Consider the following 144,179-nt stretch of genomic DNA (forward strand, 5'->3'; position numbering starts at 1 on the left):
GTGCTGGTGCGGCCATCTGTAGTAACATTGCAACTTGGGTGTGAGAGGATTATCTTACAGGATGAGAAATCTATAATGGAATAATTAAAGATAAGGGAGGGAGTGATGTAAAAATGTAATGGCATGAGTGAACATGATGCATGCACGTTCCGTATGTCCTCATGAATCTTAAGAAAATTTTAAAATTCTATCGACATAGATGGTGGCATACATACGTTCTCTCATATACGTATCTAGTCGAGCTACACGTTGCGTTGTTAGTGTACCTACAGACAAATTCATTGCAGCCCATCCCAACAAAAGAGAAATAAGCACACAATGAAAGTAGTAAACTAAGATACTCTCCATATATACATCCCTAGATATATATACTTCGGTATCCAAAGCTACCCGATAGATACACCCACAATTAAGTACCTTCATATGTACATGTGTGCAACATGTAAACATTCCGGTAACCACAACTAACTCTCCCCTAGACCAAAAGTTGGACGGTCATGTTCTCACAACTCACTTTACCTAGGGCACAGAGGCAATTGATCCATACATCACCACCCAAGCAGATGGCATCCATACAATAGCACGCCGTATGGACGATGAAATAGAATGCAAGCAATTACCCGCCAAAGTCATTACTTAAATAAGCCACCTAGAAGTCCTTATTTGGGCATAGAGGATATGACCACTGGCACACTTTAGTAAAATTTTAGATTTGAACACACCCATATATAAGTAGCTATAAGTTGTCAAAACTGATTTTCGCAAACAAAAACCTTTGTTTTAAATACACATATGACATGTTTAATGTTGAATCAAGCTCTGATGCCAGCTGTAACAGAACCGACCAATTTATAAGAGCACAAGTACGAAAGCAATCACCGGAGTGATCGAACCGTCATACTTGACCCCATATAAACCCGGTAGTCAACTAAAACCACAAAGGATTTCAAACCAACTTGCATACAACCAAGATCATAGTAATTCAACATAGCAAGCCACATGTTACATCCATTTCCCAAGTAGTTCACAAGTACCTCATACATCAGAGTTCACATAGTTATTACAAAATGAGTTCACAAATAGCATAAGCAAAGTAGTTTGAGACCATCACACACACTTAGTTCAAATACAAGCCAGTTCCATAGTCATATCCAGCAAAAGCAGTAAGATAAGATAACATAGATGATCATGCCCATGATCTAGTCTTCATCCCCAGCAAGGTGGAGGCAATACTTGCAGTAGCCGTTATAGAGCACATCATCTGCAACAAGGGGGAATAAACCCTGAGTATGAGAATGTACTCAGCTAGACTTACCTCGTCGTAAACCAGAAATAAATGACACCAAGGAGTATGCAAGACTTTATCGGTGGATCTTGCTTAACAACCATTTTGCATAAAAGCTTTAGTGATATGAGAGCATAATTGAAATTATTAGTAAGCAGCAAGTTATCCAAATTAACCTGTCAACTAGATTAGCACCTATACTAGAGCAAGCAGTTGATTAACTCCAAACATTAGTAACCTTATCCGGTATAATGTTGTATCATCATCATCATCAATTTAACGATCAAGTTCCATTAAGTGCATCTACGTTGCCGCTGCTCAGTCAAGTTCTCACTATCTGGGAGAGATGACAATTTGAATCGATTCCTATCTAGCTGGAGGGGTATTCCTAACACAAACCCTAGGCATACTGCGCGAAGGAAGCCTTAGGTCACCTTTGGTACAATTCAGGAATCATGGCTCTGAGCAGCGCCGCACCCTCAGGGTGTCCACTCTGCCAGGTGGTCAATCTCACCTAGGACTTACGCCAATAGCTCCCCACACATCCTTACTACTGCCAGGGTGCGCACTTTCACTTCTCGGTCTTCCAGCCTGAGTTGAGCTACTCGGCTTCGCGGTCAGAAAGAGTTATCCGGCCAACTAAGTGATTGGCATGCGTTCAACATGACATGAGGACGTACAGCGAATCGGTCCTTAACCTGACATAGACGGGGATGGATCCACACCCAAGACCTCCTTGCCTTGTTGCTTCTCTATCGACTTCCCACCCGGTCACAATTCATTATTAACACATGGTTATTTTCCACGATAGCAAATATAGCCAATCATGACCAGACATCATCCTAACTTGCAGGTGACAAGAAATCACCTGACTTTTACCAGTCTAAGAAAGGCTAAGCTTTGATTCGCACCTGGACCTAAATAGGATTCAGGGTACGTTTACTGGACAAGGAATAGATATATATGCAACAAGTGTTGGCATCCAATTCCTATCACTTAATGCATCAATAATAAAGATACTCAAAGTAACCATTTTCAAAACATAGGAGACTTAGAATGCTCTGGGGCTTGCCTTTCAAAAAAGATGAAGGTTGGTGATCGGGACACTCAAGAACTTCTTCGTCGGCTCCTTTTTCGGGTGTCTGCACCTCCTGCTCCTGAGCTTGCTGCTGCTCCTCCGAAAGTAGTTGCTCAAATTTCAGAAGCAGTGACTCCCTCTGGAACACCTATTGCATGCATATGCATAGTATAAGAATCATGCATGCACAAGAGATGGAAGATGATGATGAAATGTACATCCATGTATAGATGGACGCATGAAAGACATGATGATACAAGATTAACATCTATTTTACTGAGTATGTGCATATCTCTTTTAGAACACAAGAACTACACACTCACCAAGATCTAACAACCTAAGATAAAGTTGTTCATCTTCAGTAAGAGGTCTAGCACCTGCAACTAACAAGTTATTTTAGCTAGCCTAGCATCTAACTCATCATACCGACTCATATCAAACAAACAAGCTATTCATTGAAATCACAGAGTCAAGGCTGCAAACAGCAGCAACTAGTTTTATCCATAACTAGAGTTGTACTAATCCAAAAGACATGCAACAAGACAATCTGGAAAGCTTATAAAATTATCTACAATTCATTATTAATCACCTCAGCATGATTCCCAAGTTTAGTAGGTCGAATTTACATAAACACCAAATCAGGTCTAAACAAGACAGAGAGCAAACAAAACTGTTATCCAACTTTGAACGACTGTAACTCCTAAACTACTTGGCGAAATGCTACCAAATTTTAACAGGAGATATATACATAAGTTATTTACAACTTTTGTATTCACCACTTTCCCAGCAACCCTAATTATCATGGTGAACTTTGCAAAGTTCCCAGAACTGTCCAGAAAGACATAATGCAAGAAAATAATTATTAACTGACGTTGTAAACCTACAAATGGACAAAACCAACTTTACTAGCTCATCATACGTGTTGAAAGAACACCAGAAAACATAGTCTCCATTCCTAAATAAATTATTTTCATGCCTTTATTAATTTATTTAGATACTTCGGTTAAATAAGAAATATATGTCCAAAGTGTACAGAAAATTCCACAAAAATTATAGTAGCTTATACATGTCTCCAATAGGCTGACTACATAAGTTTCACATCATTTGAACAAGTATAACCTCCTACAAAAAAATGACAAGGCATAAAGGCTTAAAATGACATAAATAGGAAACGCTAGTGAAAAGTGTCAAGCAATAGATTTTATATTTTTTCCTAGCATATTTAAGGTACTAGGACATCCTCCAATAAATTTCATGATCATTGAATTCATAGATAAATTACTAAAATTCACACTATGATCATCCAATGATAAAAAGGAAAATCTATAAATCAAAAACCATACATGCACTAACTCTCAAATTTTTACCAGAGCTTCTACTCATCAAGAAGAGCTCACCCACAAAATTTCATAATTTTTGGAGCATAGGAACTCAAGATATCAATTAAACAAGTTTGCATTCATTTAAAAACGCATTTCAAGTTTCAATTTAAATCTTCCAAAAATTCCACTACAAGTGTTCATGTTATATTTTTCTTAAATACTACACTTCACCAGGATCCTAACAAAATTGGAACCACCCAATTTAGATCTACCAAACTCAAGATATGAATTTTACAAATTGCATTCAAAATCAGAACAAATGAGCTAGGTTTCTGTCCTTAAGCCACTGACACGCGGGGTCCGTCAGTCAATCGGGCCTGCATGTAAGTGAAAGGAAAACAGAGGAGGCGGCTCTCCGGCGACGTGGATCGGTGGAGCTCACCGACGGTGACTACTCCGGTGAAATCAAGGGCACTAGCGTGTTCCTCACGATGAGCCACACCTATCTATGCCCTTTCCACAACCGCTACCACGCTCTAGCTAGGACGACGACGGCAATGGCGGACGGCGACGAGGACCCGTCGGCACTCCGGTGAAGTTTGGCCATAAGGGCATGGCTAAGCTCGGTATGAGCTTCATGGGCATGTGGGGAAGCTATGGGAAGGAAGAAAAGGGGTGAGAGAGCTCTGGCGATAGCCGGCCACGGTGAGCTCCAACATGGATGAGCTTCGGCCATGGCGGCGGCAGAAACGGCCAATGGTCCTCACCTAGGCTTGCCCAGTGCTACGAGTGGGTGGACACGGTGGCGCGAAGCAAGGTGGTGCTCGTGGCTAGCTAAAGGCGGCAATGACGCGGTGGCGAAGGGAATCGGCGACGGTGATGCTCTCGGCGGCAATGGCGGATGGCGCGGCTCTTGGCTTCCGCGTGCTATGGCGAGGCGAGATGGACACAATGAAGCAAGTAGGCGAGCTATTAGGCGCATGGCATCCTCGTGGCAGCGACGGCCTGACCTATGAGGGCATCACTGGCGTATGGCCTCCACTTGGTGCGCTTGGCCAGATGGCGGTCGGCCACTCGGCCTGACGGAGACGGCCATCAGGCCTGCGATCACCCGCCTGACGATGTGTTTTCATCCCCTCCAAACTCCAAATTGGTAGCGAGTTAGCAACATCTCCTTGAATCAAAGTTGTAGAGCTATGATAGGTCTACAATTGTTCTATAGAAACCTTCAGCTAATTCACTAACGAATCACGAGTTACATTAATCCAAAGTCAGCTCCAACAAACTATAAAAGCAGCTTCGACTTAGAAAATTTTTTAAGTGTAGAATTAGTACCCAAAACTGACTTGTGGGCCATGTTTGAGACTGTTCCACATATTTTCATGACTTGTCCTCTAAACAAAGTTTGTTCCACATATAATTTGCTACAACTTTTCTTTAGGTTGCTCAGCCATGAAAATATTGTAAGCTATACTTTTTAAACAGTCAAACAATAGAGCTCCTAGGTTCAACACAAGTCAAACTATTACTTGGAATTGTAATTAGGCAATATGGTCAACATGAACATTGTTCCTAATGACATTCTAAGTGTAGTTAAGTTGTTTAAGAGGACATTTGACACACATTTGCATAGACCACACATGAACACACACAATTGCTAGCATCAAACCAAGCAGTTCAAATAGAAACACACATGAAATGATAACATTCATCATGGTACGATGCTTATGAATGATATGATGATGCACATGCTCATGTGATGCAAGTATTTTAGTGCAGCCATAACACTAAGGTGTTACAACCCTCCCCCTTATAAAAAATCTCACCCCGAGATTTGAAAAGCGTACCATTTTGAATAAAAGGTAGGGTATACATCCTTCAAATAATCTTCCTGTTCCCACGTTGCATCGCTCTCACTACCCTGGTTACTCCACATAACCTTGTAAAACTTGACCACAGCGGTTCTGGGTTACTCTCTCTCTTGTATCACTAACCCGTACTAGTCTTTCTTCATAGGATAGATCTGATTTCAACTTGATATTTCTAAGTGAAACTCTTTCTTTGGGAACATAGAGACATTTCTTCAATTGAGAGACATGAAAAACATTGAAGATAGCTCTCATCTCGTAAGGTAACTCTATCTTGTAAGCTACATTCCCACTCTTCTCTATGATCGGATATGGGCCTACATACCTAGGTGCAAGCTTTCTCTTTACTCCAAATCGCTGCACACCTTTCATCGGTGATACTTTCAAATAAACGTGATCACCCACTTCAAACTCAATGGGCTTTCTTCTTTTATCCGCGTTGCTTTTCTGCCTAGCTTGAGCGGCTTCCATATGTTTTCGGATAGTATGGACTTGTTGTTCAGCCTCATCAACGAAATCAAAGCCATAGTATCTCCTTTCTCTAGATTCAACCCAGTTCAAAGGAGTTCTACACTTGCGACCATACAACGCTTCGAACGGGGCCATCTTGATACTTTCTTGATAACTATTATTATAGGAAAATTCAGCCAAGGGTAACCACTTATCCCATGAACCTTTGGATGATATGGCACAAGCTCTTAACATGTCTTCCAATATTTGATTCACTCGCTCCGTCTGTCTGGAGGTTTGTGGATGATAAGCAGAACTTCTAACTAAGTTGGTCCCTATCATCTTGTGCAAATGTTCCCAAAAACGAGCGGTGAACTGAGGTCCTCTGTTAGATACAATGGTTCTAGAAACACCATGGAGACATACTATCTGATTAAAATATAATTCAGCATAGTCACTTGGTCGATAGTCAACTCTAACTAGTATGAAATGAGTAGACTTTGTTAAGCGATCCACTGTTACCCATATGGAATTAAAATTCTTTTGGTTAGGGGGAAGTCCAACAATAAAATCCATACTAATCTCTTCCCATTTCCATCCTGGTATAGACAATGGTTGGAGAAGTCTAGTAGGCTTCATGTGAATTGCTTTGACTCTACAACAATTGTCGCACCTTGCAACATAAGCTGCGATTTCTTTCTTCATCTTGGTCCACCAAAAGCGAGATTTCAAATCTTGATACATTTTGCTACTTCTCGGGTGGATAGATAACTTGGATGAGTGAGCTTCTTCTAAAATTTGGTTTCTAAGCTCTTTATCCTTTAGTACTACAAGTCTATCCTTAAACCATAGAACACCCTTCTCATCAACATGAAAGTCTTTTGTCTCTTGTTCCTTCATCTTCATTTTGATGTGGAACACACCCACATCGGTTTTCTAAAGCTCAATGATTTTACTTTCAAAAGAGCAACTAAGGGTAATACTGTGCAACACAGTAGGATGTAACAGATGTACCAAATGATAATCTGCTTCCAAGAGAGAATTGTAATGAGATTTTCTACTCAAAGCATCGGCAACAACATTTGCTTTATCCGGATGATAATGGACTTCTAAATTATAATCTTTAATCAACTCTAGCCATCTTCTTTGTCTCATGTTCAATTCTGGTTGAGTGAAGATATACTTGAGACTTTTATGATCGGTATAAATATGACACATGTTACCGAGCAGGTAATGCCTCCAAATCTTCAAAGCATGAACAACAACAGCTAACTCAAGATCACGAGTTGGATAATTGGCTTCATGCTTCCTTAACTGACGTGAGGCATAAGCAATAACCCAACCTTCCTGCATAAGGACACATCCTAAACTAGGTACCTAATGCATCACAAAACACATCAAAAGGTTTCTCGATATCAGGTTGTGCCAAAATAGGAGCTGATGTCAACAAGGTCCTTAAAGTGCAAAAAGGAGTCTCACACTCTGGAGTCCAAACAAACTTTACATCTTTCTAAAGCAACCTAGTCATGGGCTTGGCCATCTTAGAGAAATCTAGGATGAATCGACGATAATATCCAGCCAAACCAAGGAAACTTCTAACCTCATGCACTGAAGTTGATGCTTTCCAATCCATGACTTCTTGGACCTTAGACGGATCAATCGAAATCCCTTCATCAGACAACACATGACCCAAGAAAGGTACTTTCTTAAGCCAAAACTCACATTTACTGAACTTAGCATAAAGCTTATGTTCTCGTAGCCTAGATAAAACAACTCTCAGATGCTCGGCGTGTTCTTCAGCATTTGTGGAAAAGATCAAGATGTCATCAATGAAGACAACTACAAATTTGTCCAGTTCCTCCATCAACACTAAATTCATCAGATAGATGAAGTATGCCAGAGCATTGGTCAAACCGAAAGACATAACAAGATACTCATACAACCCATATCTGGTGGAGAAAGTGGTCTTAGGCACATCCTCTGATCTAATTTTTATCTGATGATAACCAGATCTCAAATTAATTTTGGAGAATACCTTTGCCTTAGACAACTGATCAAACAAAATATCAATGCGGGGCAATGGGTACTTGTTCTTGATTGTCACAGCATTGAGAGGACGATAATCCACACACATGCATAATGACTTGTCCTTCTTCTTTACAAAAATAGCAAGACAACTCCAAGGAGAAGCACTAGGTCAGATAAGACCTTTCTCTAACAGATCTTGAAACTAAACTTTAAGATCTGCTAACTCATTGGGCGACATCCTACAAGGCCTTCTAGAAATAGGTGCAGTACCCGACACTAACTTGATCTTGAACTCGATATCTCGATCAGGCGGTAAACTAGGTAAATCATCAGGAAATACCTCTGGAAATTCACACACTACTGGAACATCCTCAATTCTTGGAGTCTGGATAGCATTAGCAGTGTTGTGGAGTTCTAGCTCTCTGGGGAAGCGGCACAAGGAAAGCCTCCTTGCTGATAGGATCCCTCAACATAACGACCCTAGTGGAAGTATCAATGAGCACTCCATGACTGCTCATCCACTTCATTCCCAAGATTACATTTATCCCTAATCCCGGCAAAACTACCATATCGGCCATAAACACTCGTCCCTCTATTTTGCTACTCACACCTAGCACTATTTGATTGGTCGAAATATTACTTCTAGCTGCACTAATGCAATAACTCCCCGTGGATACTGTAATTACCTTCTAATTGTATTTTGATGCAAAAGCTGGACTCATAAATGAATGAGAAGCACCGGAATCAAATACTACAACTGCCAGATGGTGATTCACAAGGAACTTACTCATAGTAACCACCTCTCTAGAGGGTATCTTAGTCACGTTGGTGTAGTTAACATGTCCTTGATGAGCACCAGAATTCCCTTGCTTCTGATGGTTCTTCTGAGGATATGGGCAATTCTTGGACCAATGACCTGTCCTGCCATAATTCAAGCAAGGCCTGTTTGCTGGTGGAACAAAAGAATTCCCTGGTCCGGTGGTGCCCTTTGGAAGAGGTATAGTAAATGTCTTCTTGAAACCAGTCTTTACGTGATTCTTCTTCTATGGTGGTCGGTACCTAACAACTATAGCCAGTGGGCGAAACTGAGTCTTTGCCATGGGAGCTTTAGCTTGAGAGGCACCTGCCTCAAAGGCCCTCTTGCAATTTTTGGAAGCAGCATAGACATTATTGTTATTCTCTTGAGTAAGAGCATCGCTTTTGAAATCATTGAAAGTGACACTCTTGTTGTTTCCCATGGACTTCATTAGTTTGGGACTAAGCCCTCTCTTAAAGCTAGCAATTCTCTTTGATTCTGAATCAACGAATTCTAGAGCGTACCTTGCTAGATGATTGAATGCATGAAGGTATTCAGTGAGGGTCTTGGTACCCTACACTAGCTTCATGAATTCATTATGCTTTATGGCCATCAAACTAGGAGGAATATAATGACTCTTGAAAGCCTCCTAGAATTGATTCCAAGTGATCTGGGCATTTTCTGGTAAGGTGGACCTATAATGATGCCACCAAATACCTGCTGGTCTTTGTAGCTAATGTGAAGCATACTCCGCCTTCATCTGCTCTGTCAACCTGAGCAAACAGAACTTATGCTCAAGCATGTTTAGCCACTCTTCTGCCTGAAGCGGCTCTTCAGCTTCTTTGAAGACTGGCGGCTTGGTATCTTGGAAGTCTTTGAAATCACTAAACTAGTTGGGCTCTAGTCCCTGTCATTGATTGTGGCCCTGTGCTTGATGCGGGGCCAGGGTACGCATGGCGTCCCCCAATGCCCGCTGACCTTCCATGAGCATGGCCAACAGATCAGATGGTGTGGGTGGTGGTGGCAGTGGAAGATCACCATCACCACTACCCCCAACATGGTCTGAATGCAGATTGCACAACATCTATAGAAGTGCATTTGTGAGTAATGATTGACGATGTCAGATACATTGCAGAGGGATTATAGAATTATGCCAAACTAAACTTGTAACAACCCAAAAATACACACACCAAAAATCACAATTACAAAATTTTTGTTTCTAACCCCATGCAATGTTGAGTGACAACTGTAGGAGCCAACCCTAGGGTTTTCATTAGTTGTAACCCAACTAGACAATTTCATGAGCATAGCATGTCATTTGTTAATTATGTTTATTTAAATTCTAACAAATAAAGTAATGCATACATTGTCTACTCAAATTGTGATTTGGATTTCCAATTGCTTTACAACTTCTTTAAAGTAATAAACCACAAAGTAATTATTAATCACACTAAAGAATAAATGCTTAAAATGAAAACCATTTCTGTTGTTGTATAACAAAACTACCACTATTTTTGTTAAACAAAATAGCTAAATAAAGTTCCTAATATATATAAAAGAGTGTTGTGGGCCTCATATCTAAAAATCCAGTGAATAAGGTACACTAGATTTGAATTCAAACTACAAATCAAATTTGAATTCAAACAAAGAAGAAGAAAAATAAAACCAAAAAAGAAAAGAAAAGAAGAAAGCCTCACAGCCGGCTCGGCCTACTCGGCCCGCAAACTAGCCCTGCATCACGCGCAGGTCGGCATAACTCGCAAGACCGAACGACCGGCCCAGCAAGCCAGCCCAGCATGCTGCTCACGCCCGCACGCCCATCTGCCCCCCTTGCTACTGCTGCCACTCCTGGCACAGTGCCTTCTTCCTCCCCACGCCGGCATCTCCTCCTGACCGAATCCTGACCAAAGCGATAGGCGTGGGCCCGGGGTCACGCAAATCACCTGGCCCTGTTCCCTTGGTGCCATGCCCACGCAAACCCTGTGCCAACTACCCACGCCCGTGATACCGTCCGATGCAATCGGCGCATCGCCAGCCGTCCGCCCCGTCCACCATGGGTGAAGCTCGGACCTCAGGGCTATAAAGCGACGCCTAGAGCACCCTAGGGATTCCTTAGCCCACCGCCACCGTTCGGTGGCCCAACTGCCCGCACCACTCTAAGAGAAGAGGGCCAAGAAGGAAATTCGGAAGAGGGAGGCGAGCAGGGAGCTCGGAGACGTCGATCACTCGAGCCCAGAGTGCCGCCCTGAGCGCCTACCCCGACGACGCGGCTTCCACCACTAGGCAACACCTCACCACTGCACCACCACCGAACGCAGCCAGCACCACTCAGGGAGTTCCTTTACTGAGACCTCCTCCTAGCCCATGGACGCCATAGCAGTGCACGCGCTCGCCGCGCTCACGACGCCGCCGTCATGGCATGACCACTGCATGCGCACCCGACCGCCTCGCTGGACTAGGACGCAGCCGTAGAGCACCGCCGTGACGCCTAGAGGATAGCAGCGTAGACCAAGACACCGTTAGCCAGCCGTAGCGCCTTGGCCATGAGCACCGGACCTCGGCCAGAGCTCCGCCGTGCACCACCCCCGCATGCCACGATGTGGCAATGCCACAACATGCCACGTGGTGGGCCAAAGCCCAGCCCATATCCAGGCCCAACCGGCCTAGTTTGGACCCGATCTGTGTTAACCATTGACCAGTCAACATTGACTGATTGACCGAACCCACATGTCAGTGACACAGAGACTCTAGACCCACTTATCAGTAGGTGACGTCATGCTGACGTCGTGATGATGTCATGCGGGTCCCACCTATCAGTAACAACACAACCGAGGTGACGTCATGGTGACGTCAGCTGCTGACGATAGTAGCTCTGGCCCCACCTATCAGTTACTATGATCCGTTGACCATTGACTCATCTATTGACTTGACGTTGACTTTGACTGGACCCACATGTCAGTAACCCAAGAGCTCCCGGTCCCACCTGTCAGAACTGATGACGTCATGCTGACGTTAGTAGGACCCCACTTGTTAGCTCGGAGCTGAGATGATGATGTCATGCTGACATCACGCTGGCGTCAGCATGCCATGTGGACCAGTCACAGTGTGACACGTGTCAGCCCAGGATTAATTCAGCCTTTTCCCTTTTTCAGAAATGATTAAAATGTTAGAAATTCATAACTAATTCATATGAACTCAGAAAAATACAAGACTAGAACCAAAATTCATCTAAAATTGAGCTCTACGCAATGAACCCATGTTTGAGTGCATTTGTTTCTTTTGAATTTTCATTGCTCTTTGTGCTATTCTATAGACGTCGCTAACGCAATGATAATGCGATCGTTTGTAGACTCGGAGGAGAACTAGATAGACGAGGACTGAGAGTACCATGAGGAGTATGGAGACGACTTCACTGAAGGTGCCACATCCCACCCAATCTCATAGCACCTATTATGCATGGCTAATATAGAACTGCTATTGCTTTACTTTACTGTTATAATCATACTATGATAGGACTTGCATGGTAGTATGCTTATTTGATGGCCTTTACCTTGATGCAACCTTACCCCTACATACCCTGCTATATGAGGTGGTCTTGTGTGTGAACTTGTGATGGGAGGAGCCCAAGGTGGAGGTGCTGCGGTGGCACGATAAATGGAAACCCTTATGAAGACATTCTGACTTGGTCATCCCTAAGGACTTACTAGTACTTAGATTCACTAGGAAGACCTATGTACCACTCACCCTATATGGTGCAGGACGACCAGACTACTTGGTAGGATATTGCCACTACTGCTAGGTTGATAGCGGACAGTGTAAGGAGGTACGAGGCACGGAGGATTCCCCCACACCCTTCCGAGACTTCATGGAGACCTTGTGGACCTGGCTCATGACTCATAGTTTCAGCCACCCTAGACTAGACTTGGGGTGTACCAGGGATGAATGGTAGAGTGGCATTATCCTAGGCTAGCAAGCGGCCGGAATTAGCCTAGTTGATGACAGTTAGTGAAGAAGGCAGATCTTGTGGTTATGTAAAACCTCTGTAGAGTGTATGGTTGATCGATCGATACATGTGTCAACTTATCGGCTATGGACCTTTCCTGGGTTTCGCTTAAACTAGATAGTGAGATGAGTCCTTCTCTTCTTCCCCTGTGAGAGAGTGTCGGTCGTAGCCAGGGGCTATGGGCCTTGATACAGTGCCGAGAGGGAGTTGGGCTATCAATTGAGCGATGGTATGGTGATGGTGTGGAGATGGTGGTATATCGATCCTAGGATCGAAACTTGGCACTGGACGGAAGTGGGGTGGAATGGGTGTGGGAATGGTGTTAAAACTTGACCAACTATTATCAAACTCTTGATATGCTAATACATAGGAAACCCTAGCCTTATAGGTTCCTTTTGATTATATCCAACTTGCATCCAATTTCCACAAAGTAATGCTGATAGGGTGGGAGTGGCCAGTACAAATTGTACTGATAAATTTTGACACATAGGTTCTGCTGAGGATTATAGCTCTGAGGAGTTTGACGGTTGAGGGGTTCATTCCTATGCTTGAGTTTGGCGATCTTATCTTCAAGCTATTCTGAATGAATGCTACTTTTGATTCTGCCAATGCGGCGATGTAATAATTTATGTAATTCTGCACTTTATGTACTCTGATATTATCATTGTATGGATGTGGTATTTGACTGGAATTTGGGTAATATGATCTAAAATGGTCATAATACACTTTGACTCTGTGGATTTCCCTTCGCAGAAATTAGGTCGTTTCAGTTGGTATCAGAGCCATACTTGACCCTAGGATGAAACCCTCAGAAATGGATGATAGAATAGGATATGAACAGCCCTCTTTCGGTTATATACTGACCCTGCATTTACTTTTATTGCAAGGCTTATCTATTATTGACATGCTAACACATGTTCCTTAAAACATGCAGATGGCAATGAACGTCGACTGGCTGCCTCTAGGACCGCTACCTCTGGACCACGCCAAGATTACCTTTACCTACGTGAGCTCAGAGGTTTTGCACAGACCCTCTGCCGAGTTCTTGTCATGTTAGGAGTCCCTAACAAGCTTGTCAACATCACCTGCATCAGGAAGCCAGCTCTAGAAGGAGGAATCGAAGGACCGATTGTCACCTTAGTTGAGTTCCCAGCTAGCACTACCTTACATTCTGTCCTAGCTTTCACTGAGTTGACTATAGAGGACACAGTCGAGGAGGGACTATGAGCTATCTCACACAAGGCACTCCACAGAGTGATGAGGGACCACTACGAGCACCTGAAGATGACAGAGTTCCATCTACTTCCCCAGGCCCTCGACCTCAGCCTTACCCCTAGTGAGCAAAGTTTTGCAGCTGACAGAGTTATCCTTGCCGAGGAGGATAGATGCCTTCACGTCTTGGCTATCCACCTACTAGAGCAGGACAGGTACATGATGCAGCTGGAGCAGAGGAGACATCAGGATCAGGCCCTTCTATGGGAGTACCAGGAGCGAGACTCGTAGGGAGCATAGGAGCGAGCTAGTCTACTTGAGATAGTGGCCAAGCTACAAGATGAGCTCAACCATTGTGAAGAAGTCCATAGAACCAAGGTCGTAGACTTACAGGACAAAGCTGCCGACCTAGGCAACTGGAACTGCTACCTCAACAGCAAGGTCTTGGAGTTGTAGAGAGAGTTGGATGACAAGAAGGCCGAGTTCAACCGTAGAGGAGATAGAGAGAGGTCCAAGGGGATTGACATGCTAAAAATCCAATCTCAGAACAAGACCATGACTCAGGATCTAGAGGAGTTTAGAAAGAAGGCCATTCGCAACCAGGTTCACCTCATCGAGGCACTCAGGTAGAACGAGTACCTATAGGACAAGTGTGAGAGGACATGGTAGGCTTGGCAGAAGTCTAACAAGAAGCGCCTTAGGGAGATGAAGGGTATGTGGGATTAGCTACCCAAGGAGATTCGCAGCAAGACGAAGCCTAGGATAGAGGAGTTTGAGTTAGCCCTGACTTGCCTCAACCTAGATGCCTACCCTACCCTACCTAGAGCCAAGCCTACTGAGGAGCTCACTAAGGCCTTGAAGTACGCGTCCCGACTTCACAAATCTGACGAGGAGATCGAGATCAAGAACAGTCATATCCTAGCTGTGGTGTACGAGTTAGAGTAGATGACCCTGCGTGGTCATGAGTCATGTCAGTGGCTTCCATAAGTTGTACCCCATGATGTACCCCTTATGAGATGTAATATGAGACACTATGCGTAGTACAATTCTCGCGAGTCTTCAAGTGTAGCTACTAGAGATGATGCCATGTAATAAAACTCACGTAATGAATGTTTTGGATCTTATTGCATCTTATGGATCTTATTGCTTCTTTGTAATGAATGTTGGATAGTATAAATGTTTTTCTTTAAATCGTCAAAAATCATGTAATCATACTGAATTATAAGCACTTATGGCACAAACACTAAAATTCCTATGATCCATGCTGCAGATGCCGAACCTGTCGATCTGATCGCCTAATGAACCGTGGACGTGCGCCCACCCACAAACCAGTCGAACCAAATGGGGGGCATGGTGGCAACAACCTTGGCCATGACCATGGCCGTGGATGTGGAGGGATACCCTTCAACCTAGGAGAATACCCCGCCGCCTAAGGAGAACATCCCGCCACCACCACCGAACTTGGCAGAGGTGATGGCACAACAGACCCAACTTCTTGTAGCTCTTGTTAATGGAGCAAACCATCGCTAGGGAGGTCAGTAGAATGACTTCCAAAGGAAGCTGGAAGGATTTCTAAAGCTAAGGCCACCTACCTATGATGGCATCGACCCTGACCCGCTTGTGGCCGATGACTGGCTCAAGGAGATGGAGAAGAAGCTTGACCTCACCACTTTCACTGATGATGAGTGTGTTGGAGCTGCCACACACCAGCTCATAGGTGCAGCACGCGCCTGGTGGGATAGTTTTAGTGTTTCCCATGAGGACCCTGCCAACATCTCATGGGATGAGTTCGTTGAAGCATTCACTAAGTATCACATTCCCAAGGGTATCATAGAGGCCAAAGTTGAGGAGTTCTACAACGTCAAGATGGGAAAGGACAGGGTGACTGAGTACACTACTCGTTTCACCAATCTTTTGCGCTATGCACCTTCCTATGTTGTGAACTCTAAGAAGGAGAAGTTGTACTATTACTGCAAGGGACTTAACCCGCACATCAAGCTAAAGTTTGGCGGTATTGAGAGTAGCACGCTGCGTGCTCTGGTGGATCGCTGCATCTAGATTGAGTAGGACCATGCTGAAGCTAGAGAGGAGTACAAGGAGAGGAAGCATAAGCCTGAGGAGTCCTTTTGTGGATGTGATCGCAAGAGGTTCCGCAGAGATGCACCACCCAGGGAATGCTCTCACCATAATAGGGATGACAACCCTGGATCGAGTAGGGGTAGTGGAGGCTACACCACCAAATACTCCCGCTCTGGTTAGGATCATTACACCCAGGATCATTATGCTCAGGACCGCAACACTCAAGACCATTTCAACCGTCCCCGCTCAGTGAATGAACATCCAGCACTGAACCGCCCTGCACCAAGCACTGGAAACTAGAAGGCACCCGCGCCAACCCCTACAGGCGGTGCGCCTTTCACCTGCTTCGCTTGTGGCCAACCGAGTCACAAAGCCGCTAAGTGTCCTCAAAACTTAGCTGCTCAAACATCTCAGTTCAAGGGATCTACTACCCGTGGATGTCTCAACCATCTAGACGCCGAGGAAGCACAGGCTGCCCCTGATGTTGTGTACGGTATGTTTTTAGTTAATGGCAATATTGCATCAGTTCTATTTGACTCTGGAGCAACTTGTTCTTACATATCATCCAAATTTGCACGAGAACATGACCTACCTGTAACCCCGCGTGGAAAGCCTATCATCACTAGTTCACCTTTAGGAGACCTAAAGTGCACACACATCTGTAAGGGAGTGAGTCTTACCATTGAAGGTCTTGTCTTTGAAGCTGACCTAACCCTATTACCTTCCATGAGCCTAGACATCATCTTAGGTATGGATTGGCTAACCATTCACTGAGGTATCATATCATGTTCACCTAGATATGTCCAAGTGACCCACCCATCAGGCCAAGTTATTAGATGTGAACCCCAGTCCAGAAAGTCCACTTCTATCCTATGTGCCCTTAAAGCCAGTTTAGAATCACACAAAAAGGAGAAGACAGTTCAGGATGTGCCTATGGTCAGAGACTATCCCGATGTATTCCCTAAAGAATTACTAGGTATGCCACCAGACCGTGATGTGGAGTTTATCATTGATCTTTTGCTAGGAACAGGACCCATTGCCAAGAGACCCTATCGCATGTCAGTGGACGAACTAGCCGAGTTCAAGAAACAGCTTGATGAGCTCATATCAAAGGGGTATATCAGACCCAGTGCTTCACCCTAGGGATCCCCTGTTCTATTTGTTAAGAAGAAGGATGGCTCAATGAGAATGTGCATTGATTACTGGAACTTGAACGCAGTCACCATCAAGAACAAGTACCCTCTGCCAAGAATCAATGATCTGCTTGATCAGCTTCGAGGTGCCAAGTATTTCTCTAAGATTGATCTCAGATCTGGCTATCATTAGATGAAGATTCGAGAGAGTGACATCCCGAAGATAGCTTTTGTGACTAGGTATGGGCAGTATGAGTTCATTGTGGTGTCCTTTGGACTCATGAATGCTCCCGCATACTTCATGAACATGATGAATAAGGTTTTCATGAATGAACGGGATAAGTTCATGGTAGTATTCATTGATGACATCCTTGTCTATTCACCCACCTCTGAAGAACACGAACATCATCTAAGAACTATGCTTGAGAAACTAGCCCAACATTAGCTCTACGCAAAGTTCAGTAAATGCGAATTTGGCTACAGAAAGTTGCCTTCCTCGGCCATGTACTATTAGCTAAAGGTGTTGTAGTTGACCCAGCCAAGATTGAAGCTATGAAAGAATGGGATCAACCTCGTAACGTGACTAAAGTCAAAAGTTTCTTGGGATTGGCTGGATATTACCACTGATTCATCGAGAACTTCTCTAAGATAGCCCGTCCAATGACCAACCTTCTGAAGAAGACTAAGGAGTTTGAATGGACGCCCGAGTGCGAACAAAGCTTCCATGAATTGAAATAGAAGCTTACCACAACTCCTGTACTAGCATTGCCTGATATCAGCATAGATTTTGTGGTCTATTGTGATGCATCCCGTCAAGGACTTGGTTGTGTACTGATGCAAGGTGGAAGAGTGATAGCATATGTGTCTCGATAGTTGAAAGAACACTGAGAATCATTACCCAACTCATGATCTTGAGTTAGCAGTAGTTGTGCATGCCTTGAAGATCTAGAGACACTACTTGATAGGCAACAAGTGTGATATCTATACCGATCACAAGAGCTTGAAGTGCTTTTTCACTTAGGAAGATCTAAATATGAGGCAATGCCGATGGCTAGAATTGATCAAGGACTACGACCTAGAAATTCACTATCATCTGGGAAAAGCTAATGTAGTTGCAGATGCTCTCGGTCGCAAGAGTTACTATCACACGTTGATCACTGAATCCGTACCACCTGAGCTCAAGGAAGAAATTGAAGATTTCTAGCTTGAGATACTACCGCATGACTTGTTGAATGAGCTCCGCATACAGTATGATCTCATAGATCGCATCCGTCAAGCTCAGAAAAATTGTGGAGAGATCGAATATCTCCATGGTCTAATGAAACTAGGCTACAAGACCAACCACCATGAAGATGAACAAGGAACCATCTGGTTCATGGACAAAATCTATGTACCTTCTGGTCCAGCACTACGAGAGGAAATTCTATCAGAAGCTCATGATTCCAAGTACTGTATTCACCCTGGAGGTTCAAAGATGTATCAAGACTTGAAGAAACACTTTTGGTGGAAAGGCATGAAGATAGACATTGCGGGACATGTAGCACAATGTGACTCCTGTAATAGAGTCAAGGCTGAACATCAAAGGCCTACAGGATTGCTAAAGCCTCTTGACATTCCCAAGTGGAAATGGGAGAGCATATCCATGGATTTCATAGTTGGATTGCCCCTGTTCAAAGAAAGGTAATGATTCCATCTGGGTGATTATTGATCGTTTGACCAAGATTGCTCACTTTGTACTAGTTAAGACCAAGACTGATGCCTAAAAAGTTATCAGATCTATATGTGGAGCATATTCTCAGACTGCATGGAGCTCCCTCTAGTATTGTATCTGATCGTGGTCCTCAATTTGTGTCCTGATTCTGGGAAGCTCTGCATAAGTCCATTGGGACCAAACTTGATTTTAGTACCGCTTATCACCCATAGACAGATGGACAGACAGAACGAGTAAATCAGATCTTAGAAGACATGCTTCGCTCTAGTGTACTGAATTATGGCTCTGATTGGGAGAAATGCCTACCCTATGCAGAGTTCTCTTACAACAATAGCTACCAAGCTAGTATCAAGATGTCGCCGTTTGAAGCTCTGTATGGCAGACCTTGTAAGACACCTTTGATGTGGTCTCAACTAGGGGAAAGATTGTTCTTTGACTCTGTTAAGATTCAAGATGCCAAAGAAGGAGTTGCCCAAGTAAAGGAGAATTTGAGAATTGCCCAAAGTCGGTACAAGAGCTATGCTGACAAAAGAAGAAGAGAACTTGAGTTCAATGTGGGAGGCTTCATCTATCTCAAGGTATCCCCGCTACATGGAACTGTTAGATTCCATGTGAAAGGAAAGCTAGCCCCTAGATTTGTTGGGCCATACAAGATCCATAAAAGGATTGGAAAGCTCACCTACAAACTTGAGCTACCTGAGGAATTGGTGGGTGTACATCCCGTATTCCATGTCTCACAGCTACGCAAGTGGTTGAGAGTGCTCCGATGAAGTAGTTCCAACTGATACACTTGACATTCAAGATACACTTGAGTATAAAGAACATCCTATCCGAATTCTGGGTAGAGATACCAAAGAGACCCGAAGCAAAACTATTCCTATGTGCAAGATCTAATGGAGCAATCACACTGAGAGAGAAGCAACATGGGAGAAAGAGTTTGACCTCCGGCTATGATACCCTTACCTCTTCGAAGAGTACGTTACGCTTTAATCTTGGGGATGAGATTCTATTAAGGGGGTAGGACTGTAACAACCCAAAAATCCACACACCAAAAATCACAATTACAAAATTTTTGTTTCTAACCCCATGCAATGTTGAGTGACAACTGTAGGAGCCAACCCTAGGTTTTTCATTAGTTGTAACCCAACTAGACAATTTCATGAGCATAGCATGTCATTTGTTAATTATGTTTATTTAAATTCTAACAAATAAAGTAATGCATACATTGTCTACTCAAATTGTGATTTGGATTTCCAATTGCTTTACAACTTCTTTAAAGTAATAAACCACAAAGTAATTATTAATCAAACCAAAGAATAAATGCTTAAAATGAAAACCATTTCTATTGTCGTATAACAAAACTACCACTATTTTTGTTAAACAAAATAGCTAAATAAAGTTCCTAATATATATAAAAGAGTGTTGTGGCCTCATATCTAAAAATCCAATGAATAAGGTACACCCGATTTGAATTCAAACTCCAAATCAAATTTGAATTCAAACAAAGAAGAAGAAAAATAAAACAGAAAAAGAAAAGAAAAGAAGAAAGCATCGTAGCCAGCTCGGCCTGCTCGGCCTGCAAACCAGCCCTACATCGCACGTAGGCTGGCCCAACTCACGCGACTGAACGACCGGCCCAACAAGCTGGCCCAGCACGTCGCTCATGCCCACGCACCCATCTACCCCCCCTTGCTGCCGCTGCCACCTGGACCCCACATGCCAGCCACTCCTGGCATAGTGCCTTCTTCCTCCCCACGCTGGCATCTCCTCCCAACCGAGTCCCAACCAAAGCGACAGGCACGAGCCCGGGGTCACGCAAATCACCTGGCCCTGTTCCCTTGGCACCGTGCCCATGCAACCCCTGCGCCAACTACCCACACCCTGTGATACCGTCTGATGCAATCGATGCATCACCAGCCATCCGCCCCTGTCCGCCATGGGTGAAGCTTGGACCTCGGGGCTATAAAGTGACGCCCAGAGCGCCCTAGGGATTCCTCAGCCCACCGCCCACACCACTCCGAGAGAAGAGGGCCGAGAAGGAAATTTAGAAGAGGGAGACGGGTAGGGAGCTCAAGACGTCGATCACTGGAGCCCAGAGCACCGCCCTGAGTGCCTACCCCGACGACGCGGCTTCCACCACTAGGCAGCGCCTCGCAACTGCACCACCACCGAACGCCGCCAACACCACTCGGTGAGTTCCTTTGCTAAGACCTCCTCCTAGCCCATGGATGCCATAGCAGTGCACGCACTCACCATGCTCACGACGCCGCTGTCATGGCGCGACCACCGCATGCGCACCCAGCCGCCTCGCTGGACTAGGACGTAGCCATAGAGCACCGCCATGACGCCTGGAGGATAGCCGCGTAGACCAAGACACCATTAGCCAGCCGCAGCGCCTTGGCCACGAGCACCAGACCTTGGCTGGAGCTCCGCCGTGCACCACCACCACGTGCGGACTCCACCACGCCCTATGGTCATCGTCGATGCTACATCCTACCTCCCGCTAACCATCTAAAAGAAAATGGGGCACTAGGACCCCTAGAACTGCCCCTAGATGCCCTGTCGGCGAGCACCGCCATGCCAAGCCACCGACCACCATGGCCAAAGCCCTAGGAAGCCCTAGCCGCCACCTTGACCCCACCACCGTACTCGCCGAGGCCTAGCAATGCTTTTCCCCACCTCAATTGAATGCCAGCGCCGCTGTGGGAGCTCACCGGTGAGCACACCACCAGCGGGAGCACGCCGAGGAAGGAAGCAGAGGAATCCTCCCTTGCTGGCCACACACACATGCACCTAGTGCATGTGGACCAGGCTAAAGGGAAGAAGGATAGACTCGGTCCACCGAAGACCCTAGCCTACGGTCCATGGATCGTGAACACCTAGTCCACCATGAGCCATGCGGTGTGGGCTGATCTAGTGGACCAAAGCCTAGTGGAGGCCCTTGGCTTATGACGTGGAAATGCCACTAGTATGCCACGTGGTGGGCCAAAGCCCAGCCCATATCTAGGCCCAACCGACCTAGTTTGGACCTGGTCTGTGTTGACTGTTGACCGGTCAACATTGACCGATTGACTGGACCCACATGTTAGCGACACAGAGACTCTGGACCCACTTGTTAGTAGGTGACGTCATGCTGACATCATGACAACGTCATGTGGGTCCCACTTGTTAGTAACAACACAGCCGAGGTCACGTCATGATGATGTCACGGTGACGTTAGCTGCTGACGACAGCAGCTCTGGCCCCACCTATCAGTGACTATGATCCATTAACCATTGACTCACCTGTTGACTTGACTGTTGACTTTGACTGAACCCACATGTCAGTAACCCAAGAGCTCCCGGTCCCACCTATCGGAACTAGTGACATTGATGACTGTCATGCTAACATCAAAATGACATCAGCAGGACCCCACTTGTCAGTTCAGGAGCTGAGATGATGATGTCATGCTAATGTCACAGCTAGGCGTCAGCATGCCACAGTGGACCAGTCATAGTGTGACACGTGTTAGCCCAGGATTAATTCAGCCTTTTCCCATTTTTAGAAATGATTAAAACAGTCGGAAATTCATAACTAATTCATACGAACTCAGAAAAATACAAGACGTAGGACCAAAATTCATCTAAAATCGAGCTCTACGCAATGAACCCATGTTTGAGTGCATTTGGTTCTTTTGAATTTTCATTGCTCTTTATGCTATTCTATAGACGTCGCTAACTGTGACGATAATGCGATCGTTTGCAGACTCAGAGGAGAACCAGACAGACAAGGACCGAGAGTACCATGAGGAGTACAGAGACGACTTCACTAAAGGTGCCACATCCCACCCAATCTCGTAGCACCTATTACGTATGGCTAATATAGAACTGCTATTGCTTTACTTTACTGTTATAATCATACTATGATAGGACTTGCATGGTAGTATGCTTATTTGATGGCCTTTACCTTGATGCAACCTTACCCCTACATACCCTACTATTAGGCTAGACACACGCTTACTGCTATATTTCATTGTTTATACTTCTACTACGCTTATACTACATTAATGCATGGTGGAAACCGGGGTTATCTAGACTATGGGGAGAGTGTTGCGTGTGTGACTTGGGTGTGTGGAGGGTGAGGGTTGTGTCGACCAAGTTGGAGTATACAATGATCCTAGGGGCAAGTCTTGCCAAGGGGTGCTACCTGGGCACCCCTAGAAATGGATACCTATGGTGGGTAAATGGTATATGAGGTGGTCCTAGGTGTGAACCTAGTGATGGGAGGAGCCTAGGGTGGAGGTGCTGTGGTGGCACGGTAAATGGAAACCCTAATGAAGACATTCTAACTTGGTCATCCCTAAGGACTTACTAGTACTCAGATTCACTAGGAAAGCCTTACATACCACTCACCCTATATGGTGCGGGATAGCCTAGACTGACTTGGTAGGATATTGCCACTACTACTAGGTTGATAGCGGATAGTGTAAGGAGGTACAGGGCATGGAGGATTCCCCCACACCCTTCTGAGACTTCATGGAGACCTTGTGGACCCAGCTCATGACTCACAGTTTTAGCCACCCCAGACTAGACTTGGGGTGTACCAGGGCTGAATGGTAGACTGGCATTATCCTAGGCTAGCAAGCGGCCAGAATCAAGCCTAGTTGATAACGGACAGTGAAGAAGGCAGATCTTGTGGTTATGTAAAACCTCTATAGAGTGTATGGTTGATCGATTGATACATGTGCTGACTTATCGGCTATGGACCTTTCCTGACCTTTCCTGGGTTTGCTTAAACTAGATAGTGAGATGAGTCCTTCTCTTCTTCCCCCATGAGAGAGTGTTGGTCGTAGCCAGGGGCTACGTGCCTTGAGACAGTGTCGAGAGGGAGTTGGCCTATCGACTGAGCGATGGTATGGTGGTGTGGAGATGGTGGTATATCGATCCTAGGATCGAAACCTAGCTCTGGACGGAAGTGGGGTGGAATGGGTGTGGGAATGGTGTTAAAACTTGACCAACTATTATCAAACTCTTGATATGCTAATACATAGGAAACCCCAGCCTTATAGGTTCCTTTTGATTATATCCAACTTGCATCCAATTTGCACAAAGCAATGCTCATAGGGTGGGAGTGGCCAGTACAAATCATACTAATAAATTTTGGCACACAGGTTCTGCTGAGGATTATAGCTCTAAGGAGTTTGACAGGTTGAGGGGTTTCGTTTCTACGCTCGAGTTTGGTGATCTTATCTTCAAGCTGTTCTGAATGAATGCTACTTTTGATTCCGCCAATGCGGCGATGTAATAATTTATGTAATTTCGCACTTTATGTACTCTAATATTATCAGTTGTATAGATGTGGTATTCAACTGGAATTTGGGTAATATAATCTACAATGGTCATAATACACTTCGACTCTGTGGATTTCCCTTCGCGAAAATCAGGTCGTTTCAGAACTTATTGGAGAGATTAATTTCATGCAATAAACAGAGGCACAATAATTCATCCACATAACATCACCAATAACTTTACTCCACACATTCTCGTGATGCATATGCTTACATTTCAAATTTTTGCCAACATCAAAGCTAGACTTTTATTTAAAGCTCATATCCATATGGAGCCAACATGCAAGTTCTAGAGATTACATCCAAGTCTCTAACTGAAATTAAGTTACGAGTTCTTCCAAAAGAAAACAAAAGATAGGCTCTAGTGCATCTAGCTTAGTGCTACAACTAAACTACACATCTTCATCAGTGTCAGCATAGATCACTCCTTCACCGTCTTCATCCTCAACAGGGTCGAGTTCCTCCTCTTCTTCATCTTCTTCAGCTTCTGGTACTACGATGACATTGGCATCTAATCCCATGCCATCATCATCAATGAAGATCACCTGTGGTCCTCCCACCATGGGGTACACAGGAATAGGATGAGGAATTGGATTGAGCTGATTGTTGAGGTGCTGAACATCAATCTATAGTTGTTCAATTTGGTAGAGGAGTTCATTCTCTCGGATGTCCGCTCAAATTCCTATCATGATCCTAGCATTGTCCCTGATTTGAGCTAGACGAAGTGCGTCATCTCGCTCACGAGTTAACTACATGATCTGATCTTGGTTAACATCTCTTTCCCTGACAACACTTATGAACTGCTGCCTATGGTTTTCCAAAGCGCTCATAAGACCACCGATATCATTTTGAGCTATCCTAAGCTCCTTACCATTCTTACATGCATGCTTGTTCCACATGAGCTATTCCTTTAGTGCCTACCGAAGGGCTGTTAAGGCACCGACATAAGTGCCCTAGCGATCCTGAAACAGCTTCAGAACAGCCATCATAGCACTCATGGTAGGTCCTGAGCTCTGTGCCCTTTCTACCTCAGTCATTACCAAAGGATCATCCTCAAAATTCAGCAATTCTACCTAAGACAGAGCTACTCGAGGAATGGACTCAGCTGGTCCGTTGATCAACTCATCACCAAACTCCTGACAAATATCTAGTAGAACTTCCAAAGCTTCCATCTATGCCCCTTCCCAAGGGGTTTGTCCATCGGCTTCGACACTCCAACCAAGCCACTGGGTCAGTTTGCATGAGGCGGGACAACCACCTCCATGTCATACCACAACATCCTACCTTCAGCCTCCCCTTGTTTCCAAATATAATGAGGTGGCTCCGCATATCCCACAAAATGTAGCACTCTCCACAGCAGGGATGGAGTGCCAAACACGTGCAGGAATGTGTCGCTCCTAGGTGGTAGTGCTGGTGCGGCCATCTGTAGTAACATTGCAACTTGGGTGTGAGAGGATTATCTTACAGGATGAGAAATCTATAACGGAATAATTAAAGATAAGGGAGGGAGCGATGTAAAAATGTAATGGCATGAGTGAACATGATGCATGCACGTTTTGTACGTCCTCACGAATCTTAAGAAAATTTTAAAATTCTATCGACATAGACGGTGGTATACATACGTTCTCTCATATACGTATCTAGTCAAGCTACACATTGCGTTGTTAGTGTACCTGCAGACAAATTCATTGCAGCCCATCCCAACAAAAGAGAAATAAGCACACAATGAAAGCAGTAAACTAAGATACTCTCCATATATACATCCCCGGATATATATACTTTGGTATCCAAAGCTACCCGATAGATACACCCACAATTAAGTACCTTCATATGTACATGTGTGCAACATGTAAACATTCTGGTAACCACAACTAACTCTCCCCTAGACCAAAAGTTGGATGGTCATGCTCTCACAACTCACTTTACCTGGGCGTAGAGGCAATTGATCCATACATCACCACCCAAGCGGATGGCATCCATACAATAGCATGCCATATGGACGACGAAATAGAATGCAAGCAATTACCCCCCAAAGTCATTACTTAAATAAGCCACCTGGAAGTCCTTATTTGGGCATAGAGGATATGACCACTGGCACACTTTAGTAAAATTTTAGATTTGAACACACCCATATATAAGTAGCTATAAGTTGTCAAAACTGATTTTTGCAAACAAAAACCTTTGTTTTAAATACACATATGACATGTTTAATGTTGAATCTAGCTCTGATGCCAGCTGTAACAGAGCCGACCAATTTGTAAGAGCACAAGTACGAAAGCAATCACCGGAGTGATCAAACCGTCATACTTGAACCCATATAAACCCGGTAGTCAACTAAAATCATGAAGGATTTCAAACCAACTTGCATACAACCAAGATCATAGTAATTCAACATAGCAAGCCACATGTTACATCCATTTCCCAAGTAGTTCACAAGTACCTCATACATCAGAGTTCACATAGTTATTACAGAACGAGTTCACAAATAGCAGAGGCAAAGTAGTTTGAGACCATCACACACACTTAGTTCAAATACAAGCTAGTTCCATAGTCATATCTAGCAAAAGCAGTAAGATAAGATAACATAGATGATCATGCCCATGATCTAGTCTTCATCCCCCGTAGGGTGGAGACAATACTTGCAGTAGTCGTTATAGAGCACGTCATCTACAACAAGGGGGAATATTCCCTGAGTATGAGAATGTACTCAGCTAGACTTACCCATCGTAAACCAGAAATAAATGAAACCAAGGAGCATGCAAGACTTTATCATTGGATCTTGCTTGAAAACCATTTTGCATAAAAGCTTTAGTGATATGAGAGCATAATTTAAATTATTAGTAAGCAGCAAGTTATCCAAATTAACCTGTCAACTAGATTAGCACATGTACTAGAGCAAGCAGTTGATTAACTCCAAACATTAGTAACCATATCCGGTATAATGTTGTATCATCATCATCATCGATTTAACCATCAAGTTCCATTAAGTGCATCTACATTGCTGCTGCTCAGTCAAGTTCTCACTATCCGGGAGAGACGGCAATTCGAATCGATTCCTATCTAGCTGGAGGGGTATTCCTAACACAAACCCAGGCATACCATGCGAAGGTAGCCTTAGGTCACCTTTGGTACAATTCAGGAATCATGGCTCCAAGCAGCGCCGCATCATCAGGGTGTCCACTTTGCCAGGTGGTCAATCTCACCTAGGACTTACGCCAATAGCTCCCCGCACATCCTTACTACCGCTAGGGTGCGCACTTTCACTTCGCGGTCTTCCGGCCTGAGTTGAGCTACTCGGCTTCACAGTCGGAACGAGTTATCCGGCCAACTAAGTGATAGGCATGCGTTCAACATGACATGAGGACGTACAACGAATCGGTCCTTAACCGACATAGGCGGGGATGGATCCACACCCAAGACCTCCTTGCCTTGTTGCTTCTCTATCGACTTCACGCCCAGTCACAATTTATTATTAACACATGGTTATTTTCCACGATAGCAAATATAGCCAACCGTGACCAGACATCATCCTAACTTGCAGGTGACAAGAAATCACCTGACTTTTACCGGTCTAAGCAAGGCTAAACTTTGATTCGCTCCTAGACCTAAATAGGATTTAGGGTACGTTTACTGGACAAGGAATAGATATATATGCAACAAGTGTTGGCATCCAATTCCTATCACTTAATGCATCAATAATAAAGATACTCAAAGTAACCATTTTCAAAACATAGGAGACTTAGAATGCTCCGGGGCTTGCCTTTCAGAAAAGATGAAGGTTGGTGATCGGGACACTCAAGAACTTCTTCGTCGGCTCCTTTTTCGGGTGTCTGCACCTCCTGCTCCTGAGCTTGCTGCTGCTCCTCTAGAAGTACTTGCTCAAATTTCAAAAGCGTGACTCCCTCCGGAACACCTATTGCATGCATATGCATAGTATAAGAATCATGCATGCACAAGAGATGGAAGATGATGATGAAATGTACATCCATGTATAGATGGACGCATGAAAGACATGATGATACAAGATTAACATCCATTTTACTGAGTATGTGCATATCTCTTTTAGAACACAAGAACTACACACTCACCAAGATCTAACAACCTAAGATAAAGTTGTTCATCTTCAGTATGAGGTCTAGCACCTGCAACTAACAAGTTATTTTAGCTAGCCTAGCATCTAACTCATCATACCAACTCATATCAAACAAACAAGCTATTCACTGAAATCACAGAGTCAAGGCTGCAAACAGCAGTAACTAGTTTTATCCATAACTAGAGTTGTACTAATCCAAAAGACATGCAACAAGACAATCTGGAAAGCTTATAAAATTTTCTACAATTCATTATTAATCACCTCAGTATGATTCCTAAGGTTAGCAGGTCGAATTTACATAAACACCGAATCAGGTCTAAACAAGACAGAGAGCAAACAAAACTGTGATCCAACTTTGAACGACTGTAACTCCTAAACTACTAGGCCAAATGCCACCAAATTTCAACAGGAGATAGATACATAAGTTATCTACAACTTTTGTATTCACCACTTTCCCAGCAACCCAATTATCATGGTGAACTTTGCAAAGTTCCCAGAACTGTCTAGAAAGACATAATGCAAGAAAATAATTATTAACTGACATTGTAAACCTACAAATGGACAAAACCAACTTTACTAACTTATCATACATGTTGAAAGAACACCAGAAAACATAGTGTCCATTCCTAAATAAATTGTTTTCATGCCTTTATTAATTTATTTAGATACTTAGGTTAAATAATAAATATATGTCCAAAGTGTATAGAAAATTCCACAAAAATTACAGTAGCTTATAAATGTCTCCAATAGGCGACTACATAAATTTCACATCATTTGAACAAGTATAACCTCCTACACAAAAATGACAAGGCATAAAGGCTTAAAATGACATAAATAGGAAACCCTAGTGAAAAGTGTCAAGCAACAGATTTTATATTTTTTCCTAGCATATTTAAGGTACTAGGACATCCTCCAATAAATTTCATGGTCATTGGATTCATAGATAAATTACTAAAATTCACACAAAGATCATCCAATGATAAAAAGGAAAATCTATAAATCAAAAACCATACGTGAACTGACTCTCAAATTTTTATCAGAGCTTCTACTCATCAAGAAGAGCTCACCCACAAAATTTCATAATTTTTGAAGCAAAGGAACTCAAGATATAAATTAAACAAGTTTGCATTCATTTAAAAACACATTTCAAGTTTCAATTTAAATCTTCCAAAAATTCCACTACAAGTGTTCATGTTATATTTTTCCTAAATACTACACTTCGCCAGGATCCTAACAAAATTGGAACCACCCAATTTAGATCTACCAAACTCAAGATATGAATTTTACAAATTGCATTCAAAATAGGAACAAATGAGCTAGCTTTCTGTCCTTAAGCCACTGACACGCGGGGTTCGTCAGTCAACCGGGCCTGCATGTAAGGGAAAGGAAAATAGAGGAGGCGGCTCTCCAGTAACGTGGATCGATGGAGCTCACCGACGGCAACTACTCCGGCGAAATCAAGGGCATCGACATGTTCCTCACGACGAGTCGCACCTATCTATGCCCTTTCCACAACCGCTACCACGCTCTAGCTAGGATGGCGATGACAATGGCGGATGGCGACAAGGACCCGTCGGCACTCCGGCGAAGTCTAGCCATAAGGGCGGCTAAGCTCGGTACAAGCTTCATGGGCACGCGGGGAAGCTATGGGAAGGAAGAAAAGGGGTGAGAGAGCTCCGGCGATAGCCAGCCACGGTGAGCTCCAACACAGATGAGCTTCGGCCAGGGCGGCGGCAGAAACGGCAAATGGTCCTCACCTAGGCTTGCCCAGCGCTACGAGTGGGTGGATACGGTGGCGCGAAGCAAGGCGACGCTCATGGCTAGCTGAAGGCGGCAGTGACGCGGTGGCGAAGGGAATCGGCGACGGCGACGCTCTCGGTGGCAATGGCAGATAGCGTGGCGCTCGGCTTCTGCATGCTCTGGTGAGGCGAGACGGACACAGCGAAGCAAGTAGGCGAGCTATTGGGCGCATGGCATCCTCGTGGCAGCGACGACCTGACCTGTGGGGGCAATGCCAGCATACGGCCTCCACTTGGAGCGCTCGGCCAGATGGCGGTCGGCCACTCGGCTTGACGGAGACAGCCATCAGGCCCGTGATCACCCACCTGATGATGCATTTTCATCCCCTCCAAACTCCAAATTGGTGGCGAGTTAGCAACATCTCCTTGAATCAAAGTTGCAGAGCTATGATAGGTCTACAATTGTTCTATAGAAACCTTCAGCTAATTCACAACGAATCATGAGTTACATCAATCCAAAGTTAGCTCCAACAAACTGTAAAAGCAACTTCAACTTAGAAAAGTTTTAAGTGTAGAATCAGTACCCAAAACTAACTTGTGGGCCATGTTTGAGACTATTCCACACATTTTGACTTGGCCTCTAAACAAAGTTTGTTCCATATATAATTTGCTACAACTTTGATTTAGGTTGCTCAGCCATGCAAACAATTTAAGCTATACTTTTTAAACAGTCAAACAACAGAGCTCCAGGGTTCAACACAAGTCAAACTATTACTTGGAATTGTAATTAGGCAATATGGGCAACATGAACATTGTTCCTAATGACATTCTAAGTGTAGCTAAGTTGTTTAAGAGGACATTTGACACACTTTTGCATAGACCACACATGAGCACACACAATTGCTAGCATCAAACCAAGCAGTTCAAATAGAAACACACATGAAATGATAACATTCATCATGGTACGATGCTTATGAATGAGATGATGATGCACATGCTCATGTGATGCAAGTGTTTTAGTGCAACCATAACACTAAGGTGTTACAGCCCTCCCCCCTTATAAAAAATCTCACCCCGAGATTTGAAAAGCGTACCATTTTGAATAAAAGGTAGGGTATACATCCTTCAAATAATCTTCCCATTCCCACATTGCATCACACTCACTACCCTGGTTACTCCACATAACCTTGTAAAACTTGACCACATGGTTTTGGGTTACTCTCTCTCTTGTATCAATAACCCGTACTGGTCTTTCTTCATAGGATAGATCTGATTTCAACTGGATATTTCTATGTGAAACTCTTTCTTCGGGAACACGGAGACATTTCATCAATTGAGAGACATGAAAAACATTGAAGATAGCTCTCATCTCGTAAGGTAACTCTATCTTGTAAGCTACATTCCCACTCTTCTCTATGATCGGATATGGGCCTACATACCTAGGTGCAAGCTTTCTCTTTACTCCGAATCATTGCACACCTTTCATCAGTGATACTTTTAGATAAACGTGATCACCCACTTCAAACTCAATGTTCTTTCTTCTTTTATCCGCGTAGCTTTTCTACCTAGCTTGAGCGGCTTCCATATGTTTTTGGATAGTATGGACTTGTTGTTCAGCCTCTTCAATGAAATCAATGCCATAGTATCTCCTGTCTCCAGATTCAACCCAGTTCAAAGGAGTTCTACACTTGCGACCGTACAATGCTTCGAATGGGGCCATCTTGATACTTTCTTGATAATTATTATTATAGGAAAATTGAGCCAAGGGTAACCACTTATCCCATGAACCTTTGGATGATATGACACAAGCTCTTAACATTTCTTCCAATATTTGATTCACTCGCTTCGTCTGTTCGGAGGTTTGTGGATGATAAGCAGAACTTCTAACTAAGTTGGTGATGTGACCACGCCAGCGTTGGCAACCTCTCCAACCACCTCGGTGACCTCTCTGACCACCTCGGTGATCTCTCCGACCACCTCGGTGACCTCTCCGACCACCTCGGCGATCTCGCCGACCACCTCGCCGACCTCTCCGACCACTTTCGGCGAGCTCTCCGACCACCTCGGTGAGCTCTCCGACCACCTCGGTGACCTCTCCGACCACCTCACCGGCTGATACACCACTCCAAGTCCCTATTGGACCAATCACTCATAGCCACGCCAAAAAGATACAACAAGAGGTGCACACGCTACTTTGTGAATTTCAATTAAACATCGGTGATAATTTCGAGCTACCTAAGTCGTGCATGTTGTTATTACTCAGGTTATCCGATAAGGAAGACAAGGATACATCAAGGATGGTTCAGAGACAAGAGCTACGTTCGAGTCAATCCAGCGTGGCGTCCGACCAGTTTTAGTGAAGACTGCTCCGAAGCTCAATAGTTTGCATAAAGCTAAAGGTCCCGTGCAAAACTGAAGGAGTTATGACCAAAATAATGAAGACTGCACAGAAGTCCAGAAGACGTGTAGGAACTGAAGACCACCTCATAAAAGCTCTAGCTAGTTGACCTTCCACCTCCTCAACATGGTTTCTTCAGTTCACATCTATCTTAAGAGACTTCTCATAGTATAAATACCACCTCGAGGCTACTAGAAAAGGACATTTTGATGATTTGATAATTCCAGTGATATTGCAGCCGAGTTGTCGAGTGTTTACTCAAACCCTTGTTTTTCCTTGTTCTTCCTGGACTTGTGAAGAGATTCCTCTGGGATCCACTAGTTCATGCTTTGCGGGTTCTAGTACGGCTGCCCTACCTTGTGTGGATTAGCTCTGGTTGTGGTTCTGCTGGTCGTTTAGAGATCAAGTCAAAGTCTTCGTGGTTTTGGTGTCTCTCTTCCCATTCGCCTGGTCGCATCCAACCTTGGCCAGGTATAAAGCTAGTTACTCCACTATTCTTCAGCAAGTTACCCTTTTATTTCCACTGCCTTGTTGCAAGTTATCTTGATCATGACCTACTGACGTGAAGATTGGGCCAACTCCCATACTAAAATAGTTCAGTACCTATCATCTGGTATCAAAGCTTCAGAATGACACGATAGGTCTTGCCGTCATCCACATCGTTATCCTTGTTTAATCTACTTCATATATTTGTGTTTTTATCATATCCTATAGTCCAAAGCCACACAAAAAAAAACCTATAACCATTTCATGGTACTGTTACATTGTGTTTTGTGTTCATCGAGTTGCGAGTCACCATCAGTTTATATATAATTTGAGTTGTTTCGTTCATTTTCACTGTCGATGTTATAAAAAATAGATCAAAAAAGGAAGAAAGAAAGATTAGTTTCAAAAAAAGGGAGAGAAGTGAAAAGAATTTGAAGGATCTGTGTTGCGGTGTATTGCTAAAAATTTCAGATTACATATTTAAGTTGGTGGTGATCTTGTTAGCAAGCAACGTCGTATCTTTGAGCACATCAAACCACTCGGTTGGCCGTACTGTAGCCCTCCTTGTTAGCCACCTATAGCTCCACCAAAAACCTAAATCGGGACGTTCGATTCGTAATCCTTATGACCTCTCTACCACCTCCATTGAAGCTACCACACCAGCACTGTCATGGTCCTTGAGATCAGGAAGGAACTTGGGTAGGTAAAAGGTGAGATCGAGTGTTTTCACAAATTTACCTATTCCACTTTTTCTTGCAACTAGTCTAACATGGCAGGATCCAATTCGAGTATTCATGGAGGAAACCATGGAGATGGGGAGCCCCCTATCACACGGGCTGAGGTGCGCCACATGGCAAACTCTCTAGTGGAGGCGATGGAGAGGATGCTTGACGCTCGTCTTCCCACGGAGGGAGGCTGAGGACCACATCATCGTCATGAAGAAAATCACCAGGAGGAGTCAAGTGATGAGAATTCTAGGTTTTGGCCATGGATTTGATCGCTTCGGCGATGGCCATGGAGGACATGGTGGTGGTCGCCGTGCTGGTTTTGATAATCAGTGTGGTGGCCAGTCGTGCACATGGACGTCATGTACGATTTGAAGATGAAGATGAGGTTCATGATGAGTATGAGGTGGGATTTGATGATAATGAAAATCCTTTTGGTCACCATGAGCATTTTGGATAGCCACATGAACATGCATCGTGGTGCTGGTCCTAAAGGGGAAAATCATCATGGTCGTCGCAATAGAGATGATCTGGATAGCATTGCTCAGTGTAAAGTTGAGTGTTCCAAAATTCTCAAGGAAAGAAAATGCTGATGCTTATCTTGAATGGGAGGAGCAATGTGATTCAGATTTTTAGAGTGCACAATCTTTCTGATTAGAGGTGTGTCAACCTTGCTTCTATTGAGTTTTCAGGTTATGCTCTCACATGGTGGAACCAAGTTCAAGAAAGTCAACATGTGTTGGGACGTGATCACATCAACACATGGGCTGAGATGAAGAGAGTGATGAGAAGACGCTTTGTGCCATCAAGCTATCAGCGTGACCTCTGCAATAGGTTACAAACATTGAGACAAGGATCAAAATCTATTGATGACTACTTCAAGGAGATGGAGTTACTCTTGGTGAGATCTGGAATTAGAGAAGATGAAGAGTAAAAAATGGCAAGATTTTTGAATGGTCTGAATGAAGAAATTTCAGGTTTTGTTGAGATGTTTCCCTATCATAATTTGCAAGACCTTGTTGATCAAGCTTTGCGCATCAAGAGAAAAATTCAGCAAGAGGGACGAAGAAGGTCTTATGGGAGCCAATTAATTTCAGCTCCATGGCGTCGGTAGCAGTCCGGTACCTTTATTGGTGGGGGAAGATCACAAGGAGTTGCTACTAGGCCTTCTCCATCCATTGGTGTTGCAAAGACCATGGTTTCTACTGCTTCTTCACCTACAGTTCAGCAAGAACAGCGATGTCTTGCTGCAAGCATAGCAACCCCTTCTGTTGCATCAGCTGCTGCTTCTTCTTCCCATACCCGAGGCATTATTTGTCACAAGTGCCAAGGTCGAGGACATATTGCTGCTCAATGTCCTAGTTGAAGGACCATGATTATAAATGAGCAAGGTGAATGGGAATCTGAAAGCGAACCTGAGGAAGAAGCTCCACTATATGATGAAGAAATTATGCAAGATAAAGGTGATGAAATTCAACCTGATGATGGAGACAACAATTGCTTCATTTCTCACCAAGTGCTTAGTGTTACTGCTTCCAAGAAGAGAATAATCAGCGGCACAATCTTTTTCACACCCGGGGCATGATCAAGGACAAGTTGTGTCAAATCATTGTTGACAATGGCAGCTGTAATAAAATTGCAAGTCGAGAATTAGTTGAAAGATTGGGACTAAAACAGCGGCGCCACCCTTCTCCAAACAAGATGCAATGGTTAAATGATTGTGGTGCACTACGTGTAACAAATATTGTGTCCGTTCCCTTCTCCATTGGGTGGTACAATGATCATAGTGGAGTGTGATGTGGTTCCAATGGAAGCATGCCAATTGCTGTTAGGAAGACCTTGGTTGTATGACCGAGATGCTCAGATTTGTGGTCGCGCCAACAAGATTGTTCTCATGTACAAAGGAGAGCGCATCACTTTGCTTCCCATGTCACCAGAGGAGATTGTGAGAGATGATCTAAAAAGAAAACAGCGAGAGAGCGAGAATCACCTATGAGTGACCCACAAAAATAGTGAGGGAGAGATTCCAAATCCAAATAAAACCCCATAGCCTCAAAGAACCAAGACACCGAGAAAAGAGGGTTTAGTTATGATGGCTAGGAAAGGGGATTTAAAAGAATTAAGTGAACCCAATGCTATGTTCTATGTACTCCTGTACAAGGATAGTTTTCTTATCACTAATGATTTACCCTCTACTTTACCAAGTGTTGTCTTTGATGTGTTACAGGAATATGAAGATGTGTTTCCAGATGATGTGCCACTAGGACTACCACCTAAGAGAGGAATCAAACATCAAATTAATCTTGTGACCGGTGCTTCACTCCCAAACCATGCTGCCTACCGCACCAACCCAGAAGAAACCAAGGAGATTCAGTGACAAGTGGAAGAATTGATGAGAAAAGGGTACATATAAGAAAGTCTGTCACCTTGTGCTATTCCTGTCCTTTTAGTTCCTAAGAAAGATGGGTCTTGGTGGATGTGTGTGGATTGCCAAGCAATAAATAACATTACCATAAGGTATAGACACCCCATCCCTCGGCTGGATGATATGCTTGATGAACTTAGTGGTGCTATCATCTTCACTAAAATTGATTTAAGAAGTGGATACCACCAGATTCGTATGAAAGGAGATGAATGGAAAACAGCCTTTAAAACAAAATTTGGGTTGTGTGAATGGTTGGTAATGCCTTTCGGGTTAACCAATGCACCAAGTACATTTATGAGATTGATGAATCATGTGCTTAGAGCTTTCATTGGCAAGTTTGTTGTCGTTTACTTTGATGACATCTTAATTTACAACAAGTCTCTTGATGAACATGTTGAACATATCCAATGTGTGCTTGCTGTCCTACGTGAACAGAAATTGTATGCTAACCTTGAAAAGTGCACCTTTTGCACTGACAAGGTAGTCTTTCTTGGATTTGTTGTTATAGGACAAGGAGTGGAGGTAGATGAAGAAAAGATCAAGGCTGTCCGGGACTGGATGCCTCCACTAGAATGTGAGCCAAGTAAGAAGCTTCCTTGGACTTGCTGGTTTCTATTGGTAGTTCATGAAGGATTTCAACACTATTGCTGCACCAATCAATGAGCTGACAAAGAAAGAAGTGCTTTTCAAGTGGGGAGAAGCACAACAGAAGGCATTTGAAGAATTGAAGATGAAGTTAACAACAGCACCTAGTCCTTGCACTCCCAGATTTTGGTAAGTCATTTGAAATAGAATGTGATGCAAGTGGAGTTGGAATTGGAGGTGTGCTCATGCAAGGACAAAGGCCAATTGCATACTTTCAGTGAAAAGCTAAGTGGTCCAACTCTAAATTATTCAGTTTATGATAAAGAATTATATGCTCTTGTTCGGAGTCTAGAAACTTGGCAACATTACCTTTTTCCTAAAGAATTTGTGATACATTCAGATCATGAATCATTGAAACACCTTAAAGGACAACTGAAACTGAATAGAAGATATGCAAAATGGTGTGAATTCATTGAATCATTTCCCTATATTGTCAAGTACAAGAAAGGAAAAGAGAATGTTGTAGCAGATGCATTGTCTCGACATCACACTTTGCTAACCCAACTTGACACTAAGATTCTTGGATTAGAAAGCATAAAAGGTTTATATACAACTGATTCATATTTTGCTAAACCATATTTCAAGTGTCAAGATGGCAAAGGATGGAAAAACTTTCATGTGCATGATGGGTTTTTGTTTCGAGCTAACAAACTATGTATTCCAGATTGCTCTGTTTGAATTTTACTTGTGCAGGAAGCCCACACAGGAGGACTCATGGGCCATTTTGGCGCCAAGAAAACAGAACAGGTCCTTACCGACCACTTCTTTTGGCCAAAGATGAGAAGAGATGTGGAGAGACATGTTCTTCGCTGTGGATCATGCCACAAAGCTAAGTCTCATGTGAACCCTCATGGATTATACACTCCTCTGCCTATCCCTACTGTGCCTTGGGAAGATATCTCCATGGATTTTGTTCTTGGTTTACCTCGAACCAAGTGGGGAAGGGATTCCATCTTTGTTGTGGTTGATCATTTTAGCAAAATGGCACATTTTATCCCACGCACAAGAGCGATGATGCTTCACATATCGCTAAATTGTTTTTCAAAGAAATTGTACGACTACATGGAGTGCCACAAACCATTATTTTCTGATCATGACACCAAATTTTTTAGTTACTTTTGGAAAACTTTGTGGGGAAAACTTGGAACACGGTTGCTATTCTCTACGATGTGTCATCCACAAATGGATGGACAAACTGAAGTTGTGAACCATACTCTATCAATGCTACTGCGAGCTATCCTCAAAAAGAACTTGAAACTTTGGGAAGAAAGTTTGCCACATGTCGAGTTTGCATACAACAGGGCAGTACACTCGACCACTAAGTTTTGTCCATTTGAAATTGTATATGGGTTTAAACCCACTGCTCCCATAGATCTTTTGCCTTTACCTATGCAGGAACATGTAAACTTTGATGTAAGCAAGCGAGCCGAGTTTGTCAAGAACCTTCATGATGGAGCTCGGATAAACATTGAAAAGATGACAAAGATGTATGAGAAGCACACCAATAAAGGTCGAAAGAAGGTGTTATTTGAACCAGGAGACTGGGTTTGGGTGCATCTACGCAAGGACAGATTTCCTGAATAACGCAAAAGCAAGTTGCAAGCCCGAGCTGATGGTCCATTCAAAGTGCTATGCAAGATCAATGACAATGCTTATGAAATTGATCTTCCTAGTACTTATGGTGTGAGTACCAGTTTTAATGTGGTCGACCTATCTCCATTCTTTAGGACTGGAAGAGTCGAGGACAACTCTTTTTCAAGGGGGAGGATGATGTGACCACGCTAGCGTCGGCGACCTCTCTGACCACCTCGGTGACCTCTCTGACCACCTCGGCTGACCTCTCCGACCACCTCGGCGATCTTGTCGACCACTTCAGCTGACCTCTTCGACCACCTCGGCGAGCTCTCCGACCACCTCGGCGAGCTCTCCGACCACCTCGATGACCTCTCCGACCACCTCACCGGCTGATACACCACTCCAAGTCCCTACTGGACCAATCACTCATAGCCACGCCAAAAAGATATAGCAAGAGGTGCAGGCGCTACTTTGTGAATTTCAATTAAACATTGATGGTAATTTCGAGCTACCTAAGTCGTGCATGTTGTTATTACTCAGGTTCTTCGAGAAGGAAGACAAGGATACATCAAGGATGGTTCAGAGAGAAGAGCTACTGTTTGAGTCAATCTAGCATGGCGCCCGACCAGTTTTAGTGAAGACTGCTCCGAAGCTCAACAGTTTGCATGAAGCTAAAGATCCCGTGCAAAACTGAAGGAGTTATGACCAAAATAATGAAGACTGCACAGAAGTTCAGAAGACGCAGCGGGAACTGAAAACCACCTCATAAAATCTCTAGCCAGTTGACCTTCCACCTCCTCAACATGGTTTCTTTAGTTCACATCTATCTTAAGAGACTTCTCGTATTATAAATACCACCTCAAGGCTACTAGAAAAGGACCTTTTGATGATTTGATAATTCCAGTGATATTGCCACCGAGCTGCTATGGCAGAACCTCCTAAATTATAGGGCCCACATGCACTTGTTACTGTCCAATGACCTCTGACGACTATGCATATGTTCCCGATAACTTAAGAAGACAGTCGGGTGTCCTCGGGGAACCCCGAATCATCCACGATTTTCGAGTAGGATCCCATTATAGAGTCATTGCAGTATTACAACAATTTATTCAAATAGATACATCAGAGTAATATAGCAGAAGTCTTACAATAACTTAATTTACAAAACAGTAGTTTCAAACCTTATAAACTAAGTTTGATTAATATTCCAAACCATAGTAGTGGAGTGGCATTATAATGTAATACAAAACACGCAATTAAATTACCCTGCCCAAGGGCCACAAATTTACTTATCATCATCGGATCGAACAACCATCATGCAACATGGCCCAAAACAGACCTGCTCATGAGGCTCACCTGCAACAAGGGTCAACGAACCCTGAGTACAAAAGTACTCAACAAGACTTAACCAAAATAAAAATTGATAGAACTCAGGAATGCAGGCTCAGGGATTCAAGGTATGGCTTTAGCAATAATCAAAGTTCTTTTGCGTAAAAGCTCTTTAACAAAATTCTTTATGTCAATATTTAAAACTTCATAAGGTCATATACAAAGCTCACATGATCCGTAATGAGATCATGAAACTTCATAACCAACACCTTCACAGACCATCCTCAAGTCCCAATTATTTATTACTACGATGATGAACAGTGAGTTGAGTCTCCATAACTGAGGAGCAGCTGTCATAGAACCGACCAATTTATAAGAGTACAAGTACAATGGCAGCCCGCAAGCGGTCACACTATCATACTTGAACCCATATAAACCCGGTAGTCCGTCGAGTACCACGACGGGTCTCGATAAATGATTTACAACAACCAAGATCGTACATGATTCAACATACATGCCACATTACATAAAGTTCACAGATACATTTCATCATCAGAGTATGAATAAAATTTATTACAAACCGAGTTTGATAGATAAAGCAGAAGCAATTAAGTTCAAAAATAAAGTTTCCAACTATAGTTTGATATAGTGCCAAGTAGGATCACGGTCCACAAAAGCAAAGATAGGGATTAATAAAGAAGCCTGCCCAAGGCTTACTCCTCATCCATGGCGGGATAGAAGTAACTCTTGCAATAACCATGATACACAGTGCCATCTGCAACAATGGGAAATAAAACCCTGAGTACGAGAAGGTACTCAGCTAGACTTATCCTGTCATGAACCAGAAATAAAATGACTCCAAGGATTATGCAAGGCTATATAAGTGGACGTAGCTTGACAACATTTTGCATAAAAGCAATTGACTTCATGGTACAATTATGATTCCTTTATCAAGTTAATTATAACTATCCATTTCTAGATTAGCAAATATCCTGTGCCAAACATGTGGTATATCAATTTAAAAGCATACAATAGTAACCATAGCAGGTATTGTACTTCCATATTCATTTGAACCATCATGTTCCATAACACAGTTACTATGATGTTGGGACTAGCCAAGTTTCTCACTATCCGAGAGAGACGGCGATTCGAATCGATTTCAACCAGCTGGGAATTTATTCCTAACACAAACCCAGGCATACCGCGCGAAGGCAGCCTTAGGTCACCTTTGGTACAACTCAGGTCTACATTTTGTGGGTCTATACTATGCCGCACAATTTGGAACACCAGATGCCAGGACGTTCAGGCCTAGCCTACCCTTGGGCTCAGTCTAATCGTTCCTCGGAAGGAGCGCACAACAAAATGGGTCCCGACCTGAGTTGAATTACTCGGCTTCGCGGTCGGAACGAGTTATCCGGCCAGCTAAGTGAGAGGCATGCATTCAATCTTGTCAGAACCGCCAACAACAATACGGTCCTTAATCGACATAGATGGGGATAGATCCACACCCAAGACCTCCATGTCTTGTTGCTTCTCTATCATCGTCCCACCCGGTCTCGATTTTCTTTTACCCCATGGTTCTGTTCCACGATAGCAAATATAGCCAACCGTGCTCCGGTATCCACCTATATCTCACAGGTAATAGGACATCACCCGACTTCTACCGGTCTAAGCATGGCTAAGCATATATTCAATCCTGGACCTATACCGGTTAAAGGTGTAATATCTAGATAAGGAATGTATATGCATCAAGTGGTTCCATTCAACTCTTATAACCTAATGCATCAATCATAAGTACTTAAGTAATAATTTGTAAAATACTAGGAGACTTAGAATGCTCCAGGGCTTGCCTCACAGAAAGGAAGTAGGGCGGCGGTCAGGACACTCCGGCAGCTCTTCAGGATTCTGCTCCACGCCTTCGGGAGCTACTGGCTTGAGGATTCTCCTGCTAGGTCCCCTTCCTCTGCTTCGTCGAATTCCAGCAACATTATCTCTTCCTCCGATCCTAGATGCATGAATATAGCATAAGATATTGTGAATGTAGATGTTAACAAGTGCATCTTGTTTATTGAGTAGGTGCATATCTCTTCTCGATTATTCAATTTAACTACTTCCACCATGCATCTACTATATCACAAAACAATAGCTACTTGTTTCACTCATAACTAGAGTTCTACTAATCCAAATGCAGTGATCCTAGACTTTCTGGAAAGCTTATCAAATTATCTACAACTTTGTTATTAACAATTTTTACAGCAAACATCATCCCTATCATGCAACTTATCAAACTACAGAATCTGCCCGGAAACTATTCTAATTCGCATTACAATGTAACAATACTTCTACTTCATGTAATCATTCAAAGTTTGACAACAAGAAGTCTACCAACAGTTTAAGCATACCAAATACATCCAAGAAAATATAATGGTGAAGCCTAAACTATTTCTTTATATGCCTTTATTATTTTATTTGGATACATAGGTTAAATAATAAATATATATCAAATGTGCATCAAAAATTCTTAAAAATTTACAGTGCCTTACTAATGATATCAAAGGACTACTGTAAAAGTCCAATGCCATTTTATTCAATAAAACACTCTATACAAAAATGACAAGACAGAAAGGCTTAAAGTAGCATAAATAGAAAACCCTAGTGAAAATTGTCAAGCAATAGATTTCCTATTTTTCTTAGCATCCTTATGGTACTAGGATTACTACCAACAAATTTCATGAATTTTTGATTCATAAATAATTTATAAAAATTTATACAAGGATTCACTATTTATAAAAGAAAAATCTATAACTAACAATCTACACATGCACTAATCCTTAAATTTTTACCAGAGTCCATACATGACAAGAATAGCTTACCACAAAAATTTCATAATTTTTGGAGCAAAGGAACTCTAGATATAAAATAAACAAATTTGCATGCATTCAAAAACACATTTCAAATCTCTATTTAAATCTCCCAAAATTTCTACTGTAAATGTCAGGAATATATTTTTCCTAAATACTACACTTCCTAAGGAACACTACAAAATTTATTGCACAATTTTTGAAGCTACCAAACTGAAGATATAAAAATCACAAAACAATTCAAAAACTGGAATCAAATGACCTAGCTTTCAACTACAGAGTCGCTGACCAGTGGGACCCGTCAGTCAGGGGACCCCACATGTCATCAACTCAAAATAGGGCAGCTACGCTATGCTACGGTGGCGTGGCCAAAGCTCATCGACGGCGAACTTGCCGGCGGTGACATCATCACCAGATGTTCTACTCGACTTCGTGCACACAATGCTCTACTTGGTGGGACTTCTCGTCGGTGCTAGCAACGGTGGCGGCGGCCATGGTGGGGCGGAGGTGCGGGCCGACGGCGAGACGCCGGTGGAAGCTATGACGGCTCAATCAAACACTACACCGAGCATCTATGGGATACGACGAACCTAGCGCATCAACTAGCGTGGCGAGAGGTGGACGGTGGCGACGTGGCCACGACGACGGGGCTCGTGGTGATGCTCCAGCGAGGCTTTGCACAGCGCGATGACTTACCAAGCTTTATCAGCGGGTGCTGGGAGAAGCAATGGGGAGCTAGGGAGATGGTGGAGGGATTATGGTGATGGAGAAGCAGCCAGACAAGCTAGTGGCTGGCAACAATGGTGGCGGCGAGCGGCGTTGCTGCTGCGGGCACTACGAGCGACGAAGGAGAGCCAGCACTGCAAAATGGGGGCGTGGCTGAGTGCGGGCGGGTGCTAGAGAGGTGAAGGCACGCACTGGCCTGCCCTGGCCACACGCGGCGAGGCGCCGGTGATGCATGGCCGGCCACTGGCTCCATGCGACGCGCGACCACTGACACCGGTCGGCCACCATGTCCTAATTCAGTTGGTTCAGAACCTGAATGGGACGTCTGAGAGCGAGTTTTCATGGTGATGCAGTTGCTAATCCATGTCTCCAACTCGTAAACCATCTTAACAACAATCATAGCCCTATGTACCAGCTACAAATCTCCTTCAGTGAACTCATGCTAAATCACAACCTAGACTGAGTAAAATCACCCCCAAAGTAGGCCTGTCAGTCTATCAGTGAACAAGACTTAGAAAAATTTGCATTAAGTGTTGAAATGTTGTTTTTGCTGATTCTTGTGAGACCAATTCAAGCATGTTAGAAGCTAAATCAGTCAATGACCCAAAAATAAAAGTTGTTCCTTATGTCAAATACTACCACTTTTCTTTAGTGATCTCCTCCATGCAAGGTCTCTAACACCTAGTTCAAACTTGGTCAAACATGTCACATTTAAATGATGATACACATCAAAGCATGGCTTAATGACCTATTTACCCCTAACCATGAATATCAAAGTTGTTCATAATGATACTCTAAACATGTTTAAGCAATTTGCAAGGTCATTCAATCATTTCATGTAGTAGTCACTCATAGTGCTATTTAGTTTAATCACATGAAAGCTTAAGTGTTGGTTCATGAAAGGTGACCATGAACAATGTCCTATTTGCTAACCTAGGCATTGCCAAAATATTTTGGTGACTCATATCAACCATCTACATGTATACACTCATGATCATATGCATAGACACATGGAGTCATGAAATAATGAGAAAAAGTTGCATATGTTCAAGAAACATGCGATAACAAGCAAACGTTGCAGATGTTTCAATCAAATGTTTCAATTGTAAATGCTTTGCTGGTTTTGATAATCAGTGTGGTGGCCGTCGTGCACATGGACGTCATGTACGATTTGAAGATGAAGATGAGGTTCATGAAGAGTATGAGGTGGGATTTGATGATAATGAAAATCCTTTTGGTCACCATGAGCATTTTGGACAGCCACATGAACATTGCCGTGGTGCTGGTCCTAAAGGGGAAAATCATCATGGTCGTCGCAATAGAGATGATCTGGATAGCATTGCTCATGTAAAGTTGAGTGTTCCAAAATTCTCAAGGAAAGAAAATGCTGATGCTTATCTTGAATGGGAGGAGCAATGTGATCAGATTTTTAGAGTGCACAATCTTTCTGATTAGAGGTGTGTCAACCTTGCTTCTATTGAGTTTTCAGGTTACGCTCTCACATGGTGGAACCAAGTTCAAGAAAGTCAACATGTGTTGGGACGTGATCACATCAACACATGGGCTGAGATGAAGAGAGTGATGAGAAGACGCTTTGTGCCATCAAGCTATCAGCGTGACCTCTGCAATAGGTTACAAACATTGAGACAAGGATCAAAATCTATTGATGACTACTTCAAGGAGATGGAGTTACTCTTGGTGAGATCTGGAATTAGAGAAGATGAAGAGTAAAAAATGGCAAGATTTTTGAATGGTCTCAATGAAGAAATTTCAGGTTTTGTTGAGATGTTTCCCTATCATAATTTGCAAGACCTTGTTGATCAAGCTTTGCGCATCGAGAGAAAATTCAGCAAGAGGGACGAAGAAGGTCTTATGGGAGCCAATCAATTTCAGCTCCATGGCGTCGGTAGCAGTCCGGTACCTTTATTGGTGGGGGAAGATCACAAGGAGTTGCTACTAGGCCTTCTCCATCCATTGGTGCTGCAAAGACCATGGTTTCTACTGCTTCTTCACCTACAGTTCAGCAAGAACAGCGACATCTTGCTGCAAGCATAGCAACCCCTTCTGTTGCATCAGCTGCTGCTTCTTCTTCCCATACCCGAGGCATTATTTGTCACAAGTGCCAAGGTCGAGGACATATTGCTGCTCAATGTCCTAGTTGAAGGACCATGATTATAAATGAGCAAGGTGAATGGGAATCTGAAAGCGAACCTGAGGAAGAAGCTCCACTATATGATGAAGAAATTATGCAAGATAAAGGTGATGAAATTCAACCTGATGATGGAGACAACAATTGCTTCATTTCTCGCCAAGTGCTTAGTGTTACTGCTTCCAAGAAGAGAATAATCAGCGGCACAATCTTTTTCACACCCGGGGCATGATCAAGGACAAGTTGTGTCAAATCATTGTTGACAATGGCAGCTGTAATAAAATTGCAAGTCAAGAATTAGTTGAAAGATTGGGACTAAAACAGCGGCGCCACCCTTCTCCAAACAAGATGCAATGGTTAAATGATTGTGGTGCACTGCGTGTAACAAATATTGTGTCCGTTCCCTTCTCCATTGGGCGGTACAATGATCATATGGAGTGTGATGTGGTTCCAATGGAAGCATGCCAATTGCTGTTAGGAAGACCTTGGTTGTATGACCGAGATGCTCAGATTTGTGGTCGCGCCAACAAGATTGTTCTCATGTACAAAGGAGAGCGCATCACTTTGCTTCCCATGTCACCAGAGGAGATTGTGAGAGATGATCTAAAAAGAAAACAGCGAGAGAGCGAGAATCACCTATGAGTGACCCACAAAAATAGTGAGGGAGAGATTCCAAATCCAAATAAAACCCCACAGCCTCAAAGAACCAAGACACCAAGAAAAGAGGGTTTAGTTATGATGGCTAGGAAAGGGGATTTAAAAGAATTGAGTGAACCCAATGCTATGTTCTATGTACTCCTGTACAAGGACAGTTTTCTTATCACTAATGATTTACCCTCTACTTTACCAAGTGTTGTCTTTGATGTGTTACAGGAATATGAAGATGTGTTTCCAGATGATGTGCCACTAGGACTACCACCTAAGAGAGGAATCAAACATCAAATTAATCTTGTGACCGGTGCTTCACTCCCAAACCATGCTGCCTACCGCACCAACCCAGAAGAAACCAAGGAGATTCAGTGACAAGTGGAAGAATTGATGAGAAAAGGGTACGTATAAGAAAGTCTGTCACCTTGTGCTGTTCCTATCCTTTTAGTTCCTAAGAAAGATGGGTCTTGGCGGATGTGTGTGGATTGCCAAGCAATAAATAACATTACCATAAGGTATAGACACCCCATCCCTCGGCTGGATGATATGCTTGATGAACTTAGTGGTGCTATCATCTTCACTAAAATTGATTTAAGAAGTGGATACCACCAGATTCGTATGAAAGGAGATGAATGGAAAACAGCCTTTAAAACAAAATTTGGGTTGTGTGAATGGTTGGTAATGCCTTTCGGGTTAACCAATGCACCAAGTACATTTATGAGATTGATGAATCATGTGCTTAGAGCTTTCATTGGCAAGTTTGTTGTCGTTTACTTTGATGACATCTTAATTTACAACAAGTCTCTTGATGAACATGTTGAACATATCCAATGTGTGCTTGCTGTCCTACGTGAACAGAAATTGTATGCTAACCTTGAAAAGTGCACCTTTTGCACTGACAAGGTAGTCTTTCTTGGATTTGTTGTTATAGGACAAGGAGTGGAGGTAGATGAAGAAAAGATCAAGGCTGTCCGGGACTGGACGCCTCCATAGAACATGAGCCAAGTAAGAAGCTTCCTTGGACTTGCTGGTTTCTATTGGTAGTTCATGAAGGATTTCAACACTATTGCTGCACCAATCAATGAGCTGACAAAGAAAGAAGTGCTTTTCAAGTGGGGAGAAGCACAACAGAAGGCATTTGAAGAATTGAAGATGAAGTTAACAACAGCACTAGTCCTTGCACTCCCAGATTTTGGTAAGTCATTTGAAATAGAATGTGATGCAAGTGGAGTTGGAATTGGAGGTGTGCTCATGCAAGGACAAAGGCCAATTGCATACTTTAGTGAAAAGCTAAGTGGTCCAACTCTAAATTATTCAGTTTATGATAAAGAATTATATGCTCTTGTTCGGAGTCTAGAAACTTGGCAACATTACCTTTTTCCTAAAGAATTTGTGATACATTCAGATCATGAATCATTGAAACACCTTAAAGGACAACTGAAACTGAATAGAAGATATGCAAAATGGTGTGAATTCATTGAATCATTTCCCTATATTGTCAAGTACAAGAAAGGAAAAGAGAATGTTGTAGCAGATGCATTGTCTCGACATCACACTTTGCTAACCCAACTTGACACTAAGATTCTTGGATTAGAAAGCATAAAAGGTTTATATACAACTGATTCATATTTTGCTAAACCATATTTCAAGTGTCAAGATGGCAAAGGATGGAAAAACTTTCATGTGCATGATGGGTTTTTGTTTCGAGCTAACAAACTATGTATTCCAGATTGCTCTGTTTGAATTTTACTTGTGCAGGAAGCCCACACAGGAGGACTCATGGGCCATTTTGGCGCCAAGAAAACAGAACAGGTCCTTACCGACCACTTCTTTTGGCCAAAGATGAGAAGAGATGTGGAGAGACATGTTCTTCGCTGTGGATCATGCCACAAAGCTAAGTCTCATGTGAACCCTCATGGATTATACACTCCTCTGCCTATCCCTACTGTGCCTTGGGAAGATATCTCCATGGATTTTGTTCTTGGTTTACCTCGAACCAAGTGGGGAAGGGATTCCATCTTTGTTGTGGTTGATCATTTTAGCAAAATGGCACATTTTATCCCACGCACAAGAGCGATGATGCTTCACATATCGCTAAATTGTTTTTCAAAGAAATTGTACGACTACATGGAGTGCCACAAACCATTATTTTCTGATCATGACACCAAATTTTTTAGTTACTTTTGGAAAACTTTGTGGGGAAAACTTGGAACACGGTTGCTGTTCTCTACGATGTGTCATCCACAAACGGATGGACAAACTGAAGTTGTGAACCATACTCTATCAATGCTACTGCGAGCTATCCTCAAAAAGAACTTGAAACTTTGGGAAGAAAGTTTGCCACATGTCGAGTTTGCATACAACAGGGCAGTACACTCAACCACTAAGTTTTGTCCATTTGAAATTGTATATGGGTTTAAACCCACTGCTCCCATAGATCTTTTGCCTTTACCTATGCAGGAACATGTAAACTTTGATGTAAGCAAGCGAGCCAAGTTTGTCAAGAACCTTCATGATGGAGCTCGGATAAACATTGAAAAGATGACAAAGATGTATGAGAAGCACACCAATAAAGGTCGAAAGAAGGTGTTATTTGAACCAGGAGACTGGGTTTGGGTGCATCTACGCAAGGACAGATTTCCTGAACAACGCAAAAGCAAGTTGCAAGCCCGAGCTGATGGTCCATTCAAAGTGCTATGCAAGATCAATGACAATGCTTATGAAATTGATCTTCCTAGTACTTATGGTGTGAGTACCAGTTTTAATGTGGCCGACCTATCTCCATTCTTTAGACTGGAAGAGTCGAGGACAACTCTTTTTCAAGGGGGAGGATGATGTGACCACGCTAGCGTCGGCGACCTCTCTGACCACCTCGGTGACCTCTCTGACCACCTCGGTGACCTCTCCGACCACCTCGGCGATCTTGTCGACCACTTCAGCGACCTCTTCGACCACCTCGGCGAGCTCTCCGACCACCTCGGCGAGCTCTCCGACCACCTCGGTGACCTCTCCGACCACCTCACCGGCTGATACACCACTCCAAGTCCCTACTGGACCAATCACTCATAGCCACGCCAAAAAGATATAGCAAGAGGTGCAGGCGCTACTTTGTGAATTTCAATTAAACATTGATGGTAATTTCAAGCTACCTAAGTCGTGCATGTTGTTATTACTCAGGTTCTTCGAGAAGGAAGACAAGGATACATCAAGGATGGTTTAGAGAGAAGAGCTATGTTTGAGTCAATCTAGCATGGCGCCCGACCAGTTTTAGTGAAGACTGCTCCGAAGCTCAACAGTTTGCATGAAGCTAAAGATCCCGTGCAAAACTGAAGGAGTTATGACCAAAATAATGAAGACTGCACAGAAGTTCAGAAGACGCGCGGGAACTGAAAACCACCTCATAAAATCTCTAGCCAGTTGACCTTCCACCTCCTCAACATGGTTTCTTTAGTTCACATCTATCTTAAGAGACTTCTCGTATTATAAATACCACCTCAAGGCTACTAGAAAAGGACCTTTTGATGATTTGATAATTCCAGTGATATTGCCACCGAGCTGCTATGGCAGAACCTCCTAAATTATAGGGCCCACATGCACTTGTTACTGTCCAATAACCTCTGACGACTATGCATATGTTCCCGATAACTTAAGAAGACAGCCGGGTGTCCTTGGGGAACCCCGAATCATCCATGATTTTCGAGCAGGATCCCATTATAGAGTCATTGCAGTATTACAACAATTTATTTAAATAGATACATCAGAGTAATATAGCAGAAGTCTTACAATAACTTAATTTACAAAACAGTAGTTTCAAACCTTATAAACTAAGTTTGATTAATATTCCAAACCATAGTAGTGGAGTGGCATTATAATGTAATACAAAACACGCAATTAAATTACCCTGCCCAAGGGCCACAAATTTACTTATCATCATCGGATCGAACAACCATCATGCAACATGGCCCAAAACAGACCTGCTCATGAGGCTCACCTGCAACAAGGGTCAACGAACCCTGAGTACAAAAGTACTCAACAAGACTTAACCAAAATAAAAATTGATAGAACTCAGGAATGCAGGCTCAGGGATTCAAGGTATGGCTTTAGCAATAATCAAAGTTCTTTTGCGTAAAAGCTCTTTAACAAAATTCTTTATGTCAATATTTAAAACTTCATAAGATCATATACAAAGCTCACATGATCTGTAATGAGATCATGAAACTTCATAACCAACACCTTCACAGACCATCCTCAAGTCCCAATTATTTATTACTACGATGATGAACAGTGAGTTGAGTCTCCATAACCGAGGAGCAGCTGTCATAGAACTGACCAATTTATAAGAGTACAAGTACAATGGCAGCCCGCAAGCGGTCGCACTATCATACTTGAACCCATATAAACCCGGTAGTCCATTGAGTACCATGATGGGTCTCGATAAATGATTTACAACAACCAAGATCATACATGATTCAACATACATGCCACATTACATAAAGTTCACAGATACATTTCATCATCAGAGTACGAATAAAAGTTATTACAAACCGAGTTTGATAGATAAAGCGGAAGCAATTAAGTTCAAAAATAAAGTTTCCAACATAGTTTGATACAGTGCCAAGTAGGATCACGGTCCACAAAAACAAAGATAGGGATTAATAAAGAAGCCTGCCCAAGGCTTACTCCTCATCCATGGCGGGATAGAAGTAACTCTTGCAATAACCATGATACACAGTGCCATCTGCAACAATGGGAAATAAAACCCTGAGTACGAGAAGGTACTCAGCTAGACTTATCCGTCATGAACCAGAAATAAAATGACTCCAAGGATTATGCAAGGCTATATAAGTGGACGTAGCTTGACAACATTTTGCATAAAAGCAATTGACTTCGTGGTACAATTATGATTCCTTTATCAAGTTAATTATAACTATCCATTTCTAGATTAGCAAATATCCTGTGCCAAACATGTGGTATATCAATTTAAAAGCATACAATAGTAACCATAGCAGGTATTGTACTTCCATATTCATTTGAACCATCATGTTCCATAACACAGTTACTACGATGTTGGGACTAGCCAAGTTTCTCACTATCCGAGAGAGACGGCGATTCGAATCGATTTCAACCAGCTGGGAATTTATTCCTAACACAAACCCAGGCATACCGCGCGAAGGCAGCCTTAGGTCACCTTTGGTACAACTCAGGTCTACATTTTGTGGGTCTGTACTGTGCCGCACAATTTGGAACACTAGATGCCAGGACGTTCAGGCCTAGCCTACCCTTGGGCTCAGTCTGATCGTTCCCTGGAAGGAGCGCACAACAAAATGGGTCCCGACCTGAGTTGAATTACTCGGCTTCGCGGTCGGAACGAGTTATCCGGCCAGCTAAGTGAGAGGCATGCATTCAATCTTGTCAGAAGTGCCAACAACAATATGGTCCTTAATCGACACAGATGGGGATAGATCCACACCCAAGACCTCCATGTCTTGTTGCTTCTCTATCATCGTCCCGCCCGGTCTCGATTTTCTTTTACCCCATGGTTCTGTTCCACGATAGCAAATATAGCCAACCGTGCTCCGGTATCCACCTATATCTCACAGGTAATAGGACATCACCCGACTTCTACCGGTCTAAGCATGGCTAAGCATATATTCAATCCTGGACCTAAACCGGTTAAAGGTGTAATATCTAGACAAGGAATGTATATGCATCAAGTGGTTCCATTCAACTCTTATAACCTAATGCATCAATCATAAGTACTTAAGTAATAATTTGTAAAATATTAGGAGACTTAGAATGCTCCAGGGCTTGCCTCACAGAAAGGAAGTAGGGCGGCGGTCAGGACACTCCGGCAGCTCTTCAGGATTCTGCTCCACGCCTTCGGGAGCTACGGCTTGAGGATTCTCCTGCTGGTCCCCTTCCTCTGCTTCGTCGAATTCCAGCAACATTATCTCTTCCTCCAATCCTAGATGCATGAATATAGCATAAGATATTGCGAATGTAGATGTTAACAAGTGCATCTTGTTTATTGAGTAGGTGCATATCTCTTCTTGATTATTCAATTTAACTACTTCCACCATGCATCTACTATATCACAAAACAGCAGCTACTTGTTTCACTCATAACTAGAGTTCTACTAATCCAAATGCAGTGATCCTAGACTTTCTGGAAAGCTTATCAAATTATCTACAACTTTGTTATTAACAATTTTTACAGCAAACATCATCCCTATCATGCAACTTATCAAACTACAGAATCTGCCCAGAAACTATTCTAATTCGCATTACAATGTAACAATACTTCTACTTCATGTAATCATTCAAAGTTTGACAACACGAAGTCTACCAACAGTTTAAGCATACCAAATACATCCAAGAAAATATAATGGTGAAGCCTAAACTATTTCTTTATATGCCTTTATTATTTTATTTGGATACATAGGTTAAATAATAAATATATATCAAATGTGCATCAAAAATTCTTAAAAATTTACAGTGCCTTACTAATGATATCAAAGGACTACTGTAAAAGTCCAATGCCATTTTATTCAATAAAACACTCTATACAAAAATGACAAGACAGAAAGGCTTAAAGTAGCATAAATAGAAAACCCTAGTGAAAATTGTCAAGCAATAGATTTCCTATTTTTCTTAGCATCCTTATGGTACTAGGATTACTACCAACAACTTTAATGAATTTTTTATTCATAAATAATTTATAAAAATTTATACAAGGATTCACTATTTATAAAAGAAAAATCTATAACTAACAATCTACACATGCACTGATCCTCAAATTTTTACCAGAGTCCATACATGACAAGAATAGCTTACCAAAAAAATTTCATAATTTTTGGAGCAAAGGAACTCTAGATATAAAATAAACAAATTTGCATGCATTCAAAAACACATTTCAAATCTCTATTTAAATCTCCCAAAATTTCTACTGTAAATGTCAAGAATATATTTTTCCTAAATACTACACTTCCTAAGGAACACTACAAAATTTATTGCACAATTTTTGAAGCTACCAAACTGAAGATATAAAAATCACAAAACAATTCAAAAACTGGAATCAAATGACCTAGCTTTCAACTACAGAGTCGCTGACCAGTGGGACCCGTCAGTCAGGGGACCCCACATGTCATCAACTCAAAATAGGGCAGCTACGCTATGCTACGGTGGCGTGGCCAAAGCTCATCGACGGCGAACTTGCCGGTGGTGACATCATCACCAAATGTTCTACTCGACTTCGCGCACACAATGCTCTACTTGGTGGGACTTCTCGTCGGTGCTAGCAACGGTGGCGGCGGCCATGGTGGGGCGGAGGTGCGGGCCGACGGCGAGACGCCGGTGGAAGCTATGATGGCTCAATCAAATGCTACACCGAGCATCTATGGGATACGACGAACCTAGCGCATCAACTAGCGTGGCGAGAGGTGGACGGTGGCGACGTGGCCACGATGACGAGGCTCGTGGTGATGCTCCGGCGAGGCTTTGCACAGCGCGACGACTTACCAAGCTTTATCAGCGGGTGCTGGGAGAAGCAATGGGGAGCTAGGGAGATGGTGGAGGGATTATGGTGATGGAGAAGCAGCCAGACAAGCTAGTGGCTGGCAACAATGGTGGCGGTGAGCGGCGTTGCTGCTACGGGCGCTGCGAGCGACGAAGGAGAGCCAGCACTGCGAAATGGGGGCGCGGCTGAGTGCGGGTGGGTGCTGGAGAGGTGAAGGCGCGCACTGGCCTGCCCTGGCCACACGCGGCGAGGCGCTGGTGATGCATGGCCGGCCACTGGCTCCATGCGACGCGCGACCACTGACACCGGTCGGCCACCATGTCCTAATTCAGTTGGTTCAGAACCTAAATGGGACGTCTGAGAGCGAGTTTTCATGGTGATGCAGTTGCTAATCCATGGCTCCAACTCGTAAACCATCTTAACAACAATCATAGCCCTATGTACCAGCTACAAATCTCCTTTAGTGAACTCATGCTAAATCACAACCGAGACTGAGTAAAATCACCCCCAAAGTAGGCCTGTCAGTCTATCAGTGAACAAGACTTAGAAAAATTTGCATTAGTGTTGAAATGTTGTTTTTGCTGATTCTTGTGAGACCAATTCAAGCATGTTAGAAGCTAAATCAGTCAATGACCCAAAAATAAAAGTTGTTCCTTATGTCAAATACTACCACTTTTCTTTAGTGATCTCCTCCATGCAAGGTCTCTAACACCTAGTTCAAACTTGGTCAAACATGTCACATTTAAATGATGATACACATCAAAGCATGGCTTAATGACCTATTTACCCCTAACCATGAATATCAAAGTTGTTCATAATGATACTCTAAACATGTTTAAGCAATTTGCAAGGTCATTCAATCATTTCATGTAGTAGTCACTCATAGTGCTATTTAGTTTAATCACATGAAAGCTTAAGTGTTGGTTCATGAAAGGTGACCATGAACAATGTCCTATTTGCTAACCTAGGCATTGCCAAAATATTTTGGTGACTCATATCAACCATCTACATGTATACACTCATGATCATATGCATAGACACATGGAGTCATGAAATAATGAGAAAAAGTTGCATATGTTCAAGAAACATGCGATAACAAGCAAACGTTGCAGATGTTTCAATCAAATGTTTCAATTGTAAATGCTTGTTTATGAATGCTTGATGATCATGCTTAGGTTATGCAAGTCAAGTTATGCAAGGCTAACACCTGAGGTGTTACAACCCTTCCCCCTTATAAAAATCTTGTCCTGAGATTTGCAAGACCTACCATTCTTGGAAAAAGGTGGGATAAACCTCTCGTAAATAATCTTCTCTTTCCCACGTAGCATCTTGTTCACTATGATTGTTCCACACCACCTTATAAAACTTAATAATCTTACTCCGTGTCACTCTTTCCATCTCCTCTAACACTCGAATTGGCTTTTCTTCATAGGTCAAATCCGATTGAAGCTGCACGTTGGTGGGTGCAATAGCTTCTTCAGGTACTCGAAGACATTTCTTCAACTGAGAAACATGGAACACATCAAATATTGCACTCATCTCTGGTGGAAGTTGTAACTTATACGCAACATTTCCTTTTCATTCCAAAATCTTGTATGGCCCTATATATCTTGGTGAAAGCTTCTTTTTCATCCCAAATCTCTTTACACCTTTCGTGGGTGATACTTTCAAGTATACATAGTCACCCACTTCAAAAGTCAGTGGTCTTCTTCTTCTATCGGCATAACTCTTTTGTCTTGATTGAGCTGCCTTCATATGTTGTTGGATGATACGTACTTGCTCTTTGGCTTCATTGACAAAGTCAATACCAAAGTATCTCCTTTCACTAGGCTCAATCCAATTCAATGGAGTTCTACATTTTCTGCCATACAATGCTTCAAATGGAGCCATTTTGATACTCGCTTGATAACTGTTGTTATAGGAGAACTTAGCAAAAGGTATCCATTTCTCCCATGAACCTTTTGAAGATATAACACAAGCTCTAAGCAAATCTTCTAGAATTTGGTTCACTCGCTCTGTCTGTCCTAAAGTTTGTGGATGGTATGCCAAACTTCTGATTAGCTTGGTTCCCAAAGCCTGGTGTAAGTGCTCCTAGAAACAAGCTATGAACTATGGTCCTCGATCTGAGATTATAGTCCTAGGTACTCCATGCAGTCTCATGATCTGGGAAACATATATCTCAGCGTATTTCCCAACTATATACCATGTGTTCACAGGTATAAAGTGTGCTGACTTGGTGAGACGATCAACAATAACCCATATTGAATCATGACCTTGTGGCGTCATTGGAAGGCCTGTGATAAAGTCCATGCTGATTTCCTCCCATTTCCATCCTGGAATAGGCAATGGCTGAAGTAGTCCGATAGATTTCATATGGACAGCTTTTACTCTACTGCAGTTATCACACCTAGCAACATAGGTTGCAATCTCTTTCTTCATCTTAGTCCACCAAAAATGGTTTTTCAAATCTTGATACATCTTACTACTACCCGGATGGATAGACAATTTGGACGAGTGAGCTTCATCTAAAATTTGATTCCTTAGCTCATGGTCTTTTGGTACCATAAGTCGGTCCTCAAACCATAAAACACCTCTTTCGTCCAATTTGAAATGCTTGGTTTCTTGCTCTTGCATTTTTCTCTTGATGTGACTTATTCCTACATCCGTCTGCTGTAGTTCTATGATTTTGCTCTTAAGTGAACAACTGATTGTGATATTGTGTAGTACAGTAGGATGTAACAAGTTGAATCCATCCTCCAATAATGCTTCCATAGTGTTGCAATGGGACTTTCGACTAAGTGCATCGGCTACTACATTTGCTTTACCCGGATGGTAATGCACTTCTAAATTGTAGTCCTTAATCAATTCTAACCATCTTTGTTGTCTCATGTTCAGCTCTGGTTGGGTAAAGATATACTTGAGACTTTTGTGGTCAGTATATATATGACATACATTGTCCAACAAATAATGTCTCCATATCTTTAATGCATGAACAACTGCTACATGTTCTAAATCATGTGTAGGGTAGTTGACTTCATGCTTTCTCAATTGCCAAGAAGCATATGCAATAACTCTTCCTTCTTGCATAAGCACACAACCCAAACCTATTCCCGATGCATCACAAAATACATCAAAAGGCTTTTCAATGTCTGGTTGTGCTAGCACAGGTGCTGTAGTCAACAAAGTTCTGAGGGTGTGAAAAGCTGCTTCACATTCTGGTGTCCATTTGTACTTCTCATCTTTCTAAAGTAGTCTGGTCATAGGCTTAGCTATCTTTGAGAAATCTGGAATGAAACGACGATAATATCCTGCTAACCCTAGAAAACTCCGAACTTCATAAACCGAAGTTGGGGCTTTCCAATCCATGACCTCTTGTACTTTTGATGGGTCTATAGAGATTCCATCTCTTGATAAGATGCGACCTAAGAAAGGTACTTTGCTCAACCAAAATTCACATTTGCTAAACTTTGCATATAGCTTATGCTCCCTCAATCTAGATAAAACAATCCTTAGATGCTCTTCATGATCTGACTCATTTTCTGAATAAATAAATATATCATCGATAAACACGACCACGAACTTGTTGAGCTCGGGCATGAATACCGAGTTCATCAGGTACATGAAGTAGGCTGGAGCATTTGTTAGTCCGAAAGACATAACCAAATACTCATATAAGCCGTACCTAGTAGAGAAAGCAGTTTTAGGTATATCCTCCGGTCTAATCTTTATCTGATGGTAGCCCAATCTCAAGTCAATTTTGGAGAATACCTTTGCCTTTGCTAGCTGATCGAACAAGATGTCAATGCGAGGCAATGGATATTTGTTCTTGATGGTCACCACATTGAGTGGTCTATAATCTACACACATTCTCAGTGACTTGTCCTTCTTTTTCACAAACAAGGCTAGACATTCCCATGGAGATGAGCTAGGTTGGATAAGACCCTTGTCCAATAGATCTTGTAATTGAACCTTAAGTTCCACTAACTCATTGGGTGGCATTCTATAGGGCCTTCTTGATATGGGTGCCATACCTGGCACTAACTCAATCTTAAATTCCACGTCCCTATCCGATGGTAGACCTGGTAATTCTTCTAGAAATACATCCAGAAACTCACAAACCACTAGGATATCACAAAGTGTGGTGGTTTGGATAGCACAAGCTTAAATGTTGGAGTTCAAAATTGCGGGAGAGTGGTACTAGAAAAGCATTCCCTCCCATGGGTTCTCTCAACATAATAGTGCGGGTGCTAGTGTCAATAAGAGCACCATGATACTTCATCCAATTCATGCCTAAGATTACACTTATCGATAACCCAGGCAATATTATCAAATCCATTGTGTACTCCCTCCCTTGTATAGAGATGAGTACATTTTTGACTATCTTTTTGGTAGTAACAGTACCCCCTGCTAAACTTATGTTATAACCCCCTTTGCTTACTTTAATTATTTCTTGATCATGTCTAGATGCAAATGCTTGACTCATAAATGAATGAGAAGCTCCCGAATCAAATAAAACAACAGCGGGATGCTTATTGACAAGAAACATACCAGCCATGACAACTTCTCCAACGGGCACTTCCTCAACAGTGGTATAATGCACGTATCCCGGACGTGCCCTTGCGTTCGCCTGCCTCTGATTGTTCTGGTTTGGGTTGCCATTCTTCTTGGGGTGGGGGCACTCTTTGGCCCAATGACCCATTTGGTTGCAGTTGAAACATGGCTGATTATTCCAAGGTCTGGTGGAGCTTCCCTGACTGCCAGTCCCTTTTGGTAAGGCAATAGTGAACGCCTTATGGAATTGTTTCTGTGGTCTGTTATTCTAAGCTTTAGGTGGTGGAGGCCTAAACTTGGGTGCAGGTGGATGGAATTGTGGCCTAGCTGTGATAGGCGCCTTTGACTAGGAAGATCCGAAGGCACCTGCCTCATATGCCCTCTTGTGACCCTTAGCAATGACATGCATGTTGTTGTGGTTTTCTTGGGTCAAGGCATCACTAATAAACTCATTGTATGTGGCACACCTAGAATTTGCCATAGTCTTCATCAGTTTAGTACCCAAACCTCGCTTGAAACTCTCTATCTTTTTCTCCTCGGTATCCACAAAACCTGGAGCATATCTGGACAGGTTGTTGAATGCGTGCATATATTCTGTGAGAGTCTTTGTTCCTTGAGTGAGCCTCATAAATTTAGCCGCTTTCATGCGCATCAGGCCTAGGGGAATATGATGTCCCCTAAAAGCCAGCTTGAACTGTTCCTAGGTCACTCGCGCATTAGCAGGCAGAGACGACAAGAAATGTGTCCACTAGATCCCTGCTGGTCCTTGCAGCTGATGAGAAGCATACTCAGCTTTCAGATGCTCTGTGACCCTCAGTAGACTGAAATTTCTACTCAATGGTGTTGAGCCACTCGTCAGCCTACAGTGGTTCCTCAGCCACCTTGAAGATTGGAGGCTTCGTATCCAGAAACTCCTTGAATGTACTGTGCTGATTTGGCTTGGCCCCTGGTTGATGTGGGTGGCCACGAGCGATGTTTTGCGCGATGAGGCACAAAGCTTCCTCCATTGTCCTTTGGCTCCCCAAGAACTGGGTAAAGAACTCCTGAGCGGATGGCGGCGGCGGTGGTGGTAAGTCATCATGGTTGCCATCCTGGCTGCCACCAGCTCCAGCACGGGTGCGCGTCATCTGCGAAGTTGCAACAATAAGCGATTATTGGCTGATGTCAAGAGATTGCAGATGAATTATAATCATGCCAAACTGAAATTACTGCAAAAATTCTCAAATTCACAATAAAAATAGAGGCATAACAATTAATTCTCACAACATGGCATCCCCAATTTGACCACTTATCGCGCTCATAACGCATGCAAATTTAAATCGTGATCACCAACAAAGGACTAGAATTGCATTAATGTTCAACCAAACGTGCGATAGTCGTGCGATTAACGATATTACATGATAGTCGGATTACTAATGCCAAATTCGAACTATAGGCCCATTACATGAATAAAGGTGATACATTAGCCCTTCCACTAAGTACTAAGTGATCTAGTCCACATCATGATCATTATTGAGGTCAGACGTAGGATCATCTCCTTCTTCAGGCTCCACTTCTTCCTCTTCCTCGTCCTCCTCTGGATCCATCTCTATGGCTCTAGGCAGAACATAAGGGTGGAGCTGGTTATTCAGCTGATGAACCTCTTCATGTAGGTTATCATTGTATTCTTCCGCATTGGCCAGCTGCTGCTCCAGCTCAAACTGTCGAGCTCTCAGAACATCTTCTCTGGACCAGGCTGCATTCCTCTGGTGAGTTAACTGAGCCATCTCTACATTGAGCCTCTCAATCTCGGCATTGTGCTCCCTCTAAAGCTGACGTCGGTCCTCGTGGGCATGACCAAGAGCACCAGACACATGTCTTAGGCTACCTTCTACTCCATCTAACACCTTCATCACTGCGAACATGGCACTCATGGCAGGGTTATCACTGTTCTGCCCTTCTACTGCACCAATCTCCAAAGATCTTCCTCTTGCCTGCTACCACGAGTCAGTGGAGGGGTTGCCCCTTAGAAAGACTCCAACCAAAGCAGCTGCTAGCTCCTAAGGAAAACGATCCATGATATCCCTTAGGATCCCAAAGGCTACCCTGCCAGCTGCTTCTTCAGCAGTCCTACTAATTGACTCATAACACCAACCTATCCACTCAGAATCGTCACCTCGGGGACGAACAACGGCCTCCACAGTAACCAAGAGACCTTCCCCCAACTGCTCATTCACCCAGAAGTAGCAGGGTTCCATTCCATCAGGATAGCCTACATAGTTAAGCACTCTCCACAAGAGTGTAGGCATCCCAAACTCTCCAAGAAACAGTGTGACATTGATGGGTACATGGAGCAAGCTGACGGCTGGGAGCTCTACCTTCGGTGGACTTGCGAGCGGTCTGACTTTGTGCATGCCATCTGCACCATTAACATGTACCACTTGGTGAGACAATGCCATAATGGATAAGAGTTACATAACTGAGTAAGAATTTTATAAGGGGAGGAACAATGTAATTATGTGAATGGTAATTATCATGATGCATGCTCGTTCCGTACGTCCTCACAAACTTAGGAAAAATTTGTTTCTAACGGTAGACATGGTGGCATACATTCATTCTCTCATATATAGCGTAACTAGTCGAGCTACATGTTTCGTTGTTAGTGTACCTACATAAAAATTTCATTTCAGCCCTAAACCCATAATGAAATATGTAGAATGTAATTGTAAATACTTCCATATATGTATACCCATACATATACTTCCGTATCAAGCTACCCGACAATAATTTAAACCCACAATTAAATACGTACCATATACATATGCAAGCATGCATACATAGCCGTACCAAAGCTAACTCTCCCCGACCGCACGCTCACATCTTGCAGTCATACACTCATCATCTTACCTTGGCGTAGAGGCATTTGATCCATACATTACCACTCAAGTGAATGGCATCCATACAATAGCACGCTGTATGGACGACGAATTAAAACCCCCTATGTTAATACTTAAATAGCCACCTAATAGTCCTTAATTTGGGCATAAGGAAAGTGATCATTGGCACACTTTAGATTTCAAATACCTATTATATAACTATTAGTTGCTAGAGAAGGGTTTTTGGAAAACCAAAACTTTTGTTTTAAATACACTTGTGACAATTAACGTTGAATCTTGCTCTGATACCAGCTGTCGTAGAACCAACCAATTTACAAGAGTACAAGTACAATGGCAGCCCGCAAGCGGTCGCACTGTCATACTTGAACCCATATAAACCCGGTAGTCCATCGAGTACCACGACGGGTCTCGATAAATGATTTACAACAACCAAGATCGTACATGATTCAACATACATGCCATATTACATAAAGTTCACAGATACATTTCATCATTAGAGTACGAATAAAAGTTATTACAAACCAAGTTTGATAGATAAAGCGGAAGCAATTAAGTTTGAAAATAAAGTTTCCAACATAGTTTGATACAATGCCAAGTAGGATCACGGTCCACAAAAGCAAAGATAGGGATTAATAAAGAAGCCTGCCCAAGGCTTACTCCTCATCCACAGCGGGATATAAGCAACTCTTGCAATAACCATGATACACAGTGCCATCTGCAACAATGGGAAATAAAACCCTGAGTACGAGAAGGTACTCAACTAGACTTATCCGTCATGAACTAGAAATAAAATGACTCCAAGGATTATGCAAGGCTGTATAAGTGGACGTAGCTTGACAACATTTTGCATAAAAGCAATTGACTTGGTGGTACAATTATGATTCCTTTATCAAGTTAATTATAACTATCCATTTCTAGATTAGCAACTATCCTGTGCCAAACATGTGGTATATCAATTTAAAAGCATACAATAGTAACCATAGCAGGTATTGTACTTCCATATTCATTCGAACCATCATGTTCCATAACACAGTTACTATAATATTGTGACTAGCCAAGTTTCTCACTATCCAGGAGAGACGGCGATTCAAATCGATTTCAACCAGCTGGGAATTTATTCCTAACACAAACCTAGGCATACTGCGTGAAGGCAGCCTTAGGTCACCTTTGGTACAACTCAGGTCTACATTTTGTGGGTTCATACTACGCCGCACAATCTGGAACACCAGATGCTAGGACGTTCAGGCCTAGCCTGCCCTTGGGCTCAGTCTGATCGTTCCGCGGAAGGAGCGCACAACAAAACGGGTCCCGGCCTGAGTTGAATTACTCAGCTTCTGTGGTCGAAATGAGTTATTCGGCTAGCTAAGTGGGAGGCATGCGTTCAATCTTGTCAGAAGCGCCAACAACGATATGGTCCTTAATCAACATAGACAGGGATAGATCCACACCCAAGACCTCCATGTCTTGTTGCTTCTATATCATCAGTCCCGCCCGGTCTCGATTTTCTTTTACCCCATGGTTCTATTCCACGATAGCAAATATAGCCAACCATGCTCCAGTATCCACCTATATCTCGTAGGTGATAGGACATCACCCGACTTCTACCGGTCTAAGCATGGCTAAGCATATATTCGATCCTAGACCAATACCGGTTAAACATGTAATATTTGGACAAGGAATGTATATGCATCAAGTGGTTCCATTCAACTCTTATAACCTAATGCATCAATCATAAGTACTTAAGTAATCATTTGTAAAATACTAGGAGACTTAGAATGCTCCGGGGCTTGCCTCACAGAAAGGAAGTAGGGCGGTGGTCAGGAACTCCGGCAGCTCTTCAGGATTCTGCTCCATGCCTTCAGGAGCTGTGGCTTGAGGATTCTCCTGCTGGTCCCCTTCCTCTGCTTCGTCGAATTCCAGCAACATTATCTCTTCCTCCGATCCTAGATGCAGGAATATAGCATAAGATATTGCGAATGTAGATGTTAACAAGTGCATCATGTTTATTGAGTAGGTGCATATCTCTTCTCGATTATTCAATTTAACTACTTCCACCATGCATCTACTATATCACAAAATAGCAGCTAATTGTTTCACTCATAACTGGAGTTCTACTAATCCAAATGCAGTGATCCTAGACTTTCTAGAAAGCTTATCAAATTATCTACAACTTTGTTATTAACCATTTTTACAGCAAACATCATTCCTATCATGCAACTTATCAAACTACAAAATCTGCCCAGAAACTATTCTAATTCGCATTACAATGTAACAATACTTCTACTTCATGTAATCATTCAAAGTTTGACAACACAAAGTCTACCAACAGTTTAAGCATACCAAATACATCCAAGAAAATATAATGGTGAAGCCTAAACTATTTCTTTATATGCCTTTATTATTTTATTTGGATACATAGGTTAAATAATAAATATATATCAAATGTGCATCAAAAATTCTTAACAATTTACAGTGCCTTACTAATGCTATCAAAGGACTACTGTAAAAGTTTCATGCCATTTTATTCAATAAAACACTCTATACAAAAATGACAAGACAGAAAGGCTTAAAGTAGCATAAATAGAAAACCCTAGTGAAAAGTGTCAAGCAACAGATTTCCTATTTTTCTTAGCATCCTTATGGTACTAGGATTACCCCCAACAAATTTCATGAATTTTGGGTTCATAAATAATTTATAAAAATTTATACAAGGATTCACTATTTATAAAAGAAAAATCTATAACTACAAATCTACACATGTACTGATCCTCAAATTTTTACCAGAGTTCATACATGACAAGAATAGCTTACCACAAAAATTTCATAATTTTTAGAGGACAGGAACTCTAGATATAAAATAAACAAATTTGCATGCATTCAAAAACACATTTCAAATCTCTATTTAAATCTCCCAAAATTTCTACTGTAAATGTCAAGAATATATTTTTCCTAAATACTACACTTCCTAAGGAACACTACAAAATTTATTGCACTAATTTTTGAAGCTTCCAAACTGAAGATATAAAAATCACAAAACAATTCAAAAACTGGAATCAAATGACCTAGCTTTCAACTACAGAGTCGCTGACCGGTGGGACCCGTCAGTCAGGGGACCCCACATGTCATCGACTCAAAACAGGGCAGCTACGCTGTGCTATGGTGGCGCGGCCAAAGCTCGCCGATGGCGAACTTGCCGGCTGGTGACATCATCACCAGATGTTCTACTCGACTTCGCGCACACAATGCTCTACTTGGTGGGACTTCTCGTCGGTGCTAGCAACGGTGGCGGCGGCCATGGCGGGGCGGAGGTGCGGGCCAATGGCGAGACGCTAGTGGAAGCTACGGCGGCTCAATCAAATGCTACGCTGAGCATCTACGGGCTACGGCGAACCTAGCGCATCTACTAGCGTGGCGAGAGGTGGACGATGGCGACGTGGCCACGAGGACGGGGCTCGTGGTGATGCTCTGGCGAGGCTTTGCACTGGCGCGACGGCTTACCAAGCTTTATCAGTAGGCACTAGGAGAAGCAATGGGGTGCTGGGGAGACTGGTGGAGGGATTGCGGTGATGGAGAAGCGGTCAGACAAGCCGGTGGCTGGCAACGATGGTGGCGGCGAGCGGTGTTGCTGCTATGGGCGCTACGAGCGATGAAGGAGAGCCGGCAATATGAAATGGGGGCATGGCTGAGTGCGGGCGGGTGCTGGAGAGGTGAAGGTGTGCACTGGCCTACCTTGGCCACATGCGGCGAGGCGCCGGTGACGCGTGGCCGGCCGCTGGCTCCATGCGACGCACGACGACTGACGCCGGTCGGCCACCACAGTCCTGATTCAGTTGGTTAGAACCCGAATGGGATGCCTAACAGCGAGTTTTCACGGTGATGCAGCTCCTAATCCGTGGCTCCAACTCGTAAATTGTCTTAACAACAATCATAGCCCTATGTACCAGCTACAAATCTCCTTCAGTGAACTCATGCTAAAATCGCAACCGAGACTGAGTAAAATCACCCCCAAAGTAGGCCTGTCAGTCTATCAATGAACAAGACTTAGAAAAATTTGCATAAGTGTTGAAATGTTATTTTTGCTGATTCTTGTGAGACCAATTCAAGCATGTTAGAAGCTTAATCAGTCAATGACCCAAAAATAAAAGTTGTTCCTTATGTCAAATACTACCACTTTGCTTTAGTGATCTCCTCCATGCAAGGTCTCTAACACCTAGTTCAAACTTGGTCAAACATGTCACATTTAAATGATGATACACATCAAAGCATGGCTTAATGACCTATTTACCCCTAACCATGAATATCAAAGTTGTTCATAATGATACTCTAAACATGTTTAAGCAAGTTGCAAGGTCATTCAATCATTTCATGTAGTAGTCACTCATAGTGCTATTTAGTTTAAGCACATGAAAGCTTAAGTGTTGGTTCATGAAAGGTGACCATGAACAATGTCCTATTTGCTAACCTAGGCATTGCCAAAATATTTTGGTGACTCATATCAACCATCTACATGTATACACTCATGATCATATGCATAGACACATGGAGTCATGAAATAATGAGAAAAAGTTGCATATGTTCAAGAAACATGCGATAACAAGCAAATGTTGTAGATGTTTCAATCAAATGTTTCAATTGTAAATGCTTGTTTATGAATGCTTGATGATTATGCTTAGGTTATGCAAGGCTAACACTCGAGGTGTTACAGCAACTGATGATTCGAACCGATTAAACCCAGCTGGGGATTCCAGACCACACTGATATATGTAGGTCCCCTGACTCACATATATCAACCTACCCTCGGATCCTCTAAAACAAGAATGGGTCCACGCCACTCGAGAATACAGTACTCCACCAATCCAAGCCCATTGCCACGTGGGTACATGCTATTCCCTGCCATGTCTCCACTCCCTGTGCGTGAGTAGCCATTCTCGTAATAGAATCGCCAAGTTAAGGCTTACCGGAGTATGTGGTTAGTACTACAAATTCTCACCTCATGCGATTCAACAACGGTATGGGCCTTAATCGACATAGGCGGAAATAACCTGCTCACAAGACATTACCAGGTCTTGTGGCTCACACACACCGAGTTCCGCCCGGTCTAGATTTATTACTCCAAATTCCCATATCACATGATAACATAAGTAACCAAAGTTCCATTTAAAACTCATAGGTGTCAGGTAATCACCCGACCTTTATTTATCTAAGCATGACTAAGCATAACTAGCCATATATGAATGAAAAATGATTAACAATGGTAGATAAGGAAAACAAGGTTGGTCATGCATCAATTAGGTTTTCACTTAACTCCTAATCACTTAATGCAGTATATGAAAGCAAAAGCGAAATCAATTTGTAAAACATAAGGTAGGGTTTAAATGCATCCAGGGCTTGCCTTGGTTAGTAGAAAAGGTTAGTTCCATAGAGAGATTATGGAGTTAGACTTGACAGCATCACCATTGATGGATGAACCTTCTCCAACACTTGATCAACGCGAGCACCATTGAATGATGACACTCATCCGAAGATTAGTCAACGTGAACCTTCTCACTCACGTATGCATCGAATTCGAAGATGAAGTCCCTGATCACGATTTTGAAGAACAGAGGATGCCGGAGAAGCTCGATTTCCGGTCAGATGATGCTCGCAGGCGGTGAAGGAGAGGTGCTAGAGCAAGCAAGGACCTATGCACACCCGTGTGTGGATGAATTGTTGCCGGAGATGGCCGGTGAAGGGCTACCCATGTGCACTGGTGATCAAGCAGCGGCAGACATGGCTGGTAGGCTACAGTTCCGACATGTCCTGTGGACAAGACGAGCAACCGGTTTGCTTGTGAGCATCACGGCATAGAGGTAAGCGCAAAACAATAGAGAGAAAGGAGCGAGAGCAGCCGGAGTAGGCTGGCCATGGTGGAGGCGAGCTCGACGGCCATGATGGATGGTCGCAGGCGTGAACGGCGGTGGTGTCATTCCAGCATGCTTCAGGAGGAGGAGATAGGCACCAGAGCGCTCTGGCCACGGAGAGGTGGAGCTCGGCGGCCATGGCGGCGGTGTTCAGAACTGAGAGAGAAAAATAGAGAGACGGCGCCGGCGTTTGGCTTTAAAGCTCGACTACGGACACGAAGATGACACGTAGCAGCTTCTCCAAGCTAGCATGGAGCCGAAGGCAGCCACAGTGACGACTGGAAGACGATCGAAGATCACCGATGGTGAGGTGGCTTCCGCGGTTACTGTTCACCGAATTTATAGAATTGCCACTTGCTTTGAATCCCAATTTACTCCCAAATTTATGTGGCAACTCAAAAATCTCCAAAAATAAAAGTTGTTCCAAATTCAAAGTTCTACAACTTTGCTTTTATAATCATACCCAAATTCGGTCTACATTTTGAAATGCAAGTTTGAATTCAAAAATGAAACATTTAGAGAATTACGCCTTTTCAAATTACTTTAAATTTTACTAAACAACTTTGAAAACTCCAAAAATCAACTTTGTATAACTCAACAAGCTCTACCCTTTTGCTTTTAGGCCCAACCCCAAAACATGCTTAGATTTTGAAATGGGTTTTCCAGGTCAAAACTTAAATGCTGAAAATTCGGGTTTTCGAAAATCCAATTCAACACAATTGTTTTGAAATTGATTCAACCATACAAGTCAACACATATAGCATAAAGGTAAGCTTGTTTTAGGAGATTTTTACATCAAAAATTCATACAGCTTCTTAATCACCATTACTGACACTATTTCATGTAACATATAAAACATTTCATAATCAACATCTGCATGCTATAATATAAACATGAAATGCATTAATGGCTTGATGCTTGATGATTATGCATAATGATGACATGATCAATTTTTTAATCACTTTTTAACATCAGGGATGTTACAGCTGCCGAGTGTTTACTCAAACCCTTGTTCTTCCTTGTTTTTCCTAGGACTTGTGAAGAGATTTCTCTAGGGATCCACTAGTTCGTGCTTTGCGGGTTCCAGTACGGCTGCTCCGCCTTGTGTGGATTAGCTCCGGTTGTGGTTCTGCGGTCATTTGGAGATTGAGTCGAAGTCTTCGTGGTTTCGGTGTCTCTCTTCCCATCGCCAGGTCGCATCCAACCTTGGCTAGGTATAAAGCTAGTTACTCCGCTGTTCTTCAGCAAGTTACCCTTTTATTTCCACTGCCTTGTTGCAAGTTATCTTGATCATGACCTACTAACGTGAAGATTGGGCCAACTCTTGTACTGAAATAGTTCAGTACCTATCAGTTGATCCCTATCATCTTGTGCAAATGTTCCCAAAAACGAGTGGTGAACTAAGGTCCTCTATCAGATACAATGGTTCTAGGAACACCATGGAGACATACTATCTGATTAAAATATAATTCAGCATAGTCACTTGGTCGATAGTCAACTCTAACTGGTATGAAATGAGCAGACTTTGTTAAGTGATCCACTATTACCCATATGGAATTAAAATTCTTTTGGGTAGGGGGAAGTCCAACAATAAAATCCATACTAATCTCTTCCCATTTCCATCCTAGTATAGACAATGGTTGGAGAAGTCCAGCAGGCTTCATGTGAATTGCTTTGACTCTATAACAATTGTCGCACCTTGCAACATAAGCTGTGATTTCTTTCTTCATCTTGGTCCACCAAAAGCGAGATTTCAAATCTTGATACATTTTGCTACTTCCCGGGTGGATAGATAACTTGGATGAGTGAGCTTCTTCTAAAATTTGGTTTCTAAGCTCTTTATCCTTTGGTACTATAAGTCTGTCCTTAAACCATAGAACACCCTTTTCATCAACACGAAAGTGTTTTGTCTCTTGTTCCTTCATCTTCCTTTTGATGTGGAAGACACCCACATCGATTTTTTGAAGCTCAATGATTTTACTTTCCAGAGAGCAACTAATGGTAATACTGTGCAACATAGCAGGATGTAACAGATGTACCAAATGATAATCTGCTTCCAAGAGAGAATTGCAATTTGATTTTCTACTCAAAGCATCGGCAACAACAATTTGCTTTACCCGGATGATAATGGACTTCTAAATTATAATCTTTAATCAACTCTAGCCATCTTCTCGGTCTCATGTTCAATTCTAGTTGAGTGAAGATATACTTGAGACTTTTATGATCGGTATAAATATGACACACGTTACCGAGCAGGTAATGCCTCCAAATCTTCAAAGCATGAACAACAACAGCTAACTCAAGATCATGAGTTGGATAATTGGCTTCATGCTTCCTTAACTAACATGAGGCATAAGCAATAATCTAGCCTTCCTGCATAAGGACACATCCTAAGCCGGTACCTAATGCATCACAAAACACATCAAAAGGTTTCTCGATATTAGGTTATGCCAAAATAGGAGCTGATGTCAACAAGGTCCTTAAAGTGCAAAAAGCAGTCTCACACTCTGGAGTCCAAACAAACTTTACATCTTTTTGAAGCAACCTGGTCATGGGCTTGGCTACCTTAGAGAAATCTAGGATGAATCGACAATAATATCTAGCCAAACCAAGGAAACTTCTAACCTCATGCACTGAAGTTGGTGCTTTCCAATCCATGACTTCTTGCACCTTAGACTGATCAACCAAAATCCCTTCATCGGACAACACATGACCCAAGAAAGGTACTTTCTTAAGCCAAAACTCACATTTACTGAACTTGGCATAAAGCTTATGTTCTCGTAGCCTGGATAAAACAACTCTTAGATGCTCGGCGTGTTCTTCAGCATTTGTGGAAAAGATTAAGATGTCGTCAATGAAGACAACTACAAATTTGTCTAGTTCCTCCATGAACACTAAATTCATCAGATAGATGAAGTATGCCAGAGCATTGGTCAAACTGAAAGACATAACAAGATACTCATACAACCCATATATGGTGGAGAAAGCGGTCTTAGGCACATCCTCTGATCTAATTTTTATCTGATGATAACCAGATCTCAAATCAATTTTGGAGAATACCTTTTCCTTAGACAACTAAGCAAACAAAATATCAATGCAGGGCAATGGGTACTTGTTCTTGATTGTCACAGCATTGAGTGGACGATAATCCACACACATGCGTAATGACTTGTCCTTCTTCTTCACAAAAATAGCAGGACAACTCCAAGGAGAAGCACTAGGTCAGATAAGACCTTTCTCTAACAGATCTTGTAACTAAACTTTAAGCTCTGCTAACTCATTGGGCGGCATCCTATAAGGCCTTCTAGAAATAGGTGCAGTACCCGGCATTAACTCGATCTTGAACTGGATATCTCGATTAGGCAATAAACTAGGTAAATCATTAGGAAATACCTCTGGAAATTCACACACTACTGGAACATCCTCAATTCTCAGGGTCTGGATAGCATTAGCAGTGTTGTGGAGTTCTAGCTCTCTAGGAAGCGGCACAAGGAAAGTCTCCTTGCTGATAGGATCCCTCAACATAATGACCCTAGTGGAAGTATCAATAAGCACTCCATGACCGCTCATCCACTTCATTCCCAAGATTACATCTATCCCTAATCCCGGCAAAACTACCATATCGGCCATAAACACCCAGCACTATTTGATTGGTTGAAATATTACTTCTAGCTGCCCTAATGCAATAACTACCCATGGATACTGTAATTACCTTCTGATTGTATTTTGATGCAAAAGCTGGACTCATAAATGAATGCGAAGCACCAAAATCAAATAGTACAACTATCGGATGGTGATTCACAAGGAACTTACTCATAGTAACCACCTCTCTAGAGGGTATCTCAGTTATGTTGGTGTAGTTAACATGTCCTTGATGAGCACCAGAATTCCCTTGCTTCTGATGGTTCTTCTGAGGATATGGGCAATTCTTGGACCAATGACCTATCCTGCCACAATTCCAGCAAGGCATGTTTGCTGGTGGAACAAAAGAATTCCTTGGTCCGGTGGTGCCCTTTGGAAGAGGTACAGTAAATGCCTTCTTGAAACTAGTCTTTACCTGATTCTTATTCTGTGGTGGCTGGTACCTAACAGCTATAGCCGGTGGGCGAAACTGAGTCTTAGCCATGGGAGCTTTAGCTTGAGAGGCACCTGCCTCAAAGGCCCCTCTTGCGATTTTTGGAAGCAGCATAGACATTATTGTTATTCTCTTGAGTAAGAGCATCGCTTACAAACTCATTGAAAGTGACACTCTTGTTGTTTCCCATGGATTTCATTAGTTTGGGACTAAGCCCTCTCTTAAATCTAGCAATTCTCTTTGATTCTAAATCAACAAATTCTAGAGCATACCTTGCTAGATGATTGAATGCATGAAGGTATTTAGTGAGGGTCTTGGTACCCTACACCAGGTTCATGAATTCATTATGCTTTATGGCCATCAAACCGGGAGGGATATAATGACTCTTGAAAGCCTCCTAGAATTGATTCCAAGTGATCTGGGCATTTTCTGGTAAGGTGGACCTATAATGATGCCACCAAATACCTGCTGGTCCTTGTAGCTGATGTGAAGCATACTCTGCCTTCATCTGCTCTGTCAACCTGAGCAAATGGAACTTATGCTCAAGCGTGTTTAGCCACTCTTCTACCTGAAGCGGCTCTTTAGCTTCTTTGAAGACTGGCAGCTTGGTATCTTGGAAGTCTTTGAAATCACTAAACTGGTTGGGCTCTGGTCCCTATCGTTGATTGTGGCCCTGTGCTTGATGCTGGGCTAGGGTACGCATGGCATCCCCCAATGCACGTTGACCTTCCATGAGCATGGCCAACAGATCAGACGGTGTGGGCGGTGGTGGCGATGGAAGATCATCATCACCACTACCCCCAGCATGGCCTGAACTGCAGATTGTGTGACATCTGTAGAAGTGCATTTGTGAGTAATGATGGACAATGTCAGATACATTGCAGAGGAATTGTAGAATTATGCCAAACTGAACTTATTGGAGAGATTAATTTCATGCAATAAACAGAGGCACAATAATTCATCCTCATAACATCACCAATAACTTTACTCTGCACATTCTCACAATGCATATGCTTACATGCCAAATTTTTGCCAACATCAAAGCTGGACTTTTATTTAAAGCTCACATCCATATGGAGCCAACATGTCAGTTCCAGAGATTATATCCAAGTCTCTAACTAAAATTAAGTTACATGTTCTTCCAAAAGAAAACAAAAGATAGGCTCTAGTGCATCTAGCTTAGTGCTACAGCTAAACTACACATCTTCATCAGTGTCAGCATAGATCACTCCTTCACCGTCTTCATCCTCGATAGGGTCGAGTTCTTTCTCTTCTTCATCTTCTTCAGCTTCTGGTACTGCGAATGACATTGGCATATAATCCCATGTCATCATCATCAGTGAAGATCACCTGTGGTCCTCCCACCACAGGGGTACACAGGAATAGGATGAGGAATCAGATTGAGCTGATTGTTGAGGCAGTGAACATCAATCTACAGTTCTTCAATTTGGCAGAGGAGTTCATTCTCTCGGATGTCCGCTCAAATTCCTGTCATGATCCTAGCATTGTCCCTGATTTGAGCTAGATGGAGTGCGTCATCTCACTCATGAGTTAACTACATGATCCGAATCTTGGTTAACATCTCTTTCCCTGACAACACTTACGAACTACTACCTATGGTTTTCCAAAGCACTCATAAGACCACTGATATCATTTTGAGATATCCTAAGCTCCTTACCATTCTTACATGCACGCTTCTTCCACATGAGCTGTTCCTTTAGTGCTGCCGAACAGTTGTTAAGGCACCAACATAAGTGCCCTAGCGATCCTGAAAACAGCTTCAGAACAGCCATCATAGCACTCATGGCAGGTCCTGAGCTCTGTGCCCTTTCTGCCTCAGTCATTACTAAAGGATCATCCTCAAAATTCAACCATTCTACCTCAGATAGAGTACTCGAGGAATGGACTCCAGCTAGTCCATTAATCAACTCATCACCAAACTCCTGACAAATATCTAGTAGAACTTCCAAAGCTACCATCTGTGCCCCTTCCCAAGGGGTTTGTCCATTGGCTTGATGCTCCAACCAAGCCACTGGGTCTGTTTGCGTGAGGCAGGACAACCACCTCAACGTCGTACCATAGCATCCCACCTTCAGCCTCCCCTTGTTTCCAAATATAACGAGGCGGCTCTGCATATCCCACGGAATGTAGCACTCTCACAGTAGGGTTGGAGTGCCAAACACGTGCAGGAATGTGTCACTCCTAGGCGGTAGTGCTGGTGTGGCCATCTATAGTAACATTGCAACTTGGGTGTGAGAGGATTATCTTACAGGATGAGAAATCTATAATGAAATAATTAAAGATAAGGGAGGGAGCGATGTAAAATGTAATGGCATGAGTGAACATGATGCATGCACGTTCCATACATCCTCACAAATCTTAAGAAATTTTTAAAATTCTATCAACATAGACGGTGGCAATACATACATTCTCTCATATACGTATCTAGTCGAGCTACACGTTGCGTTGTTAGAGTACCTGCAGACAAATTCATTGCAGCCCATCCCAACAAAAGAGAAATAAGCACACAATGAAAGCAGTAAACTAAGATACTCTCCATATATACATCCCCGGATATATATACTTCGGTATCCAAAGCTACCTGATAGATACACCCACAATTAAGTACCTTCATATGTACATGTGTGCAACATGTAAACATTCCGGTAACCACAAACTAACTCTCCCCTAGACCGACAGTTGGATGGTCATAGCTCTCACAACTCACTTTACCTGGGCGTAGAGGCAATTGATCCATACATTACCACCCAAGCGGATGGCATCCATACAATAGCACGCCGTATGGATGACAAAATAGAATGCAAGCAATTACCCCCCCCCCCCCAAAGTCATTACTTAAATAAGCCACCTAAAGTCCTTATTTGGGCATAGAGGATATGACCACTGGCACACTTTAGTAAATTTTAGATTTGAACACACCCATATATAAAGTAGCTATAAGTTGTCAAAACTGATTTTCGCAAACAAAAACCTTTGTTTTAAATACACATATGACATGTTTAATGTTGAATCTAGCTCTGATGCCAGCTGTAATAGAACCGACCAATTTATAAGAGCACAAGTACGAAAAGCAATCACCGAGTGATCAAACCGTTATACTTGAACCCATATAAACCCGGTAGTCAACTAAAACCATGAAGGATTTCAAACCAACTTGCATACAACCAAGATCACAATAACTCAACATAGCAAGCCACATGTTACATCCATTTCCCAAGTAGTTCACAAGTACCTCATACATTAGAGTTCACATAGTTATTACAAAACGAGTTCACAAATAGCAGGATGCAAAGTAGTTTGAGACCATCACATACACTTAGTTCAAATACAAACCAGTTCCATAGTCATATCCAGCAAAAGCAGTAAGATAAGACAACATAGATGATTATGCCCATGATCTAGTCTTCATCCCCCGCAGGGTGGAGACAATACTTGCAGTAGCTGTTATAGAGCACATCATCTGCAACAAGGGGGAATAAACCCTGAGTACGAGAATGTACTCAGCTAGACTTACCCATCGTAAACCAGAAATAAATGACACCAAGGAGTATGCAAGGCTTTATCGGTGGATCTTGCTTGACAACCATTTTGCATAAAAGCTTTAGTGATATGAGAGCATAATTTAAATTATTAGTAAGCAGCAAGTTATCCAAATTAACCTGTCAACTAGATTAGCACCTATACTAGAGCAAGTAGTTGATTAACTCCAAACATTAGTAACCATATCCGGTATAATGTTGTATCATCATCATCATCGATTTAACCATCAAGTTCCATATAAGTGCATCTACGTTGCCGCTGCTCAGTCAAGTTCTCACTATCCGGGAGAGACGGCGATTCAAATCGATTCCTATCCAGCTGGAGGGGTATTCCTAACACAAACCCAGGCATACCGCGCGAAGGCAGCCTTAGGTCACCTTGGTACAATTCAGGAATAACGGCGCTGAGCTGCGCCTGCACCCTCAGGGAGTCCACTCTACCAGGTGGTCAATCTCACCTAGGTCTTACGCTAATAGCTCCCCCCACATCCTTACTACCACCAGGGTCCGCACTTTCACTTCTCGGTCTTCCGGCCTGAGTTGAGCTACTCGGCTTCGCGGTTGGAACGAGTTATCTGGCCAACTAAGTGATAGCCATGCGTTCAACATGACATGAGGACGTACAGCGAATCGGTCCTTAACCGACATAGACGGGGATGGATCCACACCCAAGACCTCCTTGCCTTGTTTGCTTCTCTATCAACTTCCCGCCCTGCCACAATTCATTATTAACACGTGGTTATTTTCCACAATAGCAAATATAGCCAACCATGACCAGACATCATCCTAACTTGCAGGTGACAGGAAATCACCTGACTTTTACCGGTCTAAGCAAGGCTAAGCTTTGATTCGCTCCTGGACCTAAATAGGATTCAGGGTATGTTTACTAGACAAGGAATAGATATATATGCAACAAGTGTTGGCATCCAATTCCTATCACTTAATGCATCAATAATAAAGATACTCAAAGTAACCATTTTCAAAACATAGGAGACTTAGAATGCTCCGGGGCTTGCCTTTCAGAAAAGATGAGGTTGGTGATTGGGACACTCAGGAACTTCTTCGTCGGCTCCTTCGGGTGTCTGCACCTCCTGCTCCTGAGCTTGCTGCTGCTCCTCTGAAAGTACTTGCTCGAATTCCAGAAGCGTGAACAAGTTATTTTAGTTTGCCTAGCATCTAACTCATCATACCGACTCATATCAAACAAACAAGCTATTCATTGAAATCATAGAGTCAAGGCTGCAAACAGCAGTAACTAGTTTATCCATAACTAGAGTTGTACTAATCCAAAAGACATGCAACAAGACAATCTGGAAAGATTATAAAATTATGTACAATTCATTATTAATCACCTCAGCATGATTCCCAAGTTTAGCAGGTCGAATTTACATAAACACCGAATCAGGTCTAAACAAGACAGAGAGCAAATAAAACTGTGATCCAACTTTGAATGACTATAACTCCTAAACTACTAGGCCAAATGCCACCAAATTGTAATAGGAGATAGATACATAAGTTATCTACAAACTTTTGTATTCACCACTTTCCCAGCAACCCAAATTATCATGGTGAACTTTGCAAAGTTCCCAGAAACTATCCAGAAAGACAAACTGCAAGAAAATAATTATTAACTTACCGTTGTAAACCTACTAATGGACAAAACCAACTTTACTACTCATCATACATGTTGAAACAACACCAGAAAACATAGTGTCCATTCCTAAATAAATTATTTTCATGCCTTTATTAATTTATTTAGATACTTAGGTTAAATAATAAACATATGTCCAAATTGTATAGAAAATTCCACAAACATTACAATAGCTTATACATGTCTCCAATAGGCTACTACATAAATTTCACATCATTTGAACAAGTATAACCTCCTACACAAAAATGACAAGGCATAAAGGCTTAAAATGACATAAATAGGAAACCCTAGTGAAAAGTGTCAAGCAAACAGATTTTATATTTTTTCCTAGCATCTTTAACGTACTAGGACATCCTCCCATATTTTTCATGGTCATTGGATTCATAGATAAATTACTAAAATTCACATAAGGATCATCGAATGATAAAAAGGAATATCTATAAATCAAAAACCATACAGGCACTGACTCTCAAATTTTTACCAGAGCTTCTACTCATCAAGAAGAGCTCACCCACAAAATTTCATAATTTTTGGAGCACAGGAACTCAAGATATAAATTAAACAAGTTTGCATTCATTTAAAAACAACAGTTCAAGTTTTTAATTTAAATCTTCCAAAAATTCCACTACAAGTGTTCATGTTATATTTTTCCAAAATACTACACTTCACTAGGATCCTAACAAGATTGGAACCACCCAATTTAGATCTACCAAACTCAAGATATGAATTTTACAATTGCATTCAAAACCGGAACAAATGAGCTAGCTTTCTGTCCTTAGGCCACTAACACACGGGGTCCATCAGTCAGCTGGGCCCGCATGTAAGTGAAAGGAAAACATAGGAGGCGGCTCTCCGGCGATGCGGATCGGTGGAGCTCGCCGACGGCGACTACTCTGGCAAATCAGGGGCACCGACGTGTTCCTCGCAATGAGCCGCACCTATCTATGCCCTTTCCCCAACCGCTACCATGCTCTAGCTAGGATGACAACGGCAATGGCGGACGGCGATGAGGACCCATTGGCACTCCGCGAAGTCCGGCCATAAGGGCATGGCTAAGCTCGGTATGAGCTTCAAGGGCATAGGGGGAAGCTAAGGGAAGGAAGAAAAGGGGTGAGAGAGCTCTGGCGATAGCCGGCCACGATGAGCTCCAACGCGGACGAGCTTCAGCCATGGCGGCAGCAGAAAGGCCAATGGTCCTCACCTAGGCTTGCCCGGCGCTACGAGTGGGTGGACACGGTGGCGCAAGCAAGGCAACACTCATGGCTAGCTAAGGCGGCAATGACATGGTGGCGAAGGGAATCGACGACAGTGATGCTCACGGCGGCAATGGCGACGGCGCGGCGCTCGGCTTCCGCGTGCTCTGGCGAGGCGAGACAGACACAGCAAAGCAAGTAGGTGAGCTAACGGGCCGTGGCATCCTTATGGCAGTGACGGCTTGACCTATGGGGGCAGCACCGGCATATGACCCCCACTTGGCGCGCTCGACCAGATGGAGACGGAGACGGCTTGACGGAGACGGCCATCAGGCACGCGATCACCCGCATGATGACATGTTTTCATCCCCTCCAAACTCCAAATCGGTGGTGAGTTAGCAACATCTCCTTGAATCAAAGTTGCAGAGCTATGATAGGTCTACAATTGTTCTATAGAAACCTTTAGCTAATTCACAATGAATCACGAGTTACATCAATCCAAAGTCAGCTCCAACAAACTGTAAAAGCAGCTTCGACTTAGAAATTTTTTAAGTGTAGAATCAGTACCCAAAACTGACTTGTGTGCCATGTTTGAGACTGTTCCACACATTTTCATGACTTGGCCTCTAAACAAAGTTTGTTCCATATATAATTTGCTACAACTTTGCTTTAGGTTGCTTAGCCATGCAAACAATCTAAGCTATACTTTTTAAACAGTCAAACAACAGAGCTCCAGGGTTCAACACAAGTCAAACTATTACTTGGAATTGTAATTAGGCAATATGGTCAACATGAACATTGTTCCTAATGACATTCTAAGTGTAGCTAAGTTTGTTTAAGAGGATATTTGACACACATTTGCATAGACCACACACAATTGCTAGCATCAAACCAAGCAGTTCAAATAGAAACACACATGAAATGATAACATTCATCATGGTACGATGCTTATGAATGAGATGATGATGCACATGCTCATGTGATGCAAGTGTTTTAGTGCAACCATAACATTGAGGTGTTACATCTACCATCAGGCTCAGGCTTCTTTCTCTGGTTCCCCTTGTCGAAGCCGTCGGATAGGAACCTGCTTCATGAGGGCGTAGTCCTTGTATAGATGCTTGATGGGGAAGGCATCGGTTTGGGGCATGGCCCCTCGAGCAGCTTCTCAAAGTGATCGAGAGCATTCTCGGCCGGTGCCCGGCCACCTTTCTGCTTGGCAACGGCCATGAGTGAGCCCTCATGCTACCGCATGTTCTTCTTCTTGTTCGGATGGTTAGAGGGACCCTCATTGGCGTCCTCATCCTACCTTGCTTGCCTTTGTAGTGATCAAAATCGCTACTAACTGCACACTTGCCTATGGCTGGCTGGTCATGATGTCGAGGAGCTCCTTGGGTGGTCCGAGGGCCCGTACATCTAGCTTGTGGACTAGGGACTCACCAGGTGGTCCTAGATAGGAAGGCTCTAATGTCATTGGCAATCGCGACATCAGGTGACTCATTGCATTGCTTAGAGAAGCATCGAATGTACTCATGGAGTAGTCTCTCTAGACTTCTATCATCAATTTTTTAGATCCTAGGGGTTTCCTAGGGTGAAGTGTAGGTACTTGGAAGTTTCTCACAAAGATCTCCTTCAAGTTCACCCAACTTTAATCCCACTTGGGCAGAGGGTGCTCCAGCCATGTTCGATCAAGCACAGCATAATCAGGGATAACTAGCTGCCAGGATGTTTAGGCCTGGCCTTCCCATGGCTCATGTTTGGCTCTCCACGCATCCTTACTACCATCCAGAGTGCGCACTCTTACAGAATGGGGCCTGAACCTTAGTTGATCTACTCGGCTTCAGCGGTCAGAAATGAGTTACCTAGCCAGCTAAGTGAGAGGCATGCGTTTAATCTCAATAGAAGTTTCCAACAATGGTACTGGTCCTTTATCGGCACAGATAGAATCACTATGAGCCAACCTACACATAGACTCCATTCGACCTCCAGTTATATTACCCCATGGTTCTTTTCTATGATTGCAAATATAGCCAACCGTGCTCTGTATCCACCTATATCTCGTAGGTGACTAGAAAATCACCCGGCTTCTACCGATCTAAGCATGGCTAAGCATATACTCGATCCTAGACCTACATAGGGTTAAAGGTATATTTATTTGGACAAGGTAATTCTATGCATCAAGTGTTTCCAATTCAACTATTATAGCCTAATGCATCAAACATAAATGACTCAGTGATATTTTGTAAAACATGGAGGCTTAAATGCTCTAGGGCTTGCCTTTGATAGAAGAAGTTGGCCTGTGGTCTAGGCACTCGGGTAAGTCTTCAAGAGTTTGCTCCTCTCCTTTTGGAGCTATGGTCTGAGGTGCCTCCTGTTGGTCCTTCGGCTCTGCTTAGAATTCCAATAGAGTTATCCCCTCGGACGATCCTATATGCATGAGCAGTAAATAAGATATCATGGATGCATATATAATGACATGTATAATATGATATGATGTGATAAATGCATCCTAATAAGTGTTATCAATAACATTGCATTAAGGTGATAACAAGATAATTTTTCTTTTACTGAGTAGGTGTATATTTCTTCTCTAATAATTAAACAAATTCTCATCTAAGTAATTTTCTGGACTACAAGACAACAGCCACTTGTTTTGACCATAACTAGAGTTATACACATCTAAATAATATGGTTCTAGGCATTCTCGAAAGCTTATGAAATTTTCTACAACTTTTTTTAATCATCTTAATGTGATTCAGCAGTTATCTAGGTCCAACAATTCAATCTTTCAGATCTATCTAGAAAGCAAGCATCTCTGACTGTAGAATTCTAACAACCATAATTCTTAAACCATAAGACCTATGACTATGAAAATTTTATACTAGGTATATAAGTAAGTTATCTACAACTTTGTTATTAACCATCTTTTCAGAAAAGATCATTATCATCATAAAATCATCACATAATAGAAACTACACATGTAGTCATCTAGTTGAATAATAAAGCAATAATTAACTAGTTGCCTATAAACAAATACTTCTAAGCCTAACTAATAATATCAACAGATCATATGCATCACGAGCACCACAGAAAACATCATGGTTAAATATAACTAATTTATTAATTTTCTTAGATAATAAGGTGATTTACAGAGTAAATATTTCCAGTGCTCAATAAATTTTGAGAAAATTACAGTAGGCTACACATGACCCTAACAGTCTACTGTATTAATTTCATGTCATTTGGATAAGTATAGCTACATCTACTAAAATGACAAGTTACATATGCATATTTTTACAAAAATAGTTTAGCATAGTTAAATGTGTTAGGAAATAGATTTAATATTTTTATTACTTTTCTCCTAGCAGGAGAATACTGTGTTAAAATTTTGTATGATCATATGTTATGTCTTTTTACCCCAATTAATTTCACTAGAATCTAGCAATTAATTAATATTAAATAAGGAAAGACCATATTTCAAGTATGCTTACTATAGGTTTAATATTTTTCCTAGCTAGAGCATGTCAACACAAGACCAGCAAATTGGAAATCACAATTTTATCACTTTCCTCTTGCTCAAGTTATGCATTTGACATGAAAGAAACTATTTTAAAAGCACTTATCTTGCCTCAATTTAATTCTCATAGAAAAATACCCTAATAGTAGATTTCATATTTTTTATCAAATAGTACACTTCATGATGAATCCAACAAAATTTGGTTCACCCCATTTCTAATACTCCTAGCTCAAGATATAATTTTTGCAAGTTAGCAACAAAATCTATGAAAAATAAATAAAGAAAATCAAATTTCCACTCGGGTGCTACAGCTTGGTGCACCCGGTCTATACATCCACGGTGGCTGACAGCGGGGCCCATAGGTCAACTCGCCCTGCATGCTAGTGAGACTGAGGTAGAGGGGGTGGTTGACTGGTGAAAAGCTCATCGACGGTGGTAGCGTCACCCCCAACGTGTTCCCCAACCCATTCCACATCTACGGGTGCCCTTGGTTGGCTTAGAGGCTCGCTGGAGCTAGCTCAACGGTGGCCATGGCGGGCCGGCATTACGCTTCGTGGGCTCATCGTCTCTGGCGACGGTAGGCCAAGGCAAGCACTACTATAGCTTTAGGGCTACCTAGTGAAGACCTAGGGTTAGGTGAGGGCGACAGTGGAGCAGTGGTGAAGCTTGGCCGCATGTATGGCATGGCGGTTGTGAGAGCACGGTGTTGAGCAGCCACATTCCGGTGCCGATGTGCTGGCAATGGCTCGATGGCCAGTGACATGAGCTAGATGTGACCCTAGGCTAAGCCTAATGAGAGAAAAGCATGAGTGAGATGGCTCGGTGGAGCATGACCACGGTGAGCACAAGCTCAGTGGTGCTCTGTGATGGCGCGGCAATGGCAACTCGAACTATGGCTATACCTGGGCTTGAACGGTGATGCTAGAGGGTTGGCAAGGTGGAGTAAGGCATGGTGGAGCTATGTGCATGAGCTATCGAAGAATGGCATGGTGGCGGTGCCATGCATGCATGGCAGAGCTCGGCGGCGATGGCATGGCTGTGGTTTCGCTCGGTGGGTGCGAGAGATAGCGAGGTGAGGCGAGGCAGAGGGAGTGAGCATGTGAGAGTGAGCAAGAGGGAGCGACCCTTATCTGCCTGTGCTGGCCTAACTGGTGGGGCCATTGTCGATGGACACCCACCATGCGGTGGACGTGGCCTGACATGGTCAGCCACGACATCGACCAATTCAAATAGGCTAAGTGCTGATTCATTCCGTCTAATAGCACCACTTTGAGCTCCTAAATCTCCTAATTCGTGGCAATTTAGCGAAAACTTTGTTCATAAAATTGTAGAGCTATGTGAGTACTACAACTTTGCTTTAATGATCATGGTGTAATTCAAACTGGTTTTGAAACTACATTGCTCCAAAGTGTGCTACTTGAAACTATAAACCAGTTTAGGACTTAGCAAAATTTTCTAAGTTACAAACAACATTATGTTGAAAATTGTGAGCTCTTTTTGACTAAGTTAGGCACTGAATTAGGTCATGACCCTTAAATAAAGTTTGTTACCCATGACAAGAACTACAACTTTTATTTAGGTCACATAGCCATGCAAGCTCTCTAAACTACTGTTCAACTTTGGTCAAACTAGCATCATGAAAATGGCATTACCAAGTAAACCAACACTTAGAAGCAAAATTGGTTCATCATGAATACAAAAATTGTTCCATTTACCATCCTAGATGTGTCTAAGGTGTTTTCATGACCTCACCACCATTTCATACATTACTCATACATGATTACAAGCATATGCAAATATATAATCAACATCACATGTGATAATGTATAAAGAATGAAATGAAATTTCATATGCTCATGCTCATGAATGAATGGATGATGCTTGTGCTCATGAATGCAAGTGTCAAATGCAATGCTTAACACTAAGGTGCTACAACACCTCCCCCATATAGAAATCTCATCCTGAGATTTGTAAGACTTACCATTCTTCATAAAAAGTGGGATAGACTTCATGCAAATAATCCTCCCATTCCCATGTGGCATCTTGTTCACTGTGTTTATTCCACACCACATTATAGAACTTAATGACCTTGCTTCGGGTTACTCTTTCCATTTCTTCTAGCACTCAAATTGGTTTCTCTTCAAAAGTCAAATCCGATTAGAGCTTAATGTTGGTGGGTGCAATATCTTCATCAGGTATGTGAAGGCATCTTTTTAGCTGAGAAACATGGAAGACGTTGAATATAGCACTCATCTCAGGAGGAAGTTGTAACTTATAGGTGACATTTCCCTTTGTTCAATAATCTGGTACGACCCTACATATCTAGGTGCAAGCTTCCTTTTTACTCCAAATCTCTGCACTCCCTTCATGTGCGAAAGTTTTAAGTACACATAGTTTCCCACTTCAGAGGTTAATGGTCTTCTTCTTTTATCAGCATAACTCTTTTGTCTTGACTGAGCTGCTTTCATGTGTTGTTGGATAACATGTACTTGTTCTTTCAGCTTCTGTGACAAAATCTATGCCATAGTACCTCCTTTCTCCAGGCTCAATCCAATTCAAAGGAGTTCTACATTTTCGACCATACAAGGCTTCAAAAGGAGCCATTTTGATGCTCTCTTGATAACTATTGTTGTAGGAAAACTCAGCTAAAGGTAGCCACTTTTCCCATGAACCCTTGTAGGATATAACATAAGCTCTCAACATATATTCCAAGATTTGGTTCACTCGCTTGGTCTATCCAGAAGTTTGTGGATGGTATGCTGAACTTCTAATTAGTTTTGTTCCCAAGGCCTGCTGCACATGTTCCCAGAAGCAAGGTATAAACTATGGTCCCCGATCTAAGATTATGGTCCTTGGTACTCCACGTAGTCCACGATCTGAGAAACATACAGCTTAGCATACTTCGTAGTGTGATATGTTGTGTTAACTGGTACAAAATGTGCCGACTTGGTGAGGCAATCTACAATGACCCGTATGGAATCATGACCTTGTTGTGTCTGTGGAAGGCCTATAATAAAGTCAATACTTATTTCCTCCCATTTCCAACCTGTAATAGGCAATGACTGAAGTAATCCAGTAGATTTCAAATGAATGGACTTGACTCTACTACAATTATCACACCTAGCAACATTGGTGGTGATCTCTTTCTTCATCTTGGTCCACCAAAAATGGGTTTTCAAATCTTGATACATTTTGCTACTACCTAGATGGAGAGACAACTTGGATGAATGAGCTTCATCTAAAATTTGATTTCTGAGTTCTCAGTCTTTTGGTACCACAAGTTGTTCCTCAAACCATAGCACACCTCTTTCATCCAACCTAAAATGCTTGGTTTCCTGTTCTTTCATCTTTTGCTTGATGTGGAACACACCCACATCTGTCTTCTATAGTTCTATGATTTTGCTCTCAAGTGAGCAACTAAACAGTGATATCGTGTAGCACAACAGGATGTAACAAATTAAATCCATCTTCCAACAAGGCTTCCAAGGTGCTACAATGAGATTTCTAACTAAGTGCATCTGCTACAACATTGGCTTTTCCTGGATGGTAGTGCACTTCCAAATTATAGTCCTTAATCAGCTCTAACCACCTATGTTGCCTCTTGTTTAGCTCAGTTGAGTGAAGATATATTTGAGACTTTTGTGATCAGTGTATATGTGACATATGTTTCCCCAACAATAATGTATCCATATCTTCAATGCGTGAACAACTACGGCGAGCTCTAAATCATGGGTGGGATAGTTGACTTCATGCTTTCTCAATTGCTGAGAAGCATAGGCAATAACTGGGCTTCTTGCATGAGCACACACCCAACCTCACTACCCGATGCATCCACAAGAACACATCGAAAGGCTTCTCAAGTCGGGTTGTGCTAAAACAAGAGTTGTAGTTAGCAAGGTTTCACAAAGTGTGAAAAACAGCTTCACACTCTGGAGTTAATTGAACTTTTCATTTTTGGAGTAGTCTGGTCATAGGGCTTAGCTATCTTGGAAACATCCAAAATGAAATGATGATCATAGCCTACTAACCCTAGAAACTCCGAATTTCATGAACCAAAGTCGGGGCCTTCCAATCCATGACCTCTTGTCCTTTAGATGGGTCTACAGAAATTCCATCTTTAGATATGATGTGACCCAAGAAAGGTACTTTCTTCAACCAGAATTCACATTTCTTAAATTTGGCATATAATTTATGCTCCCTCAATCTAGACAAAACCCACTCTCAGATGCTCTGCATGATCCACTTCCATTCTCTGAGTAAATCAAGATTTCATCGATAAACATGACCACAAACTTATCAAGTCAGGCATGAAATATTGAACTCCACCAAATACATGAAGTAGGTAGAGCATTTGTTAGTCTAAAAGACATGACCAAATACTCGTACAAGCCGTACCTAGTAGAGAAAGTTGTTTTAGGTACATCTTCTAGCCTGATTCTTAATCTGATGATAACCGAACCTCAAGTCAATCTTAGAGAATACCTTTGCTTTTGCCAGTTGATCGAACAAGACTATTGATACAAGGCAAGAATACTGTTCTTAATGGTCACAACATTAAGCGGCCTATAATCCACACACATTCTCATGGATTGTTCTTCTTCTTTATAGATAAAGCTAGACATCCCCATGGAGATGAACTAGGTCGAATGAGACCTTTGTCCAAAAGTTCATGTAGCTAAATTTTAAGTTTGGCTAACTCATTTGGTGGCATCCTATAGGGTCTTCTCGAGATAGGTGATGTACCCGACACTAACTCAATCTTAAATTCCACATCCCTATTAGGCGGTAAACCAGGCAACTCATCTAGAAATACATTAGGAAATTAACAGACTACTAAATATGACATAGGGTAGTGGCTTGAACAGCACAAGACAAGTTTTGGAGATCAAACTTTGGGAAAGTGGTACTAGAAAAGCATTCCTCCCCTTTGGTTCTCTCAACATAATTATTCGAGTGGATGTGTCAATGAGAACTCCATGACTCCTCATCCAATTCATGACCAAAATCACATCTATTGCTAGTCCTGGCAATAATATAGATCCATAGTGTACTCCCTCTCTTGTATAGAGACGAGCACATCTCTCACTAATTGATTAGTAAAAATAGTGCCCTAGTTGTACTTATACTATAACCACCCTTGTCTACCTCAATTATCTTCTAATGATGCTTAGATGCAAATGTTTGGCTCATAAATGAATGAGAAGCAAATAATCAAATAAAACAATGGTGGGATATTTGTTAACAAAAAACATACCGGCGGTCACAACTTCTCACGTGGGAATTTCTTCCATGGATGTATAATGCACATATCTAGGACATGCTTTTGGATTGGCCTATTTCTGATTACCCTGGTTTTGATTGCCATTCTTCTTGGGATGGGGGACACTCCTTGGCCTAATGACCCAACTGATTGCAGTTGAAGCATGGCTAGTTGTTCCTTGGTCCTGCTGAGCTTCCTTGGCCAGCATTGCCCTTAGGTATGGCAATGGTGAATGCCCTACGGAATGCCTTTTGAGTGCGATTGGCTTGAGCTTTTGGCTAAGGCCTATACTTAGGCACTGGTGGATGGAACTGTGGCCTGGCTACCACTTGAGCTCTAGACTAAGATGACCCTAAGGCACTTGCCTTAGCTGATCTTTTGCGGCCTTTGCTGCTGTGTGTAAGTTGTTCTAATTTTCCTAGGTTAAGGCACCACTAACAAACTCATTATAGGTGGCACACCTTGAGTTGGCCATAGTCTTCATTAGTTTGGTGCCAAGGCATCTTTGAACCTCTCTATTTTCTTTTCCTCTATGTTGACAAACTCGATAAGGGTTTTGGTCCCTTGAGTAAGTCTCATGAACTCGACTGCTTTCATGCGCATTAGACCTAGGGGAATGTGATGTCCCCTAAAGGCTAACTTGAATAGTTCCCAGGTGACCCATGCATTTGTAGGTAAAGAGGATAGGAAATGGGTCCACCAAATCCCTACCGGTCCCTCAATAGACAAAACTTCTGCTCTATCGTGTTAAGCCACTCATCCACCTGGAGCGGTTCTTGGGCCTCTTTGAAGATAGGAGGCTTGGTGTCTTGGAAATCTTTGAATAAGCTATTTTGATTCACTTTAGGCCCTTGATGTTGCTAATGGGTATGAGCAGTGTTTTGCGTAATGAGGCACAGTGTCTCTTCCATAGCTCTCTGATTTCCTAGAAATTGAGTGAAGAACTCATTCATAGAAGGGGACAGTGGTGGTGGTAAATTACCATCATTGCCACTTTGGCTGGTGCCTGCCCTAACGCGAGTGCGAGTCATCTACAAAGTTGCAACAATAAGTGATTATTGGATGATGTCAAGAGATTGACGATGAATGTGTAATCATGCCAACAAAAAATACTCAAGAGAATCTTAAATTCATACAATAAAATAGAGGCACAATAATTCATTCTTGCAACATAACATCACCAATTTGATCACTTATCATACTCACAATGCGTTAACATGCATGTCATATTTCACCAGTAAAACAAAACTAGAATTGCATCAAAGTTCAACCCATCATGGATTAACATGTAGAGTACCAATATTAAATCAAAGTTACATCATGAGTAGTGTAATTCAAACTACAAGTCTATTACATTAGTAGCAGGGATACAACTAGCGCTTTCAAACTAGTCACTAAATGGCTCTACTCTTCAGCGTGCTTGCTATCGAGGTCAGAGATAGCATCATCCTCATCCTCTAGATCCACTTCTTCTTCCTCATTAAGGAGCGGGTGCAGTTGGTTGTTCAGATAACACACCTAATGCTAAAGATCAACCACCACATTCTAGGTCTGTGCAAGCTGCTAGCGTAAATCCCTCTCGACATGGTCCTACAGCACGGTTAGGGCTTTGGCTCTATTTTTGTGCTGCTTTTGCTAGGGCTACATGGTTGTTTGCTTGGATCCGCTAGCACATAGCTATGAGTGCCTTAGCATGAGCGGTCTCTAGCTGCTCCTGTAGTCCTATTAGCACTACTTGATCATCAGCTCTTGCTGCATGGGTAGTAGCTCTATCCTAATCGACATGTTCCATAAGTGTGGAGATTTCCCAATGCTACATAAGCTTGATCAGTTTCCCATCGAGCCTCATGTGTTGTCTTCTTGTGCTTGCAAACATGCTTCCTCAGCTTTCGATGTGTAGCTTTATCCCTCATGAGCATATCCATGCAAGTAGTATAGGACTCCTGCTAGAAGTCCTAGGTATCCTGATGAGTATCGAACATCTTCATCACTATAAACATTGCACTCATAGCGGGACTAGAACTAGCTACCCGCTCATCCTAGTCTCGGATCAATGCATTGCGGTTGCGTTGTGCCCAAACTGTTGGGATGGATCCACCCAAGGAAAAGTACTAGTGGCACTGCCGGTAAGCTCATCCCCGTGCTGTTGACAAATCTAGCTCAAGTACCTCAAAGCAACTACCTAGGCACCCTCCCAAGGAATTTTTTCCTTTAGATTATGCCTTCCACTCCTGCCACAAGGGTGCTTGGGTATGAGCTGGTATGGTTAGCTGTACCTCATACCATGTCTATCCTTCTAGGTATACCTCATTCCAAGAATAGAGAGGCTGTTCGGTATATCCCACATAATGCAGGACCCTCCAAAGTCTCACTCCTAGCTGATGCTGCCAATATGTTCCAACAAAATGGTGCAACTCTCATGAGAATGATGTTATAATAGAAAAGAGTTACTGTAACACCTCTAGTGTTTTGACCTAGCACTAAAACTTGACATGTCATCATATGCATTGCAAAGCATTCATAAAGTAGAAAATTTTGAATGCATTCACTAAATAAGCTTTATTTCATAAGTTGTTATTTTATGTGTGATGTGATTCAAATTCTAAATAAAGGTCATGGCCACAAGGGTCAAATTTCATGTGATCATGTGAGGCCATGTGTCATTTGACTCAAATAACCCTAATGGGCCATGTTACTGGTCAAAAATCAAAGTTAAAGTAAAAAGGTAAACAAATCAAATTTGAATTCAAATTCAAATCATAAAGGTCCTTTTTTGCCCCTTTTGTCTAAATCAAAATCCATTTGGAATTTGGGGTTGTGACAATAAGCAAAGTTGAAGCTTATTTTATAAATATTAACTTTGGTATTCAAAGTTTTTCAAGTTTACATATAAAATTTGGAGTAATTTTGAAATGATTCAAATGCTCAAATGCACCCCAAATTCAAATTTCAAAATGGAGGCAGAATTTGAAAATATTCCTTGAAGCAAAGTTGTAGAGTTTGAAAAGTTGAGCAACTTTCATTTTGGAGATTTCAAAATAAAGGCCGTGGCAATTCTATAAATACTTCAAAAATCAAAATCCAGCCGAGCGCCACCTCCATGCTTGCCGCCGACGCCACGTAGCTGTCGCCGCCGATCGTTTTGCGCCGCTTTCTCGCGCTGTTTGACATGCAGCAAGCTCCATGGCGAGCTCGTGCATGAGCTGTCGACGCCGGGTGTGTTCTCCCTGACTATAAATAGGAGCACCACCGCCGTTCGCCCTCCATTTTCCCCTCTGCTCTGCTCCGCCACCGATCAGCTCCGTCGCTCACCATAGCCACCGTCGAATCCACCGTTCGTCATGCCTAGCTACGCTAGCATGATTGCCTTGACCTTGCGCTCCTCTTCAGCTTGCTCGCATCGCTTGTGTTGGCTAGAATCGCCCGGCGCAACGCGTTCTTCCCCAAGACCGGCCGGAGCTCCGCCACCATCGACCTCACCGTGGCCACATTGTTTCCCAGTCCGTCTCTGCCTTCACACCAAGCACACCAGCGTGATCGTGGTGAGCTCCTGAGTGTGATGCTTACTCCACTTTAGCCTCTACCACACTGTGGTTGGGGTTGTGCCGTGCGCCATCACACCCGCGCCGCCATGGCCGGCGAAGAGCTCACTCCGGTGTGCCTGCTGCTGTTTTGAGGGGTCGAGGTATGTTCACAGGGTTGTGTAGGTCATGTGTGTGCGGTCTGCCTCACCAGAGCATCACCGCCAGCGTGTTTTTGGGCCGATCGATGATTGGCAGCGCCGCCGTATCCCTGTTCTATGTCACTGACAAGCGGGGCCTGGCTGTCAGTGAGAAAGAGAGAGAGAACAGTGAAGTTTTGTTATTTTTTATTTTTGAATAGTGCCAGCAAATTTGGAAATTTATAGGAAATTAATTACAGCTCTAAAACTTCTAAAAATTTATATGTAGCTTCTGTACATGTTTTGTTATGGTTTAAAAATATGAAACTTGAAATTTGAATAAATTTTTAATGTTCAAAAATTTAGTCCATTAATTGATAAATGTAATTTCCATGATTTTTGTAGGCCACTGTATAATTCCAAAAATTATGAAATTTGTTTGGTACACTAATTGGTAATGAGGAAGCTTACATAAAATTTTGAGGGTCATTTGGAACAAGTTCATTTTTGGGCTTATTTCCAAATTAATTCAAAAATAAATAAAAGCAAACCCTAAGTGTTTGATTAGTGTTTGATCTTGTTTTGATCATGTTTTGTGACTAGTAGGGTTTCAAGATTAGTTTGGTCAAGTCACAGGTGTGGTCCTTGATGGTAGATTGCAAGTTGTTTTGTTGGCTTTGCAACTGTACCGTGAAAAAACAGTTGTATTCGAAGGTTGTTATATTTCATGTACCATGATAGCATCATGTTTACATTATCATCATGTTAAAGCATATGTTATCATTTCGTTGTACGAATCCGAGAGTGGAAACGATTCTAGTTGAGCAAGTTCTGGGAGAATCCCCGGTTGTCACAGGATTCGATATGTGGTACTGATCGGAACCCGAGATCGTCAACGAAGGCAAGCCCCAATTTATGCATTAAACCATTACCTTGTTTACTTTGAAAAGTAGAAAAGTTTATCACCTATGTTACCTATTGCATTAAGTTGCTTAATTCAAATGTTACCTACTTAATGCATTGCCTACCTTGTTAATTGCTTACCATCCTTGAAGATGATTTTATTTATAAAGGCATAGAATGCTTAGTATGCTTTATGGTAGGCTTTTAAAGTAAAAGTTTTCAATACAATCAAAGATGGCATACTGGCCAAGAAAGAAAGAAGATAGGATGAACTAGAGACTAGTCGGGTGACTTATCTTGAATGTTGGGTAATGTTGCCGATTATGTCGCATAAAGGCCACTCATTGTGGATCTTCTGAACGAGACACTTTGTAGTACTGGTCACATACTCCGGTAAGCCTACTTCGGCAAATCCGATACTAAGATGAATGCCCACGCACTAGGAGTGGAGAGATGGCAGGAATAGCATGTACCCTCATGGCTGGAATGTGGCCGGATTTGAGGTGTGCTGTGCTCTCGGGGTGGCGTGGAGATGGCTTAGTGTAGGAGGATCCTGGATAGCGAAGGTTGATATAATGCAAGATTAAGTTCTACATATGTCGTGTGATAAGGAATCCCCAGCTAGGACTTGAAATCAATTCGAATTGCCGGTGCTCCATGGATATGGAGACTCGATTCATTACATAAGCAATGTAGGACTGGTGAATTACTAAACATGAGAAAAGAATGGAATGAGAAGGATTGTAATATGGGAAATGTACATTTAGTTTGAGATAATGAACTAAAAGGACTTAGGGGTAAAACTTGAAAATAGGATGAAGAATAGTAAGCTTTTGGCAAAGAACTTTTGAATCTTGCTACATCCTTACCTTGCCCCAATACCTGCATCTTTAAAGTCTTTCCACCCCTGTTACGTCGGGTCAGTCTTGTGAGTACTTTTGTACTCAGGGTTTGTTAACCCTTGTTGTAGGTGAGTCGCATGTGCAGGCTTGTTTTGGTCCCTGCTGCATGTCTGTGTTTGAAGTCAATGACGATGAGGAATGATGAATGGCCTTTGGACAAGGCACTAGTTTGTATGATAAATAATGTTAATGTAATATTATCCCGCTACTATGGTGTATGACACTTATGGTATTGTAAGTTTGAAACAACTGGTTTGTAAACTATGTTATCTTAAGACTTCCGCTATCTTTTACTCTGATGTATATATTTGAATAAACTGTTGTAATCTGCAATGTCTATGATTGGGATCCTGTTCGAAAAAGAATCATGGATGATTTGGGTTTCCCGAGGACACCCGACAGACCTATTAAGTTGTTGGGAACTCGTGTATGCTATCAAAGGTCTGTTGAGACAACAATAGGTGCACATGGGCCCGATTTCTCAGGAGGTTCTGCCATAGTTAATTACCCAAATAAGAAACTTATAAGAGGAGGAACAATGCAAGTATGTAATAAATGATTTATCATGATGCATGCATGTTCCGTATGTCCTCACAAACTTAGGAAAATTAAAACTTCTAATGGCATACATGGTGGCATACACAGTGTTCGCCTAAATGGGTTAAACGGCCATTTAAAAGGCCACTAAATGGTAAACGATGGTAAACTGTTTTGTTTAGGGGGTAAACAGAAATTAAATAGTTGACCGTTTAAACGGTCAAAAAACAGGAAAAATGGTCTAAATGGACTAAATGGAACAGGGATAAACAGTATTAAAGGGGCTAAGCAATTGTTTAAACGGCGTTTAGGTGAACACGAGGTAAATCTAGTTCAGTTTTGTATGGATAAATTGTATATTTAAGTTTATTATATTTATAAATGTGTACACTTGATATGTGACATGCATAAATATCTATATTGGTTCTTTTCACATGCAGTAATATATATACATACCAAAATAATTGATTTTTACTCAGATAAATATGTATAAATGCTAGAATACTTGATTTTTTACATGCACATATATAATTATATGTATTTTTTTAAAAGTACAAAACCATTTAGGAAAACATTGGGTATACATGTGTTCTCTCATATATAACGTAGCTAGTCGGGCTACACGTTTCGCTATTAGTTTACCTACACAAGTTTTTCATTTCAGCCCAACTCCACAAGTATATATGTAGAAATAAAAATCTAGGCTCTAGGTTGCAAGCTAAATACTTTCATATATATATATCCATATATATACTTTTGTATCAAAGCTACCCGAAAGTAAATACATCCTATATACATATAAATATGCATATATAGTCGTATCAAAGCTAAGCCACAATTAAATACCTCCGTATATATATGAGACGCATATATACTTTAGTATCAAAGCTAACTCTCCCCATTAGACCACACGCTCACATCTTGTGGACATGCCACTCATCATCTTACCTTGGGCATAGAGGCAAATGATCCATACATAACCACTCAAGTGAATGGCATCCATACAATAGCACGCCATATGGATGATGAAAATAAAAACCCCCAAGTTAGTACTTAATTAGCCACCTAAAATCCTTAGCTAGGCATAAAGGGAGTGATCACTAGCACACTTTAGATTCAAACTTTAGGTTTAAACACCTATATATGTATATATCTATCAGTTGCCAAAATAGGTTTTTGAAAAACAAAATCCTTTGTTTTAAATACACATGTGGCAATTAATATTGAATCTTGCTCTGATGCTAGCTATTGCAAAATCCGTCTAATTTATAAGAGCACAAGTACAATAGCAATACACAAGCGATCGCACTGTCATACTTGAGCCCATATAAACCCGGTAGTCCATCGAGTACCACGAACGGTCTCGATTTAACCAACATACAACCAAGATCATACATGATTCAACATACATGTCACACATTACATAAAGTTCACAAATATAGTTCCATACATTAGAGTATGATTAAAAGTTATTACAAACCAAGTTTAGGTAAAACAGTAGCGAAAACAAATAAAGTATGAAAACCAACATCTCCATCGTTGTTCAAATATTGTGCCAGCTCATGATCATAATCCCACAAAGTATAAGAGAGGGATTAACAAGAGAAACGCCTTGCCTAGGGCCCTACTCCTCATCCACGGTAGGATAGAAGCAGTTCTTACAGTAACCATGATACATAGGATTATCTGCAACAATGGGAAATAAACCTTGAGTACAAGAATGTACTCAGGTAGACTTACCCATCATAAACCAAAAATAAAGTGACTCCAAGGATCATGCAAGGCTTTATAAGTGGAGCTAGCTTAACAACATTTTGCATAAAAAGCTTACCAATTCAAGTATACAATTTTAATTCGGTCGTCAAGTTAATTATAGCTATTCATCTCTAGATTAGCAACTAACACGTGCCAAACATATGGTATATCATTTAGTAGTATAACAATAATAACCATAGCCAGTGTAGTAATTCTATGTTCTTCATAACCATCATTCCATAATACACTTATTATGATGTTGAAGCTAGCCAAGTTTCTCACTGTCCGGGAGAGACAGCGATTTGAATCGTTTTCAACCAGCTAGGAGTTTATTCCTAACACAAACCTAGGAAGACTAGATCAATAGTCACCTTAGGTCACCTTTGGTATAACTTAGGTCCACATTTCACGGGTTTGATCAGCGTCGCACAATCAGGGACAACAAGCTGCTAGGATGTTCAGGCCCGGCCTACCCTTGGGCTCATGTCTGACTCCCCGCACATCCTTACTACCATCTAGAGTGCTCACTCTTACAGTATGGGGGCCAGCCTAAGTTGAGCTACTCGGCTTCATAGTCGGAATGAGTTATTCGGCTAGCTAAGTGAGAGGCATGCGTTCAATCTCAATAGAAGTTCCAACAATGGTACAGTCCTTAATCGGCACAGATGGAATCACATGAACCAACCTACACATAGACTTTTTCCGACCTCTAGTTACATTATCCCATGGTTCTTTTTCACAATAGCAAATATAGCCAACCATGCTCCAGTATCCACCTATATCTCGTAGGTGATAGAAAATCACCCGACTTCTATCGCTCTAAGCATGGCTAAGCATATACTCGATCCTGGACCTACATAGGGTTAACGGTATATTTATCTAGACATGGTAGTTCTATGCATCAAGTGTTTCCAATTCAACTCTTATAACCTCATGCATCAATCATAAAGAACTCAAGTGATATTTTGTAAAACATGGGAGGCTTAAAATGCTCCGGGGCTTGCCTTTAATAAAAAGAAGTTGGCCTATGGTCTGGGCACTCAGGTAAGTCTTCAAGAGTTTGTTCCTCTCCTTCTGGACCTATGGCCTGAGGTGCCTCCTATTGTTCCTCTAGCTCTTCTTTGAATTCCAATAGAGTTATCCACTCGGACGATCCTATATGCATGAGTAGGTAATAAGATATCATGGATGCATATATAATGACATGTATAATATGATATGATGTGACGAATGCATCCTCATAAGTGTTCTCAATAGAATTGGATTAAGGTGATAACAAGATAAATTTTCTTTTACTGAGTAGGTGTATATTCCTTCTCTAGTATTTAAACAAATTCTCATCTAAGCAATTTTCTAGACTACAAGACAATAGCCACCTGTTTTGACCAAAACTAAAGTTATACACATCTAAGTAATATGGCTATGGGCATTCTGGAAAGCTTACGAAATTTCCTACAACTTTCTTTTAATCATCTTAATCTAATTCAATAGTTATCTAGGTCAAACAATTCAATCTTTTAGATCTATCCAGAAAGCAAGCTTTTCTAACAGCAGACTTATGACTATGAAAATTTAATACCAGGTATATAAGTAAGTTATCTACAACTTTGTTATTAACCATCTTTTCAGAAAAGGTTATTATCATCATGAAATCATCACCACAACAAAAAGTACACATGCAGTCATCTAGTTGAATTATAAAGAAATAATGAACTAGTTGCCTAGAAACAAATACTTCTAAGCCTAACTAATAATATAAATAGATCATATGCATCACAAGCACTACAAAAAACATCATGGTTAAACATAACTAATTTATTTATATTCATTTATTAATTTCCTTAGATAATAAGGTGATTTATAGAGTAAATATTTCTAGTGCTTAATAAATTCCTAGAAACTTACAGTAGGCTACACATGACCCTAATGGTCTACTATACAAATTTCATGCCATTTGGATAAGTATAGCTATCTCTACTAAAATGACAAGTTACATATGCTTATTTATGCAAAAATTGTTTAGCATAGTGCAAAGTGTCAAGCAACAGATTTAATATTTTTCTTACTTTGTAATTTTTTTTGGATAATACTATGTAAAAATTTGTATGATCATATGTTATGTATTTTTACCCTAATTAATTTCACTAGAATCTAGCAATTAACTAAGATTAAATAGGAAGTCCATATTTCAAGTATGCATACTGTAGGTTTAATATCTTTCCAAGCAAGAGCATGTCAACACAAGACCAGAAAAATTGAAAATCACAATTTTGTCACTTTCCTAGATCAAGTTATGCATTTTACAAGATAGAAACTATTTTAAAAGCACTTATCTTGCTCAATTTAATTCTCCTAGAAAAATACCCGAAATAGTAGATTTCATATTTTTATCAAATAGTACACTTAATGATGAATCCAAAAAAAATTGGTTCACCCCATTTGGATACTCCTAGCTCTAGATATAATTTTTGCAAGTTAGCAACAAAATCTATGAAAAATAAATTAAAAACAAATCAAATTTCCACTCGGGTGCTACAGCTAGGTGCAAACGATCTATACACCCACGGTGGCTGATAGCGGGGCCCCGTAGGTGAACCCGGCCCCATGCGCTAGTTGACCAGCGAAAAGCTCACCGACGGCAAGGTGCTGACTATAGCATCACCACCAACGTGTTCCCCAATCCATTCTGCATCTACGGGTGCCCTTGGTTGGCTTAGAGGCTTGCTGGAGCTAGCTCGACGGTGGCCATGGTAGGCGGTGGCGCTACGCTACGGCGGGCTCATCATCTTCGGTGATGGCAAGCCAAGGCGAGCACTGCTGTGGCTTTAGGGCTACCTAGAGAAGACCTAGGGTTAGGTGAGGGCTATAGTGGAGCAACGGTGAAGCTTGGCCGTGTGCTTGGCATGATAGTGGCAAGAGCACGATGGTGACCAGCCACATTCTGGTGCCAGTGTGCCGGTGATGGCTCGATGACTAATGGCGTGAGCTAGACATGACCCTAGGCTAACCCTAACAAGAGAAAAGCGTGAGCGTGATGGCTGAGTGGAGCACGGCCACGATGGGCTTGAACTCGAACTGCGGCTATACCTAGGCTTGAACGGTGACACTAGAGGGTCGGTAAGGTGGAGTGAGCCATGGCGGAGCAATGTGCGTGAGCTATCAAAGAATGGCGCAGTGGCGGTGCCATGTGCGCATGGCGGAGCTTGGCGGTGATGGCGTGGCACTGTGGTTCTGCTCTATGGGTGCGAGAGAGAGCGAGGCGAGGCAAGGCATAGGGAGTGAGCATGTGAGAGTGAGTGGGAGGGAGCGGCGCCCTTATCTACCCATGTCGACCTGACTGGTGGGGCCATCACCGGTGGATGGCCACCATGCGGCGGACATGGCATGGCACGATCGGCCATGATGGCGGTCGATGCAAATTGGCTAAGTGCTAATTTAGTCCATTTGATAGCGCTACTTTGAGCTAATAAATCTCCAAATCCATGGTGATTTAGCAAAAACTTTGTTCATAGAAATTGTAGAGCTATGTGAGTACTACAACTTTGCTTTAATGATCATGTTCTAATTCAAACTGGTTTTCAAACTACATTGCTCCAAAGTGTGCTACTTGAAACTGTAAAATAGTTTAGGACTTAGCAAAATTTTCTAAGTTACAAATAGCATTAAGTTGAAATTGTGAATATGCATATATATAATCAACATCACATGTGATAATGTATAAAGAATGAAATGAAATTTCATATGCTCATGCTCATGAATGAATGGATGATGCTTGTGCTCATGAAGTGCATGTGTCAAATGCAATGCTTAACACTGGTGTGTTATAGCAGTGGGCCCGATAGCCTTCGGGTGTCGCAGGCACTGACAACCTTCGAAGTAGGGCCACCATGGTAGCTATGTTCTGGCTTCCCTGTGCAAAGTGTGGGAGGCCTTTATCATCCTCAATGATCCTCTGGCTTATGTCACGAGTGATGGTACGCACACGACCACCATCTCCACAGCGCTTGAGCTCCACACACTCCTGCTCCAACTGGAGTCACGCATCCTCGATCTCCTTGTGCCGCACCCTTAGCTGCTCTACTCATAGGTGAGGAGGGGCCCCTACATCTCCCTCGACATTATCGTTGGGGTCATTCACAGGAGCAGCCACTCCCTCGTGGATACTTTTGATGCACCCCTCAAGTGTGTCTACCATAAAGCCTTCTCATGAGGGGTGATGGCTCCCCCTACTAGAGTCAGAGTCAGATATCAACTCTGAATCTCCCGCAAGATGGTCATGGAAAGACTCCATGACGTAATCGGTCATTCCCACGAATTCATCATCCATGGGAGGCTGGTGCATGTGTTGTGCCGTGAGGTGACCAAAGGTCCTCATGACATTGCATAGACCAAACGGGAACACTATCGGTGCATCTCGGGTGAGATATTCCGAGGAGAGCGGCTCCCCTCCGGCAAGCTATAACATGATGTTGGCAAAGGAGAAGGTGAGGCAGTGCACATCCTCCTAGGACTATCGAGGTCCTAGGAAGGCATCTAGCTGGTGCTCTAGCCTCCCATAGTTGAAGTCAAGGAGTTGGTCGCTCCTGGGGACATGGGCCTCTAATGCGCGTAGCTCTAGCTCCTTGAGGGCCTCAATGATTGCATCGAGCTCGATAGAATGAAGAGGTCGATAGGGGGAGGGAGCCCACGATAGCTCTCCCTCTAACATGATGATGAAGGCCTGGCTCCCAAAGAGCATGTGCGCAACCAAGACATAGCTGAAGCCATGGCTAGCCATCCATGGCCTATTGTGGATGATAAGACACGCAAAAGGCCCCTACCTGGCACACCAACTATTGGTGTTTCAGATCACCAGCTAGTAAATTTCTAGTTTGTCTGTCTACCCTGCATGGCTATGCTCGGAGGACACAAGGATTTATACTAGTTTTGGTAGAAGGTCCTTATGTCTAGTTTGCTGCTGCTCGTGTTACCAGCACTTGGTTTGTAGCTAGGGTTACAAATAGGTGAGAGAGGTAGAAAGGTCCCAAGTCTTTGGTGAAAAGAGTGAGTTTGGTTGAGCTCCCTCCCCCTCCATGGGGCGCTCTGGTTCCTATTTTTAGATGAAGGGAAGACACATGTCACACTAGAGAGAAAGAGAGAGAGAGAGAGAGAGAGAGTGACGAGGAGAGGAAGGCTTCTAGGATTGTGGTGTCTTCCATCTCCTTTATGCGGGTCCCACCAGACTTGTAGATGATGATGGGGACGGCTCCATGTCGTGGCCCTGTTCATCACTGGCACCATACGTGGGCATCGTTAGCTAGCCATGGCACTCTAGGGAGGGCGACGGAGTGAGCTATGAGTAGGGAGAGCAGGATGGCGATGGAGTGAGCTGCTAGTAGGGAGAGCGGGAGGTGATGGAGTGAGCAGCAAGCAAGGAGAGTGGGAGGGCAATGGAGGCACCAGAGAGTAGCGTGAACGGTTGAGAGGCAAACAAGAATGGGAGCGGGAGTTTGACATCACAATGTGATGGGGATTGGGGTGGGGTGTGGGTGGTGGAGTTGTAGTAGAGAGTGAGGAGAATGGGGTTTCTCACCAAGCCTGGCGTGTGCAGGTGGAGAAACTAGTACTGGGCATTTTAATAACGGGAACGACCCTCTACTTCAATGCGAAATGATGGGGAGGGTTGGAGCAGTGCCTCAAGAAGCACAACTGGCCGGCATGGCCTCGGCGTGGGTTGCCTCAGGAATCAAACCTCATTGTTTTAGGCTAAGTCCTCCAGATCATGTGCAACATCCAAGATCAAGTGCCACAGTGCAATTATTGGCCGGATGATACGCGTCCCACTATATACCCGCACCACATCACTATGACAAGTCAATCTAAGGCAGCACAACATGTGCACCGGATCGTATGAAATGAACAATCTATGAAATGGTGCAACATATAGGAGGCGTATGCCTAGATGATGCAACTTAAGAGCGAGTACAATAATGGGCTTATAGCCAAGGTAAGGTTGATGTGGAGGGGAGAAGAGAGCAGAGAGATGATAGCTTGGCTCTCATGCAAGCACCAAGCTAGGCACGAATGCATATGAAGTGGTGGACCCAAATAGCAAGTGTTGTGAGGGGGAATAGGAAAGAGAAAAAAAATTATAGATAAATAGGAAACAACTATTGTTTAACTTGCCTCTTATAAATTATAAGCTTATAGCCAATCACTTAGCTCTATTATTGACCTTGCTCTTTCTGCTCCTTTTTGCTTCTCCATCTTCAAGGTTGGCCTATTTAAGCCAAGTCTGGGTGCACCTCTTAGCCTCATTCCACACACTCTTCCTCCTTCCTTGCTCTCTCGAGCTATGGCCTAGTACTGGTGGTGCAAGGTGTTGAATAGAAGAGCACCTAGATGATTGCACATCTTCTTTCCAGATCTTCTATTAAGAAATGATGTGCAATCATCAGGATGCTCTTTTGTTTAGCGCCTCCATACTCCATAATGGTGTTGGGAGAAGTACTTCAAGATTAGGTGTTTTATATTCCATCTTGAATCTTTCATGCAATCAAGAAGTAGATCTACATCCCTTGACTGTGCAAGGGTTGCAAGGTGGAAGGTAGAGCACCTCACTGAGGGTGAAGTTTTGCAAGGTGCTACATCATTCTTAGCCTTCAAGATTAGGTGCTTTATGTTTCACCTTGCTCCTCTCATGGTTGAGATGTAGATCTGCAACCTTTGACCGTGAGAGCTACAAGATGGAAGGTAAAGCACCTATGCTACTGCAAGTTTGCGATCGAGGTGCTCCTTCTCCATCTCCTCCGATGGCAGCAAAGCGGCATTGGGAGAAGTACTTCAAGGTTGGGTGCTTTTATTCCATCTTGGATCTCTCACAGTTAAGAACCAAATATGCATCCCTTGACTATGAGGGTTCCAAGATGGAAGGTAGAGCACCTCATTGAGGGTAAAGTCTTGTGTGGTGCTGCATCATTCTTGGCCTTTCAAGGGAAGAATAGAGACATTCATGAGTTGATATAGTTTTGGGTGCACACAGAGGAAAACTAAAATGATAATAAAGCATGATAATGATGCAATTTGTCACTATCATAAAAATGAACATAACATTAATTATATATTTTACATGTCTACTACTATGGTGGAGTAAATTTTCTCTGTCCAAATTCTAACGACGCTTCAATGTGAAATGATGGTGAGCGTTTGGGTAGTGTCTTAGGAACCACAACCACACTAGAGCAGCCTCATTGTGGGTCGCCTTGGGAATAGAGCCACATTGTTTTGGGATGAGTCATCAACATTGTGTGCAATGTCCAAGATCAAGTGCCATAGTGCAATTTATGACTAGATGATACACCTCCCACTAGATAACTACACCGTATCGTATGCCTATCATTCTATAAAAGCGAAGGCTAAGGTAGGGAAGCAAGTAAATTTCCTTTCTAAACTCATTATAGTTACCTTCCTTCTTATCATCGTCTAATTCATTTGGCACTCCACCTTGACACCCCATCTTCTAGGTCTCATCCAATGGCAGAGTAGTAGAAGTGCCCAAGGGAAGGCTCAATAGAGGAGTGAGTCTTCGGAGGTCCTCTCCTCCTACATGACATGATGTGACGAGAGTACGGGTAAGTATGGATCTTGCATTTCATCTTACTCTAGTGGTCTTGATGCTTCCCCTTTGTATAGTGATATCTGCATGGCGCATATGGTGCCGTGCTTCCCAGCTGATGGAGTAGGCACCTTGGCGTTGTCACAACTAGTGCCCCGATCTGCCATCATGGAGGAGAGCCAGGGGGTGGACCAGCTGTAGCTGTGCCTCAACACTATGGAGATGCTACTTTTCAATTTGGAACATGAAACGGCCACGGTGGAGCTATGGCCATTGAGGCCCAAGCGTAGCTCATTGGCAGGGCATTGGCCATGATCTTGCTCTTTCACTTCATGCAATGTTGTGTGCTTAGTTGTAGGATTTTCTTATCACCATTTTTAGGTATCGAGGAGTAGCTAAACGCCACACAGGCTTTGTGTTGGGTCAATGATGACCTGGTCCAATAGATGGCAAAGTTGCGTCAGACCAATGATGACTTGGTCTAGTAGATGGTGGAGGTGATCCTCCTTCACCGTGATGCCGATGACAATGCCTGTGTCACTGCCCATTTCTTGGTGGAAAACAGGCGCTGCTTTAGTGACCTTAACGAGGCAGCAGTTGTCGCCATCCTTATGGTGGCGCCTACAGGGGCAACCATGGAGCAGTGTCTCCATGCCTTACCAGTGTAGGTCATGGAGGTGAAAAACTATGGCATTCATCAAGGGGCCACTGGGGTCATGGCTGCTACCCAGCTTCGTCCTAGGGGCCTATATGGGCTAGAGCCAGGGTTCCTACCATGGTCATCCTTTCATGAGCGAGAGGTGCTCGTCATTTACTTTCAGCCCATGACCGAGTCCACCTCGGTGTTGATGGATGTACGGGACATCATTCTTATTACTCCCCATGAGTAGTTGGAATGTAACCTACCTCTGCATCATCCTATACAAAAAGTGTTCATACTACTATAGATAAGTACTTTAAGTTTGAACTTTGAACATCTCTATCTATACTATTGCATGGAATGTTCTATTTGTGCACCTTTGACACATATGACTGCATGACACGGTGGAGCGCTAGCAACTATGGCATCCAAGTACCATTGATCTAATTGTGCACATGTATATCATATGATGCGTCTATGGTACTAAACAGATAACCTTTATTTACATTGGCAACCCTTACTGCTTGACGAAATAGCACACATGCACACCATATCATTCACCTGACTCGAACGAGGCAAACATTACACAATAATAAAGTGATGCAACTCTTTATTGATAAACACCATTACATTAAATAGGTTTACAATAATAAAGACCTATCGAACAATAGATGTACAATAACAAAGACCTATCGAATGCGGCTTGCGCTTGTGCATGAGAAACTGATCACTTGTACCAAGCGGATACCATAACCCCTTCAAGTGCTCTCTACCATGTACTTGATGAAATCCGGTGTGGAGAAGGAGCCCTAGGAGGAAAAGGAGCCCCCTAGAGGAGGAGGAGCCCCACGAGGACACCAACCCACACAGGAAACCATGGGGAAGAGAGGAACACCATTGCAAAATACCCTAGTCACTAAGGTCCACCACCAATGCTCTGGCTATAGTGCTACAACCAATGTCCTAGCAGAGGGCTGTTCCTTGGCTGCATTCCTCTCAATCTTTGTGAAACTTCCACTAACACCTAGGATGAACTAACATATAGCTGCGCATAGGTGGTGGCGGAAGCTGATCTTGAAGGCCTTCTCCTAGCGGCACTAAAGTCGCTATAGGACGAGGGAGGCCATGGCGACATTAGACTATGCGCAACTCTAGGTTTTCTCAGTTTTTTCTAGGAGGCACAAGGATTGGAGTTTGCTAGAGAGGCTCCCCTTACCTTTGCTTAAATAGCCCACCCCCAACTCAAGACGTTAGCGGGGAAGGCAATAGTCAAGGTGTATGACTTTCGTGGCCACCAACGCGGGTCACGGACGACTCGACGCAGAACACGATGCGGTTTAGGATCTCTAGCACATTTGATTCCCTACAACATTTCATCCTCATCTTAAATAGGACTTAATGACATGCAATACCTGGTGGACCAAATGACATGCGCATGTGTACATAGGAAATCAAAGTCCATCGGGAAGATTCAAATACCCTCGCACGTGTACAACATAAGATATGACAATTTTTCAAATCAAATCACTATTGTTTACTATGAGAACTAGTGGCGTTTGACCTAATAGCATACATGTACCATATTATATGCCCATGTACCTAAACCACACAAAGTTAAGGAGGAAACTAGTGCCTCAAAGTAATACAACAATACATGCAAATAATTGAAAACATAGTGCCACAAAGTAGTACAACAATCTAGTGCCACAAAGTAGCACAACAATTAAGTAGTCTCACTTTATTTCACCATTAACACAAGTCATTGAACAAATAACAAATAACAAATCACCTCTACTCCTCATCATCAGAATTACCATCCTCGTCCTCGTCGTTGACCTAAATATGACTTAATGACACGCAATAGCTGGTGTTAAATAAGACTCTAGGACTTAAATAGGACTTAATGACATGCAACTATTCATCATTTCCATTTTAATAGATTATCTTCATAGTCCTTTTTATTTTATTCAGCTCCTAAAAATAAATTAAAGCAAACTAGACACACTCTCTTTATTTTGTTTTCATGTTTAGATGATACATTATAACTATATATTTCTATAAAGATAACTTTTTATTTCATTTTTAGTTATTCATCTTTTTTTAAAGCAAACTAAGAATAATAAAAGGAAAAGAAATATTTATCTAGATACATGGGGATGCCTTCTCCCCCAAGCTGGTTGTTGTCGTGGTTGCTCAATGAGATGGCCGGATGTGGAGGTGCTGGAATAGAGCCTCCCAATTTTAATTTTTGTTGTTGTTGTTGTTGCTGGAGGTTGTCCGTCTCATGTCCCATGCTTACCTGCCATTATGAATGATTATGTAACATACCTTATATGGCAACATTCGCCTCTTTAATGGTTGCGAGTCTATTGTTGAAGTGGTGGTAGGTCTCCTAAGAGTTATGATACCCTCGGGCAGAGAAAGATATGCGTCCTCCTTGATGCCCACTTGAGGTTGCTTCATAATCTTGCCCTTGATAGTTGTGGAAGTTCATTGATCAAATTCCTCGGTTCTCTCTTGAGGTTGAGGATTCTTGAGCTGGCGCCTCTAGTAGTGGTGCTTCAAATGGTGGTGCCACCTTATTTTGTTAAACCCGACTTGGTTTTGAGTTTGATTTAGGTCTGACAAGTGCATCCTTTCTTGACTTGTTCCTCCTCCTTATTTAGCGTTTTGAAGTCAACATCTTGTGTGCATCATATTGCCGGTTTAGAACTTTCAATTGTTGAATTTGGGGGATCAACTCCCCCACACATTGCTCAAAGTGTGTTCTGCTCATAAAGACAAGGTAGAGATCAAGTGCATGGGCTCTGTTGGTGGGAAAACACCAATAGAACCAAAACTTTATTTATTTTTTCTCTAGCCTTAGGCACATGGAATCATGTTACAGCTGACATTATGTGCATTCATTCTTACAACATGAATGATAAGATCAGAAGAATGAGTATGAATGTGGGATTAGAATACATTTATCAAAAAGAGTGGAGTTGCTTAACCTATGGAAGGACTATTTATAATGTATCAAACCTTACATGATTATGACTATCTTCCAAGGATAAGATATGCAACATTTTAGCTCATTTAGTAAAGACTATGAGATCAAGAAAGTGGTGCTATGAACAAACTTAAGGAACAAAACATGTTGACTTAATCAGGTTGGATCAAGCAAAGTTGTAACTCAAACATGTTTGTTTCTTTATTTATGTGAATAGCAAGATTAAAGGAAAGCTTTTTAAATAATGGCCACTTACCTTAAGATGTTACCTTCATCATTGGAGTATGACGGCACCATGTGATGAAGGGTAGATGACTTGTGGTGATCTTCTCTTTTTGATTGAATCCTAACTTGCTTGACTAACTTCGCATCTTGAGTTGTTCATGAGCATCTTGTCTCATATGTTATTGCGAACATAAGGTTGATATGTGCCCTTATGGTTCAGATTTGTGATGAGTGATTATTAATGTGATTCATGTCTTGGGTTGAGTTTGTGAACTAACTATGGCATGAGTTGTGTTGTGCAACATGTCTCTTGGCTTATGGTGCACAGGTGTGGAGCTCAGAGGTGGTGGTCAATAGCGAGGTGAAGGTCAAGTAAGGACATGCCATGCCGATGGACTAGGAGAGGTGAAGGATGAACATGAGGCTTGGACTAAGGGACTAGGGGGGCGGGTGACTAGCCATGGTGGCTAACACTTGGGGACAACGACAAAGCAAGTGTGCATACAGTAGTGACTATGTTGACCAAGTCAAGATGATCGACATGCAAGTCGAGCGGAGGCTCTAGAAGACTTGGCGCCTAGTCGGTCGAGGACGGAGGTGACACGCATCAAGTTGTAGGGGATGCATATGGAGTACGCTACTCGCAGGCGGTTTGATGGTTTGGGCCTAAAAACCATCGGTGGATGGTTTGGTGGGTTGAGCCTCAAAACCACTAGTGTATGATTTTCGTGTTTGGGCCTAAAAGCTCGGGCGTAGCTTCCAAAGAGGAACAGAGCGACACATGGCAAAATCATAGAGGTTGTGTCAAGGCAAAGCAAATCTATGCAGAAAGTGTGGCCATCTGATCGACAAAAAAGAGTTGGACCATTACGCCCTTAGGTCAAGTGGTTTGGCTCAAAATATCTAAGGGCATTAGTGGAATTGTGTGATAGGCCTATAAATAAGATGGGGCTGCCTCCACTACACCCTATCACTTCAGTTAACATTTTCTTTCTTCCTTGCTAGGGTTCCTCCCTCTAGACTATTGTGATCCATATATGAACTAATCGAATCTGTGTACTCCAAACCTAAGTTGGAAGGGAGGCCTTTACCTCATCTTATCCTCTAGGATTCAGATCATGAGTTGTGTCTTGTGATTTTTGTTTTGTGTTCTTCATGTTCTTGTTTCCCTCCTCCCCCATTTTGTTTTGATTCATTGATTTTGGTGGGTTTTGAGTTGTTCCATTTGTTTCTAGATGAGAAAGGACATGTGTTGAAGTGTTTCACCAAAGGAAATCTTTAGATTCCAGACGAGCTCATAGATCGGGGCTGATTTCGATTTGGGGAGAAAACTTGCTCTTGCACTGCTTTTCTTCGATTCATAGATTTTTGGTTCATCTTAGGCCTTGATCCTTTGGAGGTAGCCTTCATACTCCCCTAGTGAATCCTTGTGCAAAGTTGCAAGTCAATCCGAGTTGGTTTGGTTGAGTTTTGGTCTTGGAATCATTTTTTCCTGAAGTCTGCTCGTGCATACCAGACATTTTTGGTAGGCATATCGGACATGTCCGGTAGACAAACTTTTGAGTGTGGAGCTAAAATTTGGTAGAGACCTACCTCAAGTTGTCTAGTGGCTGTGGTTAAAATTCCATGTATTTGGACACCATTTGGTAGGCCTTTTGATTTTTCTCCCAAAGTAGCTCTGTGTTTGTTCAGTGCATCTCGAACATGTCCTGTTGGCACACTAGACATGTTTGGTAGGAGCTATGAGTCTAAGTGTTGTTTTGGTTCTCATCAAACTTCTTAGACATGTCTGGTTGGCACACTAGACATGTCCGGTAGGAGGGCCTAAACGCTGAATCTTGCTATTCGCTTCTTGATCGTTTGAGCTCTGTTTTGAGTTTTGTTTGTTGAGTTGGCTTTGTCGTGTCCCGCTGTGTTCCTAGGGAACATCCACCCATTCTTTTGGGTCATGGACATCACATTGGATGGTTCGTGTGTTTCGTGGTGAATTTGGGATAGCGGCCAAATATTCCACGAGAAATTTTTTGGCTCCCATTCACCCTCCCTCTAGTCACTGTTTTTGGTCCTTTAATTGGTATCAAAGCCAGTTAAGGATCATTCCACCTTAATCAGTTTGTGATCCATGAAGGACACATGGAGTGTGGTTGAAGGTCCTAATAGCTAGAGGGGGGTGAATAGCATATAAAATTTCTACAACAACACTAAACAAAATGGTTAGTCAATTATGAGGTGAAGCAAATGTCGCTCTAGCCTACTGATAGGCAAGCCACCTACCACAATTCTAGTCTCTATGATCTCTAGGCACACAAAGGCTATGTCACTATAGTAAGTTAGTGAGCTCTCAATGACTAACTAAAGAGACTCACTATCGGTGCAGAAAGTGACCAATAAGTAAATATTTATAGTTTTGTCGTACGTTGTGATCGGAGGTGGCCTAACACTCAATGACATAGGGTTTTACTGATTCAGGCAACATGCCCAACGTCTAGTTTTAGTTGGTCAGTGACTTTATTCATGAGCCCAAGTGCTCAAAGTTTGCAGTGGGGTTACAAACGAGGAGAAGATGGGGGGTACAAGCAGTCCGGTCGGACTCTGTTTGGAAGGGCTAAGAGCAATAGGAGCTCCGCTATGAGCTAAGTGTTCAAGCATGTGCTTGAGGTTCAAACCTGGTGGTTCTATGGTTGTGAACTAGTGAACTTGATCGATCTAATGAATCTGGAATCACCTAAATCGACCTAGATTAATTGAGTCTCTTGGGAGAGAGCGCATCCCCTTTCATAGATGAAGGGGATGGCCTTACCAGTGAGAGGGAGAGAGTACGTATGCTTCTAAACCTTGTTGCCCACGCTAATGGGTATAGGATGATGGTAGGCACCCACAACACTGTTGGATGTCGGATGTACATGGGAGGCTGCATCATTTTGTTTGGGTATGGCAGATGTCGATACCTGCTATACAGTTGATGACTAGAGGCATGTGAGGGGTTTCACCATATTCACTCAGTATGATAAATGCTGATGCCCACAACACTGTCGATGCCTAGAGGCATGTGTGGGGAGCCTTATCATATGGGAGTTAATGGCACCCACAATACTGAAAGGAAAATGTCAGCGCCTACAACACTGTTTGTATCAGGGAGATTGTAGAGTACTATTTCTATAGGTGTACAGGGTACAGTCCCTGGTATCATGGTTTGACTTGTGCACCTTGCTTTGCTTTCTTTGTTCATTCCCTAGTCCTTTCCGAGTGGGTGTCCCTGGTTGGTTGGTCCCAGTCAGCTCTAGTTGCGCCAGTCAAAGAAGAGCAATGGAGCAGGGATTTGTTACATACCCCGGTCGAAGACATGGGGTCGGAGTTGGAAGTAGTGCTTTTGGTCAGGCCTTCTAGTCAGAGAGGTCATCTAGAGGTAGCTGGAGACCGAAGTGAGCCCTCCGGTCGGAAAGATGGGATTGGAGTCAGAAAATGGGTATCGCTTCTCCTTGGCCGGACCTTCCGGTCAGTGTTTGGATCACCCTTCTGGCCTGTTGTTCAGGTACTTGGGCTAGCCCATGCATTGCGTGTTGTCTACTTGGCTGAGCCTTTGTTGGGAAGCTGGTCCGCGAGGGACCCTAGGTTTATGAACCTAATAGGAGCCCCATTTGGGCATACTCATCTGGGGGATTTTTGTCTTGATGGTGGGTATGTGCGAGTGCACCCACGGGTTGTAGCCCCTGAGCCCCTAGGTGATTTGGGCAGAATCATCTAGGGTTTTTTTCATGTCGCCAGCGAGGGAAGTTTTCCTTTCGCTAGCAGGTGCGTGCGAGCGCCCCCCCATAGGTCTAGCCCCTAGGTGATTAGGGTAGAATCATCCGAGGGGGTTTGTTAGTGGGCGTGTGTGCATGTTTTTTAGTCAAGATGGAGTTGTCAACCAAGGTGTCATTGCGCAATGAGGTGGTTTATAGTTTAGGGATCGAACGAGACAGAGCTCGCTGATCCTGGCGTCAGGAGCGCACTATGGGATTGGGCGAGTCAGAGTCACTGGATCCTGGCCTCGGTGTAGCCTACGCAACCAAGGCAGTTAGTATAGGGATCAGACAAGATGAAACTCGTTGATCCCAGTGTTGGTGCACACCGTGGGATGGGGTGAGTTAGGAGTCATGGATCCTAGCTTCGGCGTTAGCATGTGAAATCGAGGGAGTTAGTATAGGGATCAGACGAGACAGAGCTTGGTTGATCCTAGCATCGGTGCATGCCCTGGGATTGGGTGAGTTGGTGAGTCATGGATCCTGGCATCGGCATAGCCTGTGCAGTCGAGGGTAGTTAGTATAGGACCGGACAAGATGGAGCTCACTGATCCTGGTGTCGATGCACGCCGTGGGATTGGGTGAGTTGAAGTCATGGATCCTAGCATCAGCGCAGCCTCTGTAGTCAAGGGTAGTTAGTTAGATTGTTTTGGGGATCATGGCGAGCCAAAGCTCGTGGATCCTAATGGAGCAAGTTTGGGGTCATAGACCTAGGCATTTGGGTGTGTAGCCGAAATGTAGCCAGATGGGGTGAGTTCAGGGTCGCAGACCTAGGTGTTTTGGTGTGCAGTCGAAGCGTAGCCGATGGTGGGGTGAGTTTCAGGGTTGTAGACCTAGGTGTTTGTGTCTGAGGCCCCTTGAGCCCCGTTGGCCTTAGTAGGGGTCCAGTTTGAGTAGTTTGTGTTACCTCATCCTGGTTTCTCATGACGGAGGGGCTGAGTTTTGTCGCTTGTCCCCCAATCGCTCGGGCTGAGTGACGTGCTCGGTGAGTTCGCTAACGGGTATTTGATTGAGTGGAATCTGGGTTCGTTGTCATGATGGGGTTTAGCATAGCCCTCTTGTGATATTCCACTGCTCCTTTACCTGTAACTCGGTAGATGCCTGTTGTCTTTTCTAGATGACCGACCGGGTGGCCTAATGGCCTCCCCTCGATGGAGATTCTATGGGCTAAGCAGAGGCTTAGGATTGAACGAGAAGGTTGAGATGACCTGTCTGCAAGATAGTGAGGGCCCGCATGGGGCTCATCTGCATTTTCTCCCCTGGCTCTATCTGACCATGGGGCAGCCTCGAGCCCTTCGTGGGCCAGCCATTGAAACCCAATCGGTCATTTGCTCATGGCAACTGCCACTACGTGACGCAACATGGAGTGTTGTGATGCCATTTCGCTGCATGTGCGATGCTTAGTTCACTGAGCCCCCAGGCGGGTTTTTTTAGGGCTTGACTCATCTAGCGAGCATGGGCATATGGAATGAATGTTGTGTATGGATGTCTGAAATGATTCATAAGGAATAGTGGGGGTTGGTAGTGTTACCTTGATGACTCGACAGTGACGGGGTTTTGAAGAGCTCTCGTCAGAAAAGTCCGACGAGACCTGTGCTCGTCATTCATGACAGAGTTGGCATGGCCTACATGGGGCTGTTCCCTTGCTCCTTACCTATCCCTAGGTGTGTTTTCCTAAGCCGTTCGATTGACTTTAGGAAGCCCGATGGTCTCTCCTGGTGAAGATCCCATTTTTGGGTTTTTTCCATGTCCCGCCTAGGGAAGCGGAGGGCTACTTGTGTCGCGGTGGCGCTTTGGTTCTTGTGCCCATAGTGAAGTAGTGGTTGGCATGCGGTATTGGTGGGCCATGCCCAGGCCACATCCCATCTGATCAGGAGCCATTCTATTGGGCAGGGCACGTCTATCGGTCAGGGGCGGTCTCATCTGCATTAAATGGGAAAGAGAGAGGGTTTTTTCGCTCTGCCATTTCGTCTTTCCCAATCGGCGCGCCCTCCCCTAACTGTTGTACCCTTTTCATTAGTAGGAGAAGGGAGAAGGTTTTTGCCCTATTCTTTCGCCCTATTCCTCATCTGCCGCCTCCATTCCCTTCCTTCTTGCTAAGAGCGTTTCTTGAGAGCCGTGATGGTTTCTAGGAAAGAAAAGGGAGAGAGCGAGGGAGAAGAGAAAACTCACAACTCCTTTTGTGATCCCGGAGCGCGACATGTTAGACTAGAGGTCCTCCACTATGAGGGAGTCGGTGTTGAAGGCCTTTGCCATGAAGGGGTTTCTGCCGCTGGAGGAGGTGGCGCACTAAGGGCTCTCGGGAGGGAGGAGTTTTGCAACCTTGGCCCAGAGGGTGGTTTCCTTTCTTGTCTTCCATGAGCGTGAGGTTAGGCTACCCCACGCACTAGTTCCTCACATGGACCCCTCAATGAGTGGGGTCTAGAGCTACAGCACCTCAATCCGATAGGGGTGCTACACATCACCGGCTCATTACCGTCTATGAGGCCTTCCTCGGGATGGAGAACGCATGTGGATTTCTTCTAGCGGCTGTTCTCTAGGCGAGCTTTGCTGGTGGGGAATATACCCAAGGTCATGTCGTTTGGGCGGATTTCACCCTCATAGATGAAACGAGCATGGGAGGCTTGTAATCCTGCGTACCTCCCCTATGACCTCCAACTTGAGGTTGGCACGGGGACCGTGAGTGTTTCTATTAGGAATCCAGTGGAGGCATCGTTCCATCATTCACCAGTGAGAGGCCAGAGAAGCAGGATAGTTGGTCATGGGGCTAGTTCCTACGGGAGAAGGAAGAAGGTGGAGATCATCAAGGAGGAGCTTTGAAAGCTCATGCGGCGCGGCCTTGATGGGTGTGTGGGTGTTCGACCACCCTCTACTAGCACTAGATTGCTCCATTATCAACGAGGGCATGGCCGATTGTGGAGGTACAGCGGACATGTCAGACCCTGATTGTGCATCGCCAGAGGAGCTATATCCGGATGATGAGGTCTAGAGTCACCTCGGACTGGGTGCTGCAGCTAAAGCCCAAAGAGAAGGTCGAGGGAAAGCCCATACCTCTCTATGCCTCAGTGGTGTCCAAACTGGTATGCTCCTCTTTCTTTGCTTCGTGTTCTTTCCCCGTTTGCTTTCCTGCTTTTTTTATCTTGAGTTGCCTATTGCGTAGGTTGCTTGATGCCTACAGGTCCCGGCCACACCTTCCGAAGGCGCCAGAGGGCACAGCGTGGCATGCTGCCTAGAAGGAGGCGGTGGATGCTAGGAAGAAGAAGAAAGTCGAGGTGGCTCACCGGAAGTATAAGAAAGAGAAGGAGATTGCTCGGCACATGAAGGCTAGGGAAAATAAGAGCGACGTTGAGTCCGAGCTCGAGTCGGGGGATCCCACAGATGTGGATGACATGGTTTTCTCTGAGGAGGAGGAAAGTCGGGAGGTTGTTGTGACATCGGCAGAGCGTCGTGACCCTGTGGCGATGTTCGCTAGTGATGAGTAGGAGACGGAGAGGTGCATGGTGGTTCCCATGCCAAGGAAGCATGCGGTGAGCATGGACACCGTCGGCGAACGGGAGGCAAAGTGGACAACGGTCACCGTGTCCCTCGGTGGCATTGCAGTCTGTTCCCGCCTATCGCGGATGTGGCCGAGCAAAGCTAGGTGGTCTGAGGAGCGGGCTAGCACCCATGCGTCGCTAGGACTAGTTCTAGTGCATGACTCATAGCTGGAGGATGCCCTACCTGCTGCTTCGGTCGAGGCATCCTAAGCGAGGGTCACGATGATCCATAGGTCGGGCAGGAGCTAGTTGGGATGCTCTGCCCCTAGCTGAAGTGAGGGGGTGCAGGTCACAGCCTAGGAGCGGTCCTTCACCTACAGGCCCATCGACATTGGGTCTTGCCTTTAGAGTCATGTTGCTTACCTCCTAGTATGTTTTTCTTTGTTTCTTTTTTGATCTTTTGCTGTTGAGTCTTTTTGGAGTATGACTTACCTGCACTTTTTTGTTAGCGACCAGGCAATGATGGGGTTGAGCATCACCCAACTCCCGTGTGGGAGGTTTGGAGGCCCCACCCTATAGTGTGTCGTAGTGAGCGGTGGGGGAACAAGGTGGGTAGCGGTGTGAACCCTTCCCTTCTAGGTGGATGCCACTCGAATCGGTTTTGCCGGTACGGTAGGCAGCGGCGGTGTCAGCCTTGGCAGTGATCCCGATGCTGACGGTGGAGGTCACATCAAAGGTAACTCTCATGGCCCCTCCTCCACCAGCTAAGGAGGAAGAGGAGAGGGAGAATGAGCTCCCTGTCTCGCTAGGTGTAGGGCTGCACAACTCATCATCACGGTCAGAGCTGAAGGCGCTGGTGGGAAACGTGGCCGGGAATAGAGTCAGAATGCCCGATGGTAGCCCGCACAACTAAGGTGATGGATGATCCCATTCGACAACAAGGTGGATTGAACTAGTGGAGCTACTAGTGTCGTCGTGGGAGAGCTAGTGGTGGTCCAGTCGGAGGCTGTGCTCCTCTAGTGGGGCTACCAGAGGGTGACCTAGAGTGGCCCTGCCCCAAGGACCCGACAAAGGTGTGCTTCTATCCTTTGGGATTCCTAGGAGTGTCAGCTCTCGGACATCTTTGGGGGGAAAGGACTTGCCATGGTGTCTTAAACTCAACCAACCTATCCATGAAGCTCGAGGATGCCTAGGAGCGGGTTAAGTCCACCCAGCAGTTAGTCTAGGTCGACTGCAGCTCGCCACGGAGGTGAGTTTCTCATATTTGTCCTTGACCTTTGAATCTCTTGTTGGTTGCCTCAGCATGCTTGCTTTCGTAGGGTCTAAAGTGATGTCATCCCATAAGTCCCGCTTCCTCTGGATGGAGCATGCCTAGGTGGCTGAGCTTGAGCGTCAGCTAGAGTCCACCCGCCGCGCAGTCTCAGGATCAGGTGGCTACGGTGACCCACGGTTGTGGGTGGAGGAGCAGCGTGGAGCAGAGTGGGTGACCACCCACTATCGACGAAATATGGTCGGCAGGTCCACCAAGGGGGGTGCCATGGTGGTATAGATTATCGGTAGATGGTGCGTGTCATCAGGAACCAGATGGTTATAGAGGCACAAGACACAAGATTTATATAGGTTCGATGGTCGTGCTGGCGTAATACCTCTATGTCCTGTGTCCCATCTATTCTATATTAATTGAAGATCTAGATGGATTGTCCTCCCTGAGGGGGACCCCTGCCTCTCCTTATATAGTCTTGGAGGAGGGGTTAAAGTAAAGTATCATATTTGTACTATTACAATATCTAGTACAACTTGTAATCTAGCCATGTACGCCTTGATCTTACGGGCCGGGCCACCTCGGATGGTGCGGCCCCTGTACCATCTTGTGGTACCCAGGGGTATATCCCCCATAGCTAGTCCCCGAGCGCCATGTATTCTGATGCGACACGCCATTTTAACCTTCTCTAAACAGTGAGGCTTGAGTTCTTGAAACTCTCTGACCACCATTGTCGCTAGAGAAGTAGGTACTCCGAAGAATGTATGGTGCCCTTAAGAAGAAAGAAAAGATTTCCATCCTGGGAAGTGTGCCCACTTGTATTTCTGAAAGAAAATGTAAGTGCGTCTTTAAAGCGTAGCGTCCTTGATCATCAAAGGCATAGGGGTCGAAAACAAACACATTCACTGCAAGGTGAAATGTGCCTACTTAGTCCCTGAGCCTAGGTAGTAGATGACGTGGGCCCGTTTGGGTGCCAGGGTCTAAAAAGAATTCCCAGTTAAGTTGAGAACCCAATCATCGTACAGGGTGATACGAGATGCACCAGTAGGTGCATCATACCGATTGTAGTCCCCGGAGCTTGCTGGAAGGCGAGGTATGAGCCTTGTAGCAAGGTCTATGTGAGAAAAAATATCCCAACTGTATGCGAGTTTCTAGTCACATGTAGTCGAGACGCAAAGTCCCTGAGCTGTGGTCAGAGAGTGATCGAGGCAGTCCCTGAGCACAGGTCGAGGAGTGAGCGACGAAGTCCCCGAGTCATGGTCAGAGAGTGATCGAGGCAGTCCCCAAGCATAGGTCGAGGAGCGAGCAACGAAGTCCTTGAGCCATGGTCGGAGAGTGATCAAGGCAGTCCCCGAGCGTAGGTCCAGAAGCGAGTGACGAAGTCCCTGAGCCGTGGTCGGAGAGTGATCGAGGCAATCCCCGAGTGTAGGTCGAGGAGCGAGTGACAAAGTCCCCGGCAGTGGTTGGAGAGTGATTGAGGTAGTCCCCGAGCATAGGTCGAGGAGCGAGCGATGAAGTCCCCGAGCCATGGTCGGAGAGTGATCAAGATAGTCCCCGAGCGTAGGTCAAGAAGCGAGCGACGAAGTCCTCGAGCCATGCTCGGAGAGTGATCGAGGCAGTCCTCGAGCGTAGGTCGAGTGAGCAACGAAGTCCCCAGGCAGTGGTCGGAGAGTGATCGAGGTAGTCCCTGAGCATAGGTCGAGGAGCGAGCGATGAAGTCCCCGAGCTATGGTCAGAGAGTGGTCGAGGCAGTCCCCGAGCGTAGGTCAAGAAGAGAGCGATGAAGTCCCCAAGCATAGCTCGAAATTACTACAATATAAATATGTAGAATGGTAGTACATGATGTACAACATAATAAATTATGGAGAAAAAATCAGTGGTGAAGAAATAACATATGACGCTCAGCAGTCATTTGCAATGAGCATGATGTGATAAAGCAGTTGGTGCTTTGTAAACATCAGTGTTAATATGAAGTTTGTGTTTATACTTAATATAAATCGTCTAACCAGTTAGTATGTAGCTGAGCCTCCAGCCCTAGCTAGCCCATTAACCATAATGCGGGGCATGGAGCCCATGCACGTGTAGGAAGAACAAAGCGTCGCTAAGGAGCCGCTGCCAACCACCATAACGCAGAGGGCAGACGCTCGTGCACGTGTAGGGAGGAGACGGAGATAGGGCCTTTTCTGGAAACATCGAGCGTCAACATGACTGGTCGAGGATTTGCATTAAGTATGGCTGTATGTTATATTTAAGATGGTATACATGGACAAATGTTATTTGAAGAATAATCATGACGAGGACGTTTGTGGAGAAATGTCATAATGAAAAATTATATTAAACATAAACATTAGAAGTGTACTTATCTTTGGATAGAAATCCGGTCAGCGATGATGAAGTCGTCCGGTCCTTGAGCTTTCCGACCTGTCATGATGATGGTGGTCATGGTTATCATAGCGCTGTTCTTTGCGGCGATCATTATTGTGACGTGGTCTGGTGGTCGATGTGGTCGAAGCTCGGCGGAGCCGCTCAGGACATGGTTGACATGGTCGGAGCTCGGCGGAGCTACTCGGGACATGGTTGGCGTGGTCTTTGGTCGACGTGGTCGGAGCTCGGTGGAGCTGTTCGGGACATGGTTGGTGCGGTCTTTGGTTGACGTGGTCGGAGCTCTGCAGAGCCATATGGCATGGCTTGCTAGTCGGCTCGCTTGATAGCTCGGCGTGGCTCGCTTGATGGCTAGGCGTGCTCGACATGGCTTGCTTGTGGTTCGGCATGGCTCGCTTGGCGGCTTGGCATGCTCGACGTGGCTTGTTTGTGGCTCGGCATGGCTCACTTGGCGGCTCGCTTTCTTCCTTGTAGATGTATATACATGTATATACTATATGCAAGCTACATATGTTGTTAGCTTTGCATGGCTTCCCTAGATCATGAATGTCTTTTATTGATCGAGTCTTCACTCTTGAGGCTATCGGACACCAGGGCATCATGCATGTACATGCTGGTGACTCCCAGCCAATTGGATCTTGAAGGATACGATCGCCTCCATAGTGCTGGTGATGTTCCACGTTCTTTTCCTTGTTTCTGCTTCTGATCTTCACGGGCCACTCCGCACAGGCAGGAGCACAAGGCCATCGCTAGACCTCCATGTACTAGACTGCGCTTGTTCAGGTTGTACTTTGGAACCAAATTCAATGCCCTCACAAATGAGCTAGAGGTTTGCCGATGAGATCTGCAGAACGATGACGAGCATAGTTGGATTCCTGATAAAATAATCATATGTATATGTAGATATCTGGACACATACTATGTCATATGATATATTACTTTTAAGATCAAAAAGTTGACTTAGCTTGTGCGAGGTCGAGCGGAAGCTTTGCATGATCAAGTAAAGAATTTCCCCATGGATGATATACGTGTATGCATGGATGACATATGTGTATATGCATGCACCGTGCCTCACGTGAGATACATCTTGATATTTGCCTTTAGATCTTGTTAGTCAGTGTACGAGTGGTGCTGGTAGTACTCCAGGCTACGGTTGACGCGCATCGAGCCGGACATAGATCGACAAGGAAAATAGGAGCACCATGTCCTATTGCCGATATGCCTAGCCTGATTAGTAGAGGATGCAGAGCCATGTGCACCAATCAAAGGATCCATCACTTGACTCCATGTATCGAAGCTTGTAGTTGTGAGTTTGCAAAATTTGCGCCGTGATGTCTGGCGCGCCACGGATGATGTTAATGAAGAAGATTTCCATCTAATTCATCGGAAGATCAGCATGCACAACCCCTAAAAGGGGACCCCTACCTGGCGTGCCACTGTCGATGAAATATGGTCGCAGTCCACCGAGGGGGGTGCCCGTGGTGGTAGATTATCGGTAGACAGTGTGTGTAATCAGGAACCAGATGGTTATAGAGGCACAAGACACAAGATTTATATAGGTTCGGCCGCCGTGTTGGCGTAATACCTACGTCCTGTGTTCCATTATTCTGTATTAATTGAGATCTAGATGGATTGTCCTCCCTAGGGGGACCCCTACCTCTCCTTATATAGTCTGGAGGAGGAGGGTTACAAGTAAAGTATCATATTTGGTACTATTACAATATCTGGTACAACTTGTAATCTAGCCGTGTACGCCTTGATCTTATGGGCCGGCCACCTTGGATGGTGCGGCCCATGTACCATCTTGTGGTACCCGGGGGTATATCCCCCACAGCCATCGAGTAGGGGCTTGAGGTGACAAAGGCCTGCGAGCAGAGACTAAGGTGAGATTGGAAATGCATAGTGGACACCGAGGTGGTGCTCCAAAAATCCTTGGAGGCCCTTGAGTCAGAGCGGGTGCCTTAGTGTCAGAGCAGAATGCCCTAGAGTTAGCGCAAAGGCCCTAGAGTCAGAGCGAAAGGCCCGGTCAGATGCAGACCAGCAAGTGCCTTGCTTTAGGGCTAAGTGATGGGGATGGAGGAGTGAGCGCCCGGCTACGCGAGCAGGTGGCCCGACAGGTGGAAGAGTTCTCCACCCTTGAGAACTTCTGCCTCAATACATACCTTTTCTATTATTCATCATGTTGGTTTCTTCCTTCAGCCTGTTTCTGAGCTTGTCACCCTCCTCTTTAGAGCTAGGTAGAAAGGTGAATTCATTGGGGACCTAGAGACGATCAAGGCACTTTTGGCCAGAATGTAGAGGAGCTGGCCAAGTCCCATGAAGAGCAACGTGCTCTCGAGGGGGAACTTGACCAGGTCTACAATGTTGCCTAGCTTGTCATCTTGGAGGTCTTTAGGTTGGCACCAAGTACCAGTGGGCCTGTTGTCCAGCTGGGAGGGTCCTAGATGAGGTCTAGGATCTTATGTTAAGTGCGTTGTTCTATAGAGCATCGGGGGTGTTGACTTCGGTGGCAATGTACCACCCAAACTTGGACTTCGCCCCTATCTATAGCGGGTATGCTAACGGCTTGAGCACGGAGGACATCCAAATGCTTGGGGAGAGCTTGCTGCCGAACGCAAGGTTGGTGGCAGAGCAAGTCTCTACACAGTGGGTGATGGATGTCCACTGTGAAGACATGGCAAGAAGCATGCATCGCGGAGACATGAGCCTAGGTTGGAGGTGGACATCGCCCCGGCATCGACCAGCCAAATGTCATCCCACCGGGGAGTGAGCTGCCCACGCCTTCACCGACGTGGAGCAAGCTGACGGCTGGGAGCTCTGCCTCCGGTGGACTTGCGAGCGGTCTGTGTGCGTGCCATCTGCACCATTAACATGTACCACTTGGTGAGACAATGCCATAATGGATAAGAGTTACATAACCGAGTAAGAATTTTATAAGGGGAGGAACAATGAATTATGTGAATGGTAATTATCATGATGCATGCTCGTTCCGTACGTCCTCACAAACTTAGGAAAAATTTGTTTCTAACGGTAGACACGGTGGCATACATACGTTCTCATATATAGCGTAACTAGTCGAGCTACATGTTTCGTTGTTAGTGTACCTGCATAAAAATTTCATTTCAGCCCTAAAACCAGAATGAAATATGTAGAAGTAATTGTAAATACTTCCATATATGTATACCATACATATACTTCCGTATCAGCTACTCGACAATAATTTAAACCAACAATAAATACGTACCATATACATATGCAAGCATGCATACATAGCTGTACCAAGCTAACTCTCCCCGACCGCACGCTCACATCTTGCAGTCATACACTCATCATCTTACCTTGGCGTAGAGGCATTTGATCCATACATTACCACTCAAGTGAATGGCATCCATACAATAGCACGCTGTATGGACGACGAATTAAAACCCCCTATGTTAATACTTAAATAGCCACCTAATAGTCCTTAATTTGGGCATAAGGAAAGTGATCATTGGCACACTTTAGATTTCAAATACCTAGTTATATAAACTATTAGTTGCTAGAGAAGGGTTTTTGGAAAACCAAAACTTTTGTTTTAAATACACTTGTGACAATTAACGTTGAATCTTGCTCTGATACCAGCTGTCGCAGAACCAACCAATTTACAAGAGTACAAGTACAATGGCAGCCCGCAAGCGGTCGCACTGTCATACTTGAACCCATATAAACCCGGTAGTCCATCGAGTACCACGATGGGTCTCGATAAATGATTTACAACAACCAAGATCGTACATGATTCAACATACATGCCATATTACATAAAGTTCACAGATACATTTCATCATTAGAGTATGAATAAAAGTTATTACAAACCAAGTTTGATAGATAAAGCGGAAGCAATTAAGTTTGAAAATAAAGTTTCCAACATAGTTTGATACAATGCCAAGTATGATCACGGTCCACAAAAGCAAAGATAGGGATTAATAAAGAAGCCTGCCCAAGGCTTACTCCTCATCCACAGCGGGATATAAGCAACTCTTGCAATAACCATGATACACAGTGCCATCTGCAACAATGGGAAATAAAACCCTGAGTACGAGAAGGTACTCAACTAGACTTATCCGTCATGAACCAGAAATAAAATGACTCCAAGGATTATGCAAGGCTGTATAAGTGGACGTAGCTTGACAACATTTTGCATAAAAGCAATTGACTTGGTGGTACAATTATGATTCCTTTATCAAGTTAATTATAACTATCCATTTCTAGATTAGCAACTATCCTGTGCCAAACATGTGGTATATCAATTTAAAAGCATACAATAGTAACCATAGCAGGTATTGTACTTCCATATTCATTCGAACCATCATGTTCCATAACACAGTTACTATGATATTGTGACTAGCCAAGTTTCTCACTATCCAGGAGAGACGGCGATTCAAATCGATTTCAACCAGCTGGGAATTATTCCTAACACAAACCTAGGCATACCGCGTGAAGGCAGCCTTAGGTCACCTTTGGTACAACTCAGGTCTACATTTTGTGGGTTCGTACTACGCTGCACAATCTGGAACACCAGATGCTAGGACGTTCAGGCCTAAGCCTGCCCTTGGGCTCAGTCTGATCGTTCCCCGGAAGGAGCGCACAACAAAACGGGTCCCGGCCTGAGTTGAATTACTCAGCTTCATGGTCGGAACGAGTTATTCGGCTAGCTAAGTGAGAGGCATGCATTCAATCTTGTCAGAAGCGCCAACAACAGTACGGTCCTTAATCAACATAGACAGGGATAGAGTCCACACCCAAGACCTCCATGTCTTGTTGCTTCTATATCATCATCCCGCCCTGGTCTCGATTTTCTTTTACCCCATGGTTCTATTCCACGATAGCAAATATAGCCAACCATGCTCCAGTATCCACCTATATCTCGTAGGTGATAGGACATCACCCAACTTCTACCGGTCTAAGCATGGCTAAGCATATATTCGATCCTAGAACCAATACCGGTTAAACGTGTAATATTTGGACAAGGAATGTATATGCATCAAGTGGTTCCATTCAACTCTTATAACCTAATGCATCAATCATAAGTACTTAAGTAATCATTTGTAAAATACTAGGAGACTTAGAATGCTCCAGGGCTTGCCTCACAGAAAGGAAGTAGGGCGGTGGTCAGGAACTCCGGCAGCTCTTCAGGATTCTGCTCCATGCCTTCAAGAGCTGTGGCTTGAGGATTCTCCTGCTGGTCCCCTTCCTCTGCTTCGTCGAATTCCAGCAACATTATCTCTTCCTCCGATCCTAGATGTCAGGAATATAGCATAAGATATTGCGAATGTAGATGTTAACAAGTGCATCATGTTTATTGAGTAGGTGCATATCTCTTCTCGATTATTCAATTTAACTACTTCCACCATGCATCTACTATATCACAAAATAGCAGCTAATTGTTTCACTCATAACTGGAGTTCTACTAATCCAAATGCAGTGATCCTAGACTTTCTAGAAAGCTTATCAAATTATCTACAACTTTGTTATTAACCATTTTTACAGCAAACATCATTCCTATCATGCAACTTATCAAACTACAAAATCTGCCCAGAAACTATTCTAATTCGCATTACAATGTAACAATACTTCTACTTCATGTAATCATTCAAAGTTTGACAACACAAAGTCTACCAACAGTTTAAGCATACCAAATACATCCAAGAAAATATAATGGTGAAGCCTAAACTATTTCTTTATATGCCTTTATTATTTTATTTGGATACATAGGTTAAATAATAAATATATATCAAATGTGCATAAAAAATTCTTAACAATTTACAGTGCCTTACTAATGCTATCAAAGGACTACTGTAAAAGTTTCATGCCATTTTATTCAATAAAACACTCTATACAAAAATGACAAGACAGAAAGGCTTAAAGTAGCATAAATAGAAAACCCTAGTGAAAAGTGTCAAGCAACAGATTTCCTATTTTTCTTAGCATCCTTATGGTACTAGGATTACCCCCAACAATTTCATGAATTTTGGGTTCATAAATAATTTATAAAAATTTATACAAGGATTCACTATTTATAAAAGAAAAATCTATAACTACAAATCTACACATGTACTGATCCTCAAATTTTTACCAGAGTTCATACATGACAAGAATAGCTTACCACAAAAATTTCATAATTTTTAGAGGACAGGAACTCTAGATATAAAATAAACAAATTTGCATGCATTCAAAAACACATTTCAAATCTCTATTTAAATCTCCAAAATTTCTACTGTAAATGTCAAGAATATATTTTCCTAAATACTACACTTCCTAAGGAACACTACAAAATTTATTGCACTAATTTTTGAAGCTTCCAAACTGAAGATATAAAAATCACAAAACAATTCAAAAACTGGAATCAAATGACCTAGCTTTCAACTACAGAGTCGCTGACCGGTGGGACCCGTCAGTCAGGGGACCCCACATGTCATCGACTTGAAAACAGGGCAGCTACGCTGTGCTATGGTGGTGCGGCCAAAGCTCGCCGATGGCGAACTTGCCGGTGGTGACATCATCACCAGATGTTCTACTCGACTTCGCGCACACAATGCTCTACTTGGTGGGACTTCTCGTCGGTGCTAGCAACGGTGGCGGCGGCCATGGCGGGGCTGAGGTGCGTGCCGATGGCGAGACGCTAGTGGAAGCTACGGCGGCTCAATCAAACTGCTACGCTGAGCATCTACGGGCTACGGCGAACCTAGCGCATCTACTAGCGTGGCGAGAGGTGGACGATGGCGATGTGGCCACGAGGACGGGGCTCGTGGTGATGCTCTGGCGAGGCTTTGCACGGCGCGACGGCTTACCAAGCTTTATCAGTAGGCACTAGGAGAAGCAATGGGGTGCTGGGGAGACGGTGGAGGGATTGCGGTGATGGAGAAGCGGTCAGACAAGCCGGTGGCTGGCAACGATGGTGGCGGCGAGCGGTGTTGCTGCTATGGGCGCTACGAGCGATGAAGGAGAGCCGGCAATATGAAATGGGGGCATGGCTGAGTGCGGGCGGGTGCTGGAGAGGTGAAGGTGTGCACTGGCCTACCTTGGCCACATGCGGCGAGGCGCCGGTGACGCGTGGCCGGCCGCTGGCTCCATGCGACGCACGACGACTGACGCCGGTCGGCCACCACATCCTGATTCAGTTGGTTAGAACCCGAATGGGATGCCTAACAGCGAGTTTTCACGGTGATGCAGCTCCTAATCCGTGGCTCCAACTCGTAAATTGTCTTAACAACAATCATAGCCCTATGTACCAGCTACAAATCTCCTTCAGTGAACTCATGCTAAAACGCAACCGAGACTGAGTAAAATCACCCCCAAAGTAGGCCTGTCAGTCTATCAATGAACAAGACTTAGAAAAATTTGCATAAGTGTTGAAATGTTATTTTTGCTAATTCTTGTGAGACCAATTCAAGCATGTTAGAAGCTTAATCAGTCAATGACCCAAAAATAAAAGTTGTTCCTTATGTCAAATACTACCACTTTGCTTTAGTGATCTCCTCCATGCAAGGTCTCTAACACCTAGTTCAAACTTGGTCAAACATGTCACATTTAAATGATGATACACATCAAAGCATGGCTTAATGACCTATTTACCCCTAACCATGAATATCAAAGTTGTTCATAATGATACTCTAAACATGTTTAAGCAAGTTGCAAGGTCATTCAATCATTTCATGTAGTAGTCACTCATAGTGCTATTTAGTTTAAGCACATGAAAGCTTAAGTGTTGGTTCATGAAAGGTGACCATGAACAATGTCCTATTTGCTAACCTAGGCATTGCCAAAATATTTTGGTGACTCATATCAACCATCTACATGTATACACTCATGATCATATGCATAGACACATGGAGTCATGAAATAATGAGAAAAAGTTGCATATGTTCAAGAAACATGCGATAACAAGCAAATGTTGTAGATGTTTCAATCAAATGTTTCAATTGTAAATGCTTGTTTATGAATGCTTGATGATCATGCTTAGGTTATGCAAGGCTAACACTCGAGGTGTTACAGCAACTGATGATTCGAACCGATTAAACCCAGCTGGGGATTCCAGACCACACTGATATATGTAGGTCCCCTGACTCACATATATCAACCTACCCTCGGATCCTCTAAAACAAGAATGGGTCCACGCCACTCGAGAATACTAGTACTCCACCAATCCAAGCCCATTGCCACGTGGGTACATGCTATTCCTGCCATGTCTCCACTCCCTGTGCGTGAGTAGCCATTCTCGTAATAGAATCGCCAAGTTAAGGCTTACCGGAGTATGTGGTTAGTACTACAAATTCTCACCTCATGCGATTCAACAACGGTATGGGCCTTAATCGACATAGGCGGAAATAACCTGCTCACAAGACATTACCAGGTCTTGTGGCTCACACACACCGAGTTCCGCCCGGTCTAGATTTATTACTCCAAATTCCCATATCACATGATAACATAAGTAACCAAAGTTCCATTTAAAACTCATAGGTGTCAGGTAATCACCCGACCTTTATTTATCTAAGCATGACTAAGCATAACTAGCCATATATGAATAAAATGATTAACAATGGTAGATAAGGAAAACAAGGTTGGTCATGCATCAATTAGGTTTTCACTTAACTCCTAATCACTTAATGCAGTATATGAAAGCAAAAGCGAAATCAATTTGTAAAACATAAGGTAGGGTTTAAATGCATCCAGGGCTTGCCTTGGTTAGTAGAAAAGGTTAGTTCCATAGAGAGATTATGGAGTTAGACTTGACAGCATCACCATTGATGGATGAACCTTCTCCAACACTTGATCAACGCTGAGCACCATTGAATGATGACACTCATCCGAAGATTAGTCAACGTGAACCTTCTCACTCACGTATGCACCGAATTCGAAGATGAAGTCCCTGATCACGATTTTGAAGAACAGAGGATGCCGGAGAAGCTCGATTTCCGGTCAGATGATGCTCGCAGGCGGTGAAGGAGAGGTGCTAGAGCAAGCAAGGACCTATGCACACCTGTGTGTGGATGAATTGTTGCCGGAGATGGCCGGTGAAGGGCTACCCATGTGCACCTGGTGATCAACAGCGGCAGACATGGCGGTAGGCTACATTCCGACATGTCCTGTGGACAAGACGAGCAACCGGTTTGCTTGTGAGCATCACGGCACAGAGGTAAGCGCAAAACAATAGAGAGAAAGGAGCGAGAGCAGCCGGAGTAGGCTGGCCATGGCGGAGGCGAGCTCGACGGCCATGATGGATGGTCGCAGCGTGAACGACGGCGGGTGTCATTCCAGCAGTGCTTCAGGGAGGAGGAGATAGGCACCAGAGCGCTCTGGCCACGGAGAGGTGGAGCTCGGCGGCCATGGCGGCGGTGTTCAGAACTGAGAGAGAAAAATAGAGAGACGGCGCCGGCGTTTGGCTTTAAAGCTCGACTACGGACACGAAGATGACACGTAGCAGCTTCTCCAAGCTAGCACTGGAGCCGAAGGCAGCCACAGCTGACGACTGGAAGACGATCGAAGATCACCGATGGTGAGGTGGCTTCCGCGGTTACTGTTCACCGAATTTATAGAATTGCCACTTGCTTTGAATCCCAATTTACTCCCAAATTTATGTGGCAACTCAAAAATCTCCAAAAATAAAAGTTGTTCCAAATTCAAAGTTCTACAACTTTGCTTTTATAATCATACCCAAATTCGGTCTACATTTTGAAATGCAAGTTTGAATTCAAAAATGAAACATTTAGAGAATTACGCCTTTTCAAATTACTTTAAATTTTACTAAACAACTTTGAAAACTCCAAAAATCAACTTTGTATAACTCAACAAGCTCTACCCTTTTGCTTTTAGGCCCAACCCCAAAACATGCTTAGATTTTGAAATGGGTTTTCCAGGTCAAAACTTAAATGCTGAAAATTCGGGTTTTCGAAAATCCAATTCAACACAATTGTTTTGAAATTGATTCAACCATACAAGTCAACACATATAGCATAAAGGTAAGCTTGTTTTAGGAGATTTTTACATCAAAAATTCACTAAAGCTTCTTAATCACCATTACTGAACACTATTTCATGTAACATATAAAACATTTCATAATCAACATCTGCATGCTATAATATAAACATGAAATGCATTAATGGCTTGATGCTTGATGATTATGCATAATGATGACATGATCAATTTTTTAATCACTTTTTAACATCAGGGATGTTACAGCTGCCGAGTGTTTACTCAAACCCTTGTTCTTCCTTGTTTTTCCTAGACTTGTGAAGAGATTTCTCTAGGATCCACTAGTTCGTGCTTTGCGGGTTCCAGTACGGCTGCTCCGCCTTGTGTGGATTAGCTCCGGTTGTGGTTCTGCGGTCATTTGGAGATTCGAGTCGAAGTCTTCGTGGTTTCGGTGTCTCTCTTCCCATCGCCAGGTCGCATCCAACCTTGGCCAGGTATAAAGCTAGTTACTCCGCTATTCTTCAGCAAGTTACCCTTTTATTTCCACTGCCTTGTTGCAAGTTATCTTGATCATGACCTACTGACATGAAGATCGGGCCAACTCTTGTACTGAAATAGTTCAGTACCTATCAGTTGATCCCTATCATCTTGTGCAAATGTTCCCAAAAACGAGTGGTGAACTAAGGTCCTCTATCAGATACAATGGTTCTAGGAACACCATGGAGACATACTATCTGATTAAAATATAATTTAGCATAGTCACTTGGTCGATAATCAACTCTAACTGGTATGAAATGAGCAGACTTTGTTAAGCGATCCACTATTACCCATATGGAATTAAAATTCTTTTGGGTAGGGGGAAGTCCAACAATAAAATCCATACTAATCTCTTCCCATTTCCATCCTGGTATAGACAATGGTTGGAGAAGTCCAGCAGGCTTCATGTGAATTGCTTTGACTCTATAACAATTGTCGCACCTTGCAACATAAGCTGTGATTTCTTTCTTCATCTTGGTCCACCAAAAGCGAGATTTCAAATCTTGATACATTTTGCTACTTCCCGGGTGGATAGATAACTTGGATGAGTGAGCTTCTTCTAAAATTTGGTTTCTAAGCTCTTTATCCTTTGGTACTATAAGTCTGTCCTTTAAACCATAGAACACCCTTTTCATCAACACGAAAGTGTTTTGTCTCTTGTTCCTTCATCTTCCTTTTGATGTGGAAGACACCCACATCGATTTTTTGAAGCTCAATGATTTTACTTTCCAGAGAGCAACTAATGGTAATACTGTGCAACATAGCAGGATGTAACAGATGTACCAAATGATAATCTGCTTCCAAGAGAGAATTGCAATTTGATTTTCTACTCAAAGCATCGGCAACAACAATTTGCTTTACCCGGATGATAATGGACTTCTAAATTATAATCTTTAATCAACTCTAGCCATCTTCTCGGTCTCATGTTCAATTCTAGTTGAGTGAAGATATACTTGAGACTTTTATGATCGGTATAAATATGACACACGTTACCGAGCAGGTAATGCCTCCAAATCTTCAAAGCATGAACAACAACAGCTAACTCAAGATCATGAGTTGGATAATTGGCTTCATGCTTCCTTAACTAACATGAGGCATAAGCAATAATCTAGCCTTCCTGCATAAGGACACATCCTAAGCCGGTACCTAATGCATCACAAAACACATCAAAAGGTTTCTCGATATTAGGTTATGCCAAAATAGGAGCTGATGTCAACAAGGTCCTTAAAGTGCAAAAAGCAGTCTCACACTCTGGAGTCCAAACAAACTTTACATCTTTTTGAAGCAACCTGGTCATGGGCTTGGCTACCTTAGAGAAATCTAGGATGAATCGACAATAATATCTAGCCAAACCAAGGAAACTTCTAACCTCATGCACTGAAGTTGGTGCTTTCCAATCCATGACTTCTTGCACCTTAGACTGATCAACCAAAATCCCTTCATCGGACAACACATGACCCAAGAAAGGTACTTTCTTAAGCCAAAACTCACATTTACTGAACTTGGCATAAAGCTTATGTTCTCGTAGCCTGGATAAAACAACTCTTAGATGCTCGGCATGTTCTTCAGCATTTGTGGAAAAGATTAAGATGTCATCAATGAAGACAACTACAAATTTGTCTAGTTCCTCCATGAACACTAAATTCATTCAGATAGATGAAGTATGCCAGAGCATTGGTCAAACTGAAAGACATAACAAGATACTCATACAACCCATATATGGTGGAGAAAGCGGTCTTAGGCACATCCTCTGATCTAATTTTTATCTGATGATAACCAGATCTCAAATCAATTTTGGAGAATACCTTTGCCTTAGACAACTAAGCAAACAAAATATCAATGCAGGGGCAATGGGTACTTGTTCTTGATTGTCACAGCATTGAGTGGACGATAATCCACACACATGCGTAATGACTTGTCCTTCTTCTTCACAAAAATAGCAGGACAACTCCAAGGAGAAGCACTAGGTCAGATAAGACCTTTCTCTAATAGATCTTGTAACTAAACTTTAAGCTCTGCTAACTCATTGGGCAGGCATCCTATAAGGCCTTCTAGAAATAGGTGCAGTACCCGGCATTAACTCGATCTTGAACTGGATATCTCGATTAGGCAATAAACTAGGTAAATCATTAGGAAATACCTCTGGAAATTCACACACTACTGGAACATCCTCAATTCTCAGGGTCTGGATAGCATTAGCAGTGTTGTGGAGTTCTAGCTCTCTAGGAAGCGGCACAAGGAAAGTCTCCTTGCTGATAGGATCCCTCAACATAATGACCCTAGTGGAAGTATCAATAAGCACTCCATGACCGCTCATCCACTTCATTCCCAAGATTACATCTATCCCTAATCCCGGCAAAACTACCATATCGGCCATAAACACCCAGCACTATTTGATTGGTTGAAATATTACTTCTAGCTGCCCTAATGCAATAACTACCCATGGATACTGTAATTACCTTCTGATTGTATTTTGATGCAAAAGCTGGACTCATAAATGAATGCGAAGCACCAAAATCAAATAGTACAACTATCGGATGGTGATTCACAAGGAACTTACTCGCAGTAACCACCTCTCTAGAGGGTATCTCAGTTATGTTGGTGTAGTTAACATGTCCTTGATGAGCACCAGAATTCCCTTGCTTCTGATGGTTCTTCTGAGGATATGGGCAATTCTTGGACCAATGACCTATCCTGCCACAATTCCAGCAAGGCATGTTTGCTGGTGGAACAAAAGAATTCCTTGGTCCGGTGGTGCCCTTTGGAAGAGGTACAGTAAATGCCTTCTTGAAACTAGTCTTTACCTGATTCTTATTCTGTGGTGGCTTGGTACCTAACAGCTATAGCCGGTGGGCGAAACTGAGTCTTAGCCATGGGAGCTTTAGCTTGAGAGGCACCTGCCTCAAAGGCCCTCTTGCGATTTTTGGAAGCAGCATAGACATTATTGTTATTCTCTTGAGTAAGAGCATCGCTTACAAACTCATTGAAAGTGACACTCTTGTTGTTTCCCATGGATTTCATTAGTTTGGGACTAAGCCCTCTCTTAAATCTAGCAATTCTCTTTGATTCTGAATCAACAAATTCTAGAGCATACCTTGCTAGATGATTGAATGCATGAAGGTATTTAGTGAGGGTCTTGGTACCCTACACCAGGTTCATGAATTCATTATGCTTTATGGCCATCAAACCGGGAGGGATATAATGACTCTTGAAAGCCTCCTAGAATTGATTCCAAGTGATCTGGGCATTTTCTGGTAAGGTGGACCTATAATGATGCCACCAAATACCTGCTGGTCCTTGTAGCTGATGTGAAGCATACTCCTGCCTTCATCTGCTCTGTCAACCTGAGCAAATGGAACTTATGCTCAAGCGTGTTTAGCCACTCTTCTACCTGAAGCGGCTCTTTAGCTTCTTTGAAGACTGGCAGCTTGGTATCTTGGAAGTCTTTGAAATCACTAAACTGGTTGGGCTCTGGTCCCTATCGTTGATTGTGGCCCTGTGCTTGATGCTGGGCTAGGGTACGCATGGCATCCCCCAATGCACGTTGACCTTCCATGAGCATGGCCAACAGATCAGACGATGTGGGCGGTGGTGGCGATGGAAGATCATCATCACCACTACCCCCAGCATGGCCTGAATGCAGATTGTGTGACATCTGTAGAAGTGCATTTGTGAGTAATGATGGACAATGTCAGATACATTGCAGAGGAATTGTAGAATTATGCCAAACTGAACTTATTGGAGAGATTAATTTCATGCAATAAACAGAGGCACAATAATTCATCCTCATAACATCACCAATAACTTTACTCTACACATTCTCACAATGCATATGCTTACATGCCAAATTTTTGCCAACATCAAAGCTGGACTTTTATTTAAAGCTCACATCCATATGGAGCCAACATGTCAGTTCCAGAGATTATATCCAAGTCTCTAACTAAAATTAAGTTACATGTTCTTCCAAAAGAAAACAAAAGATAGGCTCTAGTGCATCTAGCTTAGTGCTACAGCTAAACTACACATCTTCATCAGTGTCAGCATAGATCACTCCTTCACCGTCTTCATCCTCGACTAGGGTCGAGTTCTTTCTCTTCTTCATCTTCTTCAGCTTCTGGTACTGCGAATGACATTGGCATCTAATCCCATGTCATCATCATCAGTGAAGATCACCTGTGGTCCTCCCACCACATGGGTACACAGGAATAGGATGAGGAATCAGATTGAGCTGATTGTTGAGGCAGTGAACATCAATCTATAGTTCTTCAATTTGGCAGAGGAGTTCATTCTCTCGGATGTCCGCTCAAATTCCTGTCATGATCCTAGCATTGTCCCTGATTTGAGCTAGATGGAGTGCGTCATCTCACTCATGAGTTAACTAGCATGATCCGATCTTGGTTAACATCTCTTTCCCTGACAACACTTACGAACTACTACCTATGGTTTTCCAAAGCACTCATAAGACCACTGATATCATTTTGAGCTATCCTAAGCTCCTTACCATTCTTACATGCACGCTTCTTCCACATGAGCTGTTCCTTTAGTGCCTTGCCGAACAGTTGTTAAGGCACCAACATAAGTGCCCTAGGCGATCCTGAAACAGCTTCAGAACAGCCATCATAGCACTCATGGCAGGTCCTGAGCTCTGTGCCCTTTTCTGCCTCAGTCATTACTAAAGGATCATCCTCAAAATTCAACCATTCTACCTCAGACTAGAGTACTCGAGGAATGGACTCAGCTAGTCCATTAATCAACTCATCACCAAACTCCTGACAAATATCCTAGTAGAACTTCCAAAGCTACCATCTGTGCCCCTTCCCAAGGGGTTTGTCCATTGGCTTTGATGCTCCAACCAAGCCACTGGGTCTGTTTGCGTGAGGCAGGACAACCACCTCAACGTCGTACCATAGCATCCCACCTTCAGCCTCCCCTTGTTTCCAAATATAACGAGGCGGCTCTGCATATCCCACGGAATGTAGCACTCTCCACAGTAGGGTTGGAGTGCCAAACACGTGCAGGAATGTGTCACTCCTAGGCGGTAGTGCTGGTGTGGCCATCTATAGTAACATTGCAACTTGGGTGTGAGAGGATTATCTTACAGGATGAGAAATCTATAATGAAATAATTAAAGATAAGGGAGGGAGCGATGTAAAAATGTAATGGCATGAGTGAACATGATGCATGCACGTTCCATACATCCTCACAAATCTTAAGAAATTTTTAAAATTCTATCAACATAGACGGTGGCATACATACATTCTCTCATATACGTATCTAGTCGAGCTACACGTTGCGTTGTTAGAGTACCTGCAGACAAATTCATTGCAGCCCATCCCAACAAAAGAGAAATAAGCACACAATGAAAGCAGTAAACTAAGATACTCTCCATATATACATCCCCGGATATATATACTTCGGTATCCAAAGCTACCCTGATAGATACACCCACAATTAAGTACCTTCATATGTACATGTGTGCAACATGTAAACATTCCGGTAACCACAACTAACTCTCCCCTAGACCGACAGTTGGATGGTCATGCTCTCACAACTCACTTTACCTGGGCGTAGAGGCAATTGATCCATACATTACCACCCAAGCGGATGGCATCCATACAATAGCACAGCCGTATGGATGACAAAATAGAATGCAAGCAATTACCCCCCCCCCCCCAAAGTCATTACTTAAATAAGCCACCTAAAAGTCCTTATTTGGGCATAGAGGATATGACCACTGGCACACTTTAGTAAAATTTTAGATTTGAACACACCCATATATAAGTAGCTATAAGTTGTCAAAACTGATTTTCGCAAACAAAAACCTTTGTTTTAAATACACATATGACATGTTTAATGTTGAATCTAGCTCTGATGCCAGCTGTAATAGAACCGACCAATTTATAAGAGCACAAGTACGAAAGCAATCACCGGAAGTGATCAAACCGTTATACTTGAACCCATATAAACCCGGTAGTCAACTAAAACCATGAAGGATTTCAAACCAACTTGCATACAACCAAGATCACAATAACTCAACATAGCAAGCCACATGTTACATCCATTTCCCAAGTAGTTCACAAGTACCTCATACATTAGAGTTCACATAGTTATTGCAAAACTGAGTTCACAAATAGCGGATGCAAAGTAGTTTGAGACCATCACATACACTTAGTTCAAATACAAACCAGTTCCATAGTCATATCCAGCAAAAGCAGCAAGATAAGACAACATAGATGATTATGCCCATGATCTAGTCTTCATCCCCCGCAGGGTGGAGACAATACTTGCAGTAGCTGTTATAGAGCACATCATCTGCAACAAGGGGGAATAAACCCTGAGTACGAGAATGTACTCAGCTAGACTTACCCATCGTAAACCAGAAATAAATGACACCAAGGAGTATGCAAGGCTTTATCGGTGGATCTTGCTTGACAACCATTTTGCATAAAAGCTTTAGTGATATGAGAGCATAATTTAAATTATTAGTAAGCAGCAAGTTATCCAAATTAACCTGTCAACTAGATTAGCACCTATACTAGAGCAAGTAGTTGATTAACTCCAAACATTAGTAAACCATATCCGGTATAATGTTGTATCATCATCATCATCGATTTAACCATCAAGTTCCATTAAGTGCATCTACGTTGCCGCTGCTCAGTCAAGTTCTCACTATCCGGGAGAGACGGCGATTCAAATCGATTCCTATCCAGCTGGAGGGGTATTCCTAACACAAACCCAGGCATACCGCGCGAAGGCAGCCTTAGGTCACCTTTGGTACAATTCAGGAATAACGGCGCTGAGCTGCGCCGCACCCTCAGGGAGTCCACTCTACCAGGTGGTCAATCTCACCTAGGTCTTACGCTAATAGCTCCCCGCACATCCTTACTACCACCAGGGTCCGCACTTTCACTTCTCGGTCTTCCGGCCTGAGTTGAGCTACTCGGACTTCGCGGTTGGAACGAGTTATCTGGCCAACTAAGTGATAGCCATGCGTTCAACATGACATGAGGACGTACAGCGAATTGGTCCTTAACCGACATAGACGGGGATGGATCCACACCCAAGACCTCCTTGCCTTGTTGCTTCTCTATCGACTTCCCGCCCTGTCACAATTCATTATTAACACGTGGTTATTTTCCACAATAGCAAATATAGCCAACCATGACCAGACATCATCCTAACTTGCAGGTGATAGGAAATCACCTGACTTTTACCGGTCTAAGCAAGGCTAAGCTTTGATTCGCTCCTGGACCTAAATAGGATTCAGGGTACGTTTACTAGACAAGGAATAGATATATATGCAACAAGTGTTGGCATCCAATTCCTATCACTTAATGCATCAATAATAAAGATACTCAAAGTAACCATTTTCAAAACATAGGAGACTTAGAATGCTCCGGGGCTTGCCTTTCAGAAAAGATGAAGGTTGGTGATTGGGACACTTAGGAACTTCTTCGTCGGCTCCTTCGGGTGTCTGCACCTCCTGCTCCTGAGCTTGCTGCTGCTCCTCTGAAAGTACTTGCTCGAATTCCAGAAGCGTGAACAAGTTATTTTAGTTTGCCTAGCATCTAACTCATCATACCGACTCATATCAAACAAACAAGCTATTCACTGAAATCATAGAGTCAAGGCTGCAAACAGCAGTAACTAGTTTTATCCATAACTAGAGTTGTTCTAATCCAAAAGACATGCAACAAGACAATCTGGAAAGATTATAAAATTGTCTACAATTCATTATTAATCACCTCAGCATGATTCCCAAGTTTAGCAGGTCGAATTTACATAAACACCAAATCAGGTCTAAACAAGACAGAGAGCAAATAAAACTGTGATCCAACTTTGAACGACTGTAACTCCTAAACTACTAGGCCAAATGCCACCAAATTGTAATAGGAGATAGATACATAAGTTATCTACAACTTTTGTATTCACCACTTTCCCAGCAACCCAAATTATCATGGTGAACTTTGCAAAGTTCCCAGAACTATCCAGAAAGACAAACTGCCAGAAAATAATTATTAACTTACATTGTAAACCTACTAATGGACAAAACCAACTTTACTAACTCATCATACATGTTGAAACAACACCAGAAAACATAGTGTCCATTCCTAAATAAATTATTTTCATGCCTTTATTAATTTATTTAGATACTTAGGTTAAATAATAAACATATGTCCAAATTGTATAGAAAATTCCACAAACATTACAATAGCTTATACATGTCTCCAATAGGCTACTACATAAATTTCACATCATTTGAACAAGTATAACCTCCTACACAAAAATGACAAGGCATAAAGGCTTAAAATGACATAAATAGGAAACCCTAGTGAAAAGTGTCAAGCAACAGATTTTATATTTTTTCCTAGCATCTTTAACGTACTAGGACATCCTCCCATATTTTTCATGGTCATTGGATTCATAGATAAATTACTAAAATTCACATAAGGATCATCGAATGATAAAAAGGAATATCTATAAATCAAAAACCATACAGGCACTGACTCTCAAATTTTTACCAGAGCTTCTACTCATCAAGAAGAGCTCACCCACAAAATTTCATAATTTTTGGAGCACAGGAACTCAAGATATAAATTAAACAAGTTTGCATTCATTTAAAAACACATTTCAAGTTTTAATTTAAATCTTCCAAAAATTCCACTACAAGTGTTCATGTTATATTTTTCTAAAATACTACACTTCACTAGGATCCTAACAAGATTGGAACCACCCAATTTAGATCTACCAAACTCAAGATATGAATTTTACAAATTGCATTCAAAACCGGAACAAATGAGCTAGCTTTCTGTCCTTAAGGCCACTAACACGCGGGGTCCGTCAGTCAGCTGGGCCTGCATGTAAGTGAAAGGAAAACATAGGAGGCGGCTCTCCGGCGATGCGGATCGGTGGAGCTCATCGACGGCGACTACTCTGGTGAAATCAGGGGCACCGACGTGTTCCTCGCGACGAGCCGCACCTATCTATGCCCTTTCCCCAACCGCTACCATGCTCTAGCTAGGATGACGACGGCAATGGCGGACGGCGGTGAGGACCCGTTGGCACTCCAGCGAAGTCCGGCCATAAGGGCGTGGCTAAGCTCGGTATGAGCTTCAAGGGCATAGGGGGAAGCTAAGGGAAGGAAGAAAAGGGGTGAGAGAGCTCTGGCGATAGCCGGCCACGATGAGCTCCAACACGGACGAGCTTCAGCCATGGCGGCAGCAGAAACGGCCAATGGTCCTCACCTAGGCTTGCCCGGCGCTACGAGTGGGTGGACACGGTGGCGCAAAGCAAGGCAACACTCGTGGCTAGCTGAAGGCGGCAATGACATGGTGGCGAAGGGAATCGACGACAGTGATGCTCACGGCGGCAATGGCGGACGGCGCGGCGCTCGGCTTCCGCGTGCTCTGGCAAGGCGAGACAGACACAGCAAAGCAAGTAGGTGAGCTAACGGGCCGTGGCATCCTTGTGGCAGTGACGGCCTGACCTATGGGGGCAGCACCGGCATATGACCCCCACTTGGCGCGCTCGGCCAGATGGCGGTCGGCCACTCGGCTTGACGGAGACGGCCATCAGGCACGCGATCACCCGCCTGATGACATGTTTTCATCCCCTCCAAACTCCAAATCGGTGGTGAGTTAGCAACATCTCCTTGAATCAAAGTTGCAGAGCTATGATAGGTCTACAATTGTTCTATAGAAACCTTTAGCTAATTCACAATGAATCACGAGTTACATCAATCCAAAGTCAGCTCCAACAAACTGTAAAAGCAGCTTCGACTTAGAAATTTTTTAAGTGTAGAATCAGTACCCAAAACTGACTTGTGTGCCATGTTTGAGACTGTTCCACACATTTTCATGACTTGGCCTCTAAACAAAGTTTGTTCCATATATAATTTGCTACAACTTTGCTTTAGGTTGCTTAGCCATGCAAACAATCTAAGCTATACTTTTTAAACAGTCAAACAACAGAGCTCCAGGGTTCAACACAAGTCAAACTATTACTTGGAATTGTAATTAGGCAATATGGTCAACATGAACATTGTTCCTAATGACATTCTAAGTGTAGCTAAGTTGTTTAAGAGGATATTTGACACACATTTGCATAGACCACACACAATTGCTAGCATCAAACCAAGCAGTTCAAATAGAAACACACATGAAATGATAACATTCATCATGGTACAATGCTTATGAATGAGATGATGATGCACATGCTCATGTGATGCAAGTGTTTTAGTGCAACCATAACATTGAGGTGTTACATCTACCATCAGCTCAGGCTTCTTTCTCTGGTTCCCCTTGTCGAAGCCAGTCGGATAGGAACTGCTTCATGAGGGCGTAGTCCTTGTATAGATGCTTGATGGGGAAGGCATGGTTTGGGCATGGCCCCTCGAGCAGCTTCTCAAAGTGATCGAGAGCATTCTCGGCCGGTGCCCGGCCACCTTTCTGCTTGGCAACGGCCATGAGTGAGCCCTCATGCTACCGCATGTTCTTCTTCTTGTTCGGATGGTTAGAGGGACCCTCATTGGCGTCCTCATCCTACCTTGCTTTGCCTTTGTAGTGATCAAAAATCGCTCTAACTGCACACTTGCCTATGGCATGGCTGGTCATGATGTCGAGGAGCTCCTTGGTGGTCCGAGGGCCCTTACAGTCCTAGCTTGTGGACTAGGGACTCATAGGTGGTCCTAGATAGGAAGGCTCTAATGTCATTGGCATCGGCGACATCAGGTGACTCATTGCATTGCTTAGAGAAGCATCGAATGTACTCATGGAGAGTCTCTCTAGACTTCTATCATCAATTTTTTAGATCCTAGGGGTTCCTAGGGTGAGTGTAGGTACCTTGGAAGTTTCTCACAAAGATCTCCTTCAAGTTCACCCAACTTTAAATCCAATTGGGCAGAGGGTGCTCCAGTCATGTTCGATCAGCGCCGCATAATCAGGGATAACTAGCTGCCAGGATGTTTAGGCCTGGCCTTCCCATGGGCTCATGTTTGGCTCTCCACGCATCCTTACTACCATCCAGAGTGCGCACTCTTACAGAATGGGGCCTGACCTTAGTTGATCTACTCGGCTTCACGGTCAAAATGAGTTACCTAGCCAGCTAAGTGAGAGGCATGCGTTTAATCTCAATAGAAGTTCCAACAATGGTACGGTCCTTTATCGGCACAGATAGAATCACATGAGCCAACCTACACATAGACTCCATTCGACCTCCAGTTATATTACCCCATGGTTCTTTTCTATGATTGCAAATATAGCCAACCGTGCTCTGGTATCCACCTATATCTCGTAGGTGATAGAAAATCACCCGGCTTCTACCGATCTAAGCATGGCTAAGCATATACTCGATCCTAGACCTACATAGGGTTAAAGGTATATTTATTTGGACAAGGTAATTCTATGCATCAAGTGTTTCCAATTCAACTATTATAGCCTAATGCATCAAACATAAATGACTCAAGTGATATTTTGTAAAACATGGGAGGCTTAAAATGCTCTAGGGCTTGCCTTTGATAGAAGAAGTTGGCCTGTGGTCTAGGCACTCGGGTAAGTCTTCAAGAGTTTGCTCCTCTCCTTTTGGAGCTATGGTCTGAGGTGCCTCCTGTTGGTCCTTCGGCTCTGCTTAGAATTCCAATAGAGTTATCCCCTCGGACGATCCTATATGCATGAGCAGTAAATAAGATATCATGGATGCATATATAATGACATGTATAATATGATATGATGTGATAAATGCATCCTAATAAGTGTTATCAATAACATTGCATTAAGGTGATAACAAGATAATTTTTCTTTTACTGAGTAGGTGTATATTTCTTCTCTAATAATTAAACAAATTCTCATCTAAGTAATTTTCTGGACTACAAGACAATAGCCACTTGTTTTGACCATAACTGGAGTTATACACATCTAAATAATATGGTTCTAGGCATTCTCGAAAGCTTATGAAATTTTCTACAACTTTTTTTAATCATCTTAATGTGATTCAGCAGTTATCTAGGTCCAACAATTCAATCTTTCAGATCTATCTAGAAAGCAAGCATCTCTGACTGTAGAATTCTAACAACCATAATTCTTAAACCATAAGACCTATGACTATGAAAATTTTATACTAGGTATATAAGTAAGTTATCTACAACTTTGTTATTAACCATCTTTTCAGAAAAGATCATTATCATCATAAAATCATCACCATAATAGAAACTACACATGTAGTCATCTAGTTGAATAATAAAGCAATAATTAACTAGTTGCCTATAAACAAATACTTCTAAGCCTAACTAATAATATCAATAGATCATATGCATCACGAGCACCACAGAAAACATCATGGTTAAATATAACTAATTTATTAATTTTCTTAGATAATAAGGTGATTTACAGAGTAAATATTTCCAGTGCTCAATAAATTTTGAGAAAATTACAGTAGGCTACACATGACCCTAACAGTCTACTGTATTAATTTCATGTCATTTGGATAAGTATAGCTACATCTACTAAAATGACAAGTTACATATGCATATTTTTACAAAAATAGTTTAGCATAGTTAAATGTGTTAGGAAATAGATTTAATATTTTTATTACTTTTCTCCTAGCAGGAGAATACTGTGTAAAATTTTGTATGATCATATGTTATGTCTTTTTACCCCAATTAATTTCACTAGAATCTAGCAATTAATTAATATTAAATAAGAAGACCATATTTCAAGTATGCTTACTATAGGTTTAATATTTTTCCTAGCTAGAGCATGTCAACACAAGACCAGCAAAATTGGAAATCACAATTTTATCACTTTCCTTGCTCAAGTTATGCATTTGACATGAAAGAAACTATTTTAAAAGCACTTATCTTGCTCAATTTAATTCTCATAGAAAAATACCCTAAATAGTAGATTTCATATTTTTTATCAAATAGTACACTTCATGATGAATCCAACAAAATTTGGTTCACCCCATTTCTATACTCCTAGCTCAAGATATAATTTTTGCAAGTTAGCAACAAAATCTATGAAAAATAAATAAAGAAAATCAAATTTCCACTCGGGTGCTACAGCTTGGTGCACCCGGTCTATACATCCACGGTGGCTGACAGCGGGGGCCCATAGGTCAACTCAGCCCTACATGCTAGTGAGACTGAGGCAGAGGGGGTGGTTGACTGGTGAAAAGCTCATCGACGGTGGTAGCATCACCCCCAACGTGTTCCCCAACCCATTCCACATCTATGGGTGCCCTTGGTTGGCTCAGAGGCTCGCTGGAGCTAGCTCAACGGTGGCCATGGCGGGCGGCGGCATTACGCTTCAGTGGGCTCATCGTCTCTAGCGACGGTAGGCCAAGGCAAGCACTACTATAGCTTTAGGGCTACCTAGTGAAGACCTAGGGTTAGGTGAGGGCGATAGTGGAGCAGTGGTGAAGCTTGGCCGCATGCATGGCATGGCGGTTGTGAGAGCACGGTGTTGAGCAGCCACATTCCGGTGCCGATGTGCTGGCAATGGCTCGATGGCCAGTGACATGAGCTAGATGTGACCCTAGGCTAAGCCTAATGAGAGAAAAGCATGAGTGAGATGGCTCGGTGGAGCATGACCACGGTGAGCACAAGCTCAGTGGTGCTCTAGTGATGGCGCGGCAATGGCAAACTCAAACTATGGCTATACCTGGGCTTGAACGGTGATGCTAGAGGGTCGGCAAGGTGGAGTAAGGCATGGTGGAGCTATGTGCATGAGCTATCGAAGAATGGCATGGTGGCGGTGCCATGCGTGCATGGCAGAGCTCGGCGGCGATGGCATGGTGCTGTGGTTTCGCTTGGTGGGTGCGAGAGATAGCGAGGTGAGGCGAGGCAGAGGGAGTGAGCATGTGAGAGTGAGCAAGAGGGAGCGACACCCTTATCTGCCTGTGCTGGCCTGACTAGTGGGGCCATCGTCGATGGACACCCACCATGCGGTGGACGTGGCCTGACATGGTCAGCCACGACATCGGCCAATTCAAATAGGCTAAGTGCTGATTCATTCCGTCTAATAGCACCACTTTGAGCTCCTAAATCTCCTAATTCGTGGCAATTTAGCAAAAACTTTGTTCATAAAAATTGTAGAGCTATGTGAGTACTACAACTTTGCTTTAATGATCATGGTGTAATTCAAACTGGTTTTGAAACTACATTGCTCCAAAGTGTGCTACTTGAAACTATAAACCAGTTTAGGACTTAGCAAAATTTTCTAAGTTACAAACAACATTATGTTGAAAATTGTGAGCTCTTTTTGACTAAGTTAGGCACTAAATTAGGTCATGACCCTTAAATAAAGTTTGTTACCCATGACAAGAACTACAACTTTTATTTAGGTCACATAGCCATGCAAGCTCTCTAAACTACTGTTCAACTTTGGTCAAACTAGCATCATGAAAATGGCATTACCAAGTAAACCAACACTTAGAAGCAAAATTGGTTCATGTCATGAATACAAAAATTGTTCCATTTACCATCCTAGATGTGTCTAAGGTGTTTTCATGACCTCACCACCATTTCATACATTACTCATACATGATTACAAGCATATGCAAATATATAATCAACATCACATGTGATAATGTATAAAGAATGAAATGAAATTTCATATGCTCATGCTCATGAATGAATGGATGATGCTTGTGCTCATGAAATGCAAGTGTCAAATGCAATGCTTAACACTAAGGTGCTACAACACCTCCCCCATATAGAAATCTCATCCTGAGATTTGTAAGACTTACCATTCTTCATAAAAAGTGGGATAGACTTCATGCAAATAATCCTCCCATTCCCATGTGGCATCTTGTTCACTGTGTTTATTCCACACCACATTATAGAACTTAATGACCTTGCTTCGGGTTACTCTTTCCATTTCTTCTAGCACTCAAATTGGTTTCTCTTCAAAAGTCAAATCCGATTAGAGCTTAATGTTGGTGGGTGCAATATCTTCATCAGGTATGTGAAGGCATCTTTTTAGCTGAGAAACATGGAAGACGTTGAATATAGCACTCATCTCAGGAGGAAGTTGTAACTTATAGGTGACATTTCCCTTTTGTTCAATAATCTGGTACGACCCTACATATCTAGGTGCAAGCTTCCTTTTTACTCCAAATCTCTGCACTCCCTTCATGTGCGAAAGTTTTAAGTACACATAGTTTCCCACTTCAGAGGTTAATGGTCTTCTTCTTTTATCAGCATAACTCTTTTGTCTTGACTGAGCTGCTTTCATGTGTTGTTGGATAACATGTACTTGTTCTTCAGCTTCTGTGACAAAATCTATGCCATAGTACCTCCTTTCTCCAGGCTCAATCCAATTCAAAGGAGTTCTACATTTTCGACCATACAAGGCTTCAAAAGGAGCCATTTTGATGCTCTCTTGATAACTATTGTTGTAGGAAAACTCAGCTAAAGGTAGCCACTTTTCCCATGAACCCTTGTAGGATATAACATAAGCTCTCAACATATATTCCAAGATTTGGTTCACTCGCTTGGTCTATCCAGAAGTTTGTGGATGGTATGCTGAACTTCTAATTAGTTTTGTTCCCAAGGCCTGCTGCACATGTTCCCAGAAGCAAGGTATAAACTATGGTCCCCGATCTAAGATTATGGTCCTTGGTACTCCACGTAGTCTCACGATCTGAGAAACATACAGCTTAGCATACTTCGTAGTGTGATATGTTGTGTTAACTGGTACAAAATGTGCCGACTTGGTGAGGCAATCTACAATGACCCGTATGGAATCATGACCTTGTTGTGTCTGTGGAAGGCCTATAATAAAGTCAATACTTATTTCCTCCCATTTCCAACCTGTAATAGGCAATGACTGAAGTAATCCAGTAGATTTCAAATGAATGGACTTGACTCTACTACAATTATCACACCTAGCAACATTGGTGGTGATCTCTTTCTTCATCTTGGTCCACCAAAAATGGGTTTTCAAATCTTGATACATTTTGCTACTACCTAGATGGAGAGACAACTTGGATGAATGAGCTTCATCTAAAATTTGATTTCTGAGTTCTCAGTCTTTTGGTACCACAAGTTGTTCCTCAAACCATAGCACACCTCTTTCATCCAACCTAAAATGCTTGGTTTCCTGTTCTTTCATCTTTTGCTTGATGTGGAACACACCCACATCTGTCTTCTATAGTTCTATGATTTTGCTCTCAAGTGAGCAACTAACAGTGATATCGTGTAGCACAACAGGATGTAACAAATTAAATCCATCTTCCAACAAGGCTTCCAAGGTGCTACAATGAGATTTCTAACTAAGTGCATCTGCTACAACATTGGCTTTTCCTGGATGGTAGTGCACTTCCAAATTATAGTCCTTAATCAGCTCTAACCACCTATGTTGCCTCTTGTTTAGCTCAGGTTGAGTGAAGATATATTTGAGACTTTTGTGATCAGTGTATATGTGACATATGTTTCCCAACAAATAATGTATCCATATCTTCAATGCGTGAACAACTACGGCGAGCTCTAAATCATGGGTGGGATAGTTGACTTCATGCTTTCTCAATTGCTGAGAAGCATAGGCAATAACTTGGCCTTCTTGCATGAGCACACACCCCAAACCTATACCCGATGCATCACAGAACACATCGAAAGGCTTCTCAATGTCGGGTTGTGCTAAAACAAGAGTTGTAGTTAGCAAGGTTCACAAAGTGTGAAAAACAGCTTCACACTCTGGAGTCTAATTGAACTTTTCATTTTTGGAGTAGTCTGGTCATGGGCTTAGCTATCTTGGAAACATCCAAAATGAAATGATGATCATAGCCTACTAACCCTAGAAAACTCCGAATTTCATGAACCAAAGTCGGGGCCTTCCAATCCATGACCTCTTGTCCTTTAGATGGGTCTACAGAAATTCCATCTTTAGATATGATGTGACCCAAGAAAGGTACTTTCTTCAACCAGAATTCACATTTCTTAAATTTGGCATATAATTTATGCTCCCTCAATCTAGACAAAACAACTCTCAGATGCTCTGCATGATCCACTTCATTCTCTGAGTAAATCAAGATTTCATCGATAAACATGACCACAAACTTATCAAGTTCAGGCATGAATATTGAACTCACCAAATACATGAAGTAGGTAGGAGCATTTGTTAGTCTAAAAGACATGACCAAATACTCGTACAAGCCGTACCTAGTAGAGAAAGTTGTTTTAGGTACATCTTCTAGCCTGATCTTAATCTGATGATAACCGAACCTCAAGTCAATCTTAGAGAATACCTTTGCTTTTGCCAGTTGATCGAACAAGATATTGATACAAGGCAAAGAATACTTGTTCTTAATGGTCACAACATTAAGCGGCCTATAATCCACACACATTCTCATGGATTTGTTCTTCTTCTTTATAGATAAAGCTAGACATCCCCATGGAGATGAAC

This window comes from Miscanthus floridulus, chromosome 4 (assembly GCF_019320115.1).
Source record: "Miscanthus floridulus cultivar M001 chromosome 4, ASM1932011v1, whole genome shotgun sequence".
In the NCBI taxonomy this organism is placed as follows: Eukaryota; Viridiplantae; Streptophyta; class Magnoliopsida; order Poales; family Poaceae; genus Miscanthus; species Miscanthus floridulus.